This window comes from Dromaius novaehollandiae, chromosome 2, assembly GCF_036370855.1.
Source record: "Dromaius novaehollandiae isolate bDroNov1 chromosome 2, bDroNov1.hap1, whole genome shotgun sequence".
NCBI classification, from domain to species: Eukaryota; Metazoa; Chordata; class Aves; order Casuariiformes; family Dromaiidae; genus Dromaius; species Dromaius novaehollandiae.
The window spans coordinates 8,346,551-8,490,729 of NC_088099.1; the positions used below are offsets into that span (position 1 = coordinate 8,346,551).

The window sequence follows — 144,179 nt, forward strand, 5'->3', positions numbered from 1 at the left end:
AACCAAGAAACTGGGTTCTTACTCCCACCTCTGCGAAGACACACCTTATGACCAATGTACATAACACGTACAGATTTCAAAGACTGTCTTTCTTTTCCATTATTGTCTGATAGCTCTTGGAGATCCTTTCATGAAAAGTGAAAAGTGCTACATAAATCCAATGGATTATCAAATACGAACATTAATTAAACTAACGACCAAAATTGAAAACTGCAAGGCAAAAATATCTCAAAGCATTCTTCATTTGAAAATGTGGTCTGTTTTAAATTGTGAAAAGCTCTACAAAGAACTGAAAAATGGAAAGATTAATATAGAGACCATTAAGCAGAAGCTCCTGAACAGAAGGGATTTGCGAGGAGTTTAAGCCAGGCTCCTGTGCGAGAACAACATATGACAGCGAAGGATTTGCGAGGTAATACAAATTCCTCAGGTGAAGGAGGACATAACGTACCATTGGCTGCTGGAGAGAACATCCCTGAGCGCCCATGGGACTGTGCTGCATGCAGCTCAGTCCCGTTCTACCGTGGGCGAAGCTGGGCCTTCCAAGAGCCAACACTGCACCCTGACTATGAAGTGTACTCCATTCCCTCACCTCTTCACACTGAGATCCAACATGCACTTTCTGGCTTTTAGCCAAACGCTCTGATACATGGCTTGTACAGTCAGAAGTGTAGGCCACTCTTCACTTAGTATCTTAATCCTTATCCATACAATGCCTGTACAAAGTCCATCCATCCAAAGACTTCAGACTCTCCAGGTAATAATGACCGTCCCTAACTGTAAGCACATATTTATGTATGTTCTCATTTTATCACACAATATAAATTTTACATTTGCAAATGTTAAATTTTGAAGTGAGAACAGGTCAGAAAAGTAAAGATACTAATATGTTTCTGACAGAAGGTGTGTGATGAACGAAAGAAACATAGCTGAGCTATGAAGAGAATGCATCCAGTCATGTTAAGGTTCTTTTGAAATGAGTGTAGATATCTTTAAATATTGGCTTGCCCTAATGCAAATGCAGTTATGATGATTAACGATAAAAATTCTTAAATAGTTATTTCCTAGCAAATATACTATACTTACATGTCTATAAAACTATCTGCATGTGTGAAACCAATGGTCTTCAAAAGCCTACTGCAGCTGACGTTGGTCAAAGTAAGTAATGAAATACTCGGGTAAAAATTAAAACATAAGTAATTACAAATAGGCACACAAAAGGTTTTCAACAGACAAATTTCAAGCTTTTTGAAACCATTATTCTGTGCTGTTTTAAACGACATATTTTCAAAAATGATTAGTAACATACTTTGACAGTCTAATGGATACTGAAAATAAAATTTAAAATGAATTTACATACCAACTTATAGAGTAATTGTTATCATTACCAAAATTAAGGAGACTTTTGCTACTAAACCTGTTCTAAGAAGATACATCTGTTTGTGCTGCTTACAGCATGGGTAGATTAACAAAGCTCTAGCACTTAAAATAGATTACAAAAATGTTTACTGCACCTGTACAATGCTATTCTGATACATTTTCACAAATGACCAGCTGTCTACCCAACACAGTCAAAACTGAACCAATACTTTCCCCAGCAACTTCTTTTTGACAACATTCCTGTCACTCAGACCCACAACCTGGAAGCCAAGGTATAATCCAGGTACAGGAGTTAAATTTCCAAGATTTCAGGCCACACAAGATGGTGCCTAAGTATTTCCACCCTCTTCTATACTGGATCAGCAAGATTCAGGTTCTCCTTTCTAACCATATACCTGAAAGTTTCTTTCTTCATTATTTTGTATCTTCAGTACTGCAACTTTCTTCTCCTTTTTGGCTTTGTTAAGCACAATTTTGCCACTTTTTAAATTCATTTGAAAGTTGATATTGCAAAAATATTTTCCTCATTCATTGCTTTGATTACAGTTCTTTGTGTTTTTCTTTCTTCTTTATGGATATCAAGAACGACCTATTCATTCTCAGTTTTAAGGTGCTGCATGGCCTATCCTAGCTCTATCCCCTAAGTTCCTACCTCTGCTCTGTGCAGATACTCAGTCATCGAAATGCAAGGAAGAAAGTATGAGTGTTTGTCTAGCATGTCAGGCAGGAAACAAGTTATCTGTGAAAATCCTCAGGGTGACAATGTTACCCTCCTTTAAATATCTCCTCCAAGTCTGATGCCTATGAATCATTCACCAATGCTGAGACAGCCAGAGTACTTGAACTTCTTCTGCATGTTCTTCTGCTCATAGCATTCTCACTGCTCCCTTGTGCTTTCCCAAGACATTTCTTACATTTACATGCAGTCTTATCTTTATATTTAGATTATGAAGTTGTTTGTGCAGAAGCAATGTTTGATTATGCATTTGTACTGTATGCAGTGTAATGGTGCCCTGGCCTCTAGGCACAATTGTAATACAAATAATAAAAACGATCTGTTCACCTAAGATTACGTCTCCTGACAATGCTATTCATAGAGCTATACACTCAGTTATGCCTTTCCTTCAAATAATAATAAAAAGTTGTTCTAACATAATTCTCTACAAACTGTAACTCTCCAGGTACTGACACCACAAATGATTTTCTACTTCGGTGCGCAAGCTGATTCCCAGTTCATCACCTAAAAGTAACCTCAACTGATTCTCATACATACCTGTTTGCAGTACCATTGCAATTTTTAATCATTTATTAAAAAACACGCAAAATGCAGGATAACAGAGACTTAAACAGAACTGCCATACCAGAAAAACTCTGTGCTCCCTTGAGATAGGTCTACTTTTGTGAAGAGTTGAGTCTCCTTGGCATCTCACAGAAGCAGATTCAAGGCAGTTCTGCATCGGTCTGCTTAAACTCATCAAATTCTTACATCCATGGCCTTCGAGAAGGTAAAATACCAACCTACAGCATTTTCAAATGCTATATTATTCTTTAATGGAGGCATCCATTGCTCAGGAATTATTCTATTTTGGCTGTGCTGTTTTAATGCAGGGCTCTTAGTTTTATCATTACTTAGGCTGCACTTAGACCAAACATTCAATGGAACATTTCCTATAATGGGATAAAGCGGTCGAACTATTTGAATGGCTAATAGTGATTTAGACATGTGATTACAGTACAGAAAATGGTCTGACATATGCTCTTTTATCTGGTTTACATGAGGCACGTTAATCCAACTGGAAAGTGCAGAAGTGAAAAGGAAGACATATCCAAGCAGTTATATGAAAACAACAGAAATTATTTTTACTTATTTTATTTTTGCCTCTGCTTAGCTAATTGTAATCAGTATTATGTAAATAGTAAAACTTATAAAACAAAACCATTTTTCTTCCAAAAACAGATGCAACTAAAAAGGCCCAGGCTTCATCTACTCTGTGAAAAATTTAAAATATCACTAGTGCTGATACAAACCTAGTTTTAAAAGTGTTTGAGACTTACAGCGTATAGTTATAACACCTTTACCAATATTACTGGTTTTCCATAAAGATACACAAGGATACCAGCCACGATTAGGTTGTAGTCCCACACCAGACAGCAGTAACGCGAAGAAAAAGAGTATTTAGTCATTTTCATTTTTGTCTCGGCTAATTTAGTTCCTGGCTCTTAGGCAAATGTTTATACTCATGTCAAGATTAGTAAATATTTTTACTAGAAAATATTTATTTCCTGCTAATACTAGTTGACAATATTCCCACAACACCACAAATCTAACTGCAAAAGGAATTACCTCTGTAGCACCCACTTTTCATGGAGCATGTACACAACCTCAAGTTGGCATAAAAGAAATAAAAATTTTCACAAATAATAGTATTTTGGGAATCCTTACTTGAAGAGAAGCTCACTTTTTATACTCTGTGGCTTTTTGAGCAGACTGGTACACTTCAGATGTATTCATATTTTCCTTCCTAAAACTTCTTTTAAAATAAAAACTCACAGGTTTCCTATATAAGGCTTGGATTTTCTATGTAGAAATAAAACCGAACTATGTCAAACTTAACTGTAAAGCTGATGAACTTAAAAAGTTCAATGAATATATGTTTGCCAACTTCTTTCAACTAGCATTATAAGAAAATCTGCATTAAGCAGAACTGTAAGATTTTTGAAGGAAGAAGCTGTGAACGATGCGTCTCCCCCAAAACCAGGGAGTAAACGTTAAAATGTCTTAAGGGAAACTTTCATCAACGAGAATAAAAATCATCCAGATATCCCTAACTAATGATAGTTCCGCCTTGGAGTATTTATACATCAAAAGCATGTAAAAATGATCCAAATTATAATAGAGGAAAATATTTTCTTTACGTGTTTATTTCCTGCAGAATTCCCTTCCAGCGTTTGGTCATTTTACAGTGAAACCTCGAAAACGCCTGAGCCCGGGCGTTGAACCAAGCACCAGCAACTCACCTGTTTAAACAGACCCGAGCGATGCCAAACCGAGAGCGTCCCTTTAAAACAAAGGGAAACAAACTCGAACCCCCCGAGGCTTCCACAACTCCACAACACGCGGACATCCTATTTCGCTGAAAACGACGCTGTGCCTTCTCAAACCGCATTACCTTTGTCCTGTGACCGCCTCCATAAGCCATGTCAGGGCAGGACCCACCACACGCCCCCCCATCCCCCCGAGGGAGAGCGGCGCCTCCGCCGCTGCGGGCACGGGGCCTGCCCAGCGCCGCCCGACGCGGCAGCCGGCTCCCATCGGCGTTAACACGAACAAACGCGCCGTTTCACCCGTACAGAAACGGGGCTGGGGCGCTACCTCGCTCTCAGCACCCGCTCTGCCCAAACTTCGGCGCGCCGCTGCCCGAGGATCCGCGCTGCCGCGGCCGTTGGGGCGGCCGTTGCGACCGTTGGGACCAACGAACGCTCGCGCCCCCTCCCCCGCCGCGCCGCGCCGGCCCCTCGCCGCCGGCCTGCGGGGCACTGCCCGGCTGTGCCCGGCCTGGGGCGGCGGAGGGAAACCCGCCAGCGCGGAGGAGGAGAAAGAGGAGGAGGAGGAGGAGGAGGAGGAGGAGGATGGGAGGAGGCAGCAGCGCCCCCCGCCCCCCCCCGTGTTTGTTGTGCTCCGGCGCTGGGCAGCCTCCCCGTCCCGGCGGCGCGGCCGCCGCGTCCCTCGGCGAGAGGCTGCTTGACAGCTCCCCTCAGCGCCGCCAGCCGCCCGCCGCCTCCGCGCACACGGCGGGCGAGGCGGCGGCGGCGGCGAAACTCCTGCCCAAACTTTGTGCGTGCGCGTCCGCACCCGTGTGTGTGTGTGGGGGGGGGGGGAGTGTTTTCATAGCCATCCACTTAGGGCAAGAACCACCGTTTCTTTCTCTTTCTTAAAGAAAACGGGGGAAAAAAACCGCCAGCGACGAACTAGCATTGAGTAAGGAATATCCAGGCGACGCTGAAGGCAAGCGAGCGTCCTGGAGGAGAAGAGAGCCAAAAAGGAGAAGGGGGAAGGTGCAAAGGAAGGGGGGGGAAGGAGGAAGAGAGGGGGGAAGAGCTAGAGAGAAACTCCGAAGAAAGAGGAAAAGAAAAGGAACGGGGACGGCAGAAGAAAAGTGAGAAGGGAAAACAGGCGGAGGAAGACAAAGGTGAAGAAGGAGGAGGAGGAGGGGAAAGTGCAAAGGGGAGAGGAGGAGAAGAAAGAAGGCCCCTTCTCAAAATGGCATTAGGCGGCAGGGAGGGGGCGACGAGCAGCCAGCCGGCGCTGACAGCTCTGCCCGCGCCCGGCCGCCTGCCCCCTGCCCCTCTCCGCCTCGCACACACCAGCGCCCAACTTACTTCTTTCTGGCTCTCTGGAAAGGGGAAGCGCCATCTTTGCGAGGCCGGCCCCTAGGTCTTTTGTCTGTGGCTGCTGCTGCTGCTGCTGCTGGGGGGGGAGCTCCGGGCTCGGGGGGCTGCTGCTGCTGAGGCGGCTCCGCCACCGCCACCACCAGACTCTTGTCCTCCGTTGACATCCTAGTCAGCAGGACGAGAGAGACACATGGATGATGATGATGAGGATGAAGATGAGGATGGTGATGGGGATCCCGATGCTCCTCCTGCTCCCGCGGCTCCTCGCCTCCTCACCTCCGCCTCCTCCACCTCCGCCGCGCATCGCTGGCCTCAGCCGCCGCCGACCCGCACAGGTAGCAGCGGGAGCAGCATGGGGAGCGGCGGGCGGGGGCGGCGGAGCGAGAGCGCGCAGGCGGCGAGGGTCTCGCACACAATAACCCCCCTGCCCGGCTCGGCCCGGCCCGGCCCGGCTCGGCTCGGCGGGGCCGCCGCGGCTGGCGGCGGCGAGCGGAGCGAGCGCGAGGCGGCGATCCCGCCGCTGGGCGCCCCCCTCTCAGAGGCCCCGGGAGCTGGCGGCGGCTCCGGCTGCTGCGCTGCCCGGCTGCGGCGGCCGCCGCTTCATTGTACACTGGCCCCGCGCCCTCCCCCCGCGCGGAGCCCCCGGGGGCGGAGGAGGAGCAGGCGGCGGAGGCGGCGGGGGCCGGGGCCGAGCGGAGGAAGTTTTGACAGCTCCAGCTGGCGTGTGTGTGCCGAGCGCCGAGTCCGGCCGGGCTCCGCGTCCCCTTCCCAGCCGGGCCGGGAGCAGGAAGTTTAACTTTGGGGAAAGAAGGAGGAGGAAGGGTGAAAAAAGGGGGAGGAGGAAGACGGCGCAGGGGGAGGAGAGAGCTCCGCGCCCGCGGGGTGGGGAAGGGATCCCGGCGCTGCCCCGCTGGGTAACCTCCCTCCTCCCCCCCCCGGCGGCGACACATCGGCACGGCGCGGCGCGGCCCTCCCCCCGCCGGGCCCCACACTGCGCCTGCCCGCGCCGCCGCTGACCTCACGGGCTCGCTGCCGCGGCGGGCTGCGCCCAAAGCGCGGAGCCGCGGACGAGACGGGACGGGACGGGACGGGACGGGCCGCCCCCCCCAGCCCTGAGGGAACGGATAGATAAATACCAACTGCGAAATGGCGGGGGGGGCGGGCTGCCCGCGGGGGAGACGCATCCCCCGGTGGGGGCCGGCGGGGCGGGGCGGGGTGAGCCCGGCGGCTGAGGCGGCGCGGAGCCCGGCCGCGCCCCCGGACTTTCCCCCCGGGGCCTCGCCGGGCGCGGCGCCGCCGCCGGCAGCGGGGGGGGGGGGGGGGCTGCGTGATCGCCCTCCTCCCCGCGGCTGCGGGAGCCCCGGCGGTGCCAAAACCGGCCCGAGGCAGCGCGCAGGTACGCGAGGGAGAGGAGGGAGCGGAGCGGCCCTTCTCCCCGCTCTTCCTCCCCGCGATTGCGGCCTGTCGCCCGCAGAAACACCCCGTCGCGGAGCGCCCGCCGCGGCAAACGCGGCGTGTGGCTGGGCTGTTTTCCTGGGAGCCATTTCGTAACAGCGCCAGTCTCCGCTGATTCGATTCCTGGCTTTGTGGGAAATCAAATTAGGTCTTTGTGACATTAATTATAAGGGCTACTACCTGTCTGTGTGTGAAAATACAGGTAATAGATACAACTCCATCTATATGCACACATATACGTGTATATATATATATATATATTTATATATATGTCTAAAGACATCTCTTTTGCCCAGTCATGCAAAGACAACAGGACCCAGCTGGATTGCCACTGCGACTTCTTCGGCCCTGTACTTGCAAATGCACTAATTTCTGCAAAATTGAAAAAAATAGCCTGCTAAATGTTTGTATTACATAGTCTCCGAATAACTGAGAAGGCGTGCTGCTTATACAACTTCAGACAGGGGAACCGGCCTGTTTATGCATTGTCTAACACGAAGAAAGTACCGTGGATTTTGTTCACTCGCGCAAGTTAGTGAAATCGAGCCGAAAGCCTGTAGCGCCGAGCAGGCTCAGGCTTGGCCGGAGCGGAGGGGAGGCGGAGGGGGGAGCCGGAGGCCGTAGCCCCGGCGTGCGGGGAGCACCGGTGTGGCTTTCGCTGGGCTTGCCAGGTTGCCATCTGGTCCGCTGAGAAAAAATGGCCATCTCCTGAAATAATGACTGTGCATGTGCGGATGTGCTGCACATGCGCGGCGGCCGGGATGGGGCTGGGATGTGTCAGAGGCGGCGTGCGTGTGCAGAGCGAGCCCAGCCTGGGCACGTGAGCGTGCTGCCGGCTCCAGTCGGCTGCGTGGGGAATAACTCCGTCGCACCCCACAGCAGAAAGAGTCACTGAAATCACTGCATTCGCTTGTCCACACATGGTTCGTCTGGTCCTGCTGTGTAAACATCGTTTAATACCTTCCAATTAACCGTAGGTAGCTGAGCTTTGGGCTTTGTCTTTTATGCAAAAGGAGGCATGTGTTTAAGTGCTGCACATTTTTCGTGGTTGTTTTTTTATGTTGACATTGTTGTCCCAACATAAAATCCTAGTGGAGGCAGGACAAAATGAGTTTTGGTGCAGTGAGGTCCAGGAGAAGAGGTCGTTAAGGGACTTCTGCCCATTAGCTATAACAATAGTTAATGCGTGCTGCCTCCAGCTACGTGCCCGAACAGAGCTGGGCAGGTCTCGTCTGTGAGCGCTGCTGCCGCGGCTGTGGCAATCGGAGGTGCGAAGAAGCGTGCAGGACTGCAACACGCCTGCGAACGGCAGCCCCGAGTAGAGAGGCACTTGTGGGAAACTGGTTTTGCTGGCGTTATTTGTATTGCTCAATGAAGGCAGGGGGACAAGCTGGGAGAAGTTGTACCACCAGGCATAAATGCAGCGTGGGAGTGCCTTGCCAGTGTAGGATGCTTGAACAGCTCTGCCAGGAAAACTTCTACATTTATATCGGGCCAAAGCTACCCACCTAATATACATTGTCTGGGAAAGCACACATTTTTATAGCAAAAACATAATATTAGAGGAAAAGGTCCTGTAAATACTGTTGTACCACCAAAACGATCTCTGTAACAGAAATGCTAAGAAATAAGGTGGTTCCAGGTTATGGGAATGGGATCCAGATAGTTTCTCTTCTGCAACGATAGTTCAGAGCCCTACCAGTTTAATGATCGTTCGCTTTTCTATATAGAATAAAAAGTTTAGTTTCTATTCTCTCTGAACATATTTCTGCATTGCAGAACAGATCAAGTTACCACGAGGATGTCATTTAATGAATGATGTTGGCAACACGCTAACTTTTTCAATGTTTAATGCATTAAAGCACTTGGTGTTTAACCAGTGCTAAATCGTATACTGTAGTCAACACCCGCTCGCTTCAATCTGCTGCTCTGAAAACTGGGGTGATCCTGGTGCTGGGCACATCCCGTTTATAGGATTATAGACGAGGCCTAAATCAAGTGGCAGGATCAGGATTACATCATGCCTATACGTGACTCCCAGTTTTTTTGTGCTAAACTTGGCTGGACTAAAAAAAAAAAAAGTTAGCATATGTTAATTGTCCTATGCTAACGAATGCATTGTCAAAGTCTAGCTTTAAACTTGAAATGTTCCTTTCTCCTTTTCATCAGTTTTGCCTACTTGTCATCTCGTAGCTCCGTCTTTCTCCAGGCGACGGCGCAGCCTGGACGTTGGGTACGACGTGCCCTCGAGCGGCGGCGGTGCTCCCAGCGGTTTGGCGAGGCGCTGGCGGCCGGGGCTCCCCCTCGCCTCCCGTGCGGAGCACGTTCCCAGCCGGCTGGGGAATTTCAGCATCGGGTGCTCCAGAGCAATGACCACGTGGTGTAAACTCAGTGTAACTGCTCTTTTTGGAGGCAGTAGGGTTCGTGGTCTTTGAGGAAAAAATTTGTAAAAAGTTAACTTAAGCCTAAAAGTTTCAGTTCGGGTTTTTCTCGCCTGCTTTCCACCATGAATTGTCATGGCTTGCGTTGTGCAGCAGCCGCTCGCTACACAAACTGATCTGGAGTATGGCTTTGAGTGTGGGCCAATGCAGCCACGTTGGAGCCTAGGCTACCCGGCCCCTGCCTGCTTTAACCTGATGAGTTTAGCGTGTGCTAAAGGCAGCCTTGCCTATGCTGTGACGTCTGTGCTAACACCGCACCTTTACACCTTCCTCCCACCAAAGCCTGGGGCCTTTTCACCATATCGAGCTACTCTGGGCTAATGTGAGTGAGAAACACACCTCTTTTATCCATTAAGACAGGGCCAAAAATGTTCAGTGCTCAAGATGCGAGCCCCTAGGGCTTGTCTAGATATTGAGTTATTGCACGTGGAGGCTCTTATCTTCGTAAGAAAATGTTCTTTTTGTGCAGCCAAAGTGTGAATTTAAAACTCGTGGTTATACTATAACCCTCATGTAGACTCACTCATTCTGGCATCATCTACCTTTTTTCAGATTAACTCTAACTTCTTTCCAAGTAATTTAAATCAAAAAATGTACTCATATAAAAATAAGTTCATTCCCATGAGGAGTTAGGCTTGCCTGACCTGTATGACCGTGGCAGTAGTATTAATAATGCTTTCCTATGTGGAGAATTTTTATCAATTAGGAATATTAATTTTGCATGTTTGCACTTAATAAAAGCATCAGTTGCTTACATTGGCCTCTTACTGTTTTGAGAAGCATTAGCTGATTCGCTATACCGAAATTCAGTACGAGTGTTACTCCATACAAAGGCCGTGATCCTGGAGATGCTAAATCGGGCACATAAGTAACTAAACACATAAATAGTTTTACTATTTATGCGACCTACCTGACTAGAGTTTGCTCCGTGTTTAAGCATTTGCAGGAATGCTTAAATTCCTCTCAAACTAGCAGTTCATATAATCTTTGCTTACAAAGAACAATGGACGGTATGTGCTGTGTTATGCTGCGTATTGTTAGCATCCATATGAGCTTGTGAAGTTACTTGTGAACTTCCTTCTGCTCCGTTCTTTGCAGCTTGCCTCATTTGTGGCCCTTCATGTCTTGTTTACAACTTCATGAAAGTGATTTCATAATCATTAATGTGAATTTTAGTTTTGACATATTTGTGGGGGTGGGCAGCGGAGAGAGGATCTTGTGTGAAAAATTACTAGTTTGCGTGATTTTTTTTTTTATCCAGAAAGGTAGCGTGCCAGTAGTTTGAGTAAAATGTAATTAGTGTCTGAAACCGGTACATCTCTTGGGCAACGTGCTGGCTGCGTTGCAGATGCACACAAGCCAAGGCACAGCCGGCAGTAGCTGGCCGCTTCGTGCGCACCTGCAGGGAAAGACTAGGGACCGACTGGTGTGAGGTTAGGACTTTATCATGCAGAAAGTTAAATAAGCGCCCGAGTAGTGTTTGCTGTGTGCGGGAGTGGTGCGTTGCACTCCGATTACTTAACAGGAATAGTGAGAACCTGGCCATGGAGCAGGGGAAACGACCTGTTTATGTACATTCGATCATAAATTTTTGTGAGCAGGACTGTATTTTTGTTCTGTTTTGTATGGCACCTCTTGCATGGGGGTCCTGCTTCCTCGTGGGAGATCTTGAGTGCTACAATAATAGGAATTCAGATACTATTAGCAGAGGTCACCTCGTCATTTATTTCCCGTTTTGGCAGGAACTAATCTGTGCCACATTGGATGGCCTCACTTTTAAAGGAACTAGCGCGTGGGAGAGGCAGGTGTCGAGGGCTGGAGCCTGGTAAACACGGGGAGCCCAAGCCTGTTTGCAGCTGTTTGCTTCAACAGAACAACTTGTCTCAGTGAGAACAGCAGAATTTGGCCTTTGGCTTTTGAAGTTAATTGCAGACTATTAATGGGGACATGCCACCTATATAAGGTCCAGCCAGAATTCAGTCCTTTACTTCTTTAATTTACCTTTGACACCAATTAGCTACATCCATATGGAAACAATAGTAGAGCCTCCGCAGTCAAGACTACGTCGAGATACCTAAATTATATATGTACTAAAAGCAGCCAATGCATTTGCTAGCAGAGAGCAATGTTATATTTCAGCCTCAAGCAAAAATTTTCCCTGGGCCAGAGCCCCTCAGTGAAAACAAACTTTTTAATAAAAGTCCTGCCACCACCTTAATTACAGTGGAGCAAGCATCACCATCCTAATCCTGTTTCATCCTTGGGCAAGAAGAGCCTCCTCAGGGGCCTGGCCGCCACTTTTTGCTAGTGCCCAGCTTTGCAGAAACCACCCTTTCCCCTGATGCTATTTTTAATTCAGCCTTTCCTGCGCTGCCCCAGGGGAGATGCACAGGGAGCCGCTAGCGCTCCCCTCCCAGCTCCCCTTGCAGCCTGATCCCCAGGAGCGACCTGCACCCGCGGGTGCCCATCCCGCAGCTCGCCCCTCCGGTGTCTCCCATGGGAGCCCGGCAGGAGCCGAAACTTCACGTTTGGCACCTTCACACCGCACCAGCTTTGCCCGACTCTTTCTGGCAGCCCCCAGGCTGGCTGCTTGGTGTGTGCCAGCGTTTGGAAACAACAATCCCCTTTTTTCCTGGCCTGGCACACTTGAAAATCCTTCCTTTGGATCCAGTAACACGGAGGGGAGCTGCTCTCCCGGTGGCAGCCCAAATGCGAGTGGGTGAGGATGGCTGTTTCCAAAGGAGGGCTGTGGGCACGCTCGAGCAGCCGGCAGCGTGCCTGGCTGTAATGCCTTCATTTAGAGCGACCTTTGCGGAGTCTCCAGGCTTTCCAAGAGTTTGAATGGGTAAGTAAATTGTGATTAGTTTCTCACTACCGTATTGATTCAGGGAGCTGATTTTGTGTGTAGACTGGGATACCGATAGGATAAATTTGCAAGGCTCTTTGAAGCTGGAATTTTTTCCTACCAGAAACATGATGAGATATACATATATATATAAAACCCACAAGGGTATACTTGTGGTTCTTACTTTTTTTTTCCTCCTGCCTTCTTAAATCAAAGTAATAAATCTGTATGATCAAAAGAGCTAGACTAATCAATCTCTCCTTACATAATTGATCTGAGAATCCTAATTAAAGCCAGAGAGAAATGAAACATAAGGTCTCTTGTTCTCTCTGCAACATTATCAAGTACAGCACAGCCTTCTATTATGAACTCCTACAATTCTTATGTCCAGAGTAAAATCATGCAGCTGAGATAGTTTCCTAAAAACACACCAAAGCCCTCTATCTGCTGGGAGGACATTTCTGTTATTCTGTTCCCTTCTATTTAGGTCCTCATATGGTGTTAATCACCATGGTATCTTACAGCTTTATAAAAATATAGTGCACCATATGTGATAAATCATTAATATCATTAAGAATGAAGATGCTGGGTAAAAATATTCTTCACAAATCTAAAGCAGAACACTTGCAGTAAAGGCCATACCCAGACAACCAGCCTGAGCAAAAGGATCATGTGTTTGAATTCAAGAGATGAGGTCAGAATCGTTCCTTAGGTGATGGTATTGCATATAGTCGCTGTATGTGAGCTTGACTGGCGTATTCACTGCTTTCTTCCCCACCCTACACTCCTGCACACTGAAGCAAAGGGAATAATATGTGCAAGCCACGTCCTGCTCTCTTCTTCGCAGTGCAGAATAGCGCCTGCTTTGCCGTGGTCGAGGTCATCAGGCAAAAGAATAGAATTTGCCCATAAACGCAAGCGACGTTGCGCATTAATTGTCAGATAAACGCACACATAATTAAAATCCAAACCTAAAGCAGGACGTGGGACAGTGTTTCCATTGGAAAGAATGCTCTGGAGTGGTCATCAGTTATCTCCCCAATTGGTAATCTCACATATTTTCTCATGGTTTTTGTTTCCCACTTAGTTTCAGCCAGATCTGTTTTCTATTTATCTTGGAAGTGTCAACACATAAATAATTTTCTCTGTTGTATCCCTCACTACTAAATTCTTTTTCATGATGGAATAGCAAAATAATTATATTTATAAATGGAATGCCTGTTTTGCCTAAGTACCACATATAATTCCCTTTTGTGAGAAGGATTTTCATAATTCCTCCAAAAATGTCTTGGCAAGGACCAACCCACCAGTTGGTAGCATGGATCCAGCCTTTTGGGACAGGACCCAGGATGCTGATTCCCTAGGCCAACAGGCGGTAGGGCACCACAGAAAAAAATGCGCTAGTGTGTTTGAGAGAATGGTGCTGGTGTTAAATATGTACAGTTAATAAGCACCCCAGAAAGCAAATTCGCTGAGAGTTGCTTGCCGCCTGTGGATTTCGCTATTCAGCGCAGGATTATTTTGGCAACTGAAGCATTCTTCATTGTGGATGACTGTGGGAAGATATTAATCCTGCTCTTCAAATAAGATCTACCCGATGATCTAATAGACCTGGTCCAATTCTACCGTATCCTACTGTGAAGCGAAATCAGACAAGTCCCATGTGAGCGGATGGGTAACCTTGAGTCCTTCTTACCCCCTTTCTACCTTCTTTTTTGGTTGCTTTCCACAGGCAAGTGCCTATTTCCCTTGCTCCGTAGGAGTAGAGTAGAGGCAGATCTGTTGTGAGCTCTACATTAAGGGAAACTCAGTTTTTCACAGGTGGGCCCTCCTTGGGAAAACCTCAGTGCAAATCGTTGTATGGGGTTGGTGGATGCTAGCCACAAGCAGTTCACAGCTTGCTAGCTGGACGAAACAGAGACGGCCCTCCTGGAGCTGCTCCGCAGTCCAGGAAGAGAAAAGCATGCTTTCCTTGTTGGCTTCTCCAAATCTAATACATGTGCTGTCTCTATGTGCATGCACGTTCCTTTCTTTATCCTTACCTTAATATTTGCCTTCATTAAGGGTTATTTCAGGATATCTGCAAAGCAGTGAGACTTTATGTTCCTACAGATGTGGCAATCTCGAAAAAGGTTATACAGGAGCATTCAAAACCTCTGTCCTAGTATACAGGTGCACCTAAAACTGCTCCACCAAGCTGCCGGAGCTGGTTTGGGAGATGGAGGGGTCTGCTCTGAGCTGCTTTGAAGCTGTGTCTACAGGAGCTGCAGCCCCTGAAATATAGGGAATCCCAAGTCCATGTCCCACTCGATTATACACTTAATCAGAGGCCTCTACAAGTTTTGTATTGTAGTATTTCCCTTTTCCTGTGTACTCTTGCTAAGGGTTCATATTTATTTAAGATTTATCTTTATGAGCAGTTTTCCTTTATCTCAGTGAGTCAGCTATACAATACAAATTTGGTCTGTTCCCTCAGCTTTTTACGTTCAGTTTGTTTGACTGATCTAACATTACTGATTTACCAGCATAATTCAGCTGGTCTGAAGAGAAAGAAGATTGATGCTGGCTGAAATAAAATCCTGGGATGCCGATGGAGTTTTCTTGCCCTACATTTTTGGATTGCTATTTATTTAAAAGAAAGAAAAAAAGTAGGCAGGGCTCTGCCTTTAGATTTTCAGGAATGCCTACATTATGTCAATGTTGCCAGTTCTTTGAGTCGAGTCATTGTGGTTAGCCAATCTTGTTTTCTGTCTCTGTGGTGAGATTTTAAATCCAGAAGGCTAACCTCAAGGCTCCCCCAAGACAGCAGACGAAGATGACAGTGCATTTCCTTCTCTGACCTCTGCAGTAGGGTTTGGTAGAAAGATGGCATCTACTGAATGAGCCTCAACGCCAGGCACCATATGCGTGAGGACGGAATGGTCAAACCCAGCTGCTGTCGCAGTATGCGGAACAAAAATACACGGAAATGTATTTTAAAAACTGATTTATCTTTAAAAATTGTGGCTTTTTTTTCTAAATTCAGACTACAAACTTTAAAATTCTGTCATGCTTGCAAGTTACCTGTGGTTAGGTATCACCTCAGAGCAATCTCGAGGTTGCTTGGATGTCTGAATCCTGCATTTCGGTCCTGGCAGATTTTGCGTATATACCTAACTTGAGTTTCCTGCCTTTGTAATGCTTTTGCAGGGATAATTATAACATTCTCCTAATTTCTTTATGTAGCTCTGTCTTAACGTCATTTCTGTGGGGAAAATTCCTTGTTTGATATATGCTTGTGATGGATAAAACAGCGTTTAAGGGAGTTTCTCCTACCCTGTCAACCTCTGCCTCCCTCTCCTGCCCTGGTGCTGGTCGTAGCTCAGGGTGCAGAGCCACGGCTTCGTGTGAGCAGTGCCAACATTGCTACTCAGCAGTAAGAGATGGGAGTGAAAGGAGGGCAGAAATGCTCCATTGTAGAGGGTCTGGAGGGCCCGTGTGCCCTTGGACGTGAGCGCGGAGCCCGGGCTGGGCGACGCAGGGGAGAAGGGGGTCTGCTCCTGCCGGGGCGCCGCTGGGCGCACCAGGGCTGCCGTGCCGACCCGCACCACCGCCTTCCTCCACGCTGTATCTCTCCTTCCACTGACTAACCTGATCATTCAGGAGCTTTAATTAAAGGACGCAGTCCCATGCAGATACTGGAGCCTGTTTAATGAGTCGAGGACATATAATATCAGCATTATGTCATTTAGAAAAACTTTAGCTTGTCGCACCAAATTCACTTGCACACTCTGCTTGCCTCGTGCCGCTGGAGCTGTGCAAAGCAGCTGAAGCGAACTGGCCGTTTGAACCAGGCTTCCATCCCCCTTTAAATCACCGGATTATTACGAAAGAGCAGGAGTATTCATCATGCCGGAGCCATCTCCCGGCTGCCCACTGTGTGACCTGGGCATTTTTCAGAGCAGTGACAGATCAGGCCGGTGGCAGCAGGTGGGTGACCAAGAAACCTGCTGATGACAATACGTTGCATATGTCTGAGTGGACTTGGGAGCCCACGAGTCCCTTCACCCAACTGGAGGATCTCAAACAATAAAAGCATGGATTGGAAACTGGTAGTAGTAGCAGAGGGACAGCTGGGCACTTGGTCACCAATACCACTTTGGCATTACTTAAGACTGACCTGAATTCTTGATCTGTCCAGTCTGTTGACCTATAATCATAACGATCCTTTAATTACTTGGCTTGATTACAGCTAATTATTCTAGCGAAAGGTTGAATTATGTGTCAGTTTTGGAGTTCCCGTGTTATTTTTTCTTCAGATCATTTTGAGACATAAAAGATGTGGTAATCCATGCTTTCTAAGCACCCATTTCAACATGAAAGATGAGCTCGACGGCTAAATTCTCAGTACGATCTTCCTCACTCAGACAGTAGACTTTATAGCTGTGTGGAAACACCCTGCATTCGTCACACACGACGGGGGGCTGGAATCCTTCTCAGTACCTGTCTGACCGTGCGCTTTCGACCGGTGCTTCCGTAATGCCTCTTTGCTGTGATGCTCGCACCGGGTACACCAGCGGTCCACCTACCTTTTCATGTTGTCTCTGATAGAAAGATGCAGTTAGCAAATGGCATGCAGAAGTGACCTTTTAATGTCATGCATGTCATACATGAAGAAAGAACTGCCACTGCAAATTTCTGATTAAAGATAAAAGCAGCCAGCCTATAAAAACGCTAAGATAAAAACTAAACTCATTTGCCCTGAGTTTCCCCTGCTATCCCACCTCCTACTCTAAATTGATGTTGTCAGCTCTCATGATTTTATCACAAGTCTTGTGATGTTTGATGTTTCACTTACACTCCAACTCCTAGAGTTGTGTAATGAGGTTAGAAACTCAGCTTCCCTCTTTCTTTTTTTAAAGAAGTAAGTTTCTAGACCTAATGGTTAGAGAATAAAGATTGCAAATGTGACCCAGGTGCACCCTAACAGCTCAAAAGCCAGAAAGCAAAGTAAAAGAGCTCCACATTTATTATTTTACAGACAGTCTTATGATTTGGGGGTCGAACTATAGTTTTTGAACATTTGGAGCTAGCAATAGTGCTTGGAAAAAAAAAAAAAGGCCGCCTGAACAGAGTACCACAATATGTTGCTTTTTCCAAGGAGGCATAGTAGTCATTATAACAACAGGGAAAATTCTCTTTTCAGACATATACCTTTTCCTATTTACTTTCTTACACAGCATCTTTGGGTTCAGCCTCAGCTTGACTGGGCTGGAGGTGATGGTATCGCTGCATAACCCTATTGCTTGCTTTCAGAGGGCTCATGCTGCTTGCCTCTATTAGTGCAGAAAAAAAGCTTTGCAGTGCTCCTGAGTCCCCTGGCGAGTCTGTGCTTAACACCTGTAAAACCAGGAATATCCTGAGCCCCAAACACAGAAGGTGTTCTGCCTTTCCTAAAAGTTCAGCTAGAAACTAGGGCACCCCCATCCCCATATCCAGCAGTAAATGAGCAAAACAACCAAGCAAATGCAAAGATGTAATGAACACAATAACATCTAAAAAGGGTGGGTTGACTTAAGAAGCCTGAAACGTACCACGGGCAGGTTTTAATGTTCAAAGCAAAACCACTCAGCTGCCAATTTTGGAAAACCAGGCTCCTAACAGCTACAACTCAGCTTTGAAGGAGGCACAGTGTTTAAGTGGAGTTCCAGATTATTGAAGGTTTAACAGAATATCTCTAAAAACGTGGAGGTATCTCTAGAAATGAGGAGGTATCCAGAGCAATGTGTGGAGCTTCAGTGTTATATGCACATTGGTCAAAAGCTCTCCGCAGTCCACAGACTGATGGTCCTAAAGGTCCCTTACAGCTTGTCCTATGTTACTGTGTAATCTGTTTTGGAGGGGAAAAAATTACAGGTAATGGTGGCAAAGCCCAAATGCGAAGAAAAAGTGGAAGTCTCTGAGACACAACTGCTACCCAAGTAAACAGAAGACATAAAGATACTATGTTTCACAAATGCAAACATTTGTAACAAACTAAAGTATAATAGTATTTTAAAATAAGTAGTATTTACTATTGAAAGAAAGAAAGTCAAGGGATCCTATACTGACTGTCTTATTAATTTTGACTTTTAATTCAGCAGTACTTTCCGTGTCTGGGTTTACCTGAGACTGCCACAGTGCTTCTGAACTGCTTCCCCTGTAGAGAGCTGAAAAAACTATTATCCAGTGTCAATCACTTTGCTGTGAGTTTCCAAAGGCGTATGCTTTTTTTTGCATTCTGATCCACTTCATTTAAGGCTATGGAGTTATATTTTGCATCTCTGTATTACAGAACTATAGAAAATCTGTGTCTTGAAAGAGGTATATTCTTCAACCTTAGCAACTTTTAAATAACACAGAAAGGTAGACTGAAGATTTGTCTCCAGGAAATGCAGAACTTAGAAAAGGTGTACATCTTTCTTATGTTACTTTCTGTGAAGAGCAAGCTCCACTTTCTTTTCATGCTCCCTCCTTTCCTTTATAATCCTTTTCAGCCTCTTTCTAGCTCTATTCTCTCTAATTACTTTCAAATATCACCAAGTCATCACCCCTGTATTGATGTGAACTGCCTCTTATTCTCAGCTATGCAGGTCTTTGGTGCCACGATACCGAAGCCAGGTGTATTTCTTGACTCTGAAGTGAGTAAGGTTAAAGGATTTGTCCTACCTGTATTGTTCTTGCTTCCACTGAAGTCTATGGCGAGACTCCTATTGCTCTAGCAGAACAATTTAACCCAAGTTGTTTTTTTAAAAATGGCAAGTATATAAGCTCACTGTGATGCAGCTCTGGGTGGATAAGGCTACATTCAAGTCATTGATTTGACTTTGAAACCCTACAACAGATGAATTAAAATGCCAGAATTGCCATCCTGCAATTCTATCCCTTTTTCTGCCTGACTAACCATTAATTATCATGGTCTCGATGCTCTGTTCTGCCCTTTTCTTCTCTTTCCTCTCCTCCCAACTCCCCACCATCACCCCCAAAGGCTGGGGAATCTTCCCACTAAAGCAATCCAGTTCGTTTCCCAAGAAAGGGCCATCAGCCAACACATTCTGGGCCAAAATTCATCTCATAAATGTTGGTACAGACTTAAATAAATGCAGTCCCTCAGTTCGCGCACTAGATTTCAATGGAATTACATGGGGAATTAATTTTCCTCCCTCTGTAGTCTGAAAAACAATAAAATAGGGAAATACTTAGAATCTATGGCTTGGATTTCCAAACTGGTTGAAGGGCTGGTTCTCAAATGTCATCCATTAATGTAGGCTGTAGCAAGATACTCCTGATGTATAGAAATCCTTTCTGTACAATGCTTTATGTATTAGGCCTTAGTGGTAAAGACAAAAACACTTCAAATTGGCAACTCAGTGGAAAGCCGGACAACAGACTGTATGGTTCTTTGCTGCAGGTAATGGCATCTATTTTAGTCAGTGTGTTGACCGCCGCCACGTGTGATGACACATCTATTTTGGTATGTTCTTTGGATAATAATGATGCTTAACATTTACCTAGCACTTTACAAAGAAGCTTGTAGACAGTAGTTACAGAATTAACCTGATGATGTCCAACACAGTGTATGCAGTTTGTCTGACACATGCTAGTGTATGTAATACTGTGTTAACTCTATGTGCCCAGTGGCTTCTTCCAGCACCTAAGAGAAAATATCAGGATATTCTAGTACAACTAGATGTGAAGATGCACAAATAAAGAACCTGTGATGAACTTTTCAGCTGAAACTTCCTTCATTTTTCTTTTTTTTTGATTCCACTTGTTTTTTTCCCATCCTTTCTCTCAACATATTGTACGCCATTCTCTTTCTTTATGATCTTTTTCCCCATTCTCCTGTGCCTTTTCCTTCCGAGATGAAACATCCCTCTTTTTCCCATTCATCGCCCCTAGTGGGTTCCCTCCATATAGTTCAGAATTTGTCTCCTCCGCTTCCTCCACTCATGCTCACATTTTGGGCAGGAGTGGTTGAAGCAATGATTTGCTGAAAGAGCCTGCACCCAGGATGCAGAGAAATACTACGGATTATTCTCTTTCTATCCATCTTAATGGAAAACCGGGAAGTGCGTAAAGTCAATTAATATCACAGTAAATGTATAGTTGAAAGTTCTTTTGTTGCAAGAGGTATCATAAACAGAAGATAGCATATGGTATTTCATCTGATGAAAAGTCTTCCTTGACCCTTAGTATGCTCATTTCATATTTATGCATAGTTGATGTCTGTAGGGACACACTAAAAGTCCATATCTGTGCACTAATGAAATAAATGTTGGGGGTTTTTTTAATGTGGAAGATACAGGAAAATATTTTGCCATCACTTCCAGAATGGGCAGCACACAAATTCTGATAATCTGCGTGCTGATTGTTATTGTGATACAACTGAATCTGCCCAAACGCTTTTTGTTGATTCTTCATGGATCAGTTAGGTCTGTTCTCACAGTGAAAATTGTTTGAACTGTAGCATTTCCATTTCAAATTATTTTCTAACTGCTCTTTGAAAAAAAAAATGCAATAGTTGGGACCCCTTATAAAATCTGGCTGGAGGAGTCCAAGGATACTCACCATTGATCTCAATGGAGCTTTCACACATCCTTGAAAGGAATTCATTAAGCTGGAAAAGCTGGCTAGAAACACGTCTTCCTATAATGTCTTCCATAATTTGCTTCAAGGGACACATTTATAGTCACTCAGCCTTTTTTATAGATCTTGTGCAAGACGAAGGGCTGGGTCACAGTTGCAAGACTTTAATGAATAGATGTTTGTTGCATGCCACAACCCAAATAATTTTTCAAGCATCTCAGTACAGTACAGTCTTTTCAGTATGGACTTTCCCAAGGATGTGCAATAGCTGCAGCCTCTGGAATCCCAATGATATAGTGACAACTTTTGTTCCAGGGGCTCCTTCTTCAGTGCTGATCCATTCAGACACAGGAAGAAAACATCCAGATAGGGCAATTTCTACTTTTGATCTCTTCAAGGACCTGAAGATTTCAGCTATTTCTTTTCATCCATATTAATTTCTCTGCAGGCTTGCATGGCAACAGATTATATTAGAAAGACTCCTCCAGTTAATGAACAGCTTTGAACCATTGAATATCTATTAACATGGGCAGCTCTCAGCAAAACATGGTTTTTCAAAATAGTCCTAAGATCTTCTTCAAGAAGTCCATTTAATTTACGTAGAATGGCCTCCCATTCCCATTCCACCAAATGCCGCTACTGGATGACAGTGGTTAGAGAGAGAGGGGAGGAAAAGAGTGAGATGTTTGCTGGGTTTGAAGCTCATAGGAGTTTTAGATTAGGGAAGCAGATTTGGCTGCTGACCTTTGATTACCAAATACGAATTCAGTCAGGGACTTTTCACCTAAAGACAGCTCAAATTTAAGAACCAGCCCCCTTCCTAATTCCCCTTACCTTTCAGTGGAACCTGGGCACATAACTCACTTTCCTGCTAGACATTTTCCACCTGGTCACAAACTGGAAGTTACATCTCAGCAGTGTAAGCCGGGTGGGGATTGCACCAAGAAGTATCGAATGCATTTATGTATTGCAACAGAAACAGCCTTGAACCCCAATGTTGTTATACAAAGAATCACAGAGTGAACTTCGTTGTGAGCAGCCGGGAACTTCTTTTGAATATGATTCTCTTTGCCATCACTACATACATGCTGAATGATGCTGGTACAGGCTCTTTCTATCAGGATAGTGTGACTGTGCTCTAGAAAAGTGTTACTTTTTTTTTACAGATTTATAATTTTTTAATGTCAGGCCACCGCAAAGCTTTCAAGCAAAAGCTGCTGGCCAAAATTACATTAGGAGAGTGCGTATTATGCTCTAACTGCCTCAGGGAAGGGGTGGCAATCTGGGCTGGGAGGGCCGGAACAGAGGCAGGAAGGCGGCCAGCTCCTCCGCATCTTGGCTTTCACCGTGCTCTTCCAAGGATGTCTGCTGGGCTGATGCATGGCAGTGTCAAAGGAAGCTAATGGGGCTTTTCCTGAAACACTTGCCTAATCAGAGTCCTTTGCTTGCATGCCTGTTTCCATATTTAATAATAATTTAGCTGATATTATTCAACAGAGGTAGCTGGTCTGCTTTGCAGGGCAGGCCTAGTGGGCAGCCGCAAGCTGCTTCTGCCCGTGCCGTCTCGGCAGGGCTTTTCGCTCAGGCACCGAGCCAGCAGAGCTCGATGGCTCCTGGACGGGGCTGGCTCGCCGCCGGTTGCCTTGCAACGCGGCAGCGTGACAGAGTTCAAAACCCGGGTGGAAGAAGAAACAGGAGAAAACCTAACCGATCATCTCTGAATCCACCCTGTGCCAGCAGCTGGAGCGCTTGATGCGGCGGGGGACGCCGGGGCACACTCGCAAGCGTGGCAGGAGCCGTTCGGCTGGATCTTGCCGCTGTGAGAGAGGGTCTGGAGCCAGCTTGTTCCACGTCGCCCGCAGGAGCTCGGCAGGAACAACAGCTCTTGCTGCGTCTCTGTAGGCACTCCAAACACCCGTTTCTCCCCCAAATGGCCATACAAAAGTAACAATACAAAATACCGAGGAGGGGATATTGTATTCTGCTGAATACCAGCCACGCTGAGGACTGGGCGACACCATGTGATTGCTGCATCCTGAAGCGGAGACGGAGACTGTGTCCACAAAGGGGGAAACAATGTTTTTGGTGAACTGCTGACAGATGCGTCTGGTACGTGGGACTCATGGGTGCAGTTCCTTTGATTTGCGGGGAAAAGCAATGCCCTATAAAGCTCTGCATCATTTTGAAATGCTTGTAAAATCTGCACAGCACAAGCTGGAACTATTATTATCTGGTTAGTCGCAGTGCTGCTAATTGCAAGGCACCTTATACTGGGGAGGTTGTGTTAAAGAGCTGAGCTCAGGATAGAGACTGCCTAGTTCTGGCGTCCATTAATCACTGCAATAGCTAAAATTACGTGACTGACTTCAGCAGGACAGGCCAGGTCACCTAGGTTAGACGTTTAGGCTTCCTATGCAGAGAGCGAGTCAGAAGGGCAATATGTTACACGGGCAGTTGCAAGAGTGATCGATGAGATGCAGGAAGGGTGAGGTGGAGGAGGTGTTGGTGAGGTTAGCCAGTGGGCTGTGTTCGAGTTTGCTCCGCTTTCTTCCCCTCTCTGAAGCTTCAAGCCCTTGCTGCAGGGTTGCCCATTAGGCAAGGTGTCCTTTGGGCTCTTGGTCCTGGAGGAACCTCTCCTGGTTGGTGCCAAACTGAGCAGGGCTCGCTGGTTTTTAAGAAACGGCCAGTGGCTCTAGGCTGAGCAGCGCCTACAGTGCACATCTGCCTCCTGAGCACATGGCCAAATTGCTGCACAAAAGCTGGGGAGGACATTTGTCAGGGTTCTTCCAAGTATGCCCTTCCAGTGATCCCTTGTAGTATTTGGCCTAAATCTAGACTGTGGAGGAGTTTAGGTGGGAGACTGCTCAGGCTTTCAAGCTGATCAGAAGAGCCCCTAAGGGACTAGGCAATGATGGTGGTTAGGAAGTGTTTTCTTTGGCGCCCCTGGAATTGAGGTGCCTAAATCCTCCCTAAATCCACATGCTAAGGAGCGTGGGTAACACTTGGAGAACCGTAAGTTGGTTCTCCAGCCCATAAACCTCAGCCTGCACTGTTGGGTTCAGAGGCAAAAGGAGAGCAGGGTCAGGTGTTTCTTTTGTGCTCAGCATCATGCTGTCCGTGTGCCCAAGGAGCTGGAAGGGCTATCTGAGGTCACCGCGTTCGGCCCTTCGCTGCTGCAGACAAATATTATGTAATCTCTTTCTTTACAGGAGCAAAATCCCGTTCTAAAAGTAGTTAATCCTGCTTGTTTTCCTTTTCCTCTCTACTTGTTTTGGACTCCTGTGCTCCTGCAGCAAAGTTAGTCCCAGCTTTGCTTCTGATTTTTAGCCTATATTTATTCCAGGCCCGTTTTACCTATTATATTCTTATGTCTAGCCCTTGTTGCCACATTTTTATATTTCTGATGAGTGGAAATGGAAAATGAAATCCACAAGAAAGAATTTGATATCGCTATTGGCGCATATGAAATACACAGCCCACTAGTGCTTGATTAGACAAGCTTGAGATAGAGGCAAATGATAATTGCATTGGTCACAATACATTTAACTGAAAATCTGAAGTAGGCATTAAACAAAAAACCCTTCTAGAACAAGAATAACTTTTATTTTATTAAACAATTTATAATTTGGTCATCTGGTTCTTGAAGATGCTTATAACTGAATTTTAAAGTGGCTTATTTCACTTAATGTCACTTCACATTTTACGAGTCGGAAGATCTGCAAAGTATTCCATAAGGCAGAGATAGGTCCCTGCGGACCCTTCCAATTACATCTGAAGAAGTCCGTGTCCTTTGCTGTCTCTCAGTCTTAGCAACGTCCCAGTCAGTCAGAGCCCCCACCAGCAATCTGGTGTCTTTGTGCTCTTCGTCTTTGTCACATCAGACTTGCGACATGATTTGAAGCCAGTTTTGTGATGGAGGCGGAACAGAAAAGCATAGGTTTGGGGAGGAAAAGGTTGAGGGTAGTAAAACGTTTGCTAACTGTGTGCAGGTGACTGTGGTTAAAAGGAAGTGTGAACATTTGCTGGCTTGCCTCACACAACAGAGCAGTTCGAATGGCCTTCCCTTGTGATACATTCCAGGCAATTGCATTTCAAATTTCTTTCCAAGCAAAATTTTAAACTTGTGTTTTGATCAATTTAACACCTTGGTCCCTGGGCCATTCTGCTCGACACCTGTAAGACTGCATCTTCTCCCAGTCCTTCCAGGAAGCTCAGCTCTGCCCCATTACCTGTAAAACTTAGATAAAACAGTTGGATAGGCATGATCAGCACTGCACATATGTGCAATAATACAGAAGCAATTTGCAAATTTGTACGTATTCCCAAATTGTGCATCGCCATTTGCATGTGTCACCTCGCTGTGTGTATGTGGTAGTCAGCTGTGATGGCCAACGCTGTAAGCAGTTAGATGTGTGACTGGTGGTGTGGAAGGTGGCTGTCCCTGGTTGCCCTCCCCGGACCTGCTCTGCTCTTCTTGCTCAGGTGCCGTGGGACAGCGAGGACGCTGCCTGGCCTTCAGCTCCCGGCTCCTCTTCCACTCTGGAGCAGCCTGGGCTGCTGCTCCCTGCCCCGCGCATCCTGCTCCCAGGGCAGTTCCCTTGCAGAAGGCCAAGTGCCCGTGCTATCCCCATGTGCACTGGGGCATCGCACGGTAAACTCCTCGGGGCACGTGGAGCACCCTGACATACTCCTAACGCTCAGGAATTAGCAGAACTGGGCCCTGTTCCTGAGCAGGCATCTGAGTGCTGCGGTAATAGGTCTTTATATAAATTATTACTTCACTTCATCACTTGTAACCTCTTTTCATCACCTCTTTTCCTTCAGAGGCTGATGACCATTTTGGGATGGAAGGCTTTCTCCCCCCTGGCTGGACCAAGGCCATTCGATGGAGTGAGCAGCAGGAGGTATTGAAAGAGAGATAGTTAGCACTGTTTCCACATTCCCCAAAGGCTGATCTTTATGCAGCTGAGACTACAAGGGATATCCCTTCAAATAAAGGCCAGCTTATTACCCATCTTCTCCAACTCCTGTGGAACTAAATATCCTGAAGTTGAGAGAAGCTGCTGCACAAAGCTTCTTTATAGCTCTCAGTGTGCCTTCTTTGCTGGCTCCAGCTGCCCCTACACTCTGTTTTTCCTCAGTCTTTTCTTCAATATTTTTTCCAGTTGACTTAGTTATTACAGTACATGGACCAGACTGAGGAAAATACACTGAAGGTTGGAGCTGGCAGAGCGGGGCGAGCGGAGAGGGAAGTGCTCTTGCCATCCAATGACATCATGTGCGCGGTAATTGGTCGCGTTCCCGCGGATGGGAGGCACTGGCCAGAGTCCTCGCGCTTACTTCCGTGATGCAGAACAGAGACGGTGCCTGTCTCCTGCCAGCCTCTTTCATTGCCAGCGTTCTGGCAAAGCTTAGGACATTTATAAAAACAGTACAGTACTTTATTTAGCCTGGAGTGAGAAAAAGTCACTTCACAGCTCCAGTTTAGGCGCAAGGCACTAACAAGCAGATTAAAAAAAAATCCCTTACATAAAAAAAACATTTCAAATGAATACATGAAAGTTGATTTGTATTCCAGATGACCTTGCAAATCAGGAGATTGAGCTGTGCCTTTTATCTCCAGAGAAATGGGTTCAAATCCTGATTAGCCCATAGAGGAAATTCCATTTAATGGTCCAATTTTGGTGGGCTGAAAAGCTGTTCCCTGCCTAGAACCACCATCTATTATGGCATGATTGGCAGTCTGTGTTCAAGACAGAACAAGAACTTCACCTCATCTCTACTCCTATTACTTCATGCTGCCATCAGCTCTCACTACCTAACCTTCCACTTCCAAAGAGCCTGAGAAAATAGACAGGATTTGCAGCATGAACAGAGTCATCACAGCTGTGCCCAGGCAGACCCGTGCATGCGTGCAGTTAATAGGGGCTTGGTGGTGCCAAGAGGAGAATGGCGAAGTGACAGAGGGGAGCCTGAGAAAACAAGAAGGAAACCGATGGAGGAAAATTTCAAAGGAAGGAGGGAGAAAAGGAAAGTGGGCAAGAAAGGGAAAAATAGAGAATGAGGATGGACACGGAAAGGATACATGGATATGCGAAGGGTGGGGTGCAGCTATGCTCAGGCCTGAAGTCAATAAAGCAAAACGACTCCAGCTCCATCAAATTGCAGAATGAAACATCCGCTGTGGGAGAGTGTCCCTCAGGCTCCCTGAATGGTCTCACTGTGTCTGGTGGTTCTGGTTAGTGTAGAAATGTCCTAAGTCCTCAGCTTGTGCTAATTGTTTTGTGAAAAGAGTATCTCAGGATTGCTGTTTTCCAAAGTCCTCTTTCCTCAGAGCATGAAACACCCTGTTCTGCAGAGGAGTGGAGGATTTGCAAGACTGATCAGCAGCCAACTCAGTTCTCCATCGTATCTTTGCAGAAGCTATAGGGTAAAAAAAGAAATACTCATCTCCAGTCTAGTCAGTGCAGTATTTCCAAACCGTTCAGTTGTATTTCTCCTGCCAGTGTGACAAGCTTGCATGATGTCCTGGTAGGACAGGATGAATGGGGAAAATAAAGGAGATTTATATTGTGACACTAATGAGCCTTATGATCCTGTTCCATGCAAAGTTGTAAGCAGACACGAAATATTATCACTTTCGGTGCCTGCAGAAGTGGATGAAAACTTGCCAGGGGCAGATGTGAACATACTGCTGTCACACGTGGAGGGCATTTCCACCAGCCTCTGCTCTGCTCAACCTTTTTATGATCAGCTTGGGTGTGAGAAAAGTGAATGGGCTTATAAAATACCTCGGGTCGGGGTGGTCTTACTTGGGACAACAAAATCTGAATTCAGAATGACATTGGTAATTGGAAAAATGTTATAAACATGACGATTAAGTGTGAACTGCTGCACTTTGGGAGGAGGAAAGCAAAAAGGGCACCTCCTGGCTGGGCAGCGGCACGGCAGGGAGGGACTTGGGGCTGCGCGTGGCTGAATCTGAGATCGTACGTCCTGTTCTGGCTGCTGTTACTCCTGCAGCAAAAGCTGCTGTCCCCAATCCCACTGCTCATCGTTGCCTCCCACCGGACCTTCTGGCTTCTTCATACCTGCTTATACCTCAGCCTTACCTGGTTCTGCTAAAACGATGATTAGAAAAGACCTGTTGTTTGGATTGTTGACTCCGACCTGGATCGTTTGCCCAGATTGCGTTAGGGAGCGATTGTACAGCGGTTATGCTGCTTGACCTGGGAGGGGGAGAGCCTGCAGCTGAGGGGTGGCGATAAGCAGCTGGAGTGGGCTAAAAGAAATAAACTCTTCACCCAGCTCAGCTGCAGCCAGAACAGGATGTGTGACTGCAACCTAAGACATAGGAGATAATTATTCTACTCTACTTGGCACCGGTAGGGCCTCAGCTGGAATACAGTGTCCAGTTTTGGGCACCGCACTGTAAGAAAAATGTAGACAAACTGGAGGGAGTCCAGGAGAGAGACACTAGAAATATCAGAGGCAGAGAATGAACAACCTAGGAGGAAATGTTGAAAGGATTGTTTGTTTAGTCTGGGCACAGCAGAGTCTAAAGGAGAGACATGATAAAAATCTTGCAATACGTTAAAGTTTATTGTAAGGAGGATAGTGATAAATCTTTCCCCATGGCCCCTGGGGGACAGGGAAAGAAGGAACCAGCTTCATTTGCAGCAAAGAAAATATAGGTTTGACATTAGGAAAAACTTTCTAGATAAGAGGGCAATGAAGCACAGCTAGCTAGGGAATGCATGGATCTTGTTAAAATTCATAATAAATAGGTTTTGTTTTAATAATGAATATTGGAAGAATAAAGATGTTTCTTATTTAAATAACTATTCTGGGCTAAAGCCTAGGACTGGATTTCTACATATCCACAGTGCAATCTTGTGGCTGCACGTGCAAGAAATAGCTCTTGGACTGTAAGCCTCGGAGCAGATACTCTTCTTTCATGATCTGTGTGTACAAAACACAGCATCATGGGATTGATCACTTATTGTGGGATCGCTACATATCGCAACCGTACAAATAGGCTATACTATACAAATATAGTACAAAGAATTTGTATAAAATTCTGTGAGTTCAGGAATAACATTTCTCTTATGATTTCATTTTTGGCTGCACTGTATTTTTTTCCTTGCAGGTTCATATCCTATATCTCTAATCCGTTCTTTGTAGATTTGCCATATGTGCACAGCTAGAGATATATCCACTGATAGTTGTTAATCCTTTGAGTGTTTCTACATTGTACAGCATATGTCCAGTGAAAGTACTATTCTGTGACTTTAAGGATGTTCCCTGATCCTCCTGTGACACTACTAAAACCAGAAAACTGTGCCATCATGTTTCCATCCCAGGAAGTTCCTAGGATGTGAACTGGGTTTTCTTCCACTACAGAGAGTCAAAGAACTTCTTAATATCCTCCTAAGTTCAGTCTGATGTGTTTGAAATGTAGAAGAGAAATGGAAGGTTGCTTTAAAGGCAAGATGTGGAGGTAGGAAGTTGGCACGTGAAGGTCCCATCCTGGGTCTTTGGACTTGTCTGTGACCTTGTAGAGGTCAAATCTATGGCTGTAGCTGATCAAGAAAATTTCCTTGAGACTTATGACAGAATATGGATTTTTCTCATGAAATAAAGTCTACTAAGGAATGTATTTGTTGCAGAATGCACTTTTTGATCTTAACCTGTTTGAATTTTTTAAATGTGACTTTATGTATGAGTGTTTTGTGTTTCTAGTGCTTGAATTCAGCTGCAAAATCTGTTAGAGGTGTTTTACTTTAAATTCCTGATATGTGCGCTTAACCTTCATTCCATTTTGAGATAATTTGTTATCTACACATGAACACTAACCAAGAAACCTGAAGTCATGGCTACTGTGAGATACCTCTAATATTTTGAGGATGAGTAGCATTAACCCTGACTCATTTGTAAAGAGTGTACTCACCAGTGTGCTGGAACAGTACAAATCAGCAAAACAAAATAGCCAGTCAAGCTGGGTTTATATCTGCTCTGCTTGCCACAAAAGCAGAAACCACCCGCAGTGTATTGATTAACATTAATTAATTTTTTTTTTACACTTCTTTGCAGAAGATAGGTCTACAGCATCTGTCACAAAGAACCAAGAAGTGGTCACTCTTGTCTATTAAAATACAGCTTGGAAAGGAGCCCTTATGTCATGCAACCTCCTCTGCACATTCAGCGAGGTAGCAGGAGACCTTCTGGAGATGGTTCGAGCCCACAGCTCCCTTCCATGATGAGCCTCCTAGCCCCTAAACTCTTGGTCATTCAGCAGGGGATGAGGGTTACTGTGTGCTCCCCGTTCCTCTCGTTAGAGCTGTGGCAACGTGAAAGGTTCGTTGGGATAGAAGGAGATCGTGAGAAAGGGGTGGAGGGAGGAAAGGGGGAACTCATCTGCCCTAATTTAGATATTGAACAACTGGACTTCAAAGACTGTGTTAGTCACCCCAGACTCCATTTACCATCAGTGGAAAAGAAGAAGAACTCCAGGGAGATACTTGTCTCCTTTCAGGACAAGAAACATCTGTTTCTCTGCTGCCTATGTGAGACATCTAGATATCTAACGACTAGATACTTGAAGTTAGCTAAGGTGATCCTGCATGGCCTGTTGGTTACAGCACTTACCTGGAAAGAGAGAGCCTGAGTTCTGGCCTCTGCTCCAGGGACTGATCATAGACTTTGCCTAAATTACAGGTCATACAGCCATGTTCCTGCAGGCAATAAGGAAAGTGTGGTCTCCCTTCTTCCTCCTGCCCAGGGAGATTGTCTTATCACCGTGGGTAAGGCATTGCCGAGGCAAGTGGGAGATGTGGGTTTGAACATCCTCCCCCGGGTGAAGAAGTTCAGCCCATGTGCCACTTCCCGGCCAGTGCTAACCGCGAGGTGATTGCCTAGAAGTGGGAACCACCTCTTCCGCAGTCCCTGGTTTGCCTGCGAGGCAGTAGCGGCTCCCATGACGCTTTGTAAGGAGGCAGATTCCCTCATTGCGCTTTTGTCGGTCTCCAGAAGCCCTGGCAGCCGGTCGCTTTAGGGGGGTTAAGCTGAAGAGCGGTTCAGAGGCCCAGCTGGACTTAGAAGTGAGCTAGGTGGCAAACCTCGGGCATGTGAGGCCTGAGGCGTTTCTCTACCTCGGCAGGAGGGTGACTCGAGGAAACTTCAAAGGCAAAAGAGGCCTCCTTGCTCATCCACAGCTGACGTTTAGGCAAAGCTAATCTGACATGTCTCTCACAAGGGCAGCAAACCAAGTTCGTGCTGCCATTCCCTTGGGCGTCTGCTGTGTTGGACCACAGGGATGAGGTGCCAGCTGAAGGGCTCGGGACGACAGCCACGGCAGGGCACTGCCGTTTCCCAAAGCCTCATGGCACGCCACGAAAGCCTTGTCACCAGAGGGCTGCGCCAAGGGCCGGCGGGAGGCAGAGCAGGAGCAGCAAAGACACAACACAGCATAGCTAGAGAAGAGAAAGGGATTTTGCTTACGTACCTTTTGACATGTCCTATATATCAACATCGAGCACCAGGGAGCTAACGCTACGCCATGCTATGTTAGCAGTGCTTCTTTTTGACAGTTATCGTTAAACGGCGTTACCGTCTTGTCAGACGTTCTCCAGTTTCATGTCTACTACGTCCTTATGGGGCAGCTCCTTAGACCAGACCTTAGACATGACCAGGGGGCCATGGGGGAGCTGCAGGTGTGTGTGCCCAGACAAGTGGCCAAGGGAAGTCAGTCTTCTCTTGCACTTCAGCTCCTTGCAGGAGGGTCATGGACCGTCCCGCTCCCTGCTGCAGACCAGCACCCATTAGACTGCATTAAGACCTGATTTTCTTTTAATTCAACCTAAGGAATTCTCCTAGTTCTCCTAGTTTGGAAAGCAAAATCCTTTGGCACTGTAACTAGACCAAACCCATTTTTGCTACTTTTATGGCCCTCTGATAGCTTTTCCACATTTCACATGGGACCGGACTTTCAAACGCTTTTTACAAACTTGACCAACTCCCTCAAGTGTCTGCCAGGATTCGGTTTCCCACTGATATTTTTCTTATTCCAGATGAACTCCCCCACATTATTATTATTATCTTTTTTCAGCATAGAAATGGGCCAGTGCAAGTGCATCACGCGCGACGTCTGGGACCTGCACGGAGGCAGCCAGGCAGCCGGCCCCGGGGCTTGGCGCCGCGCGCTGCAGTGAGCGCCTGCAGGTACAGTGCTGTTCTGCTGCTCCCGCCGAGCGCGCCGCAGCCAGCGCGCTGCTGAATCCGAAAGGCGAGCGAAAAGCAGCTGCTTAAGGTGGAAGCTGAAAATCAGTCATAAGATAAACAGGTTGCAACGTTAAGCACCCTCCGAGGGAAAAGCAGCGTGCAGCATATGTTCTTACTTTGGAAGATATTAAAAAAGAAAAAAAACTTTAATGGACCCTTTACTGGCTTATGCTAGTGGAGCTGTTAATTAATTAAATAACTATATGTGAATGGCATCCATTGGGAAAGAGCCTCACAGCTTCCAGATGCCAGTTATTGGCCCCATCTCGGGCCTAAAACTATTACAGTAAATCATTACAGGCTCCAAGATGAGCTGGCACACGATTGCTGTGAGGAAGGATGGAGCTATTCTCACTTGTGCCATTTTGTGCCAGTTTTTATCTAGTGAGATTAATTAGTACTTGTAGATGTGCAAGTCAGAGCTGTGAAATATTAAAGAATATTGCATCGATGGAATGGAGACCTGCTGAAGGAGGGCTTTTAAAACTTGTGGGTGTTGATGGGTAGATAGGAGCTGGAAGAGGTAAAGAGCAATGTCTGATTTTGACTTTTTTTTAAAGGTCAAATGTGTAGTCAGTGAGGCCGCAGCGAGTCCCCTGTGCATGCCCTGAGGAGCACATCGAAGTTAATCGCTAGAGCTCAGGTGCCAGGTAAGCAAACAATTTCTCAGACCAAAAGCAATCATTTAAGGCAGTTATTCTAACTACGAAACCAACCAGAAAGGTGGATTAAAAAAAGGTTATTATATAACCTTTTAACCTCTGCTGGGAGGGGACCATTTCCTGAAATTCAATGGCAACCTGGACTCTATGACCTGGCGTAGAAAGGGCTTTTTTTTTCTCTCTTTTGTTAATTAATAAGCTATAAATTTTAACACCAGGTGATGACTATGGATCTTGCTGCCTTTTTAGAAATGGCTGTGAGAGAGAAAACCACTGAGCCACCTATGTCAGCCCTTACCTGGACAGGCTGTCCTTGAAAATCTTCTTGACTATTTTGTTTTAATTTGAAAAGTCGAGTACTGGAGGGGCACTCCCGGCACTGCTTATAGTTTCCCCAGTAATTAGTTTTCAGACACATCGGTCCATAGGCAGGCACTTCTGCCGAGGACTTATTCCACAGCTGGAAGTCCTCCCACAGCTGGACGAGGCAGGCTAAGCATGTGGGCCCTGCGATTTTACAGCCCTGACTGCACATAAACCTCTCGTGCCTGAGTTTAGTGGTGTTTTCAAGTTAAACCAAGCTCTGCTGTTTGGCCACCCGCACCCAGGCTAGGCAAAGGCAAGGATGCAGTCAGAAGCCACATCCACATGAATACCACCAGCAGGCGTGACTTACTGGTTGCGAAATGCATGAGTTAAGAGTTTTCTGACTAACCCCGATTTAAAGGAAAGAATATGATTTATTACAGGAACACAACAAATTAAGGCACCATCCTGCAAGTTGGTCTGAGTGAGCAGATCTTTGTGTCCGCATGGCCCTGGTAGGGCCCTGTAAGGGCTATGAGCTGGGTGTTGTAGCTGCCACACCAGCAATAGAGCTAGCTTGGAAAGGCTGGAAAAAATGTCTTTATATATATTTGTCTGAGATGCCTGAGATTTAGGAGGGAACTATGGGACCTAAAGCACCTATGCTGAAACCCAGGGACAGACTTTGTCCATAGGGCAGCATTCCCCGGTACGTGTGGTGGTACAATAGCGCTGCCTTTTCGGTTTTTAAATTTTTTAAATGAAAATGAATTACTTTTAGGACCTTGGATCTGATGAGGGGAGTGTCACCACGTGTCCAACACAAACAAAATTCTAGCTGAGCCAAGAGCAGCCCGGTGCTTGTCTCCCACTCCCTTGCTATAGCCACAAGAGACTCCTCTTGGCTTGAGTGAGAATGGGAGGGAATGCAACCACTGAGCAAAAAATGCTGTAACTTTATAGCTTACCATTAAGTAGGCAGCAGTTATGCTTTTCTATTGAGCAAGACATCTTTATGGAGCCCTAGACTGGCCCATCCTTTGCTGTAGAGGAAATGAAACCTAGATAGTAAATATACAGCTAGTTTTTTCCGTGGCCCAGGTTATTACATTTTTCTGGGTGTTTTGGGTGGAACATTTACACCGAAAAGATGAGTGTGCTGAACACGATGACTGTGCTTGCCAGGAAAGAGCGATGAGTGACCAGGGTATGAAAAGTGTAGGAGACTGGCAAAAGGTTACAGAGCTCTTCATATTTAGATCACGGATTTTGATGGAGAACAAGGTGGAAGTGAATGCAAGCTGTTACGGTACGAAAACGGGTCACTCTCCTCCGTGCAATGAACCTGTGGATGCCACTACAGACCTCCAAATCACAGTGTGAGTCAACAGCGACTGTCAACATGGTGCTCTTTTCCTCTCCAGTCAGCAGCCATCAGCTTTGCGTGTGCATGCTCTTCTCCAGCCATCAGCTTTGCGTGTGCATGCTCTTCTCCAGCCACCGCAACGGTTTCTGCATGCCCTGTCCTTGCTATTTTTGGAAAGAAACAGGAGAAAGGAAGCCAGATATATTCTACTAATAGGATGATCGTACAGTTAAATCATGGATTTCAACTTTCCACTTGGAGGAATAATGGACTGGTGTTAGAAATGTGTTTCTGGTGCATGTGTTTGGACAGACGCAGCTGGAGAAAAGCTTTGGGGATGGATGCAAAGTCCAGTCTGACTTTGTAAAGATGTATGCACACCCTTAACTTTAAACATAAATTTTCCCGTTGACTTCCCTGGAACTATTCAGGTATTAAACATATGCATGAACTTTTCTAGAAATAGGGAATATAAATGAGAGTACCAAAATAGTTAAGCAGAATTACTTTCTGTACAATGAAATAGGAAGATTTAAAAGAAGTGTGCACATAGGAGCTCTTAGTGATCCCTCCTTTGATAAAAAGGAATAGATAAAATCTAGGCCACACTGTCAAAAGACAAGGTGTTATTCCTTACGTATGCGAGGGTGTTTCCAGCTACCCATAGTGCAGACTAGAATGTTGTTTGCATTCATTACATTAATTAAGCAATTTACTGGAATTTAGCATGTGGTGGATTGGCAGGAGGTAACTTTAACTTAGGTTCTGTGGCTGAGATCCCTCATACTACACTGAGGACCCTGAGTCATGCCAGTGAAGCGGCACACTTGGTAATGAGTTTCTGTTGATAGCTTTGGTGCAAAGTCCAACTGAAACAATGCAATTATGGCCCGACAAAGAGAATTGATAAAAAAGACCAAGATCTACGTAATTTAAACAGTTTGCTGTGGGCAAGATATCCAGAGGCTGGTTATAAGTAATGAGTTATCATTCAAGGGGTAGCGTCTCCAAACTAGTGAGGCTTTTAAAATTAGTTATTAGTCTTTAATTTTATTTATATTCACATGGGAAATCTTCCCATCTCTTTTGTCTGTATCTGCCCCTTCACATTGTTTTAGGTCTGTTTTTCTTGATAGGTTTATTGTTTAGCTCATGTTGTAGTCATTAGCATTTAAATCAATATGTTGCTCTGGAGTGCATGTGTTTGTGCTTATATTGTGAATGTGAATGCAAACTTCCAGCAAATAAGCAACTTTATGACTTGAGCTGGTGGCTGGAGATGGACATGGACCCAACCGACAGCACTGGCCTCCTCCATTTTGTGGCTCAGGGCCACTTATTTATGCGAAGCTGCACTGTACTTCAGCCTTTAAGTCCCATGTTTGCTAAATTGTCTTACAACAGACTGTTAAGCTTTGCTGCTTCCCAGCAGAAGTTTTGGCAAGATGTGTGGTCAAGTGTCTTCTATGTTTCCTTCCATGCATTAAAAATAGATACTTGGCGTTTGAACAAGGCCATCAGCTATGTCTACACAAAGCCAAGTCCATATTCAGGGGAACTAAGGTTTTTATCCAATTGCAGTCCCTCAGGATTGTAGGGTTTTGGTTCTTTATATCAAGACTGTGCACTGATCTCTCTCTTCTTCTGTATTCAAAACCTAATGTCCTGATCTACTTTCGAGCATTGAAACCAACAAACTAGTGAGAAGGAGACCTGTGGGGAAACAAGGCAAGTCCTCAATGAGGTGAGGCTCCATCCTCTACTCCAGTCTCTGCTTGCATTTATTTTATTTCACAATGGACTTCTTTCAGCATGGGGAGAGTCACAGCTCTGAACTTTGGTGTACTGCTTCAGACAGTGAGGAAATCTGGAACTGGAGACCACAGTGTAAGATAATTTGCCTTGTATTCAGTTCCCATTAAACTTAGGGGAGCTCGAGGGTTTCCGCAAGACTTTGACTATTCTGCTTTGTATGGTGATGGCTTTCCTAGATGAAATGCCTTCTGTCCTATCTGTGTGTTGCTATCATTCACTCCAAGAAGCCTGGAGTCAGCTAATGTATGTTTTAGTCTGGGAATGAATTAGCACTTCTGTTTTTTAGTACATCTTACCCCATAATTACACTAAATGGTTTCTGGAAAGAGAAACTGGAAACCTACCTGGGTCCCAAGAGTAATGGTTTTGGCTTCAAATAAGTGACACTGAGATTCTCTGAGTGACAACAGTGACGCTGAGATTCTCAGAGCAGAGGTTTGAGTATTAGCCAGGCACCAGTCATATAAATATTGGGAACTCAGAACATGTCAAACTTTAGTATTTTGTAATATCTTATCCTAACACAAAGCATTTTCATTTGTGTTACCTTTATTTTACTATAAGCTAGACCTTGCTTTCAGAGAAACAGATCCTAGGATCAAAAGAGAGAATCAGCCTTGGTGTTCCCCCTCTGCACGTTTCCATCTTCAAGCTCTACTTCAGTGCTGCTGGATATGTAAAAGTGCAAGTTCAGAAGGAAGAGTTCAAAGTTTTATTCTTGGCTTTCAGATGCTGCAGAATCCTGTTCTGTGTATATCCAGCGTGTTTATTTAAATATTGGTCTATCTATCTAGAGCTCCTCCTGCAGTGTCTCTTAGTCCTCCTTCCTCCTTCTGCCATTGCCAATGTTACCTTTGATCAATCCAGGAGCAGAACAACACTACTCGTACTGAGTAATTGCACCGTCCAGCATGGAGTATGGAGTCAGTCCGGAAAATTGGTCCAGAGACTCTGTCCCTTCCTTTCCTTATGCCTCTCAAATATCATGTGGGTAGGAAACCAAACACAATGTATGACTTACTGGAAAAGGAAGTATTGGGAAATTTTGCTTCCTGGAAGAGGTAGTAATAGTGGCAATAAAACCCAAACAAAAAGAAAAGAAAAGGCTATTTTGAAATCTCAGAGCTCTGCTATGCAGTTCTGAGTTCTTCGTGTTCAGTTTGTCACTGATATTTTTACGGTTGCATAAAATGTCACTGGAACCAGTAAATATAACCTCTGCCCTTCATTCAGAGTAGCAAAACCACTTAAGTTTCCTTACAAAACAGAAGTAACTCCAAAGCAAAGCACAAGCACATGATCTCACCAAAACGGAGACGTGTGTAGAGCTGAGGTCCTGGAGGACTAGCTATAGCGCTTGGAAGAGCCCCTGCCACCATGTTGAGCAGTGTCCCTCTAAGGATGTGACGGGTCTGCTCTTCCCAGGCCACGAAGGACGGCTCTTCAAGGAGCCAGCACCGACCTCCCGGCCAGCCTTCCTCCTCTCATGCCTTCATGCCATGCATCTCTAGCTGAGGACTGCAGGCTTCCAAGCTCAGTGCAGCTGTGTAGGCCATACCGCTCAATGGGGAGTGTCAATCTGCAAGGCGTGTTGGGAGTAAGCTCGTCGAATAATCATCCGTCTATCATAATGGAGTATTTTGAATGCCTCCATGAATTTCAAAGGCAGTAAGCCCCTTCCGTTAGGTGCGTGACCAGTCTGAATGCCTGCCTCGACTGGCTTATGCAGCTTCATTGCCCACCCGGTCCGTCTGTATCATTTGCTTAGAGTCTGCAGGAATTTTATTAACAGCATCACTTTTTCTGATGAGTGAAAATACAAACATCAGTATAATTTCACAAGATATGACTTTATTGTCCAAAAAGTGGCAGTAATACCTATCCTAACTGAAGTACAAGCAGTGGGAATAGTCTCAATGCAGAACTCCAAAGTTAGGGAGTGAAATTAGGGGATAAAGGAAATTTCAGTGATGAGCCTGTAAGTGGAAAGCTCCCGGTTGTGGGGCAGGACTGCTTGGCAGCCCTGGGGATGGCGTGGCCTGGCACCGCTTGTCTCCCAGCTCCGGTGAGGAGGAGCTGTGTGAGAGGCTCCTGGAAGCAATTTGCTCTTCTCCCTGGGACAAGCTCTGCAGGGTTGGGAGGAGCAGGACAGCAGCTCTGCCAGTGCATCCTCTCCCGCGAGGGTTCCTATTCGTGGTGGCCACTGGCAGCTTGCTGACTGCCGGGGACTCTGGCTGCTCTTTCCAGCAAAGCTGTTCCTCGCCATTGGGGCATCTTCTGCAGACTCCGGAATGAAACCGAGCCCCTCTCCTGCCCATTTCTTGGTGACACTGCTTTTTCTTCTCCATGTTTGAGGGAAGCCTATGGTCGCTCCCCAAACACAGCCTCACCCCTTCCCCTCCTGCTCCCGGTCTCAATCCGTGTGGTAGTTAATGCCGAGTGGTTTGGCTGTGCAAGGTGATAACCTTCAGTGAGAAAAGTAACAAACTCTTATTCATTACTCAGTTTTCTAATAGGCAAGTTTTTGTAAAATTCCCTTCACGTTTTAGATGCCCCAGAGCCTCTTCCCAGTTGGTGCTAGCCCCGCCTTAGAGACTTTCCCCACCACCCTTCTCCATATTTTGAACCTGGAGAAGAAGAAACCTCCATGATCTCAGGGATGGCTGCGTGGGCTGACTGTGCACGGGACAAGCTGGGTTGTGACATGCAATACAGCAGAGGAACATCAGTGAGGCAATATGTGCTCAGGCTTCAAATTAACAGTATGGGGAACCTGCTGTGGTCTAATGAGGGAACCTGATTATACCGTGCTATGGGCAATACTTTTATTGGAGGACATGTCCCTACCCATGCACCAAAATAGGAAAAGGATGCTGCTTTTTGAGGAAGGCTGAGGGGAACCCAGCTACGTCCTGCTGGTATTCACTAGACTAATGCCTCCTGATGATGTGTACCTGGATGGCGTAGCTGCTGCTGTGCAAAGCGGTGAGGAGGTACTCCTGGCGTTATAATGCTGGAGACACACTAGACTGATTTCTGTACCTGAAATCCCATTTTATATTCCCTGTGAGGATCATCAAAGTTTTGGTGCTGATACTGCTGTTTTACAGCAAGTTGCAGGTCCCTCTGGGACTAACCTTATTTGTGCCTGGTGCATTGCACCATGTGGAGTCTTATTTACTTACTTCTGTAGTTGTTTTTTAATAGATGAGAAAAACATGCTGATAAAATTTTGCAAATCAAAAGCAGCTCCAGAACTGTTAAAACTGCCTAAGATTTTACTGAGCATAAATCAACCCTCTTTGACAAGATCGCTGCTAACATACGCTGATTTTCTAAACCCATGGGTAACGTAACCGTGGGAGACCTCCTCACATTATGCACTTCTATGGATAGGGATTCTTTGTCGCACGTGGTATCCACAGGGACTGAACAGGCAGCACAAGAGATTCGGGGTCAGCTGGCTGGTGCTCTGAAGTGTTGGCTGAGCTGGAGGAAGGCTTTGCAGCTGGCAGTCTGGCTACTCAAGGGAGCAGGACTTGCTAGTGCATTTTCACTGACCGGCGTCCTCGTATCGGGTATGCAGAGGACTCCTTAAGCTGGAAAGCATGGCTCAAACCTGCTCCAGGTGACAATGCCCAGTACCAGCTGCCACTGCACACAGCCTCAGGGAGTCACAGTAAAGGCGAAAGCAATGGTGTTTCCTGATCTCCTCCGCAGTGTTGCTGTCAGTATTACAGATGAGAAGGCTGGGAGCCAGTGGAGATGTTTGCCTGGAGACTGCTCTGTGGCTGGGTTTGAGCAGAGCTCTTGAGATCCTCTGCACAGAGGATCCACTTGAGCATGTTCTTCCCTCTCAGCAGTGTGAGAATATGTGCACATCTCGCACCAAAATCCTAGCCACCTCTTGATAATGTGGCTAGTTGGTAAGGGTGATGCAGAAGCCTCTCCCTTGGCCTTCAGCAAGCCACCTCCAAGGCTGTGAGGTTTACCTGGTGCTACCTGGAAGCCTGTGACCTTATTTGGCCTTTTTCATAGCAACAACCTAAAAATCTTGTCCTTCCTGTATACTCGGACATCAAGTTTTCTTCTCTTTGATCTTTCCCCAGAGGGCTGGGAGGTCCTTGGTACAGGCCCAGCTTAGATGCAGGAGAAACAAGCCTGACAGAAGGGTTAGATTAAAAAATAGTGGGTGTGCCAACCCTTCTGGAGCATGAGAGTGCAAAGATCCAGAGTATGGCTCTTAATCAGCATTCAGCAAGGAGGTGACATCTAGTCACTGTTACACAGTCACACAGGTACACAGAGCAGTTGCCTGGGGTAGGATGCAAAGCAGCATGGGAAAGTAGAGGGAAGGCTGCCAACATTTCCCCAAGGACAGTCACAGCCACAGTTCTTCAAAACCATCTACTTCTGTGTGAAACTATTCCTGACTGCAAATACAATAAAGCCTCCAAAAGTACTTACCAGTTACACTGAGGTGTCACATGGGTTCAGATCTCTTCTATTTGAGTATCTCAGTAAGTAATAATAATAATACTGGTAATAAAGGGTCTGTACACATAAATGCTCAGCAAAGCAGAAAACTATCCACTTCCACTAGAGCATGGCCCTGATGTAGAAAGCTGGGAGGCTGCTTTTGGCTCTAAGTGCTGACTGTCGGGAAGACACCCGGAGCTGCAAGGAGAAAAACAAGATGGAAAAGAAGTCTGTTTTTGCATTTAATTCCTCCTGAGTCTAGAGGAACAGGATTTTATGCCTTCTTTATGAATAAACCATGTAACATCTACATAGTTGACTCCATCACCAGTTTCATCCCTCAGTGGGAAGAACCTGCAGGTCAACCATGGCCTTAACATGCAAGACATGTTAGTTAACAGTTCAAGACAATATTAAGAATCCTTTTGTCTTGATACACTTTATTCATAGCTCAGTGCCGTTGTGCTGTCTCCTTTTAGGCACAGGCTGGCCAGACCTTTAATTTCAGAGTCTGCTGTAGGGCACCAGAGTTTTCCATCCAGAAGATCCTGCAGATGCATTGTACTGATGCTCCTTTCTCAGCCAGCAGCATTTTTCCACTGCCAGAGGCTTCCTATCTCTTCCAGTGTTTTCCCCTCTTTCCAAAACATGTAGCTCCTATGCGGCTCTATAGTTGTTGCAAGCATGAAAACCATCTGAAGCTTTTAAGCAAGTGAGGATTCGCTGGACCTTCCTAAATGAGCTCATTTGGTCACACGGCATGGCTTTCTCCTGAGGTGGGTTTTAAGTTTGGCATAAAGACAATTATTACAGCAGCCATAGAAAATAACTAAAATGTCACATTGTTCCTCTCCATGACATGGTCCAAGTCTTGTGCCTAGCAGCCATCAAAACAGTATTGCTTTCTGCCTTTGCCTGTTAGTCTCCAGTAAAAACACAACCGTGGATATGTTTCCACATGGGAACCTTTATCTTCTGCCATTTCCAGACTCTGTGGATAATTTAATGGTTGGCATCAGTTACATAAGAAAAAGGAAACTTGAATTTTGTGTGCAAGTAGAAACTTAAACCAAGCAAACTGTTATTTGTATTTTATTTGCTCTATGAAAAAAGTCTAGAATACAAAAATCTTTTTGCTGAATATAAAAATTGTATTTTCTTTCCAGGTATCTGTAGGCATACTGGTTTATTTAAAAATAAAGCCTGCAAAATGCCTTAATTTGTTTTTGCTAAAAAGCACTCTCTAACAAAGATGGGGGGGAAAAGGGCGAACTAGCTCCTCTGTATTTCAAGTTTGCTGCTTTAATTCAATGTTGCATGCAAAGCACCAAACAAAAAAAATCTAAGGTATAAAACAAGTTCGTATGCATGCAAAATCCTTAATAATACAACAGCAAGCTGAAGCACAATGATACTGGCACAGAAAGATTTTAATTTCTAAGAAATTCTTGGATCTATTCAAATTTAGAAAGATCTTTGTGAATTCTTTGCTCACCCTTAGCAATATGCAGTGGCACTTACCTTTTGCTCTTCATTGAAAAAATGGTAAAAAAACACATTTTTTTTACCCACAGTTAATGAAGGTACAAGCCAAATTATTGCTTCCCAGGTGCTTCATCACTGCATCTTTTCCAGTGTTGCATCCGAATGGTTCTTTTTCCTGAATGGCCTAATTTTGGCAGAGGAGGTCAGTGCACTCCCAAATTGCACACGGTCTCACACGGAAACGCAGCTGCTCAACAGCTTTGAAAGCTGGGCTGGGTGGGTATCGAACAGAAATGTGAAGAGCATGAACAGCACAATTACTAGAGAATTATAAAAAAATCTGTATTCAAAGTAAAAAAAAGATTTCAAAATTTTCAACCTTTTTGATCAATTAGAACTTTGGTTTCATTTCAATTTAGGCTTTTATTTTATAGTACAATGCAAAATATGAAACATTGTGAAAAATATAAAAGCTTTTTTCCAGCATAATTTCCACTGTTTTTCCCTCAAAAACATTTTTTAGCAAATATGATCTTATGAAGCACTTTTTCTTCACTAGAACTCTACTCTCTGATAGAAACTGAGTATTGATTTTTTTAAAGTAGAAATTGTACAGTCTTTCTACAATTTGCACCTTTGAAAGTTTTATAGCTATATTTACATCCCCCTATTTTGTACAAAAAAATGCAACTATGGCCTGTACAATAATTCCCAGCTTAAGTGTCCATACATGTTAAACTATCTAACTCTGGTCCAGTCCAGGCTGAATGGGGAAGTTGTACATTTTTTCATGTATTTGTGTACTTATGAGTTCTGAAATAAATAATGGTGGTGATGGCACAGAAAGCACAAGTGAAACGACAAGTGTGCAAAATCATCACTGCTGCAGAGACGTTGAAAAGGGAAAGTCTACTCATTACGTCTCACACAAAAAGAACTGGAAGGCATGAAGAAATGATCAGACAGCAGGTATCAAATGAGAAAAGAAAGGAAGAAGTTCTTCCATGGAAAGAATAATTAAACTAAATTCACTGTGAAAAGCCACTGTGGAGCCATGGAGGATAAACAGGTTAAAAATGGATTAAGTAGATCCATGAAGGATAGGTTTGATCAGTGGCTATTGAACGCTGTGGTCTGAAGGCAACCTCTGGTCGAGAGCACCCTAAACCCCGAGCTGTGGGAAGTTGGAGGATGCGCCAGTGAAAACAGTTTTTCCTCACACTTCCCAAAGCCTTTGGTACCAGCTGCTGTTAGAGGCAGCATATTGGGCTAGAGGGACACATAGTTGCTCAGCAACTCTGAAAAAATCCAGCCAAATCACCTAGCTGTCTATTCTATAAACAACAGTACGCCTATACGCTCCTATATACAGAAGTCTGAGTACACACACCTAACTATTATATATGGGAATCTAGATATACATTCAGCTTAAAACGGCTGGCTTCAGAAGTCTGGAAATTAAATGGTAAGATTCTCACAACAGAGTTTTCTGAAGGATCTTCTTCAAAAAGATACAGTGCTAGATACTTCTTAAATATGTATTCTTATTAATAATCTGTTCAATCTAAACTAGAAAGCATGTTGTGCGACATGACTGAACGAATATTGCTGTAATATTTTCCCCTTGTTTAGAGTAATTTAAATTTGTAAGCTAATGTAAGTTTTTGTATTATATAATGTAGTGTGTGCAATTTTCTTTCTTGTAAAGCACTTTGAAGCTTTCAAAGGGCACTCTAGGTTAATAAATAATATGGTCTCCCTTGCCAGAACTGTAGGGCATTTCTCATAAGTTCTGAATCTCCTTTGCCAGAGTTGCAACATGCTGCATGCCAAATCCTGCACATAAATGTTCTGTATGTGGCAAATGCATATCGGTAAAGACCAGAGGCATGGCATTCCTGGATTTCTTAGGAAGCGCGGGGGAAGGGAAAGAAGTGGGAGGGAATAATGAGGGAGGGCAGGGAAGAAATTTATGTCTGTGCATATGTCTTAAAAAAAAAAAAAGAACGGAACAACCTTCTTCACTTTCAAAGACTAAGGCTAAACTGTTTGCTGCATGCAGAACAAACTCGTGGGTACACAGGGCTGGGTCTTTTGTTTTCCTTCAGTTATGGAAACTGGGCCTCCATTTTTGCGATGGCTTTAGCTCCTTCAAAGCCAGATGTTTGCAGGGGTGAAAACACCTGCAATCCTTGCTTCTCCAGGCGCATGCTAATGTAAACAGAGGGAGTGCAAACTTGGAGAAGCATGGTCAGGACTGCTACTATTTACCGGGCTGTGAAAATGACTCCTCTTCTCTAGGCAAAGTAGCGCATACATTTCATATACCCTAGGCTACAGGGAATGAACCAAGACCAATATTTATAAAGAGCGAACACTTGCCTTTTTGCAGTCTCCCACATGGACAACTAGGTTCCTATTTCTGTAGCTTGGAAGAGGAGGAGTGAAAAGCATTAAGACCCAGAAATTGTCAGTGCTTTTGGCTGCATACCATGTAGGTTACGTTACTGAAGGATATTAGGAGTTTAAAATGACTTTGTTTTTAATTTGCTTGATTTAATCTCTTTATGCATTAACCAGAAACAAATAATTTCAACATTTCCCACTAGTTTAGACTGAACTTTTTCAGTAATTCAAACATTTTAAGCTTTCTGCCCTTCACTAAATTTTAAGTGAATGGTGACAAAAATTCTTAATCAACCAGAGACAACCAACCAGTTTAAAAGGCACTAAAACTACATAAAGCACTGAGATATGCCACCATTTTAAAAACAAAGAAGTTAAAACTGAACTCCACATTCTGCAATACTAAATGACCGTTTTACTACATGCTTTTCTTTGATGTGACAAGAAATGACTGAAAAGGCTTTGCTGTTGCCAGGGTTAGACTGCTCAGAAAAAAACATCCTGTGTGTTACCATTTGTTGCCATGCTTTACAAAGGTAAGGCCTATAGTCTGTATCAGTTTCATGTTGAAGTTTTAAAGAAAAAGAGCTTTCTGCAGAGTTTGTAGATTTCTGCATGATTGTTTGTGTTGTTGCAAACAGGGCTAAGTGATACTCTCTTACAAGCTTTTCAAGAAATTCAGCACATTTCTTCAGATTGATCTCCTGCAAGCTAAAACTCTCCCCTCCATTGCTTCTGTCTATCCAGTAAAAAGCTGATATGCTGTCTACAACCAAAAGGCAGAGAGAGGGGTGAGTGCAAAACATGTTTTCTAAAGAGTAAAGAGTGAGGAGTAGCTGAGTGCTACTATTACAGTTAACAAGAAAAAGCTTTTCTAGGCATTGTTTTATCATTTCTTCTGTGCTCTGCGCCAATCTGTGTTCAAGAATGGTAACTAGACGAAGCATATCAAAATGGTAGTCTGTGTCAATGAACATGACTTCCACTTCCAGTCCTCCTCCTGATTTTGGAAGGATGCAGCGGGCTATGAGGTGATAAAGCATTTCTGTTTTTCCTGTTCCTTCTGGACCATGGAATTCAATGACGTCTCCTGTTCAAAAACAAAGCAGCAAACTGTCAGGCAAGAGCATTTATAGCTCAGACAGAATTATCAATGTTCACTGAACCCATTTTCAAAGGTGCTGCATACGTACAACTCATTCATTTCATTGGGAAGTACAAGCGCTCATTAACTCTGAAAGTTAGGCTTGAGAACTATTTAGAGACCCCACAATGTCCATCTATTAGTTCCAGTTAAACTAGATTATTGCATCTTCATTATAATCACTAACAGAGGACTACTTTCCTGCGTTTAGCTTTGGGAGTCCTGCAGCTTCATAATGCTTTTGCAAATAGAACAAAAATGGAATTCGCCTCCTTTCTTGTCCCTCCTAACACGGCCCCCGAAAGCAGGGATCACGAAACACAAGTTCGGCTGTTTTAATGGTAACCAGTAACAATTGTACTTGTTTTATCGTATTGTTACCACTAACTGGAAAATGCATTTTAAAGCCTTGCACAGCCATAAAAATCGTTTAAATTCTGGTTAGCATCTACCAAGAGAAATTTCAATTTTCAAGAAAGGCCTCTAAAGTTGAAGAAAATCAACTTGTGAACAAAAGTTTAAAAAGATACCAATAGCACCTAAGACATCAACATCAATGCAAAGTTGGCAACTGGATTACAGGACCTCTCTATCGTTATAAGTAGACGAAGGCTGAAGAGGAAGCTGCTACACAAAGGACTGGCTAAGACACCATGTATTTACACTATAGACACAAAAATAAGAAATAAAGAAGGAGGAGAGAAGGAAAAAAAAAAGACATGTTGGAGGTACAAATCATGGCGACATAGCTATTTTTGTAGCATGGAATGGCCTTTAGCATTTCATGTCTGCTATGTGCTTGTTCAGTATCTGTGCACACACAAGACACCAGCAGGAGTCTGTGACAAGTAAAGAGAACGTCAGTATATTTATTTAGCACTTAATTCTATAGTGATCGTAATATGAAGTCGCTTCTTTTGACAAGGGGAAACCACAGACTCCTTTAACTCCAAGCAACCATTCTACTGTCTGAAGCAGAGGTTCTCTTTTCATAAATGGACTCAGCCTAACTGCTTGATTGTTACGTGCTGATAAAATGTTTCACATAAATTTAAAACATTAATAAAAAAGCATAACCCATTTCTAGGGAACTGGTTATTTTGGCAGATATGAATGTAAGATAATCTGAAGTCTTCTCCAAAGGCTTCCTATGTCTTATATCAGAGCAAGACTTTAAAAAAAAGTTATTTACTCATTGCTTTTTATAAATTTCTAATTTAGGAAACTGGATTACATTTAAGACATTTTGGATTTTACGCAAAAGGGTAAAGGCATATGCAGCAAGGTGGACACTTCAATTCTCTCTAGCTGAAGGAGAATCACACAACTGTAATTGCAGGAAGCTGACAGAATTCCATGACCTTGGCAAGTGTAAATGGCACAACAGCTTTCCACAGGAGCGATGCAAGAACAGAGAATTAATTGCAATTTTACTTAAACAAGTTTGTGCCTGCCTGAGTTAACAGGGTTTTTCAAGTCATTACCCAACTTCCAGAGGATGTTGTTTGTTCATAGGTGCACACAACGTCAAGCAGCAGCTTGAGATGAGAGGTAAAGAGGAAAAGACTATGTTCTTTCTTCACACATCACAAGCAATTTACACCCGATGTAATAATTCTATCCATTTCAGTGGCGCGCAGACCACTCTCCGTAATGAAGTTCATCAGTTCTCCAAAATGGCAATCCCATTTTCCTGAACATTCGATACTTCAAAATTTATATATATTAAAAAAAACCCACCACCTCATTGCCTCCCAAACCCTTACTTATCTGTGCCGAATGGCCCTCCCCCACTTTTGAGATGAAAGATGACTCCTCACGTTACATAGGTCTTCACCTTCTCCTCGTGCTCAGAGGTGGCAATATCCAACTCTGCCACTTGCAGCCAGCTGCTGCTCTGCTGTGTCACATACACAGTGCTGGTGATATAACAGAGCCCTGTTAGGATATGGCACCAGCTTGGAGAAGTCCTTTGAAATATGCTGGTAGGTCATTCCCTCCCTCCTACTGCAAAGTCTATTGAGAAATTTAAAACAATTGTGTAGGGCCCTTCTTATGAAAGAACAAAATATATGTTCTGTCTGCCACTGGCTTCTGCACACGACTTTTCCACCCTGACTGGCATTTTCGCATCCAGATCAATGACTTGATTGGGCAAATACACAACACGGATTGCTACAACTACCTTTATAGCAGAATATGACTTGTTAAAAAATAACCTAGCAACTCTATATGCCCATTCACAAGCAGCAGTGGGCAGATCTGAGTCAGTGTTCAGTAGTGATTTTAAAAAAAAAGTATTCTGTGAAGTGCACGCTTGACTTCATCAATTTAAAAGATGTTTTATCAGGAAGTCTGTGTGTTACCTCCTACAAAACTTTACATAAGGGAGCTGTAACTCACAGGACACTGGAAGAGCTTTTATTGCCAGAATTAGCATAAACTCATTTAAGTAAAAATGATAAGTTGAATGAAAAAAAATCATTCTAAAAGAGTTTTTGTGGTGGTGGTTTATAAATATTAACAGCAAGACAGCTAAGTACCTTTCAAAGTCTGTTCAATACAGTTGATGGAGATACACATCCGGGCTGTGGTGTGACTAAAACTCTTACGTTATGCTGATACTCTGAAGAGAATAACAGTTTGGACAGTAAAAAAACCTCAAGGGAGCAGGGGATTTCTGTGCCTTCATGATTACCAAAGAGGCTGCCCACAAGAAGAACTGGTGCAAAACAGAAGCCATTTATAGCAACATCTATAAATGTAAGGTTTCATTTAATTAGGAACTGGGCTGTTACACCAAGATAAAGAAATTCCTCCTTCTGGATCAGAGCAGACAAATCATGACACAGCAGAGGAAGAAGTGTGGCTAACAATGTTGTCAAAAAGCCTCTGACACTCTGTCAAGTGGCCACGGAAGAAACTAAGCGATCAGTACTAGCATCATCCTACGAATATATTTTCATCTGTAAATGTCAAAATAATTTAAAAGGAGAATAAGTAAAGAGATACTGTCACAGGATGGAAACAGTTTGGGAGTCAGGATAGGAATGGTCGTTTTAACATGGAAGAAAGTTAAATGGGAATTTTCCACTATGATTTGGTGTTGCCTGACAGGAATAATACCAATAGGCAAATGTTGCATTAGCTTGGCAAAACGTGTAGAAGACAAACTAACTAGGTTAATACAGACTTCAGACTGTGATGACTTGCCAGAACGAGATGGCAGAGCAGAACAATTTCAGATGAAATTCAGTACTGGCAAATTCAAGAAGTACATTTTAAGGAGTGACTTTGTCTATGGCAACACACTACTTGGCTCATAGCAGCTTCAGCTGCACACAAAACTGAGCTCGCCCACTGGGAGCAGACTAAAGAGAACAATAGGATAAACTACATAATGCTGCATAAACTTCAATATTAATAAATATATTTTCAGCTGAAACACTGTGCTCAGTCCTGGTCATAAATTCAGTGTCATCTTTGAAATAGCGGAGTCTAAGTTTTGTTGGTAATCATTACACTAGCAAATGTTAGTAAAATTACTTCCTGACATTGCAGTTATAAACAGGCTTTTAGAATACTTGGCAATAGCTTTGTGGGTGTCACCCCATCAGATACCTTGAAGTTACTGGGCTAGTAATTTACAATACTGTGCAGAAGCTGTAACATTTCTGTCATTCAGTAATATTTCTGCCATTTATAAGTGGGGTAGAAGGGCAAAATGTTTATTCCAAATTAATTTGGGGTGTCATACTACAGCTGAACATCAGGAGCTTAATACCGACACCCACACCTTCTTACCAGTGGCATAAGGAGAAATATGACTGGCAATAGTGGAAGATTATTAAAAGCTCATGTCACTTTTGCTCTGTTCCAGAAGAGCTTAAATGGTATGTATTTAATATGCTTATGTGTTCTTAAACATACAATTCCATCATAATTAGAAGCAATGCCTGGAATATCACAGCAGCACCTATATTAGCTGCTCCTATTTTATAGTACTCTGACATACATATTATGATGTAACCTTTGTATAGTTTATTGAAACATATATATATGTTGCTTTGTTTGAAATACCATCAGGAAGAAGAATAATTTAAGTTTTTGCATTGTTTTAATCATATACCATTTTACATTAAGAGCTGTTTATTATGGACTTCATGGACAATGCATTACAACATTCCAGAGTGACTTACTAAAAACCAAGTTTATGGCAAATGGAAAGGCAGATCTGCAACAGGGATTTAAGACTGAATAACAAGAAAAAAAAAATCAAAATAACACGTGGACTCACATAAATAGATGCAATGTTTATGGCCAAAAATTATTTTGTGGTATTAAAAGACAAGGCAAAAATTTAAGAAAAGGTGAAGTCCCTTTGTGCATATAAAGTTAAAAATGGGTGCAAGTATCTTATGCAGCTCCATTAGTGTCAGCCAAAAAGCATGACCAATACAAATAATGACTGATGCCATTTGTTAAAAGCAAAAGAAAAACTGAAGTGCTCTTAAAGCTCAATAATAATGTTGGCATAGTGAGGAATGAGCATTGAATTTACAAGGTTTCCAGCCATCTGAGAACTGAAGTTCTGGAACCTCAATTCTGGAACCTCTGTCACTGGACAGAAACAAACAATCTAGGTAGCTTTAAGATCGAAGCTGGTAACTTTATGAATGGAATTATGTAACACCATTGACTGTGACAGCAAGGGCAATTCTTGACCATTAGGAAGGCTTCATACAGTCTGTCCTAGGAGGATGTGCCCAGTTCAGTTCAGTTGTTTGTTTTTTGCGTGTAAAGCTCGAAAAAACAGCCTGAAAGATCAACATTTTTGTTATTTTATTTTTTCAAGAGAAAAATATCTTGTCTTTAAAAAAAAAATTGTTGAGACCTCAGGAACTTTTTTTACAGCATATCCCAATTTCACTGCTGGTTCTTAATTTTTGTGGGGTAACGAAACAGTTCTGAACTGAGAGAACTTAATAACCTTCTCTGCTCTGTTCACCCTGTCTTACCAATATTTCTCTGCCCTTTATCTTTGTTACATCATATTTAAATATCTGGGGGCAGGCAAAAAGCCCTAATGTATTCCCAAGTGCTGCAAAATACACATGAATGGTCTCACAATGACTACATTTTTAGACTAAGCATCATCTCTCACCCAATTATCTTGACTCTTTTCATTGGCTTTTCTGCTATTTCTTCTGGTCCTTCTATAATTTGTGGGAATTCAAACTGCAGACAAGTATGTTGATAACCACTACAGCCACATACTTTTCATATAAAATCCATTCATATATATATTCAACAACTGTGGTATATCACGACACGATCCTTTAAGTTTGCCATTCATGCATCTTTTTTACTATGTATTTCTAGGTTGTGCACACATGCACAGTAGTCTCTTCCGTTGTGAAATCTGTGGAATTTCAAATAATCTGAAAAAACAGTCTGACTTCTTGAATAATCAAGAAAATACTAAGTGAGTTAATTCCTGTCTAAGCTCAGTAATTTCTTTCATTAAAACATCCAGTCTTGATCTAAAAACTTCCAGCAATAGAGAACCTACCTTAAACCTACCTTAAGCTTATTGCACCAGTGTCAAACACAGGTACCCGGTTCCTCTACTTTCACTTAAAATTCTTATTTATTTGCTTAAGGAATAAGACATTTTGATCATAACATCCTCCATGAACTCATTCAGCTGATTAATATCTATGTTCATTAGAGAATCATTTCCAAAGTTTCATCATCTAAGTATAATCTGCATTTCTGCGGCCAGGATGTAAGGCTTGATGACTTGGCTTTATTTAAAAATACCGTTTGCTCATGCCCATTTTACTAACTGATCCAGACCATTCCATACCACTGAGCTCTTTGATATTTACTGAACCTCAAGTTCTCTGCAAATTTTTACAGTGATGATTTTGTAGGGTTTTTAGACAACTGATAAAAAGGTTACATGAGAGAATCGGAATGAATTTCTGTAAAACACTACTAGAAACATACCAACGTGCTTGGTATTTCCTCATCTACAATAGTTTTTTGCACATGTGAATTAGATATTTTAAATCCATTTAATAATGTTTACATGGTGACTCTGTATTATTCCATTTTATCTAGTTTGCCTAAGATGTAAGTGAATTACATCAACACTCAAAATTCTGAATCCAGGGCAAAAAAAGATCTATTTGTATTCTCAGAGCAATATGACAGAGATAAGCATACTTTTACACTGACATTTTTCCATAAATAAGATAAAGATACATTTTTACCATGAACAGGAAATCCTTCCTCAGCAAACAGATAAGGTTCAAGATTTTTCAGAGAACTTCTGCCCTCAAGTCGTGCAAGTAGCTTTTAAAGAAAAGAAAGAACAGACATACTGTTACCTAAAAACAGTGGAGCTTGGGAATCAAAATGAAAAGATACACTAAGAACCAGAGAACTGGAGGTTTTCAGTGACAGCCCTATCAAAAGATTGGTTTGATATTAAAATGCTTTCATAAACACATACACAAACCCATAGTCTGGAGTATATGAACAGAAGTTTCTATCCTTACAAGCAATTAACATACAGATTCTATGGCAACAATAAGCTGATATACCTTAGGAAAAATAAAGCTAAAAAAAGAAAAGGGGGAAAAAAAAAGATGTACAGGTAGACTAGCAAGAGGGAATGCCTCTGATATACAGCAGTGCTGCTATTTTACAGAACAAAGGGAAAGAAGAACGTTTGTAATAGCCATCACTGCCACAACCCACTACTGGACTACCAATCCTATTATATCATAGTTACTTGTTCAAATATAGCATGGATTAATAATAGTTAACATACGGTGGCTCTTTAAACCTTTTTAAAGCAAGTTCATATACGTAAAGCGAGTTACCATTTGTAAAGCATGTTATTCCAAAACCCATCGTAAAGCAGATGCATTTTAAAACAGGTTACTCTAAAGTTCTTGGACCATTTTTTAAACTGACAGGTATTTGCATAACAAGTAGACAGGTATTCATTCACACAGCCTGTGTTATTTGTAGTTCTGCCATAAATTCATAATCTAAGAATGAACACCTTACCCAGTGCTAGAGATGTTACTCCACACATACATTAAAACACAGGGGAAAGGACACTGTTGGGATGCTGAAGGCCCTGCCATAACGTGTATCCTGATGCCAAATATTCCAATCTACAAGGCACCAAGCTGTCATTTAAAGATTTAAGCAAAACAAAAAATCCCATTCAGCTTTCTCCCACCCTCCTTATGGCCTGTCATCAAATGAGCAGTGAGCACAAAACTCTAAATGTACACTGCATTATCTCGCTTTCCTCCCTGCCATATTGATGAGCGACATTCGCTCTGAATTCTTAAAAGTTGTTTGAACAGTTGTGTTTGCCTTTAATAGTGGAATAAAACTCCATTAAATGACCCTGAATTTACTTCAGGTGGTCATGATGTGAATCTAAGTGTGACATTTTCATTGACATTTTAACATTTCCTTCCATTAACAAAACGTCAATGTGTTTGCCTGTTCAGACACATTCAAGAGTTTTCCGACATGTCCACTGAACGATTATCGAAACACTTGAGTTGACCTTGCTCTAGATCTGTGGAGCCTCCTGTTATGCATTTGTGCAATGTACAAAACACCCAGCAAACTCTTATTTTGGGAAAAAGTAGGGTTCTGTGACCTGGACAAAGCCAAAAAAACAGGCGTATGTAGCCTGCACCAACCGAGGGGTCTGCCAAGGGTAGCACCTGTGCACAGGGTGCACCACCGCGAAAACCCAGCGCCACGGCGGAGGAGAGGCTCCCCCTGCGGTCTGCGCCCGCCGGGCAGAAGGGCCGGAAATCTCTCACTCGCTCGTCAGGCCATGGAAGTTGAGAGGAACAGGAAAACCACCACGGGCTGCTGGTTTCTGATGCCCTTCATTCCTTAGTGATAGGAAGCACCGCTCAGAGATCACGGCAGCTCGGCTGGAGGCACCGCTGGGGCGGGGGGCCGCCAGCTCTGCAGGGCAGGCTGGAAACGCCAGGTGCCAAGACACGGTCTGGGCACATTTGTGCAGGCCAGCCACCGACGCCTTGCAGCTTCCTGCTCCCAAATCTATTTTACATTAGCAAACACATTCTCTATGCAGCTTGTTTTATGGAGACTAGGGAGTCCTTGCCTCCTAGATTATAACCCTTCCAGCTTACTGCTGGACCTTTGGGTTGGTGGATTGATCATTTTAGTTTAAATACAATCTGTGGTTACTTAAAAGACAAGTTTATGCATTCATTGTAAATAACTACAGGTGCTTACTTTGAGCAGTTCTCATGCAGGCAATTTATGGTAATTTGCTGATGTTAGCGCACCTGTGTTTTTATCAAACTTGTATTTACTTCCGAGTTCTGAAACAGAGTCTCCAAAGGCACTTGCCTCATTAGTGCCACGCTGTGCGCAACGGGGTTTCCTGGCAGAAACAACTCACAGTTTTGCTTCAAATCCAACAAAGGTTTCTTGACACTACAACAAAGGAGACTGAAGCAAAGCTGCACCTAGGTAGGATGTAAGTCAGGAATCCTTCAGCTCAGTAGACATTAAAGATAGTGACAACATGCATTTTTCAAACAAGCAAAGGCTATCTAGTATCTTGGCTCCGCTCCAGGGAAACCATTTCCATTTTACCTTTTTATGTTTTCTCCTATAAAAGGGGGGAGGAGAAATCTGTGGCAATTAAAGGGGTAATCTCAGTGGTGGAAATCAGATGCTGCACACTTCGGTGTGGACAGCTCACAGGACACAAACAGCACTGCTGAAGGAAGCCTTTGAATGGGAAGAACTTGGAAAAATACAGTTTCAAATCACGTATTAGAAACTTTTGATTCTGTAATTTAACTGCAGGTGCTCATTTCTTCCTTCATAATGCTTTTTCTATATAAAATATTACCTTTTAGTAACCTTCTCAGTGGTAGGTCTTCACTCCTACTATGTGTTCTTGAAAAGTCTAATTACATTAGCAAGAAACTTCTTCACATATGTAGACAGTTACATGTAGAAAGTAAGATATACAGCCTAAGCTGGGCAATAACTGGATTAAATTTCATTAATGACGAGGCTGACAACATTCAAAAATATTTCAACAATGTCTTTTATAACTTATTTCCATCTTTTTAATAAAGAATTATGCATATGGGCAGTCCCATTGACTAATGTATTACGCTTATCCTATACCGCTTTCAACAGCTATGCAAAAGTGTAGGCATACATGTAGGTCTTGTCAGAAATGAGATACTATTCATTAAAATGTTAAAGAAATTCAAATTAAATACTCAAACTATGTGAGAGGCTGTGAGCTAACCTACAGGATATTTACAAACATAAACATATCTCAAGTATGGGACAAAACTTAATTTTCAAGCACTATAACCACTCTAACTGAGCTTCTGTAAACTTTGGGCACAAAGACATATGCTAGTAATTTATCATTTATTTTACTGTGACATACCAAAGGTGTGAAAAGTTCTGATTTGTCACGTTAATTATGCTAAAGAACAAAGGTACACGACTGCGGTCTCAGTACAACCCTCACTAAAACCAGATTTTACACGAGGCCATTTGAGGAAATAACATCTCAACCTTCTGTTTCGAGGGCTTTCACGATGTGCTGTGCTATATATTAATACGTTACTGATTCTTTCTTATGCCATCCTTGATCAGTTCTTCCCTCGTTCGGGTTTGGTGGCTTGTCCCATCACGGGCAGGTGCAGACAAACACACCTACCCACTTGAAGGCGTAGCCAAATTCGTGCCCTTAAGTTGCATGTGTGCTTGCCGATACTGGACACATTATTAATATTACTTTAAGTGCCAGAAGGGCTTAAGAAGGCGGAACTTTAACAAGAAATAAGTACTGATTTATCAGGCATTTTTCTATGCTTCTGCATACACTACTCAGCATATTCTTATACAGCAACACACAAACCTGCAAGTGATTAGTTTCCTGATTACAAGCAGAAGTAACAAGCAGGTAAACCATGGGGGGGGGGGGGGTGTCCCTCAAATCCCTTTCCTCTAAAGGGGAACAGGCAATTTTAAGTTTTGTACTATTTATTTAGACCAAACCTTCCGTATTCAACATCTCTTCTTCCTTATACCTTCTGCTTCAACATTTGGGTGAGGAAAACACGTACAAAGGTAACACTGCGACACCCCAGGAGCTCCCCTTGAACCGCCCGTCACCCCCCAAGCGCCCCAGGCAGCGCTGCCCACCAGGGCCGGGGCAGCGGCCCGCCTGAAGCCGGCTCCAAGTCGGCGACGCACTTGAAAACCACCGAAACGAAGCGTTTAAACGGCAGCCGGGGAGCCCCCTCAGAGCCACCCCCCCCCCCGCGGCCCCTCAGGCGGCGCCTCCCGGCCGCAGCGCCGCGGGCGGCCCTGCCCGGCGGGGCCCCTCCCCTCCCCCCGCGCGTGAAGCGGCCGCGGCAGGCGGCGTGGGGGAGGGGCGGCGCGGGGGCGGGAAGGGCGCGGCGCCGGGTCCCGCGTCCCTCACAGCGGCCCCGCGGGGGCGCCCCGCCCCCAGCGCAGGGCAGGGCCGCCAGCGGGGATGCCCGGGCCGGCCCGCCCGGGGGGCGGCTCAGGGGGAAAGAGGGAGGAAGGAAGGGCGGCGCTGTGGGCTGCACCGCCCGAAAAGGGGGGTGAGAGGCCGCCGGCGCGGCGGGAGAGGCCGCCACCACGCTTCCCTCCATCCCCGGCCGGGGGGGGGGGGGGGTCACTGGGGTGGGGGGGGGAAGGGCAGCGCCTCACCTGAGTGCCCGACTCCGCCCTCCGGAACGCGTCACCCATCGCGCGGGCTGGGGGAGGGGGAGCCGCCGCTCCCCCTCGAGGCCGGCGGCAGCAGCAGCAGTCGCCGCGCACGCGCGCTACCGCGGCGGCCCCCCCCCCCCCGCGGCGCATGCGCGTTGAAGCACGCAGCCCGTGCGGCGGCTGCCGCGCGTGCGTGGTTCGGCCCGGGGGAAGAGCGGGGGGGCGCTCCTTTGCTACGTGCTGCCGGGTCGCGGGTTCGAGACCCGTCTCGGGGCCACGTCACACCTGCCCGCGCCGTGCCGACATGCTGCTTGGGGTTCCCTGGGGACTAGTCGCCGCAGGGGGCAGAGGCTATTTTCAGAGTGCTGGTCGTCTGATGGGCCGGTGCTTTGGCACTGCTGGAGCGTGGCGGGCTCCTTGGTGCAGTGGTGGTGGCTGGCTGCACGGCGGCCTGCTCGGCCCCCCTTGAGCCCCTGCGGGTGCCGGGTCCCTCTGGGCGGCGTGGGGGCCTGGTATTTCGGGGCTGTGGACATCACTGCCACGAGTCTCCCGGGAGAAAGCTGCCTCCCTGGGGCGTGCAGACGAAGCGGGAGGAAACCAGGCCGCCATCTTAAGGAAGCGGCCATCTGGGGCCGAGGTGACTCAAAGGAGATTCATCCGTGTGGCCGCGATTAAGCTGCGATGCCTGTGAAATTATCTCTTGCCCCAGTCTGCTGTCACTTAGGGTTTAGATTAAAAGGGGTCTGGCACGTTTTACGTAGTTGTACATGAATGAAGTGGGCTAATGCGGTCGCTCGGTGAGGTGCTGTGGTGTGTGGTTTTGCGGAGGTGAGGAGCGGGGTAACGCATCTCTTCGGGAACGCGGCGTTTCAGCCCGTCCTTGGCGGCTGCGCGACCCGGCAGTGAGAGGGACGAGCAGGGGCAGACGCAGAGATGTTTTTAGCGAGGTTATCAGCGGTACTGCACGTCCTTACAGTTAGGAGCAGGCGATGGTGAGGGAGTTCTTTCTTCAAAAAAATTGTTTGTCTGTTTAAAAAGAGTTTCAGCCATCTTGATGCCTGAATACACAAGGAATCAACCTCAAATGAAAGGCGATGGCTTTGTTTACTCTTTCCACTCTTTTTTCAACCCAAACTATGCAGCCCTCTCTCCTTCACAGCACCCTGTTGCTGCCACCTGACTCTACCTTAACGTTTTAGACTGATGCCCACAGTAGTACAACAGCGAGATGTAACCTAACTTGTAGCAATACTTCTAGTGTCAGTTCCTAACATCATTGGTTATTAAAGCACGGAAAGGAGATGGTCTCTTGTTGGCATCTGTAGCAGCCTTTTGTATTTTCTGTATATTTACATCTACGCAAAATTATCAAGAGTACAGAAGGATAGTTTGCTAGGAAGAAAGAACTGGATGTCTGGGAGAGGACTTACATCACACAATGCAACTTCAGTAATACTAGTTTAATTTTACTGAAGGAGGCCTCTGCCTCAAATTTTGGGAAAAAACGACATAAGGGATAGAACTTCAAGAGTTGTGTGCCTGACTGTAGCTACAGTACCTTAGAGGTCTGGACCACGTTCCCTGGGAGAGTTCAAAAGACTTGTTAATTAGAAGTGATTGGCCCTGAAGTTGACTGATGATTGAACCTAACGCAACAGTAGAGTGGACTCACTGCCACTTATGACAAAGACACTACTCATTGCATCCACCGCGTGATTTTTTTTTCATAATTATAGGTTCTTTGTTGTTGTTCCCTAATTAAAGCCATTGCCCTAATTCCAAAAAGTGACTGCTATTTGAATTCAGAGACATTAAATATACAGTACGCATAAAGGCCAGCTGACTGAAACCTACTCCTACCTCGTCATTACTTACCACTGACTGTATCCCAACAGGGAACTCTTATTCGACTGCATGGATGAACACAGCAGCAGTTTGATATTACAGTCTAATGCAAGATGAAGTGTCACAGTTCAGTGGAGATCAAGCCATGAAGATTTGAGAAAAAGAGGGTAAAAACATTAAATATACCAGTATTTACACCAGTACACCAGCAGTAAAAACATGGATATTTAATTGCTTGATATATTTAGTATGTAACAGAATTTAGTCTGTAACAGCCAAAATATACTGGTCACTTTGACAGGCAGATTGCCTTAACCATCTTTCATGTTTAACCTTTGCATTCATTTGCGTAATACAGTGTGGCTGGTATTGTGAAGTTAGAAAATTGACACTTACTTTGACAGCACTCTGCTTGATAAGGAGTCACATTTGTGGGTTTTTTTTTTCCCCATTCATTTGTTAATACTGTTATTTCTCTTTGCTTACAGATGAAAAGCTACATTTTGGCTGTTTGACTCTAACGCCAAACCAGTCATTACGTAGATCTCCAGCTGTCAACCTGCACCCCTGCTCTCTGAACTTCAGCAGTGAGCATCGCTGGCATCTTACCAAATCCAACGTTGTAAGGTTTTCTCAAAACTGTCCATGTATTTTTCACCCTTTTTTTTTTTTGGGGGGGGGGGGGGAGGGTGTCAATCTACCTGTAGAGTACATCTCTGCCATTCACCTTTAAACTTTAGAGAAAAATGTTAGCATAGGTAAGCAGAAAAACTTTTTCCCATTGGCTTCAGCTGAGCAAGGATTTCACTTTTTCTTTTTTTAGTTCTGTGTGCACTCTTCCATGTTTCTCGGCAGCATTCCTGAGTGATAGTGTGCACTAGGAGAACAGGATCATACCCCCTCCTTACTGTTTTTTGTCTGAAGAGCAGAATCGTCCTTAATGCGGTATAGCTATAAGTAGATCATAGTATCCAGGGACTCTACGCCCCAGCAGTCCTGTTTCTAGAGGCAGAAAACTCATCTTCCTTTGTTTGGCATGTGGGGAGCCTGAGGGTGCCCCTTGAGCCACAGGCACTGTTTATGTAGCAATTCAGCAGCAAGAGCAATGTCTTTTCTAATAGTTGGAAGATCAGACTCTAGGGGTATGCATCTCTATAAAGTGTGTATTGTGGAGAAAATTCCTCTTTCCTAATGTAGATTTTGATCATCTTCCACACTGATATACTGTGTTTTCCACTGCACGTAAATATTTAAGACATTCATCATAGAGAGAGAAAATGACAGTTTGTCAGTGCGAGAGAGGAAGGTGTTTAAAGTTGAATTGCAGCCCTGAGCAAAGTGAGTTTTTTGGTATTTGCTCATTCATATGTTCATCATTGCTAGTTTCGCCTAACAGAAGGAAACTGGGTTGGGTTGGGGTGAAGGAAGGACTGGCACAGATGCCCCAGGGCTGTAGAGAACTGAGTCTACTGGTTATATAAATATTTATTTATTTATTTTAAGAAGCAAAGGCTTAACTTTAAATTGCCACTGGTCTACAATACAGAGACAAGCTGAAGAATTAAAACCCTATCCTTGAACAAGGCCTGAGGTAAGAGCTTAAACAAAAGAGAAAAGTCTGACGAAAACCAATGTGGTGACAAGAAATTTAGACTGTGTCAGGGTGTTTGTAAGAGGTTATACATCAATGCTCTTTAATTAGGTAATAGCTGAATTAGAAACTGGAATTTAAATAAGTTTCCTGCTTTAAGCATTTTTTCAGCCACAGAGATTTTGTTCCAATATGAGTTTCATCCTTTTGGTGTATTCTCACTTAATGTTCTCTTGCAAGATTTGTGTGGGTGACATTCCAGCACAAACTAGTTCCAAACAGATCTTCGAAGCTGAAAACAGTTTGCCTCTGTTCATATAGCTGAATTAAACTCTTTCAATAAAGTCAGCTGTTGTTTTTGTAATTAACCTCTGGGCTTTTAAATAACTGTACTCCAAATGTGACAATTTGAACATCCAAAAATTCATTTAAAAGAAGAATCACTCCAAGGCACAAAATAGAAAGGTTTCATTTTTTTTCAGTGTCTTATCTACTCCTTTGTGTAATGGTGTTCAAAAACCAAAAGATTTACCAGCTGAAGGCCATCTCAAAGTAAAGTACAAGTATATCTTGGCAGGGATTAATAGTAATTATATTTATTAAAGAAATTAAGACTTAAGGTAGATTTTGAATCTGCATCTGTCAAAGCAAATGATGAACTACCTTTCACATTATTTGCAACCTCTCTGTTGTGTGACTCCTTCAGTTTCATGTGGTTGATTTCTGCCCCACTGTTCCAAGTTTCTCTTGATAACTGAAGTGATCTGTCACTGGGTTTTATTAGATTTTTTTAGAGCAGATGGCCGATTCTTTTTACCTGGAGAGCTGCCACTTTCTTTAGATGGATCTCAGTTTTACAGTAGTGTAATTTATCTGTTTACTTGACAAATAACTAGCTTAAATTACAAGGGTGTTATAATTCCACTGACCTCAGAGATGGTAATAGATTTGCTGTATAACCTGGAAAAAATGGAAAGAAAAGAGTTTGCTCCATTGGACTGCTTGCCATGAAAAAAAAAGCCCAGGTCAGTACCAAGTTCTGGCATCTGTGATAAATTCTCATAGCTGGTTGCTGGATATTCTGCTTTACATGGCAGGTTGCAGAGTAACATCATGGTCTGTGTACCTGTTCACATATATTCATGACCAGATTCTGTATTTCTGAAGGTTGCCTTTTATCAGCTTGTATTCCTGAGTTTGAGTTACTCTCTGTGTGTACCAGATTGTTTTTCTTCTGCTGCTTCTTTGGTCCTGTTTGAATAATTTTGCACTACCTCACCGTGAAACTGCCGGATACTCTTTGCTCAGCAGTTAATCAGCATAGATCAAGATTGTTTCTTTGTTGGTGACCAGGTGAGTGACACTTTCTTGATGCTGTAAAAGTTGTCTTTATTTCAGGTGTAATCTGGGACACAATTTAAAGTTAGCAAAAATAAGTGAACAAAAAGTTTACAAAGAAGAGCAAGCAACTTACAAAGACAGCTTCGCAGCCAGTGATGACTATAGGTAAAGTTTCATTTTGAGTACTGTAGCTCTGACCTACAACCCATTGAAGAGAGGTCTTGTATCTGGTCTTGTGAATCTCCATCTCTGCTCATGCGCCAGTGATGTGAATAATGCAAATGTTGCCCTGGTTGGAGCTGCTCATGATGGTGTGCTCTGGCTTCTGCGGGCTGTTCAGTGAAGTATGAATGATCTTTCTAAATTCCTCTCCTGCGAGTTCCCCTTTATTTGAATGCTGATGCCTCTTGCAAAACTTAGTTTTTCTGAACATGCCAAAGAAGCCATACAGGCAGCATGGCCTTGCTGAAAAATTGACACAAATTCCAGGCCTGTCAATAGGAATGAATCGTTAGGCTAATTAACTAAGTATGGCACACTGGGCAGGCTGATAAAAGATGCATCTAGGTAGTTTATGGTGAGTCTAAGTTGACTGGTATTCCTCAGCAAAAGCAAAATGGAATTTTCCCCTGTTGTACAGAGAAATAATGGTAGAGTTGAAATGATCATTTGTAATCATGAGATACAACCCCATAAGAGTAACTGAGTAATCTAGGCCATTTCCATTAAAAAAAATTGACTAGGGAATCCCCATTTTACACTTTTTACACAAATTTAGCATTAAAGTTTCTGTTTTCTGTAATCCCCACAGGCCTCCTGTCAGTGTGAAATATACATCTATTTCTTTTCTTTTTGATCTTAACACTTGTAAGTAATAAATAATTGATTGCCACAGGAATTCTGGGAATATATTCAGCCTTAAATTGAGCACTAAACTATTTGCAAATGTACTTAGGCACCAGTCCAAAAGATAGATCAAAAGAATGTCAATTGCATATTGGGAAGTGAAGTGTCATATGTTAGAATTAGGAAGCATAAAATACAAGTAGAGAGATAACAGCTGTCAGATCTGCTACTAGTAGTAATAGAAAAAGGAATGTTCTTATGGAGGGCTATAAACCTTTGTTCAAGCAAGACCACAGTTTCACCTTAGTAATGACACACTCCAGACCATATTCAGTAAATGCCTCATTTGTTCACTGTTGTCTTGAAACAGGCTTGACAGTGAACTAACCCAAGAGATATCTGCAACTTAGTCTGAATGGTCCGTGTACTGAATCTATCCAATTAGAAAGAATTGGGGTATTGCTGCAAGTGACTGGCCATCTTTGGTATTGATGGCAGGTTTATTATGACAGTCTTGATTTCAGCATTGTTACAAACATAAGCTAGGCCAGTAAAGCTATAATCTGTGCAGCTAGATTGTTTCCAGGGCCCAAGCTAACTTGAATGTACTTATGCTGAGTATATATACTGTGCCTGCAAAAGAGACGTATCCCAGTATCTGGATATCTGTGGGACAAATTTAGATGTGTGCATGTTATCCTTGCCACTGCATTTAAAGCTGAAGTACCCTCTTTGTGGTGCACATCCTCATGGAATCCATTTCCAAACGTGTGAATAACAAGAAGGTAATGGCAAGGAATGGCAAGGAATGGTGAACATGGATTTACTAATGGCAAATCGTGCTTTTGACCAACCTGGTTGCTTTTTGTGGTGAAATGACTGACTACTATGGTGAGGGGAAAGTGATGAATGTAATATATCTTGTCTTTAGTAAGGTTTTTCATACCACACCATTCTATTTGGAAGCTGAGGAAGTATGGGTTAGATGAACAAACTGTTAGATGGGTTGAAAATTGGCTGGACCATCAGGTTTGAAGAACAGCAATCAATGGCTTGACATTACTGGTGGCCAAGAAGTAGCTGCATACCCCAGGGTTGATAGTGGTGCTGATGCTATTCAGTATTTTCATGATGATTGGTCAGAATGCTGAACCATCAGCAAATTTGTCCATGAGGCTAAATTAGAGGAAATGACTGGCACACTGAAAAATAGAATTTCAGTCTAGAGGAATCTTGAAGAACTTGTGGATTGGACCTTATGAAATTCAGTCAAGCATGTGAAGCTTGGTACCTGGGGCAGAATAGCCTCGTGCTGCAATACAGTGGTGACTGACTTAAAACTGGACACGGAGTTTTAGATCTTTAGAAAGGTACTGGGGATTATGGCAGATGCTGGGTTGAATATGAGCCAAAGAACACACTTTACAAATAAGGCAAACTGCATACTGGGCTGCATTTCAGTCAGTGTGGCCAGCAGATTGAGGGATCCAGCATAGTCAGTGGTGGTGAGGCCGTACCTGGAATATTGTGTCCAGTGTTGGCTGCTCCAGTTCAAGAAGGACGTTGAGAAATGGGAGAGCATCCAGTGGAGGGCTGCCAAAATGCGTGCCAAAATATTTAGGGGCCTAGACATGAAGAAAGGTTGAGGGAACTGGGCTTGTTTTAGTCCAGTGGAAAGATGGCTAAGGGGCAATCTTATGGCAGTCTATAACTACATGGAGGGGAGTTACAAAGATGGTGAAGTCGAACTCCTCTCAGGTGTGGTATTGGTTAAAAAAAAATTGGGGACAAGGGCCACAGTTTGCATCTTGGGAGGTTCAAATCAGATATTAGCAAAATTTTTTCACTAGAGGATAGTAGAGCACTGGGATAGATTATTTGGAGAAGGTGTGGTATCTCCAGCCTTGGAGATTTTCAAGACTCAGCCACACAAAGCCATGGATGATGTGGTCTGAAGTTGCTGATAGTTGCCTTTGAGTGGGAGGATGGTTCAGATGGTCTTCAGGAGTCTCTTCTAGTCAACACTTCTGTGATTCTGTAGTCTGTGTTTCCATGCAACAGCTAGATGAGACATGCGTGAGTTTGCATGTGATCTACCCAGGTTGGTTAGGTTTCTCCTGCTTAGAAGTTTCTTGCATCTGTCCAAACTGGCCAAACTGTGACAAAAGGTATAGATCAAAGATGGCTTTGCAATGGCTTTGTCAGAAGCCTTTCTGACTTCTGGTGCTGTAGGGTACTATATCATCCATAATGTAAGTTTCTTGGGTCTCAGAGATTCTCTAATGTAAGAGAACTTTCAGTAATTCTCACAAAGTAATTGCACATGTAGAGTGCTGCTAAGAGAGCAGGCTCTCTCCGTGTTCATCTGGCACGCTCATGGTACTTCTGCCATGGTTGTGGGAGATGGTCATAGGGAATGGTCACAGAAGTGACATAGAATAGAGTTAGTCAAGAATTTACTAATTGATAATTTTTCTGTTGGAGAATACAGACTGGCGTAAAACACAATGTTCTTGGGAGCTCTTTTCATGAAATGAAAATGGTTTGGATGATGGATTTCTCATCTTGAAAACATTAGGGGAATTTTTCTGGAAGTTGTTGAGACATCATCTGTTGGCAATTTCAATGTGAAAACTGACTTGTGAAATAATTTTTCTTATAGATCTTTGAAGTTAATTATACTAAAATATTTGAATGAAGAAGACCATGTTCAAATGAAACATTTCAAAAATGTTCTTGTTGGCTTACTGGTGAATTAGAATACAAGGCTTTGGTCTTTTGGTTATTCATACTAGGGAAATTTTTTAAATCTTGGAACTCCCCTGGGATGGAGAACCTCTTCCTACTGTATATAAAAGCCAATAGCCACCTAAGATTGTAATATGTTAGGGTAGCACAAAATAACCTTGTCGTGGCTTGGGAACAGCTTCCTGTATTTTGATTTCCTATATTTAGTGCATTCTGACAATAGTGCAAAAAGTTACTTTAGGTTAATTAGCATTTCTCTAATTTTTATATGTATTCACTTTCCTAATGTTTGTATCTGTTTTAATGCTTGATTTTCTGCAATTTTTTTGACAATAAGCTGCTGATAGGATTGTTCACTAAAGCAGCAAATTTGTAACTGATTATTCAAGTATATCTGTGGAAAATGAATTCCGAGCATATATAAAATACAAGAATTTTCATCAACTGCATGATTTGCGCACTCCCATAACCAGCCACAGCCTGAATTTTCTGATGATGCATGTTTAAGACAAACTTGCTGAGGAACAGTTTAGGGAAAAAGACTTCTTACAGAAGAGTTTGAAAAAAGTTTAGAACTGAGATTTGGGAATGGTAGTTTCTAGAGAAAAATAGTACATGGTTAATATTCATTCTCTGCAAATGGGGTTCTCAGATTATGTGGATCATCCAAATGTGGTCACCTCTTTCACTACTGTAATCTTTCATCAGCAGTGAATGGGGTTGTATTCAAAATCAACTTTGAAAATTAAGCACCTAACTGAAACAAACTGGCTAATTCAAGAGTGTCAATCTGGAGACTAGGGCTGAAATTGCCTGTTTTAAACCAACCTAAATTCAAGCTGCTGCAAGATGCAATCGCTCGCTCGGTTGTATGTTCTTGCTGCCTCCACTGTGCTCTACGGGTGGTTGTCCAGTGAACCAGATCAGATCAGTGAGCCGGATGGGAGCCGATGGGGGTGAGGAAGAGGAGTGTGCATTTGTTTTCAGCTGCTCAGGTCCCTGATGTGGTGATGGGAACATGAAGCCAGAGGTAAGGGAGGGCAGGACTGCCTCCTATGCTGGCAACCTGTATTTAGGTTGGTCAGAAGTGACTATAAACCCAGTTGCAGGCAGACCTCACAGCACTGTTTAATCTCAAAGGTTAATTTCTCCTCTGTGAAATTTACTGCCTCAAAAACAAAGTCTGAAATTCTGAAGCACAAAATAACAGTGTCTAGAAGAAAGCACCCTGTTGCTAGGCCATCCTGAGGTGATCCAAAATGTGATTTGTGCCTGTTCCAAAGTAGGGCAGTTTCAACCTTTTAATTCGTCAAGGAATTGCAATAGATCTGTAGGCTAAAAAAAAAAAAAAATCTGTATAATTTCTCTGAAGGCACTGGAGTTTTAATGAGAATGATTTTGCCCAAGGTAGCAACTGCAGTAACAGATCTGTTACGGTGCCTCCCAAGGACTTGCACACAAGCATAAGCTTGGATAAATTAAACAGATGGCCAATAACACAGATAAGGGTAAAAGACAGTATGGTGAATTGGGAGGTAGTAGCAGACTTGTGGGGGCTGCATAGCCCATGACCGTGGATTTCTGGGAACCTCTCTGTGTGTGTGGCATTTCAGAAGTTACCTGCCAGATTAAAAATAACTGCAAAGATCCTATGCATCAAGAGCTGGTCTTCTAATGCACTGTGACTGTTAACCCAGGTCCTTGGGTTTCTGAGAGACCACTGCAGTTTCCAGCAGATCTTTCTGTTGCTGCTGGCTTCCTACAAGCCCATTTGTGTTTATGTTAATGGGAAGATCTGCCTCTTAGGAAGTGGTGCAGTTGTAGGAGGAGAGTGAAATGTGGAAACTTCTGCAAAATCTGTGCATCGCTTAAGTGGAACCACTGGTTTGACTGGAACTGAGGATGCTGAGAATAGTATTAGGGAAAAAAGTGACTGGCCTGGTGGAAAAGAGGGGAAGTTAAGGTTGATATGGTTAGGAGACACAGATTAACACCACAGCTTCTAACAGAGCATAACAGCTCCTGAAGTTGGTGAAAATTTTGCTGAATTTAAAGATAGCACAATTAGGTTTTGAGTTATTTAAACAGTGACAGAGTTAAGGGGGCCAGGAAAAGAAGCTATTCCCACAGAGGTTTGGATGATTAACATAGCCCCTCCATTTAGTGCCATTCTCACCCCATAATCTAGAGGTTTCAGCTGATTGCCATGTTTGTTGTCTAGCCTCCTAAAGTGAACCTAGCAGTTCCTTCAAAAATAGATTTAAATAAAATACCCAGACTCTTTCTCTCCATACGCCTTTGCCTCTTGTCCCTGGTAAACAAAACCCCAATGAACAAAAGCACTCTCTAGTGTACCCCCGCCCCAAATTAAAAGGTAGTATAAAAGGTAGTATGTAGCTAAAGCCTGTATTAGCTGGGTAATTTTACCCATTATTTTCTCTTGAAGGCTGTATAAGGAAATATTCTCCAATTTCTCGAAGAGTGAGGTGCCTCTGAGGAATTAAACAAAGCTAGATAGATGAGGAGTCTTGGGAACAGTGAAGGGGAACACAGATAGGTCAGCTTGCTTTCATTGCAGGCAGCCCTGCAAATGTTTTAAGACATGTAAATTAGGGGCCTGGAGAATGAAAGAGAAACAGTGGTGGTACCTTTCAGCAGTTGTGGAAGTATCTGTTGGAGGTAGAGTTCCAACCTGATCTGCAGCTTCAGTATTTTCCTCTTTCTCTTAGGATCCTGTCTTGGAAAAATATTACGTTTCACAATCCAAGGTAATTGACTGTGATTGAGATCATTAATTACAAGCGTCTCTGTTTATGTATGAGTATGCGTTGACCTTTGTATGGCTAGATGTACTACTGTACCACAGCTTTCTTGTATCTTTTTATCATCTCTCATGATCTCTTTCCTCCTTACGCTCTGTTGGCTTGCTGTGCTTTGCCTGTGGGATATTTCAAGCCAGGTAGCATTTCTGTGCTCCCCTCTTCACAGGCAACTATTTTACTCCCATTTGTGGTAAAGTATCCTCTCCTACTTGCATGCTGGATTCTCAGTGGCAGCAGTGACTTGGCCCAGAAAACCGTGGCCAGTGGACTGTTATAACACTGTCCTCATAGTGGCAGCCATGTGGTGACCACAATAAGAGAAATAGACTTTGGTTTTCTGTTTCTCCAGGTTATCCATTCCCTTTCAGTTAAACAACGGGTGAATCAGGCCCAGTCAGTGCTGAGATGACTGCTAAGATTCTCCAGCTGTGCATTTATCATCTGTTTCTATTCTTTTTTCTTCTCCCTTTTGTAGGATGAAAGTAATGACAATGTGGGATTCTAAATATATCTGAGTTGCTGGCAGGTTCTGTGATTGTGCTGTAGGCTGTGTGAAATCTGCAGGCAACAGTATGCCTGCTTGCAGTGTTGCTTTGGGTGAGAACCTGCTCAGTGCCCTAAGACAAAATCAGAGACATACAAAGGCCCAAAGGCTAATACACTGAAGGAGATGGTTGGCAGTGTTTGCTGGAAACACCCCTTCTTTTAGCAGGTGATGCCCCTGCTGGAAAATACTGAGTGTAGTTCAGTGGTAGGTCTCCATTACAGTGAATTAGACACCCACCAGCATACAAAGGATGTATCAAATGAAGCACTCCTGAGAGAGAGCACAGGAGGAACCATCCATCCTCACAGGGGAAACCTAGGAGTAATTGATCCTGGCAAAGTATTTATTTTTTTAGCCTGTGGTTAGACTGCGGGCCTCGAGACCTTGCTGAAGCAATCCCTTCTGCTCTCTCACCTCCTCTTGTGCATGTGGTGAAGTGCAATGGGAGAGCTAATGTGGCTGAAAAAATCCTAGCCAGAAAAGAAGGGGTGGGGGGCTAGCCAGCTCCGCTCCCTGACCTGGTTTCTTTTGCAGCAATCTAAGCAGCTATACTGGTAGAAGGAGGGAATGATGTAGGAGCAGGGACTCCTTAAACAGACAGAGCTGCTGAAAACAATGCTCATCGAGCTATGCTATGACTTCTTTTTTGTGATTACTTCCTCCTGCCAGCTGCAAGGAGACAAGACCGTCCCGTTACAGTTTGCTTGGAGCAGGCTGAGGGAGAAATTGCCTGCTCACAGCAGCTAGGGGTGGGTTCCTTAATTGGTTGGGCTGCAGTGTGAATGGTGCCTCATTAATGGGAAACTTAGGGGAAACTGTCCTGTCAAGTGATAGCTGAGGTCTTTTATTCTTGTTTGTTTGGCATATAGTTCAGTTTAAAATGCAGGGTTTTAACCAGTGAAACTCTGCGTGGTTTAAACCTCACTGCCTCCAGATAGAGGAACTGCTATTTTGTTTAAAGCACTGATATGAGAAACCAGTGCGCTATTACAGAATCATCTACCTGAAGGGAAACCTTTCCTTGGTTTACATCAAGTAGCGCCTGACTTCTACCTAGAAACTAATGGTTTATGTAATTTGTAAAAATCCTGCTGTATGTCTTAATGTAGTTTAAAATATCATTATGTAAGAAAATGTTTATATAATTTACATCCTCCCCCCTTTTATTTTTCAGTCTCACTTTCCTCTCGGCCTGAAGAGCTGAGTGGAGGCTGTAGAGAACATTTTCAAAGACTCAGTTTGAAAATCACTCTGAGGACCTGAGGCTGCACAATGTATTGGAAAACAGGACCAAGGGCTAGATTCTACCCTGTAGCTTCAGGTGCTGGGTTAAAGTGAAATAATGCTTCAAAACTAAGTCTTGGCCATCGGGTGGTGATTCTGAACAGCTGACCAAAGTGCTTAGAGTCTCCGCATAGTCAATGCAGCATTTAGCTCAGAGGGCAATTCAGAGTGCCCGAGGCAATACCTTTCCTTCTGTGTGTAAAGAGCCTCTGGGGTGATGTATGGATCCTGGCGGCTGAGGAGGAAGCTTTTGTGCTAGCCAACAGGAGTGTCTGAGACCTGGTACCTGACTTTGGACTGCCTAGTGGGTGTCTCTCTCCCTTACTAATCCAGGACTCTGGCTTTAGGAAGGTAGGTGATGAAAGATGGAGGGATGCTTAAATGGAAAAATACAAGCAGCCTCCAGAATGAGAACGGGAGTGCAAGACTCTGCCTTTTGGAGATGTTACTGTTGATGGGCAAAGAGTCAGATTCATGCTTATTTTCTCACTAGCCCATTGAATGCTGTGTTCGCTGCTGCTCAGTGCTGCAATCGCAGTAGGAGGTACATGGGATTGGGACTGAGCACATTACAGTCTGATGGCTGGAACATCTTGCTGAGAAGCTGGAGCTGTGGGAAAGGGGAGTCTGAGTCTTTCCTGTCCTTAGGTGAGTGCTGCAAACACTGAGTTATGATACAAAAGACTGCCATCTTCACTTAGGTATAGTAAGATTCCTTTTTTTTTTTTTTTTTTTTTTCCTCTAGGGAGTTTTGCAGGAAGCACAAAGCTTCACAGCAATTTTGAGGCAGCATTTAGGGGCTCAGCATATGTTGTTTTTTCCAGAATTTTGGTAAGTTAGTATTCCAAAGCAGTGACAACAATTGATTTTTTTTTAAGTGCCTCTGGAGGCTAGTTGGTACTTTAGTAAGTGGCCAGAATCACTATCTGAGAGTGGGTTCCCCGAAACTGGCTGAAATCAGAATTTGCTGATAACGTAGATGGGGAGGATCCAATTTTTTGGCTATTAAATCAAGCATTTTGAAAATCGAATTGTGTTAGAGAAGTAAAATATAGAACAAGTCCCTTGTGATACACTTTTTTTTCATTCCAGGAGGCATGGCTGAAGGGGAGGGGTGTAGTGCGTAGAGATGAGCCACAACTTTGTCATGAGAAAGTAAGTAAGAGTTTACAAAGTGATGATGCAGTGACTGTGTTCCTATGGTGTGCTGGGCAGATTGTGACTGCTGGATATCTTCAAACTATTGCCCCACCCTCTGTAAGTCGAAGCTCCAACGTTACGCTAGGATCTCTCATTTCATCAGTAAAGCTGTGAAGCAAATATATTTTTCCTTTCCTGAGGGAGCTATAGTGCCTGGCTAAGTGGAAAAGTAATCGCAGCTCTGCATTAAGCAGATAAGACTGAAAACTTGCTCTGTTGTAAAGGGTGTAGCTGCTTGATTGCATCTGCTTATTTTGTCTGTGTGTGATATCCACTTTCGTGTTGTTAGGCTTTGAGATTATTAGTACTGAATCTTCACCTCGTTGCTTGCATCTGCTGATAGTCTTTCTTACTTTCAACCCCATGATGTGATAGTCTCAGCTACTGTCATGATAGCTGAATTTATGCAAAAAAAATACTAACCAAGGAAAGATAGAGCACCCACACAAGTTCCAGAGAAGTGCTTCTTCCTTAGCTGCTCTAAAGAGTTGCTACGAACCTTAAAATACCTCAGAATGGAATTACAGGCAAGGAGAAGTTCTGGTATGCAAGTACTCACACAACAGTGGAGTGGCCATGCTTGTCTACCTGAGTGGGGAGTGTGCTTGTAGCACGGGTACGTTTGATTTAGCTTTGATCTACCTTGCTTGGGCAACAAGCAGGATGAAGAGATCATGGGAAGTGCCACCCACTTGGTTAATCATCCACAGCCCAATTCATGCTGCTGTGTCATCACTGCTACCCATAGGTGAGATACACGGACTAAGAAGAGTTTGCATATGTTTACAGGTGCTGCAGTCAGATTTTTCCAGTTGCAGAACAGACCCGTTGCTTTGTGGTCTACGTGAAGGTATTGTGTGAAACATTGGTTGTCCATGGATTTGAAAGTCTTTGTAATGCTGAAGCTATGAAAAAGGAGACTTGAAACATGGGGGTGGGGGGGGAGGGGTTGCCTTTATATAGCAGTAGTGTCAAAACATTTTGTAATTCATTAGCAGAATTCTATACTTTCTGGAAAAGTCTTAGTTTGAATGTTAGTTGATACATGTTGCAGCCCAAGAAGAAGAGTGGAGCTGGGTGCAGGGAGGCATTAGTGGAGGCACAGGGGGAAGAAACAGCAAAGAGTTTTTGAGAAAATTGTCTGTCTCTTTCCATGTAGCAGAAGATGAAGATACTAGTTTGGGAAAATGGGTTTCCTTTGATATACCTGCAAGCTCATGTGGACAAACATTACTTTTTAGATGGGGACGGAGCTTGCGTAACTTGGAACCATTGAGGCTGGCATAATTGTATATATGTCGCTTGAGGTACAGAAGCAAAAAAGTGTAAATCAGTGGACAGTTTTCAACAGGACAGCTACTATAGGTCTTGAGCACTCTGCAGTAGGTGACAGCTGCTGGATGTTTGACCTGTGAAGCAGGAGTCAGAAGAGCACCCCGTACTCTTCTGATTAGCAGCAAAAATGAAGAAAGAATACTTGCAGTGCGTTAAGTCCAACGCGACATTTTTTAGGATTCTTAATCAGTTTTCACAGGCAAATGCCTAATAAAGATATGTTTGCTTGAGTTAGAAGTAAGGTTCAGCTCCAGTTTTTGTGAATCTTTTCGTGGGAAGGCTTTGGAGGAGGAAACTGCCCATTCTTCTGTTGGCAGAAGGAATGTCCTAGGAGTCTCTTTTACTGAGGAGAATTAGCCCCTGGCCTCCATAACAGGCTGGGTTTCCATCTCAGTCTTACGTGCCTATACCAGCCTTGGAGGACTGCTGATGTGTGATTCAGTTGCAACCTGAAATATTGGTAAGACTTTCCCCAAAAGCCTTTTTAAAAATAGTTATTCTGCTTGGGAAAGTTGAACACAGACTCGGAAAAGATATTTGGTATAGACAGCAAGGGATTTGGGGGATGAGGAATGGCATGCTGCTTTTAATGGTGCTTCAGTCTGGCTAGTGCCCTACTCCAGAGGCAGGGCATGCTCAGACCCCTTTCAATGCCTCTGGATTTGATCCTCTTAAGCACACTTAGGATTTCTGTGAATTTTGGACAGCCATATACACAAACAGATAGTTAAAGCCTGATCAAATTGAACTAATGTTGTGTTCCATATGACAGTTTTTCTGGTGACTCTGAGAACCAAAGACTTCATTTCCACAGAGAGGCTTCGTGATATCTCTGGTTTGGCTGATTAACAAATGCAGTTAATAACTAGAAAAATATGTTGTTGCTTTGTTGATGTTTTGACTCATTTGATATATTAAAAAAACAATCAAACAAACAACAAACTGATTTGCTTGTCCAAACTAGCCCAGCAGAGGCAGGCTGGGCTGGAGGATGTCAAGATTGGCTCTCATTAGACTGCTGTGATCTCTTGTTTGCTTCATGGTCCTGGTGAAGAAATCAATTTGGTATTACCAGCAATGCTGCTGGGCCTCAGGTGAGATCTCCTACGGCATTGTTGTCACAAACAGATCTACGCCCTATGAACAGAATGTTACAGGAAACTTACCACATCATGAAGCTTAGTGTATTTTATACAAAGATTAAATTGCATTAAAGTTCTTTGAAAGATATTTTAATGAGTCAGAAGTAGGAGAAAATATTCAGTTCAGTGCACAGGAGACAAGATGTGCGGTTTCCATGCTAGCAGCTTAGTTGAATCTGCAGACAATTTTATTTAAGGATGGAAACCATTGGATAGGAGGTTCTGCATATACATATTTGCATAGTGCTCAGTCTTCTCGAATGACGCATTTCTCTTAGCGGGGGTGGTTCTGTATAGTGTGGAGTTGGGTTATTGTTTGCATCCTGGAGTACCCCGGGAGGAACTTAAATCTGTGGGGATTTTCTGTGCGTCTGAACAGCCTGAACTGCCATTTTTGGAACTGGCTGTAATGCATCTTTTCCCAAGCAGATAAAGACTTGAGTGGCCATGCATGCTCCAAGGAGGACAAATTCATCACTGCATTCCTGCATTCTGCAATATTCTGATGGCTTTTTGTAGCTGTTTCAGACAAACTAAGCAAATAGTTCTATAGATAGTGACACTTGGGAAGTTGTCTCTGCCTTGTTAATTTGTTGTTGTCTATTAATATAGCTGTGCTGATACTGCAGCCTCTTTCTGTGAGGACAATACCAGTCGTTCTTTGTAAACTTCCTAGCTATTTTCTTTATACAGCTATTGCAGACTCCCATTTTTCAGGCCTCTGCCCTTTAGTCAAGCTTGGCTGAAGTTACCAGTGAGTTCAAGTTGGAGGGAGGGAGTAAACTGACAGTGATGACAGAAGCTATTTCCTCAGCAATACTGATCTGAAAATATTACAATTAATATAAAAACATGTAATTATGCTATTCCCATGTTCAATATGAGCAGTCTTTTTCTTTCTTTCTCCTTCTTCTTAAACTGATAATTTGTATCAGTGGTATTGTTTGGAAGCAGATAGGAATGAATGGAGCAATTCAAATCTTCCTTAGGTGCTGTCTAGACATTCTGTTGTTTTCCAAGTTTCTTCAGACATGCAGGGATAAAACCCCCTAATAAAAACCGTAGCTTCTGGTGTATTTTTTTCTAAAATAAAAGATGTAATTTTTTGGCAAGCTACATGATGCAGCATCACAAATTAGACAGAATTGAGTATATGGCACAAATTTTTGCGTTCTGTTTTAAAAACATCTAATGCAGTTATGTTATACATGCATATATATATATGTGTATGCACACACACACACGGGATAAAACTCTGTATACATAGTTAATAACAATCCTGTCTACCTTTAAATCTGGCTAACAGGTGAAAATGAGTGTGAGAGTTTACTGGAAGTCTGCTGGCTTTGCCTTAGTTTGAGGGACTACTGCTTTCATTGATTATGAATGTTCGTCATAGCATTCATTTAGAGTAAGAGAACTATCTTAATAAAAGTGTGTTATTAACACAGATGTCAGAGTTACTGCAATGGATATTCTCAGCTAAAACTGGGTCCTGGGTCATGGTAGACTGGCTTTGAATTTTAGACTATTATTTGCAAAGTGCAGAAGGGTAGTTTCTCAACTGGAGTAAGCTGAAGTTGTTAGAACTTAATATTACAGGCAAAGAATCAGAGCAGTTTAAAATAAGCTTTGCATAGCCTTTACCTCAAAGATACTTTTTAAGGCATTCAGCTACCATGGTGATGAATGTGGTATAAATAGAAAATAGATTAGACAGAATCCAAAATGTTTCTGAGTAGATCTAAATTAACAGTAACCATTCAGGAAAGAGCTAGGGAACCACTGTTTAAGAAAATACACGCAAATAGTAAATCTACAGTGGTTTATATGAAGAAGAAGGTTGGAAGCAGTTGATAACTTTATGGCTGGTGATGCAATATCAACAGGAGTATTGGATTCTGATTCTGTTCAACCCTAGCACGGAAAAAGCAGAAACAGAAGGTATTCTAGAAACTCAAAAAAACCAGATTTTTACTTGAGGGACAAAAATCTCTTTTGAACAGAGAGGTCCTAGAAACTGTCCATGTCCCCTTTTATACCTATGAAACAAATAAAAGATCTCGCAACAGTGGGATACAGAACTAGGAAGGACACTCAAAAGTAAGTCATCCCTTCTACAAAAGACATATAACTCTTCCTCCCTGCCCTCCAACAAACCACTGACCCTCTTTAACTTGTCGCATAACATAAGATTCTAATATAATTTAAAGATAGCAAGCGCTTTTTATTCTCTTGGCAAAAGCAGCTTGTAGTTTTCTGCCAGAATATATTAAAGTCAACTGTTTGGTAGGAATTAAAGCTTGTTTAAGCCCCAGTTTGCAGAGTTATTTAAATGACATATAACTTTAGGGACATGAATAATTGTATTGTTTTCAGTGAGACTATTAGCACACTTTGAATTACAGATGGACTTAAGTACCTTGCTCATGAGTGGTCTTAGAAATAGCTGTATAAAGGTCTACGTAGGTATAAAGAATATACAGTAGGTTAATGTGTGGTCTACGGATAAATTTTGTATGAATAGTCTGCACTTTTGTTTTTTCCTGCTCTGCAGCCAAGGGGAAAGCTTAACTTCTCCAGGCATTTACTTTATGGTGATTGAATAAAACTCTGTGATTTCTAGTGTGTGAACACCATTACTTCATGACCTTTCCTAGTGATTGTATGATGAGAACTGCTTAACAGCTGCCATTAAACTAGCCTCATGTTTGAAATGATCCAGGATTAAAGATCTGTCTTTTCTGCCGCTGCTTTTTGAACTTCTGAACTGAGTCCTTCTGACGTTATCACTGTGTTTTGCTAGTAAGAAAACAAATGGAGACTGCAATCAGATATTTGTGACCAATATGTAAGCATGGGTTTTGGCTGGTCAGATGAACAAAATTAGAGGGTGTAGTTTATCTAACTCAAAGGTAATTGACTGAATATGATCTGATAACAGTCCTGTACTACTTGCCAAAAATCAAAGTTTAAAAGAACAGTGATGGCTAGCCATTTATCTAGAGATAGAAGTTTTAGACTTGAAAGTAACTCTTTAAAAACACATAGCTGAGCTTATTTTGGATGGAGGATGATAGCTGGATAGGACAGAAACTTTGGGGGACATGTGATAGTGCTCTCTCTCAGTCACATTACTTAATTCAAGATGCTGCTGACCTCTCTGAGAGGAGGCAGAGGTGCAGGAGAACGTTCTTGAGTCCTCTGTGGAGGTCTGCATTAAGTGAGCAATGATGGAAGAATATACCTTCACGACTAGCCGCTTCGCTAGAACTCAGCATGAACATACGGCCTACAGGTAAGCTGTTTGGGCAATGTGAATGTTAAATGCCAGCAGTATAGTCCTCCAACAGCCCTTAGCTCTTATCACTACCACTAAGGTAGCCTAGTGCTTTTAGAGATCAGCTCATCAATGAAGAAAAGCTGACTGAAGCTGATCTCAAGCAGGGGAGAGGTTATGTAAGCAAAGAAAACCTTTTTGTAGTCTCATTTACTTGAGAGTAGGCAAACACAGTTGGTTAACTTGCTAATTAGTGTGGTGGTGTCCCTGGACTCTGAGCTGCTGCTAAGCTTTTGCATGCATTTTGTTTAGGAACTCATGACTCCTCCTGGCAGACTACATATGCAACTGAAGCTAGGGTTCCATTACCTTTTCTCTGAAATAGCAACACGATATATCTGGGCATGACACTATCAGCTTTTAAGATGCATGATCTAGAACAAAATGTGCAGTTCATCTTAATAACACAAAGCTAATGCAAATGCTTCAAAACCAGCCTCCTCTTACATAATGGCTTCCCACAGCTAAGTGCAGGCTCCTTTTTTCAAAGAGTTATCCAAAGGTTTCTTGAGGGCTGCTTTGCTACTGTTGAACAAAGTCTCACAGAAGTTAAAGGCCTATCAAAACTTCAATACCTTCTGCTTCTTTAGATTTCCTTCTTTACTGTGAACATACTATAGCATGAACACTTTAAATACCCTAAAATAAAATAAAAAAACTCTTCTGCCTACACAGTTCTTCCTTTGAGACAAAAATGAAAGAATGGCAGATGTTAGCCACATCACTTAATACATTCCTGAAAGGCATTTGGATACTGTGGTGAAAAGGGGTGTAGACAAACCAATATAAAACAGCATAACTTCAATCATTTAACTCATGGTTGGCTATACAGATACTCAAAATGAGATCACTTATGCTTCTTGTATTCCTATTTCCCTTTTGGTATAGCTCCAGCTCTAAGCAAACTGTTGTAGCCTGTATTATGGAATAGCCTCTGTGGTCTCAAAGCATAAAACTACAAATAATGCCCTGGTCTGAGGCAGAAGCAATGATATCCTCCAAATGCTATATGGTTATGTATTGGAAGAGTATGTCATCTTTAAGCTGTACAGATCTGGTATCTTCTCCTTCCTCTTTTAATAATTTCTGAGGAATTAGCTAGTTACCGTTATTGTCATTTAAGTAATCACTAGATGCTTAAGTTCTAATATATCACTGAGGTGAATGAGTGTTTTCACATTTCTCATTGCTGCTTGGTAAGCTCATCAACTGATCTGTGCTATCACAGCGCTGTGGCACAGTTTTGTTCTAGGTTCTCCATTGAGTTTTCTCTGTGTTACTTAAGACTACAGACAGGTATCCTCTCCTGGATCCAGCTGGAGCAGTTTAAGATGTTCCTATGCTCTACCCCTCCCCTGACTTCTGCTAACACAACAATTTGTTTCAGTGCTCCCTAACCCACTTCAGGTAAAATCAACTGAGTTAGCCCATAGCACCTATTTAAACTGTTTGAACTATCTCAGCTGATTCTGCTTGAAGTGGGTTGGGGAACACACACAAACAGCTGGGAGAGCTGTGGGGGTAGTAATCTATGCCCCAGGGGTGGTGATGAACAGCTTGAAAAGAAAAGGGTAGGGCACAAAGTTTTAAGCCTCTGCAGCTGCGTGCAAACTAATGCCTGCAGTGCAGCCTGTAAACTGCACAGAAGCTATGGCAGTATCTGTGTTTACAATATAGGCTTTCTCTGAAGCCATAACAGTTAGTGACTTCTTAAAAAAGAAAGAAAAAAAAAAGTTGAGAGTCACAGAGTTTACAGGGATGTGCCCACAGCATGTGAACACGTATTCTCTGAGCCCAGCACAGGATATTGTGCAACAGCATGGGAGAGGGGAAATTTTGGCCAAGGAAGTCAAAGCATATTCTTTCTTTGCTCCGATGTGTTGTTGGCTCCTAAACCAGTACCTTTAACATGTCATTTTGATTTGACTGTCCTGAAGAGGGGGGCAGATGGTTTCTATCAGGCTCAAATCTCTAGCACTGGAGCTGAGCTAACATGCAGACGCTGGTAACTATTTCACAAATTGGGCCGGTGTCCACGATGCTCTGTGCATCTTCCAGCACCTCTGAGGGGAACGGTACGAGCAAATGCATTGATGGAGTGGGCTCTGTTTATGGTAGACAGCTGAACAACCCTCTAAGGGCATGTGCAGAGCCTGTAGCTGTCACTCCAAAGACATGGTCTTTCTGGGGATGGGAGGATGCGTCTCACTCTTCTCTCATGTGAGGCCTGAGCCCAGGTAGCAGCTGGGAGATGGGAGAGGGTGACAGAAAGCCACACCCTCGTAGGAAACAAAATTGCTCCTGTGGTTAATGTTAGGCCTGAGCATCTGGAGGGTCTATTTCTGGCTCTACCATGCACTCACAGCATGACCGCAGCTGAGTCACGTATGAGAAATCATTCTTGTGTATGTAAATGAGGTATCAGCAACTTCGCAGGTGATGTTTGCTGCTTTTTGTTTTTAAAGCTGAGAACTGTGCATGAAGGTGCTATGCGCTGCCCCTGTTCGGGCCCACCCCGGAGGGTTTGCGGGTGGCAGCGTGGCCACCCGCTCCCACAGAAACCTGGCTCTGTGTTTCACACCGGCTTGGCTAGATGGTGGCGTGCGTCTCGGTGCAAGCCGTGAGGCCGGCCCTGCGCTCAAGGGCAGCAGCGCCCGGCCGGGGTCGGGCAGCCCTCCGGGGTTTTTTCACCGCGCCCTCGGTAGCGATGCGCGGCCGCCGCGGGGCAGCCCAGACCCAAGATGGCCGCCGGCGGGGGGCGGAGGCGGGAGGGGGCGGGCGCGGCGCCGCGGGGCGGCGCATGCGCGCCGGGGGCGGCGCTGACAGCCGGCTGCATGGTGCCCGCGTCCGCGGGGCGGCCGGGGCAGTGAGGGCCGCGCCGTGCCGGGGGAGCCGGCGGCGGCGGCGGCGGCGCGTGGTGCCGGCTCCCCAGCATGGCGAGCTACCTGCCCCCGTGCGTGATAGACGGAGGCACCGGGTAAGTGCGGGCAGCGGCGGGGGGTGCCCCGGGCTGCCGCTCGCAGCCCCCCGCGGCGGGCACGGCCCTGCCCTCCTCCGGCCGCGGCTCTGCCCGCCGGGGGCTCCTCGGCCTGCGGCGCGGCGCAGCCGGTCCCCGGGCGCCGCCGAGCCGCTGCGTCCCGCTGCCCGCGCGGGCGGCTCCGCTCGCCCCTTTCCGCCCGCCGCTGCCCACTGTCGTTGGCGCTTCCCGGCTCCCGCGGTTAAACCGTTACAAATCCGACCCTGCTTCCCGGGAGAGAGCGGGCCGGCGGCGGCGGGGGCCATCTGCGTCTTCCTCGGCCTCCGAGAGCTTCGTCCCCTGCTACCGGTGTGTCTGGGCCCTCTGCTCGTCCCCCCGGGCCTTCGTCAGATCTGCGTGACGTGTAGCCCACGCTTGGCCCCACCACGGGTTTCGCGGCTTCAGCTCCCCGAGGCCTCGGTGCGTCGAAGCGGCGGAGGCCGCGCCAGGGAGGCGTCTCGCTCCTCGGGGGAACGGCTCCTTCCCACCGGCTGTGGCCGGAGGAGACCTGTTGGTCGCCCCCCTGGGTCGCTCTGCTGCGCCCCAGGAGCAGGAGGCGCGAAGGGGGCCGTGACCGGGGTGACGTTACCGAGTACACGGCAGTGCTCGCACTTATGTCTTCCCTTTGGCCCAGCAGCATGTGGAGCTGCGAGGAGGAGAGGAGGCGCTGGTCCATGGTAGCTCGGCATGTCAGGCCTCGCATCAGGGTCGTGGATTGCGCTAGGAACACACCTGCCTTCTGCGAGGAGTTTCAGGAGGCTGCTGCTCTGCTGTTGTCATTTATTGGAAAGTTACCTTTGAAATTCCCAAAGCTGAGCCATTTTTTTAAGGCTAGATAGCAAGAGGAAGTACTTTGCTTTCTGTTTGCGGTGGTGTCACACTGCCTCCTTTTTCTGAGAAAGGATTTTATGTGTTGAAACGTGTCTCTTAGACGGTCAGAAAACTTTCAGAAGTCTCTCGTCCTATCTCTGGTTATACACTTTATACATTTATACAGAAATCAGCTCCATCCCCTAACTGGAGAACGCTGGAGTCCGAAGTGTTCAGCTGTGGTAGCAGAACTGAGATGGGGTCTGTCTTGCCTATCGTTCTGCCTATGTACTAGATACTCCTGGGTAGTTTTTAAGGTTCCTTCTATTTATTTACTGAAAATAGTTTATATATGTTCTCCACAGAACATATTTAAATAGTGTTAATAGTGTCTAATAGCGTCACTTTACAGATTTAAAGTAACCCCTTTTTTTTAATGGAGAGAGAAATGGGACCTCTGAGCGTATCTCTTGAAAAACCTGCAGTATAATCTACAAAATCCAGAAAAGGCACAAAATGCGATCGCTGTCTCCTGCAGGAGCCCACCTCTCCTGCTCTCAATTTGTGGAGTGATCCCAGTGTCATACTAATGATAGATGTTGCTGACCAACGGTTGTGCAGAATAAGTGAATATGAAGAGAAAATAGCTTATTTCATGTGTTCAGAGAAATAATAATTGAAACAGAATTTCTGAAGTCTGTCTAGTTCTTGCATGGGTAAAACTGGTGGCATTTGTATGTGTGCCTGCATATCGGTTTCTTTCAGGAAAGGCTCAAATAGCCCCCAAATGGTGGGACTTCTCATTTCCATGCCTTCAAATGATCTTAATTCATATTAGACAAGATAGTGTTTCACTTGGGCCTCTGCTTGGTGTTGCTGCAGGGCACTCAAATCCGGAGACTTTTCAGCAATGAGATTATTAAATCTGAAACAAGTAGTCTTGCAGAATTCAAGACAAAAATAAGACTGAACCAAAGCAGCCAGAAGTAGCTTGACTCACTGATACGCAGTCTCTGGAATTTTCCAATGTGTGGGCTGAAAACCTTCTTATTGTTAGAATGAATCTACTTTGGGTTACAAGCTCCAAACAATTTGTTCAAATTCTCCTTGAAAAGGCTTTCAGGTGAAAAACTTGCAAGAGCATAGTAGAAAGGGAAAGCTGTATGCAGACATGCACTGCAGAACATCGTGTGTAAAACACACTTTTCTACTTACATCTCTGGTACTGAATGAGGTGCTTTGTCTGGGCACTAATCCCTGTTCTTTTCATATAAGTGGGTTTAAGAAGTTTGTGAACAGATTTTTTTTTCTTTTTTTTGTCGTCATTTTGTGTGGAAGAAGCCTGGATTAATTCATTGTTGTTTGCAGTCTTAGGCCTCAGTCATGTATGATTCTGGAGTTTCTCAAAAAAGCGACACTTGTACAGAGAATAGGTACAGATCTTTTGTGAGAAAATATGTTGTTATAGCAGGACAGGGTGGTATTCCTTTGTTAGATAGGTGATTTAAGCTTTTTGTATGAATAAAGAAGAACAGGTTATGGTAGATTTTGCAGAAAGCAGCAAGAGTTTATTTGCAATGATTGCTGTTTTCCTTCAAAGTATTTGCAGATGACCTGTCCTACTTTGATTTTGATGTACTATGTCTTTATTTTCTTTGGTGAGTTTTTCTAGTGATCAGTTTACATGTTGGTATCAATCTTTTCATGGAAAAGGGCATGCTATTTTTAGATTCTTAGCACAGTCAGGCTTTTCTGGTGTTGCTGTTTAAATAGCTGTAAACTTTAAAACTAGTTTTATTAACTGACTCTTAGCTGTGGGACATCAGAGCTTTAGTAGGTGGGTGCACTAAACAAAGATGGCTTAAAATACCTCTTTCCTCCTTAGTGTATGTATTTGCAGACACTGAGGAATATTTCTATTTTTGGGATATGTTATTTGAGCCACTGCATTTTCTTTTAGTAAAGAAAGCCTACTTTGGCAAAACCTTACTGATCAGCTTAGAGACAGGTACTTGATTTTGGGAGAAATGAGGTGAATTTGTCTTAAAACTTCATCTTTGTTGATGACCTATTAAAGATCTTCACATCAGAGCATCAGTTATATAAATATTTTTCCTGTTACATCTCTGACGCTACACGAATCGCTTTATCCAAGCGTTACCTCTGTTTTTTGCATGTAAGGCTTGTGAACAGGCATTTTTGTAATCACTCCGCTGTGTGCAAGGAGCCTGGGTCAATTGACTATTTTTTGTGATCGCAGGTCTCAGTCCTATAAGGTGCTAGAATTTCTTTTAAACAAACAAACAAAAAAGCAATGACTCTAATACACACTTTATTCCTATAGTGGCTGCTGGTGCTTCTCAGTAGCCTGAGCGGATATAATAATTTTTTTTTGTTTGATACTTCCGCCCTCATTCCCATTCCTGCATCCTGTCCTTCCTTCATTTCATGAGTGCCTTTCCACAGCTTTATGAAGACTTGGTGTTGCAAGTTTCTCAGGCATGTTTGTAATTAAGGGAACACAGTCTGTCTATGGCAGTATGTCATTATAGGTGTTCTAGCAGTAATAATTGTCACTTATTTGGCATCTTAGCTGTCACAGAAGGTTTTCTTTTTTAGAGAGGTTGTCCTTTTTGATTCGTTCAAAGGACTTTCCTAAAGCATTTTGATATTGCCAGTCACTTCATATCTGACTCTTCAGAGCTTGTTTATGGATGTAGCATTTCTTACTGTTTTAAAGATCTGGACCAAAAAGCAGTAGAAATTGAGGAAACTAAAATATTTACAGCAGGGCTTTTTTCTTCTGCATATTTTAAGAGTACCAGTGGTGGCCTGTGTGTTGAGATGGTCTCCAATGTCCTATACTTTGGTAGTTTCCAGTAGATTCTTATCTCACTGGCAATAAATCTACTACTTCTGGTGAAATTAAGGTGGAATACTTACTATCTACACATTCCCTAAAGTTGTCTTTGTAACTTACAGGTCATGAGACATTGCGCTATCATTAGTTTGCCAGGCTGCAACCCAGGAGAAAGGCAACCATGTTTTAAATACTTAAATATTCATTGGTAAAGGGACTAGAGACCACCTAACCTCTGGTTAAGTCCCAAGGCTTTCAGGTCAATGAATATTTAAGTATTTTGTATAAAATGGAATGATGTCTGTAGGAGGCCCTGAAAGTGGGTCATCCCATTGCTTTAATGTACCCCAGGGTGCTGTTCTGGAAGGTGGAACGTGTTCAGGTCCTGCTGGGCAGAGGAGAAGTCTGGGACCACGTCTCCTACGCCCTGATCGAATAGGCTACTGGATAAGAAAGGGGAGCACAACTGCATTATCTTTTTTCCTTCTCTTCCTTAGTGGTTTTGAGTAGTTTGAAGTTTTCCTTCCATTTGGTTTTGTTAAGACACCTGAAATGTGGTGGCTTGTTCCAGTCCGTGACTTGCTTGATCCTAAGTAACTTCTTTTTTTTAACAGCAGTTTTCTTCACTTCCTTGCTTCAACCCTGAGCTGAGAATTGAGTTACTCTCACAGTTCTAGTATTAAGATCTTTCCAGATGTTATCTTCTGTTAGATGTGTCCTCCAAGAGATACATCTTTCACGGATACTGAGAAATAAACTTGTCCCTTAGCTTTACCTGAAATAGAGAAACTCAGCTAGTGACAAAATAAATGGGTGAGATGTTGATCTATATGCTTTTAATTTTAGAAGTTATTCTAGTAGTTGGATCTGATGCCTACTTGAGCAGGAAGGAGGGATAATGCTCGTGCAGACCAATACCCACAGTTGGCCCTTGGAGCATGTTCTTTTCTTACTACTAATATTTAGTTTAGTTGGGGGAATTTGGCAAGTATGTGAAGGGGGAAAAGCCAGCAAACTGAACTCGCCTTTGGACTTGAGTTTAGTTTAAGAAATATGTTCTGTTTGTGTTGCACAAAGCTTTTAATTGTGTTTTAAAAATACGTGTATATATGTATGTATTGACGTTGCTTTTCGTTACTGGGGCTTGGAGGGCCATGACTGATATTTTTGTGAGGCTTTTCTTTGATTGCAGCCTCTAAGTCTTAGTTCTAGATCTTTTAGATTGTTTTCCTTGATCCTTATTATGCGCGTTTAAGCACAGCCCATTGAAGAGAAAGAAATGAAGAGTAAGTATCTTGTAATGCATCTTAAACCCCAGTGAAACTCCTGTTTTATTTGTTGCATTTCAACAATATTCCCAAGGTGGACTTCATTCTAAAGTGAGAAGAAACTATGCAATAATAATCATAAAAAGAATTCTTAGTAGCAATGGCCTTCTTTACAAATCATTCTAATTTAATCTCCTGATATTTTTGAGAGCCATAGTAAGTATGCATAGAAATGTTTGGATTAGGCTGAAAGTGTATGCCCATGTAATAATGATTAAAAATGCAACAAATTCCTCTCCTCCTTGCCCCCAAACCCAGTCCCTGTCCTTGTAGCCTTGAGGGGGAAAAGGCTTTTTTTTAAAGAGTATTTGATGTCTTTTGAAGCTATAGGTTTGAGAAGATGTTGAAAGTAGTTTTAAATTCCAAGGTTATTGCTAATTCAGTTCTAATTCCTTTATCTAAGCAAACTGACTCTTAATAAGTGCTTTTGAAACAAGTGCCCCATAAAAGGGGATCTTACTGTTTAAGCTGTCAGTGAAGAAGCAACCCTGTGCTTTAGTTTAGGCATAATTTTGTTTGCAATTATTGAGAACACGCTATAGACAAAGATCCTAATTTCACTTTAGGAGCTATTTTGTCATTGACCTCATTTAAGAATGTAGTGCCTTAGGTTTTCATGGCAAAACTAGATATGGGTAATGCTGATTTCCCTCACATCATGCTATCATTGTACTTCCATTTGAATCCAATGAGAACATTAGGGAGTTCAGTCTCTGGAACCATTCATGTTTTTTATTTTGGAAACTGTTTATGAATTGTTTTTCTCTAGGAATTAGAGCTGTTTTTCAGTCTGTAAGAAATATAGAGGTTGGTTTTTTTTTTTTTTTTTTTTTTTACAAGCTGTTCTTTTTAAATCTGAATGCATCTGATGACCTTGTGATCATTATTTTTTCAGGTATACGAAACTTGGCTATGCAGGAAATACGGAACCTCAGTTCATTATTCCATCATGTGAGCAATTTTTTTTTTTTCCTTCCAACTTGTAATACACACAGATATTACTAAGGACTTCCATGAGTAAATGACTTGCTTTCTAGCTCCCCACTCAACCTTTACAGTCTCTCGTCCATCTGGGAAATGATATTCATTGCATTAGCATCTTTGGCTAGAGTATATCGAAGCAGAACTCCTTGTTTGCAGTTAGCTAGGACTGCTCCTCATTAAATCAGCTTTTGGTTGCTATGACAAAGATGAAGTGAACTCTAGTCCTATTTCCTTTCTATCTCCATTATTTTTCTGCCAGGACTCTTGCACAGACAGAAGGCAACTTACTTCCTGTCTACCTGACACCATGGTTACTGCCTGGATAATCTGTGGAAGGTTTCTAGTGAAATTAAGTACTAAAATGCAGGTGCTGTCTGGCTTATTTGCATTGTCTGGGACTGGAGACAGTTTGATATTCAAAAAAAAGTTGTTCCTATTAGAAACCATTTGCCTTTGATGTGTATTTGCCCATTAAAATGTTTTTACCCATTTAACATAGTTTTATTGAGCAGATTTACTCTCTTAAAATTTTGCATAATAAACTTGTTACAGTGATATATGTTTTCAGTGTTCTTGATTTTAATTGTCCTCTTAGTCTCCCTCAAATGTTATGCACATCTATAAATTGTAGCAGGGGCTATGTATTTACTACCGGAGTGGCATTTATTATCTCATGGCTATCTCCAATTATGCTAAATGCTGTCTTTGATTACTTTTTCTGAACATTGTCAGTTGAGTACTAATTAAAGCATCTAGCTTGCCATGTGGCTACTTGTAGCAGAAGGTATGAGGATAAGAAAATAGTAGAGGTAATCAGGGGCCAAAGAGGTGGATCTAGCCTAACTAGAACTATTTAAGTATTATAAAAAATCAAACCTAAACCACTTGTAAAGATTTAACTGTTTTATGTTAAAGAAGTGAGACAGCAAGTGTTTACTGTGAATTTGTTGTAAATCCTGTTTTACAAAACTAAGATAACTTATTGAGGCTTGGGTGAGTTTCTGAAAGGGTAGTTTGCTTTGCAGTAAATTTTAGTCCTGATATTATTTATTTAGTACATCTGTGGATTGTGCATGTGTATTGTGTATTTTCTCCCGTATGTGATTAAGAGCATGATTCTGACCTACTGAAAGAAAACTGTAGATAAACAAGCTATGTTTTACAGTCCTTTATTCCATTTTTATTTATAGTTTGTCCCAATTGGGTGTGGTTTTTTTTTTTTTTCTATCTCATCTTCTTGCCTATACCAGCCATCATTAAGTAATTTTAGTGATAATTGCAGCCTGCTAATGGGAAGCTTAAGTGTCTCCAAAGGTTTCTCTGTAGTGCTACAAACTGATCTCTCCCCTTCCCCCCTTCCTCCTCCTCACCGACCAGGATAATGACTACAGTACTTCTTTCTGAAATACATAGTTTGTTTATTTTCTTATCCTGTGTGCTTTTTCTTCATTCTTAGACTTGAAACCCAGAAGAACATGTCACTAGCTTAAAGATTATCTCCTGGTGGAATGCCAGACATGTGCAGATCTGGTGACTGCTGTAGTCTGTAACAGAATACATTTTTAGAGATTTGCTCTCAGAGCTATCACTTACATTAATGAGGGATGTGTGACTATATTCCCACATGATACACCGAAGATGAACTCTGATATATTGGCTTGTCAATAGATCACTTATATAATTTCTGCTCTCTAGCAACTTACACTTTCTGTATCCCAGTATTTCTGGAAAAGAATCCCTGAGCACTTTAATTTAAAAGTGTGTTAAGTGCATTTTGCCCACTCATTTCGTTGCTTTGTGTTTAAATACGTATTTTAATTTGGTTTTGATTTATGTCTGGGTTTTATTTTAAGGTATTGCAATCCGAGAGTCAGCCAGAGTAGGTGACCAGGCTCAGAGGAGGGTCATGAAAGGTGTTGATGATCTAGACTTTTTCATAGGAGATGAAGCCATAGATAAACCTACCTATGCTACAAAGGTAAGAATACGTTTAGCATTTTTCAAAAGTCTGCTCAAAGTTTCCTTTTCTTATTGTTGCAAATTGTCCCAGACCTTTTTGATAACCATTTAAAAAACATGTTTCTCCTAGTAAAATGTTTTTGTTGCTTTTTAACAGCTGCATGCTTTTTGTTCCTTTGCTTTACCTTTTTTAAATGTCTGTTTTACTGGTGCTATTCTATGTGATTTATGCTTTATCCTTTTTGTAAATATCCATTGATACTGTGCAGCTGTTCGTTTTCCAAAATTATTAGCTATTAAAATAGTCATAAACACTGAATATTTAAACTCTCGCTAAGAGTATATCCTCTTAACATGGCATCTGAACTGGGGAGTGTATTGAATGCTTTGTGTTCAAGGAGCATCAGAAGCTTGTTTTGTGGAAGACTGTCTTCAACACAGCTTCTCCATGAATCATATTTTCCATATGCTAGTAAAAGACTTTATGTGCTTTCAAGATGTTAAAGGTTTATGAATTATGTGGAAAAAATCATATTTTATACATCCTACTCTATTACTTAAATGTCAGCTGTGTTCTTAACATTGAACAAAATGTAAACATCATCCCTGTCAGAATTTTTGTTGGGAAATAATGTATTGCCTATATGGTCTTTATTTCCTTTTGCGGTTTGGAAGGCGTGCTAAAGATGAAGATAAGTATGCTTATCTCAACTTATAAAATATATAATATGAAAATAATATAAAAAGAGATAAATTACTTGCCTACAGTGCCACAGCAGAAGAATGGTGGGACTAAGAATAGAGCCTGCGTCTTCTGGCTTCTAGTCCTGCAAGTTAAAATTGCAATTGGGGAACCTGAGAGTAGGAGATGACATGAAATAGTGCTGCTAAATTAAAATTGGAAAGGTGTCTTTCATAAGGAAACCATGATGTGGTGTGCCTCCATTCTTACAGAAGACGTAAAAATTTTAATACTTTTGCCATTGCTATTTTGGTGTGTTTATCCTTCTGGATCTAAAGTGTTGTCATACCTTTGTTTTCTTGCTTCAGTGGCCTATACGACATGGTATTGTTGAAGACTGGGACCTCATGGAGAGATTCATGGAGCAGGTCATTTTTAAATACCTACGAGCTGAACCTGAGGATCACTATTTTTTAATGGTGAGTGATGAGACCGGGTAAGAAAATATTTCTGTGAGAGGAAAACTAAACAATATCCCAAGCACAAGTAGCTCTCTTAGAAGATTTTTGCTCTCTATGTGTCTTATTTCTTCAGCAATCAAAAAAAAAAAGGGGGGGGGGAAGAGTAGTAAAAGTGCGCTAGAAGAAAATTCCGTTCAATATGTGATGCGGGCTACTGGAGGTTGGATTTTATTTTTGAAAAGCTTCAATTGCTTTTTTGGAGCTAGCTCTATTCAAAGTAATTGGCTGGGTTTATAGTGAAGTAGGGGAAATTTTTGCTTAATCAAATGCTGTATGTTAGCAGTAAAGCACAAATACACGTAAGATTTCTCTTTAAGATGAAATTAGGTAACTATTTTTTAACAAGCAGTTTGCAATAAACTTTTTTATATTCTTTATATTAATTTCTCCTTATGTCTAATTTATCTCCAGGTATTGAAGTTAAGGGAGCACTCTGTTAGTTGCAGTTTGATCTTTAAACACTCAGTAGCTTACACAAATTGATTGGAAGAGTGATTATAAAAACTGTGATATGAATGGGATTGATTATGCTATAGTAATGAATCTATTGATTTCAGTTTATTATAAAGTATTGCAGTTATTTTCAAGTTACTCTTCCTAGTGATCCATCCTTCTGGAGGTAGGAATATTTGGGACATGAGGAGGCTTTAAATGTTTAGTCTGCTCCCTGAATATGAGTAAACGTCTTCCTGCTTTATGTTTTGACGTTGAGCATGTGAATGCTTGTACACTATGGCTTTTACTATGAGTAGTCCTGCTGAAATCAATTGGGCCACTCATAGCCGGTGAGTAAGTAGTGCGTCAAACTCGCATGTATGACTCCAGAACTCTACTGCGCTGCTTTTTCAATTTTTATTTATTTATTTTACAGACAGAACCTCCACTGAACACACCAGAAAACAGAGAGTATCTTGCAGAAATCATGTTTGAATCTTTTAACATACCAGGACTTTACATTGCTGTTCAGGTGAACAAAGTGAATCTATACTTCTAAAGTACAGTATAGCTGCAGTATGTATAGTCTTCTGTATGCGTATGTTTAAAATTATGAAGCAATACTTCTTAAGACTGTAAATTAGCATAGTCTGCCTACTTCTGAATGTAAATTGTTTCTCATGTAGGCAGTGTTGGCCTTAGCTGCATCTTGGACATCACGGCAGGTTGGAGAACGTACTTTGACTGGAATTGTCATTGACAGTGGTGATGGAGTGACCCATGTAATTCCTGTGGTACGTAGCAGGGTACAATTTGAAATTATCAGTGGTTTTGGGTAAGTATGGGGTTTGTTTTGATAAAAATGAGAATCATGGAATCACAGAGTAGTCGGAGTTGGAAGGGACCTCTAGAGAGCATCTGATCCAACCCCCTTGCTCAAGCAGAGTCTAGAGCAGGTTGCCCAGGACCATGTCTGGTCAGCTTTTGAGCATCTCCAAGGATGGGGACTCCACAACCTCTCTGGCAACTTGTTGAAATAAACTTTTTTTTTATTTTTTAACTTTTTTTTTTAATTTACATTTTTTTCTACGTAAATCTTTGTCTTGTGTTTCTGTGTCTCCTGTTTAATGATTATCACTACATAGATCTCCTGCATTCTGAGATGACTGGGAGTCCTGACTCTGTGTTCTGCATTTTGATTGTGTAGTGTAGTTGACAACCTGTTTCTTACTTGTTTCTTTTTGCGGCATTTTAGAGGTTAGAGTGAACGTTGCTTGTGTGGAAATAACTACAGGCTTGCACAAATGCATGTTTGTATACATGGTCGATCTCAAACTGTTAGGATGTTAAAAATACACAATTATCTGTGTGTACTAACATCTGTTCTGTTGATGTCATTTAGTATATTTCTGAAGCAAATAATATGCTTGAATGGTCAGTTGTTTTAGAAATGAGAAGTTGACTGTTTAACTTCATTTTGCATTTTGGAGTTAATCTGGTCTCATCAGTATTTTCTTAAACTGGGAAATACTGAAAAAAACCTTTGCCATGTGAAACTAAATGGAAGTATGTGAAAAGCAAGGGAAGAAATAATGCTGGCTCAACAATAGCAATCTTTTTCAGTAAATGCATCCTGAAGAAACAGAACAAATAGATTTTACTTTTTCAGTGTTCGTTGTTAGGTGTGTTTTACTTTATTTTTCTCGTCTGAGCATTTTTATCCATTTTAGACTTACTTTCTACTATTTTTTCACTCATAGAGGACATAAAGGATGTATTCATGTTACATTTGCCTTTTAGATTGTGTTTGAAAAGGACCATCTAATCAGACTTTCTCTTCTAATATGTGCAAGATTTTTCCTATTTACTGCCTCATGTATTCCAATGTTTAGATAATCAGTATCTTTTTATACACATGGTAATCAAGATCTTTTGTTTAAAAGAACTGTTTAGTTTGCAGCAGGTTGCACATTTCTATAGTAATTTCACAGCGTCAAGATTTTGCTTTAATTAAAAATCAAAGCAAAGTATTGTATAAAAATGAATGTTAGCTTTGCTGTTAAGTATTAGTATTTCACACAGCAGGTTTTTTCCTAAATATCTTTTTTTTTTTTTTTCTTTTCCTTCTGTCTTCCCACGTAGGCAGAAGGCTACGTAATTGGAAGTTGCATCAAACATATTCCCATTGCAGGTAGAGATATTACTTATTTCATTCAGCAGCTCCTAAGGGAAAGGGAGGTGGGAATTCCTCCTGAACAATCTCTGGAGACAGCAAAAGCCATAAAGGTACACCCTTCTTTATCTTGTCGTAAATACATAAATAAAATTCTTTAGGCCAGCTTTTGGGCCAAAGGCTCTTTTAAAAATGTGAATATAGAAACTGTACAGTAGTTTCACAAACCACTGCTGGTTTATCCAGTCAAGTGCGGAGGAAGGGAAAAGAGAAGGAAATGTCATTTTAAGCTTTAGATTTGTTTAAAACTTGCTTTTTTATTTAATAAAAAATGTGTCATGTAAATTGTGTGATTGTGTGGGTCTGATCTTGCAATGAGAGATTGTCATTGAACTTGTCTGTCTTCACAGACCTAATAGTCATGGTTGTTTTTATTCTGAGAGACTCTAATCTAGATGAGTCAGTTCAGAATCCTGTTGAAAGTAATAGACCTTGTGCATCGGCTTGTAGGGTTGTGACTTCAGTGGTCATTTGGGTAAGAACTTCTCTTGAACAGCTCCATCTGTAAGGATGCTGACCTACTTCTGTTATTTCTAGCTGTGATGTGCTTGAATTCAAGGATGGAATAATTATTTTGTCAATTTTTAATGCACAGTGTTTCTTAATAGGAAAAATACTGTTACATTTGCCCCGACATAGTAAAAGAATTTGCTAAATATGATGGAGATCCTCGGAAATGGATCAAACAGTACACTGGCATCAATGCGATCAACAAAACCAAGTTTGTTATAGATGTGGGTTATGAAAGGTTCCTTGGACCTGAAATCTTTTTTCATCCTGAGGTAAGAATAGTGTCTAGTGTTAAGTTATAGGAGCTCTTCTGTGTGGGTGCAGAGATGGGGAGGGAGGTACTGTCAATTTTGATACCAGTGCGCCATCACGTGGAAGTGAGATACCAGGAAGTCTCCTAACCGCAAACCATGTGCAGTCCCGGAGAATACAAGTGCAGAAGAACATGAGCACATAGGGAATAACTATTTTTTTTGTGGTTGTGCATAATATTTGAAACCTCCTTTTTTTTTTTTTTTTTCTTTAAATGCAATCTAAAATAGAGAAGAAGTTGCTTGAACTTGCAGGTTTCATATAATGTTTTCTTTCCTCCTTTAAACATGTGTTTAAACCAATAGGCTTTTATACTGTGTATTTAGTTATACAGTCGATCCCTTTGGACGCTATTGTACACAGTAGCATTACATTGATAATATTTTAAATCTTGGGCGTTGACTTTTTTGTACTTTCTCTATTGACGCTTCGTTATACTGAGTCAATTTATAAAGCATAGATGCTAAATTTATCCTTGAGGGAAGTCCACTGAAATCTGTATTTAGGTGGTCGTAAGTGACATGTATAATTCTGGGAACCATTACAACGCCTAGTCCTTTTTTTGAGGTAGTTCAGCTTGAGTGAGCTTCAGGATATTGTGGGAGAGGAAGGAGTCAAGTTTTAATATGATACAACACAACAGAGAAGGTCCTCTCTATTGCTATGCAATCCATTCGGTTAAAATTGCAGGCAACCATAGAATGTAATACTATTAATGACTTTAATCGAGGTCCATGTTGGCATTGCTGAAGTTTCCATTTTGTCTACCCTCTTCCTACTGGAAGGATATTCTAGAACCTCATTCTCTTTATTCAAAATTCCAGCCTTCATCTGCTTGTGGGCAGCTTATAGCCATTTGTTCCTGTGCCAGCGTCAAAACCTCTGGGCTAAATAGTTTCTCTCTCCTCCCTGCAGTTTACCCATCTGATCTTACCTAGAGGCATTAAATCCCGCATCAGATGTCACTTCAATAGCTCCTCTTTCCATAGGCCCTTCAAAGACCGTTAGGAACAGGATAAAGGACTAATTTCCATTTTCTTCATTTCTTGATAGTTTCTTGGCTCTGTATTTGGAGAAAAAACAAAACAAAACAAAACCCTGAACTGACTTTCTAGACAAGAAAAACACGATAGTTGATACGTACTGCATGCAAAGAGAATTTCTCGCTGGACTTCACTAACTCTTCACTTCAAAGGGTATCAAGTTAGCTAGGTAAAAGCTACCTTTGGTAAAGCTATAAATAAATCCTATTATTGGTTTATCCATCTTTATTATGCTTTACTTCAAAATTTGTTCTGAAGTCTTGCATACTATTGAAGTTAGGCTTTGCGGTTTGCAGTTGTGCAGATTCTTTCTCCTCTTTTTAAATTAGGTATTTTTCTTACTAGTCTCTAACCATATGGTATTTGCTAGCAGACTGCAATTTCACATGTCAGTTCTCTGGTCCTTTTTCTGGGAGCATATTATACTCCACTTTGAATGCCATAACTTTCATTTCAACATTCTCCTTTTGCCCTGCAGCATTATCTGTATCCTTATGGAGAGCTGGGGTAAAGATTTTGGGCTATAGTTCGTTTCAAACTCTCACTGTGAAGCAACACCACTTCTTTCTTCTCTTTTTATTTATATGGCTTAATATTTTACTTCTCATATTGTAATTTCTTATAGTAGAAATTAGCTTGAATTCTTGGATTTTTCACACTGTCCTTATGTCTCCTGATCTCCAAGCCAACTTCATTTGCTAATTTCTCTTTCAGTTCCTTCCTTACCCTATTGTGTTTTTTTTTGTTTTTTTGGTTTTTTTTTTTTTTTTAATTCATACAGTTAGAGATTTCATCTTGTTTAGGATGTAAATCCTGGATAGTTTCTGCATTTTTGAGAAAGTCTTAAATTTATATAATATCTATATATTTCCTCAATAAATAGTTCCTTTAATGTCTCAAAGTTTCATCTCTGAAAGGGCAAAACCTAGGTTAAAAATCTAAATGTAGCTGTAAAAACTGAACAACAGTTCAAAAAGTTTTAAGTGGAAAATAACTGTTAGTCATTGTGCTTTAGCATGAGCAATTCTGACTCTAATTAAACAAAGAAATTGCATTAGGACAGTATTGAGGTTCGTGTTGGGGGCTTATTTCCACTCTAGACCTAGAGTATTTTTGTTTTTTTGAATATTGGAGATTTTCTGTATGCTCAGGAAAAACTGACTTTTATGCAGAAGTTTGACATAAGTGTTTTAGTAGGGTTGAAGCATTTTTTTCGTGGGAATGTTCTGATTTGCACACTAATGCTTTTGAGGCCCCCTAAGAGGAAAGACATAACCACATTGCACGATAACAGTAGGTTTAATATTGCAGGAGAACTCAGACTCATGCCGTGTGCAGTAACATATGCAATAGTAAGCTCCCAGTGCATAAATGTTGACAGTGACTTTATGACGAAGGGAGAAAATCTGAATTCCTCTACAGAAAGAGGAATGCCTATTTCTTATGTATAGAAATGGGCTTGTTACAATGTAGAATACTTCCCCCATACAAAATCTCTCCACAGTCTCACTTCTGCATTTTTGTTTCTTTTTTTTCTTGAAAGCAAAGATCTAACGTCAGTGTTCTATCTCATTTTAGTTTGCTAATCCAGATTTTATGGAATCCATTTCGGATGTAGTCGATGAAGTTATACAGAACTGTCCTATTGATGTCCGGCGTCCGTTATATAAGGTATGGTCTTTCTGTGGTAAGATTAACTTAATTCACTTGAAATGTAATACACCATGTGCATGCACGCATGCACACATGCAAAGCTATATATTCTCCCCATCTGAGAAATGTGAACTCCAGATAGAAATAGTTAAGCTGCCATTTCTGAATGAGGAGTACTTGATCTATGCTGCTTCTCATTTCTGAAAGAAGGATTATCTATAACAGGGTTTTGATACATAGGTAAGTATTGCCCTCAGGGAACTGAGGCAGAGGGATGTTATTTGTATCTGAAGTTATAATGTGAATTCTTATGCACAAAGGTTTCTGGATTTTTGCCTGTGTTAAGAGTTGCTTCATGATCTTTTCTCCCCTTTATAACCAATGCTTTCAAATAAACATTTCTTTTTGTGTAGTCTTGACTTGTATATTCCCATTGTCTGTAGTCATAGCCAGGTATTGAACTCAGTGTTAAAATACACTAAGCCTTAAAATCTTTGAGGAGACAATGATTAAGCCTGCTTGAACTTGTCCAGGGTGTAGTCCAAAGATCTTTTAGTCATTGATTCCTTAAGAAATGAAAAGGAAGGTGCTGACAGGTGCAGAAGTGGCAAGCTTTCTGTCTGCATTAGCAGCACATCCTGTGCTTCCTAGTTGTTTTCCACTTGTGTGGCAGCAGAACCCTTTTGGGGATAAAGGCATAAAGTAATAGCATAGAGAGGCTTGTCTGCTCATGTGAAAGGCAGTAGTTTTCATAGTAGAATGAGGTTTATCTATGAGGGCTGACATTTTCTTAAGGATAGCTAAGTTCTAACTAAGCCATATCTCAGGGTAATTTGTAATTCCAAAAATTCTGTAGTGTGTTTTATTTGTCTAGAAAACATATTCTGTAATTTAGAATGAGACATAGTGCTTTAGAGCAAATCTGTTGAGTGGGTTAAACCAGGAAGTTAAGCTACTTGCTAAGGTTATATATGGGATCAGTTCTGCAGTAAGTTGCTTCAGTGGCTGCAAGCTTAGGTGTGCTGCAGAAAGTTTTAGGAAACTCTAAGTATGTATGTTCTCATTGGTTAAAATGGTATATAGGTACAGAAACACTCATCCATATTTACTTTCTCTTACTCCCTGTGGTTTACCAATTTTGGTTGCCTGCAATGCTGCTTGGTGGCCAGACAAGGCACTGGCTATGCAGCTGGGTTCCTGTCCAACATACTTGGATGCTTCATTGATGCTTATGCAGAAAATACCCTCAAGGACCCCTTTTCAGATTTCATACAGTCTGTAGCCTTTGAAAAATTGTTTCATGTCCCATCTTTTGATGTCCTATGTTTTTCTTTTTCTTTCTTGCTCTTACTAGCAGTATTGCTCTCTCTTGATCTTATCAACAGCATCTCTCTTGTGTGAGTCTAGTTATTGGCTGCAGTTGTTTCTCCTACCGTATATTGAAGGTTGGACCAGCAGGACCTTCACCAGACTGTTGTTCTTCAGCCAAATCCCAAAGCTTGTAGCTGTTCAGTGCCACGCACAAACATTCTTTCACACCTTCTGCAAGTGAAGCATGTTTGTTCTTTTTAATTATGTAGTTATATTACATAAGTGACTTCACCAAAAATACAGTCTGTAAGAAAAGTTAGAGGGAGAGAGGAGTAGCATGATGGGGACCAGAGTCCACAGAAAAAAAGTTTCTTCCCCAGGCTTTCATGTTATACTGGGTTTAGTAGTATACTCACAGTAATTAACACACCCCCAGCTTCCATCACTGAGAAACAGGCAGCTACTTTTTGCAGGTCATGTCTGGCATGTAGTTTCTCAGGTAGCAATGTAGCTGCAACAGATGTTAGTGTTGGATGTTTTCAATGTTAATTTCTAGTAAAAGTCTTTTTTTAAGCTGACAATGCTCTGTGCAGTCTTGAAACTGTGCTAAGTTGTGTTAATGTTTTCTCAGTATCAGAAGAGCCAGACTTAACATTCAGTTAGTGAATACATTTATAGTAAATTTCAGGGTGAACATGGTGCTTTTAGAAGTTCTAAAAACTCCTTGGTACACTAATAAATGGTAGTTCTTGTTGGTGGCAGGTTCAGAAACTGTCATTCTTGTTCCACATTCTACTTCATCTTGCTTTTTTTTCCATCCAGAGTATCTCCTGAGATACTTCCAGAGTTTTGACAGTCACAGGACAGCTTCTCTCCGTTCCCTGCTATGGTTTTGGTACGAATGTGTAGTAGAGGGAATTTGAGAAAATTGAAGGCTGACTTGAGAGTAGACACCTATTTTCAGAAATATCTCTGAAAGATCCTGAACCAAATAGCCTTGTATATTCATGATTCAAATCAGGGTGGATAAAGTTCTAACATCCTTGGTCTCAAACTTTTGAAGTTAGTGCATGTAAACTTTACTTGGGGCAGGGGCCGTAGCGTATTGACAAGTGTGGCCCTTTATTGTATCTGCATCTCCAGTAAGGTAAACTGACTGCCTAGCTTGTAATGGATATCCTTAACGCTTAGAGAGATCTGAGGTGCAGGAACATTATGGGGTGATAAACTTCCCCTAATGTCCCCTGTAACTTGGAAAGCTTTTCGGTACTTTCTGTGCAAGTGGCTTAACGTGCTCTGGATGGTGTGTAGGTGGCGCTGCCAGACCGCTGTGCTGCATCTAGCTGTGGCGGATGATCTGCGAGCTGCAGAGAGGGACGTGCCCTTTGTGATATTTGCCGTATCAATGCTCTTCTTTCCTTCCCCCTCTGAAATTTTAAGTGTTAGTGGAGCAGAAGACTGGGTAGGGCTCAACAAATTTTTGCCTGTCTGCTTCAGCAAAATGACAACACTTGCTCTTAATTACAAAGTGCAGAGCAGGGAGGCTCTGCGGGTGAGGTCAGGCTGGAAGAATTGCCAGACCATTAGATATGCATCATCGGCACTGAGAGTAAGCCACAGGGAAAGAAGGGTATTTCTGCAGCTTCAGGGTGGAAGCCCCAAGTGATTAATGCTGTTAATGTAGCACGGGAATGCTGAGAAGCAGCCCTGTTTATTCCTATCATGGCTGTACTTGGACTTACAACTCTACCCGTGCTAGCTGGTTTAACAGTAGCTCAGTACATCCGCAGTATGCTGTGGTCACTTTTGTGTGCCTGAGCACAGAGATATGTTTCTGCAGAACAGCACAACTGTAAGTCATGATGAACTGCTGCCACTACTCGAACTGTGAAATGTACATTGAAAAATGTGATTTTAGAGAAACTTAAGTTGTTTCTTCGTGATTAGAAGTCAAACTTACTTCAGAAGTAGTGTTAATTACAATAAATTTGTTTCTTTGTGGGAATAATATATTTCCTGTTCGAGATTTATAATATTTCCCCTCGCACCTTCCTTACAAAATTGGCAAATATTGCCCTGTTGTAACTAAATTAACAAAAGCATATAACCTGATGGGTTCACTTGCTCATGGCGTGTGATTTCAGCTTGTGAGTCTTCCAGTTTTGACCCGTGATAGTTTTTATTAGCACATCACGTACTGCTTGCATTATATGTCTGTGGTGGTATAGTTGTGTCACATTAAACAGCTTTAATTTAGGTTGTCATTTGGAAGAGGGAGAAATCTGGGTATGTTACCGAAATTCACGCTTAGCAGAAAAACATCGGCTGCCTCTCAGTTTGGTGCTGCAAAGTCTAAAGCATCTGATGGAGAGTGTGCTTATACTGTGCTATGTGGTGCAATGTAAAGATGCAGAAACTAAGTCTAAACATCCTGTATTTGGTGTAGGATTTTGCAGAGGCCACTTTAGCTTTTTGGAATTTTAATGTAAACCTTACTTATATGGCTCTATTAGTGTGGCCATATTGGTTTGTTATCAGATCTACCTTCATATCTCTATAGCATGGCGCTATATAGTCGTAATCTCAGAAACGGTATGAAGGAAAAATCAATATCTAAGTGTTCATAATACAAGGAAAGGGTATAGATGAGAAGTGAGAAATTTCTTGCTAGCCATCTGAGGTGAATGGCATTCATCCCCTGATTTCCCTTCCTAAATGACCTACTTTCATCATATACATGTCATGATTAGCTTACTGAAGTGTGTGGAAAGTCTCGTACTGTTTCTTCTGAGGGAATACATTCTTTCGAACTAATTTAACTTTCAACCAGTTAGCCATAAGAGTAAAATCAGTTGGAGCTTCTTTCCATCTGATGGTAAGATTCTCAGTGTCAGCTGTGGAAACCTGTGGTCTGCTTAGAACTGTTACACCAGCCAAAGGGTGCTTTAGCACAGTCAGATTAGAAGAAATCTCAATTAAAGGCATCAGCTGGAAACAAATAGACACTTGAATCCTAACTACCCTAATGGTTTTATCTGGAAGGCCAGAGAATTCCCAGGTGGGCTGAAAACCTGAACGGCACTTGCAAGCTTTTTTTTTTACGGACGTACTTAGCATTCTTCACTATTTTTTTTTTTCCTTCCGATAGTTTCTGGAGTTGCTGTTTTGTGTTCCACTAAGTTATACTAAAGGAGGTATATGCTTTGGTTCTTTTGAACTGTGATCTTTTGCTGCCTTCATTGTGTCCTTTGTAGATGGTGGGCATGTTGTTAGAGAGGTGGGGAGTGTATGTGGATGCTGCTTCCATCGTGAGTGAGGGCGATCCGTCTCCCGACCTCCTTGCAGAAGATTGACCTGCTGCGTTCTGATGACACGTCGGAGCCCGTAAATGAGCACAGTCTTCTGGCAAAGACTTAGCATAGCTGTGGCCCAATGCTGACAAGGAGCATGTGCTGCAGCAGGGCTGTAACTGTATATAAATTTACCATGTGATAATGGCAATTGGTGTTGCCTAATTATATCCAGCATGCTGCTTGGCATAGCTTGTCCAGATATCTGGTAATGAAATGGCTTACCTTTTCAACAGATAGCCTTTAGTGCCTCTATTTTGCTTGAGCAGCACTGTTCTTAATCTTTAACATATAGAAGTACTTGAATGACCATAATCTCAAGAACGTGTAACCTGTTAGTTTACTTTTGTCCTTGTAATCATAAAAGATCCTCCCTGTGTTACTGCTAACGCTAGTTGTATAGTCTGATTTCAGATGTATTCACACAGTTATTCTCAGGTGTATTCTGAAATTCATTTTTAGTGGTAGTATTGTCCACTTTATGCAATATACCTGAAGTTTAATTTGCTTTGAATAGAATTAGTGCTTTTGCCCTCTTTGCCAACTTCATTATCTCTAGGTCATATTTTTTGATGGTGTCTTTTTAATTGCTATTTCATAGCTCAAGTTAGTTGTCTTCCCCCCCCCCCCCACCCATTAGCAGTTCCATTTTCTCATATGGAAAGCATGACCACGCTGAGGCAGGGTTAGAGATGTTCAGGTACATGGAAGATTCACTTGCTTTCCCCCTCCTGTTTAATTTTAGGACCAACTGTGGTTGTTCTGGCTTCTGCTGTACCTAAGCTCCCTTCTCAGTCCTGCTCTTTCTTTTGGAAAATGTTTTAGTAATGTTATGGGGATGTGTTTTATGTGGTGTGTGTGTTTTTTGGGTTTTTTTTTTTTTTTTTTTTTTTTTTTTTTTTAATCTCTACTCCTGCTTTGGCATATAATCTTTTATACTGTAGGAAATCCAAAACCTAAGAAATGAGTTTTCCTTATTATAATGGCTTTTATGACATGCAGAAATTTTTTCATAAATAAACAAACAGCTTTCTTCTCACTTTACAAGTTACAAACAAGATTTTCCTTGTTATCTGTTGCTTAAAATCCAAGCAGTTATTTTTGCACCCTGCAAGTGTGAATGCTTATTATGTATGCCTTTGCCTCTTCAGATCTGTATGCAGGCTTCTAGGCTGAAAACACTGGTACAGGGATTCTTTCATTATGTGCACAGTCCTGGTCAGCAGTGTCAAAAACTATTACCATGAAGTAACACTTTGCCCTGTGTATAACAAACTCTTGACCGCAGTCAAGTTCCTTGTGGACATCTGTCTAAGGCATGGCAGTGGTTTTAGTAAGCACTAATTGGCAGTTTTGGTTTGCCGTTGAAGCAGTCTGCAAGGGCACAAATGTTTGTTTTTGTCCCTTCCAGAGCTCATTTTCTGATTTTGAAGTGCAGTCTTGCCACCAATATTACACTGCATAAACAGGAGTTTTTAAGTTTCAGGTGTTCCTGTTTCGAAACCTGTCCCCCACCCCTTTAAAACTACTTCTGTGTTCAGTGCAACCCTGCAACCTTATCAAAATTAAGGATGTAAAATTCTAAAACTGTGTTTTGAATTGGAGCACAAGCCTGGGTTAACAGGCTTTCAGTTCTGCTCCGAAAGCTGCGTAATACAAGACAAGCCGGTATAGAATAGTCGGAGACATTGTACCTGTCTCTGTAATGCGGTCCTCTTTGGAGGAGCTTAGTTCTTAAAAAATTGAGATTTACATAACTATCTCTTTTGGAAAGACACTAACAGTGGTATGAGCAGGCTAGAGCCTTTTCTGGCATCAGGATCAAAACTACTTACTATGAGCATCTCTGGGAAACTTGTTGATGAAGTATCTTTTTTTTCTGCTGTTTTGCACATGTAAAGTACTACTCACTGTCTTAATGGCACCCTTCTACGTTGTGATAACATATCTGCATAAGACTTAATTTGGTATAGCTGAGGTTTTTGCTAATTGTGCAGTGGAACCCACAAGAAATCAGTTAAATAAAATTCTTTAAACAAAGAGAGAAAGTGTAGGGGGTCAGAGACTTACTATGTAAGTTGAGCAATGCTTAAGGTGTTCTGTATAGCTTGTCAGCTTCCTATTGGTGTTAGGATCCAAGCAGCTACCTCTGTAGTATTGGTTTTTGGGAAATTCACTTGAAGGTGCATTTAAAGAAGAGTGGGTATTTATTTTCTTCACAGAATGTGGTCCTCTCAGGAGGATCCACGATGTTCAGGGACTTTGGACGACGACTGCAAAGGGACTTGAAGAGAGTTGTGGATGCGAGATTGCGGCTTAGTGAGGAACTCAGTGGTGGTCGGATAAAAGTAAGTAAGAATTTCAAATGCATTGGTTACATGAGCAAGTCAAAGAAACATTGACCCTAAAACTGGTGTGTATATTAATAGGGATTTCACTCATGGATGATAACTTCAGAAAGAGGGTTTAAGGGAGGATAGTCAGAAATAAAGTTGAAAAATTTCACCTCACTAGTGAAATTGTGGTATTGTAAAATGAGTCGTATATATGCATGTGTTGTTAAATCTGTTGGTAGCCTGGCAACACATTACATGTCATTACATGAATTTTAAAGTTACTGTGAACAGTTTCTCAGGGCACTTCTGGTTTCCCTTTTGGGAGAGACATGATGTTAGTAATAGGCAAGAGAGATGTAACTCGTGTCCTTCAGTGTAAACTCAAAGTCAGCATATGGAACTTCATTAACTAGCCTTGAAGAGTTTTGTGACTTGGTCTTCTAGGGGACATGGGAGACTGAGTACGAAGTGTGAGATAGTGATGTGAATGGAGGGGGGGCGAAGATGTCCAGGTCTGGGCAATTAAAATGGGCAGCTTCAATTTATAAGGATCTTGTCAGCAAAATGTAAGCCAACTAAACGTGAACTGTTTCTCTTAGCCCAAACCGGTTGAAGTTCAAGTGATAACGCACCACATGCAGCGTTACGCAGTTTGGTTCGGAGGCTCCATGTTGGCTTCAACAGTAAGTCTTTATTAAAATGGTTCTGAATGGTCTTTCTTGCATATTTTCTACCGGCTGTATTTGACCCGAGTACTAAGTTTTAAATTTTTTCATTTTGACAACCTAAACTGTGTCAGATCCTGGAATCCTTACCCAAATTTTATCTCAGTGAAACTTGTACTGAGCCAGTGTGTGCTTTACTTGAATAAGAGTACGGAGATTTGACTTGATTTTGAAGTAGCTTGTATATGATAGCTGTAATGTAGTGCCTATATTCTTGAAGCCAGCACTTGGGATTAGTCAGGACTTCAGGAATATAGGATCCAAACCAAGCTTTTTAAATGTGAGAGAGAAGCAAATGCAAGAAAACAGGAACAATTCATATCTCCAAACTGTGATTTCTTACCGCAGTCTTCAAAAGCAGTCTTTTGCCCAGACAAGCTTCTCTTGATTAATTGGATTTAATTCTAATTTCTAATTTTATTCTGCTGCAAAGGTGTAGCACCATTTCATAAAGCTGCAATCCACAAAAATTTTAAGTGGTTAATTTATTTATATGTGTCTTTTTTTTTTTTCCTGCCTCCTACTTTATGTATTCTTATGCTGCTGGGGGATTTGTTTTATGTTTTCATAGCCAGAATTTTTCCAAGTATGTCACACCAAGAAAGACTATGAAGAATATGGCCCCAGTATTTGTCGTCATAATCCTGTCTTTGGAGTTATGTCATAATGCTCGTCTACTGGCAACAAGGTCTATGATATCTTGCTGGTGAAGAAACTCATTTAAAGCAGAGGAAGACAGCAGGTACTGTAAACTCTGAAGATAGATGTGGTTATCTCTTGGAAGCATTTGGATCACCACCACGTACTACAGCACAACATATAGCCCAAGTCATTTCAGTAAAAGCCATTTCTCTGCTGACTACTTTGAAGCCTTCCTTCTTCCAAAGTGTGAGTTAATTGAAAATAGGTAAGTCTCTGTTTAGGAGGTTGTGCAAATACTACTGAAACTGAATCTAGAAGAATAAGGCAGTGTTTTACTGCCTGTGGAAAGGAGATAAGATTTCAGCCTTTCCCACCTGTGCCCTAATTCTGCAATCAAATCTTTAGCAATGGAGCACTAATTTTAATACCATATTGCCTTCAGGGGAGTTGGAATGGATGCAGGTACCTGCCCAAAGAGATTAGATTGCAGGATTGGGACTGTACTGTGTAAATGTAGGTTTTTCATATCATTTTGTATTTTATGGTATTGGTAGGGTGAATTGATGACTAGTTCTCAGCACGAACAGCTGTCAATGTCATGGAGTGACGTTACGCATTTCCAGGTGTGAGGCATGTATTGGAGTTGTGCTGGTATGTTTTTTGGCAAAAAAAGCCATGTATGCTAGAAACTGATTTGCTTTTGTTTGAATGACAAACTAAGTGATTTACAGTATTGTATAAAGTTTGTTATAGCCACTCTTACTTTGTTTTGAATTTTCTGAAGATGTTTTATAGAAGATGACGTTTTGTTTTGATGTTGGTGAGTGGTGGATGACATGCTGCCTTGCACCAGTGAAATAAAAGCTGTTAACATCTTTATGAATGTTTGTTGTAGTCCTGATTTACATATTTCTCTATATTTTAACTCCCAGATTAGCCTTCCATTTATACGTCAAGGTATACGGAGTCATAGAAACGCTTGGGTTGGAAGGGACCTCTGGAGATCTCTGGGTCCAGCCTCCTGCTCAAAGCAGGGATTGCTTCAGTTTTGACTGGCCTTGAGCAACCAGACCTGTTTTGAGTACCTCTCTGAATGGAGGTTCTCCATCAACTCTGGGCAACCTGTTCGAGGGCTTAATTACCCTCGTATCTACAGATTCATGTTCTTGTGTTGGGAACACCGTGTTTATTCTTCTGCGATTTAAATCTAAATATGGTAGCAAATCCTGCTGCTTCTGTCTGTGCTGATATTTCTCTGATCTCTGAAGTTTTGCAGGTCTGCTGTTGTAACAGTTTGTGTAACCCAGAAAGGATTTTGCAAGGTGCAACAAATTTTGTTTTTTAACAGGTGTGGAGGGATTGAGACTAAGCAATTGTTTGTTCAGCATAAATTATAAATTAAATAAGGTGGAGGCAACTCCAGGACTCGATCCTGGTTCTGAATGCTTTTGAACTTAAAGCACAGCTGAGGAACAATACATTGAATTGTAGTTTGCTCAAGACTCTAAGAGATAAAAATAGATAATCTAATATATCATGTACTCTTTCAGCTTGTTCCAGAGTTACATCAGCTTGTGTATATTTAAACCATTTTGTGCTGAGTCCTCCTGCAATATATTGTGAGATACGGACTTCTAGTAGGTGCAAGTCTGGGAATAAATTCGTAGGAACACATTTGAAATGCTGGACGGATAACCCTTTGTGGTCCTGAACTGAAAGAATTTTTTTCTGCCCCCTTCAAGTCATCTGCTTAAGCAAAAGCTTGAGAAAGAGAGAAACGTTAGAATAAGGCTTAAGAAGTCTGACTTACTAGCCTATTGGGAATTCAGAGGCCATTAATTCAAGGCAAAGAGCTGATCCTGAGAATAACATGCTTCAAAATTACACATGAAATCAAGAGCAGTTAGCATTATCCATTCAGCTGGTCTCAAAATGGTGTTGGATTTTGAAGATGCAGATAGAAGTTTATCACTGCACGGCTGGCTTTCTGGCTTTTTTGCCTTTGCAGGAGAATCCAGAACCCTGAGCACAGTATGGCTAGGGTCAGGCTTTAGAGGCAGACTTACATGTTCAATGCACTGAGCAAGTGTGCGATGATGCACTGATACACTTGCTTGGTGCTGCAAAAATAGGGAATGCTGGGAATGTGAGATGGTTACAGGGATCTGCATCCAGTTTTAGCCAGGCGTTGAGATGTCTTAAGAGTTAGCGGGAGGTAGTCTTTTTCCTCAGGATTTCTAACAAAAGGCAGGGGCAAGAAAACTTCCTTCAAAAAGGAAGCAAGGCTTGCTTTGAAAACAAATGGGGAAATGTGCTTTTGTTTCCCCTTCATAAGAACGTTGATAGTAGGAATACTAATACAGGATGTTTGAATGTCCTGAAGCTGAGGTTCCTTACCCTCCCGCCTTTTGGAAAGGTGCCCTAGCCTTCACACTACAAACCATGTGAGGTTTATACCCTTGTTGGGCAACAAGAATTCAGGATGAGTTGTGTCAGAGGGTAAATGCAAATGTGACTTGCCAGCCCCTTAGCTTTCTGCTGCTTCTGTTTTGCAAACTATTGTTTAGCTAACTTAAGCTCGTTGGCAAGTAGGCTTGCTTTTTTCAGTTACCTTTCATGGATTTCTTGCAATGAATCTTGTTAATGAATCCCCACTGTGGTTTGTGAACAGCAAGTTCTGTTCCCTTAATCTGGTGTTTCAGACACTCACCTGAGAAGGAGCATGGTGCATTGGATTCAAATCCCCTTAGACAGAGGAAAGAATTGAATCCAAGATTTAAAGCCAGAGGGGGCAGCAAATATCCATTTTGCCTCCAGACACTTTTAAACAGTAGGAGTTACTGCTGTACTTCTGCAAAGCCTGCTTTCTTAGTGAGCGCTCTGTTAATGCCTAACGCATCAGGGCAGGTTTGGGGAGACTGGCACCAGAGACACTGGGATAAAGGCATCAGTTACTCAGCTTGCTAGGAGAAGTCTTTCTAGAATAGAAGATTGTATGTTTGGATGTGAAGGTGCTTGTGGATTTTTGTCTAATTTAAAGAGGTGAGGTGGTATCGGTATAGCAGTCCTCAGCAATATAATTTTGGATTAAACTCTGCCAAAGCACACAGGACTGTAGAGAGTAAAATTAGAGTTGGCATTTAGAAGTAGCTAGACTAGGTGTTATATTTGACAAACGAGTTGATTTCTCTTCATCTGCCACTGCATTTCTGAAGGCTCAGTGTGGCTTATGCAGTTTGAATCTGAAACAAAGGTTTGTATGCTTGGAAATTGTGTGACTTAGGCTGGGGTTTCAGAAGTACCTGTATAGCTCTAATAGCTTGCTGCTGTTGAAGGGACTGTAGTCCCACTTTTTCCCTGGAGCAGGCTCTGGTGGTCACAGGACACTTCTGTGAGATAATTTGACATGCTAATCCAGTAGAAAACTTCTTCACCTATTTGTATGTGACTTATTTTTCTGTCACCTTAATGAATTGAATTAACTCTTTGAAAGGTCCAATTAACAGTGGAGTTGGTGTAGTGGAGTTAAAATATGCAACTGGGATGGAAAGCTCAGTGAGGGACGTCCTCCCCCACCTCACTTTTTTTGGAAGCAATGAGCTGTTAGATTAGCTAACCCTGTTTAGTGAACCGATAGCTTTACTGGATAGAGTAATGAACCTGGACCTAATCTGGTCTTAAGCTTTGCTGCTAGTTGCTGGGTGAGTCCGGTGAAGACACTTTGCACTTCTTGTCTTGTTCTTGATTACTTGGCTTGTTTAGAGAGAGAGAGAGAAGAAAAAAGCTTTAAAATTTATTGAAAAAGTGCTATAATTATCTAGGTCAACAGTATTGCTTCAACTGGTGGGACCACATGGAGTCGGAACGTCATGGAGGCAAAACTTAGGTAAGGAAACTGCAGCAAGAAATTCAGTCTGATCTGCACAGCTGTAATCGGGGAAGCTGATTTTGGTGAGGGTTTATGGTATCATTTTTCCATTAGGAAAGGGGGATTACCTGTCCCCATCAACCAATTAGCAGGTGATGTGTTTTAGCCTTGATTAGCTTTGACTGGATTTGAGTCAATGCTCTGAAAGTAGAACGTGTTGTTTCCTGCTATCAATCTCCTGAGCCTTTTCCCTTTTCAGTGGTATTTAATAGCACTTAAGGCTTTTATGAACCTGAAGAACACTGGGCATATGTTCAGTGTGGTATTTTCAATTAAATACAATTAGTGAAGTCTTGACGTGAACTGGAGTACTGATCTTTTTGTAAATAATTCATTCTTTATGATCACTGGGTTCTCTCTCATCTGGAAAAAATACCGTTGTGCCAAACAAGTGTTGGAGATGAAACAAACGGAAAAATCTTATTTAAAACCATCAGGAATACTGAGCAGGGATATGCAGCCTCCTGCTTAATTGAATAAGGTCGCATAATATTAAAAAGCACTATGTGGTGGCTGTCAGATAGTTACAGTGAATAAAAGCTTGGGTAAAACTATAATAAAGGAATAGCCCATCACCTAGTTTTTATAAGCTGGACTCTAGCAAGAGCATTTCTGAAAGGGAAAGGAAAACCATAGGAAGAAAAATAGCAAAGAAGAGTGGTAATGCAATTTTTCAGCTTCTTAGGTTTCTTATTGTTCCAGATCTGATGATTTTCCTGTAGACATTCAGGGCCTGATCCAATGTCAGTGGAAAAGACTCCCCAGTGCCATTACTGATCCAGAGCCTGGACCTGTAATGTTCTAGGTCACCTTCCAGTTCTTACTACTATTTACCAGGTCAGTCTCTGGCCGTGGTGTGTCATTTTGGGGAAGTTGCTTCACTTGCATATGCTTTTGTTCATTTCTGTTCTAGGGGCTGCCTCTTAGACAATGCCTTAGTATTTATCTGCTCTGATACAGTTATCTAAAAGTTAGGTGCAGATGTCTGGCATGGTCACTTTTACCTCAGAGAGGGTCCAGTGGAATTGTAAACTGAGGGCAATTTATCTTATCCTAGGATATGCATCTAGAACAGGTCAGTGGACTAATCCTCTGCTGCGTTCTCCTCTCCATTGACTATAAAAGTCTATTATGTCTATCACGGATGTGGCATCTAATTCTTGATGGCTCAAAATTAATGGAAAAAAGTCCCACCCTGGCCTTGACTGTGGTCTGTAAGCACTACGGATGGCACACATCAGAGCAGAGCGGTGGGGGAGCTGGCTCACCGAGGAGCAGGGCTGACGCCATTCACTGCACTCTGTCCGTCAAGAGTGGTGACTCTTGAAGGATGTAGTTACACTGCTTCTTCTTTGCAGTGACTTCAGGATGTTTTACCTTAAAATTCTTGAACTAAACAGCCTGTTCCCTGCTTTAGTCTAGCTCTGTGCCAGCCTGCTATTTGTTAGTTACACTTTATGCCTGCTTTTATGAATAGTTTAAGAGCATCTCCTGTAAAGTGCAGCTTATTCACATGTAAGCTATGGGTGTGTTAGCATAGCAGGGTTGATACGCCTCAGGAAACACCGAGCGTCTGAACAGCTGCCATGCTGTGCTCTCTTGCATTCGGCACAGAGCTCCTGCGAGGCTGTGGCTTTCTCATGCATGCTGCCACTTGTCACCTTGTTCAGGAAGGAAACCGTGTCCCCTCTGCCTCTGTATGCAGTGTAGTTTAAATGGCTTTTGTGTCTTACAGCACGCTCCTGCCTGGCAGATGAAAGGCTCCTGAGCTCGCCTAAGAATCCATCTGCTGCCGTCAGCTATTGTAAAAGCAGAGGTCAAGCTAAATCAGGGTGTTTGCGTTATCTTCTACCCTCGGCCCAGCAGAATCGGGAAGAAGGGGGAGTGCTTTATAATTCCTTAGGGATTAACAGATACTTTCATTTTGTACAATTATATTGCAGTAAAAGCTAGGTGTTGTATTGGGAAGAGCCACAGGGTTCATAAATACCTCTAAATAAGTAAACAAACTCCCTGTCACCTCTCCTGCTTCTCTTATGCTCTTCCCATTTAAGTTCTCTTCAGTTCAGCTGGTGAACATAAGCAGGCTAAATTATTAGTCATCGTTTCTTATTTGCCCCTAGTTTGAATTTTGCTCCTGCTTTACTTCTCTTCCCAGGAGCCTGTCTGTTCTTCCCAGTTGCAACAGCTGGTCTGAAGTAAAAGATTTTTACCTTTCCCAACAAACACCGCATCTTGTATACAAATGAATACGTGGAAGAGTTCTAGGTTGTTAGCATGGAGGAATTTCTCCCTTTTTTTCAGTTTATCTTTCTCTGTAGTCAAGGGAAGGAAGTTATTGTTTATGAAAACAGGTTTGTATTTTCAGTGCAAAACTGTATTGTGCTCCTTAATTTTATTTCCACTAGTAATCTGTAGTTTGGTGCAGGAGACAGATATTTTGGGTCAATTCCAATAAAGATCTAGTCCGTAGAGAACAGAAAATACACTGCTGACGTGTCAGACACCTACCTGACCCACAGATTAACACCAGAGTCCAGAGTGAGTGATGAGAGTCTCTGTGCCTGGATCCTCTGCCCGAGTGAGCAAGGACAAGGGCAGCCTCTAGGAAATGCTAGACTTGATGGTATCCTAATTCCTGTCCTTTCTCTGGAGCATCTAAGGGCTTCAGAGACACCTTGGATACAGAAACCAGATGCATTTCTGGGGGCTGGCATTACCTTCCTTCAGTGTTTACTGAAAGACTTAGACAGGGCTAAGTCTTTTTAATGTGGCAGGTGATGCCTGCTTCTAAGATACTAACCTTGTGGTAGGAACAAGTGCTGCGGAAATTCCCCAGCAGGTAGAAGTGGTCTCTCCTTCTACTGAAGTTGGTTACGCCAGCAGCAGGTGTGAGAGTCTGGATCTAGCATCAGGGGACTGGAGTGGCCAAGGGAAACCCCGAGGTCCAGTTCCTATGTTTCAACTGTTTATGCCTTTACATTAGCAATCGGTAGTTAAAAATACAATTAACTCTTGGATCAGTAAAGAGATTCCTGAACACTGAACTACCTACCAGAGACTTTAACAGCTACGCTCCCAATTGCTTCCTCTTAGCTTTTTCCCTTCTGGTCCCATAAACTGTGTATATTCTCAGGTTACAGTTAAGCAAAAGGTATAAGCAAACTGTGTCAGCTTCCCTGGCCTTTGTTTTCTAAGGTAAAAACAAAATGGTGACAATGTCAGTGTGGAGAATATGAATAACAGATGACCAGAAGAACAGTCCTCAGTAGGACCAAGGTGTATGATCATTTGTGGTTTCATTGCATTTTGGATTGGGTCTGCATCTGTTGCAGTTTAAGTCCACGTAACTTCTTTCCAAAGAATCTCTAGAAATCTCTTTCTGCCCTTTGCTTGATGGTCGATTGACATAAGGAGCAGTTTGCGACAGGCTTCTTTCAGTAGTCTTATTCTGTGCATCCAATAAGGTACCCTAGAAAACCAAATATTGGTGCAACAAATACAGAGAGAGACAGTAGAAATCCTGATGTTTCTAGGCTCTGTACTCTGTTGCTTATTAATCATGCATCTTGTTTTATAGCCCACATCACTGGCTATGCTATTGCTTTTACTGTGGCTTGCTTGCAGGGTGTTTTAGTACATTTGTTCATTTAGTCATATGGTATGTCTATAATGCATTAAATGATATTGGCAATTAAAGGATTACAGCCAGGATATAATTATGGCCCTGTGGAATAAAGTTTTCAAATTATTCTGCCGCAGTCTATAATTATACTGTGTGTACCCTGATGCCAAGGATTAATAGGGGGATTACAGACTGTTTTCCTGTAACATGCAGTTCACGGATATGCAGTTTACAATTCACTGGCTTTAAGGAGTCAGTGACCTCTCATGGGAAATGCTATTAAAGGATACTGTCCAAGGGCTATGTTTTCAGGCTATATTATGCTTGTTTCTTACCCCTGCCTTGAGTTCGTCATGCAGTGACTAGCCAGAGTAGCTGAGTTCTTGAGTAGACAGCCCTTAAATCTGAATATCCAGGAGATGAAAACAGCCCAGCTTTAGTAGACAGCCATGGACTGTTAAACTTGCTCCTCTCTTTGGTCTGAGGCAAGAGCAGAGCTAGAGAAGTCTCAGCTAGGTTGTCTGGATTCTCCTTGAACGTGTGTGAAATGGAGGTGGGAGCCTGCATGATATGTAGTTACATATTACACAAATAGGACTTAAACACTTTATTCTTGTATATCAGAAAATGATTTGCTCTAAGAACTTCTGCAATCAACACTTTTCTAAAGAACTGAATTTAATTAGTTGTGATGAAGATAAATCGATACTGATACTATTTAAAATGGATGAGAATATAACTAAGGATCATCTTTGAAATGGTAAAATAGTGTAGAACAGTTGGTTGAATCCCAAAGGGGTGACTTACACTTCTTTCTGCCAAATTGCAAGTAAACTTAAGGCCGTTTAGTTTTCCGAGAATTTGGATGAATCTCTTTAAGGGTAGCATCAAACATTACATTAGGTTTAAAATGCAGCATCTTGCTTCCCATCTCTGTTCTGAGTGGCTATAACAAAGCTGCCAATGAAACGTGCTCACAACCCTTCTCTGGCACTGACACCAACTTGCAGGAACAGCCTGTTCTTACTGAACTCTCCTGACATCCCAGATACAGTGACCACATGTGGATTGCCTTTTGGGATGGTCTCAGGTCTGTGCTAACTCCTGAGCTGTGCTCAGGCACTAGCTGGCTCAGTAGCAATTGGCCATGGCCAAAATGGTGCTGTGGATTGTGCTTCTGGTTTAACAGTGTAGATGATGGAGCTCCAGTGCCTGGGGATGTTTCTTGGCACTGTTTACTTTACTAGCATGAATAGACCCTGTGTATATTCAGTGGCAGAGTGATGACAAATATTTCAAATAAGTCTATTTTATTTTCTTAAGCCTCAAGATCTTTGTATTGCTGTTTATGTGGCTCTGCTTTTTATGTGGCTCTGCTTTTTGTTTAAGAAGAATTCTACTATATTTGCTGAAGAAATATGAACCTTGGGCACTCAGATAATAGTGAAGAAGACTCCTCAGTTTGTTTTGAAAAAAGTCATGATTTTCAAGCCGGTGTTATGGTTCTTAATGTCAGAATAATATTAAAATTTGTAAGTTGACAATGTTCTGTTATTCTTTAAGTCAGCTTGTACTCAACTTCCATAGTGTGGGATGGCAGGTTTTGCAGTTTTTCATGGCTAACAAGGCGCTTTTTTCTTAATTTTTTTTCATTTTATTATGTTGCATGAGTTACTTTCATGTAACCTCAGTGAGGGACTAGGGTTACAGAGATGTTTCTAGCATCTAATTTGTCTTTGAGAATCTTCCTGATGGGGGTTTTTGAGAAGGAAAAAGAGCCCAGCCTGGCTTTGCGATTTCTCAGGGGGGGCTTTATGGGCCTATACACTGAACAATTTGTTCTGGAATATTGCCGCAAATAAGGCCTGGTCTTGACTACATTTTCTGTCAGGTTAGAACTAGTCTGCTACGTGCATTGCATAAATATTAAAGCTTGTATGTCTTTTTCTTCGTCAAGCAGAGATTGCTGAGAAATTGAACTCAAAATTCTGTATTCTCCTTCCATGTCTGTCTGTGGGTTTTCCCCTTTTTTTCCTTCTTTTCTCTCCTGTTTTTCTTCCTTCTTGGACCTAAGAAACCTACACTGATGTTTCAATGAAATGATCAGATTAACAAAAATGATTGGTTTTGACAAAATGACACTTTTCAACAGAGGGGTAAAGACTTTTTGGGCAGCCCTGCTAAAAACGGTCTCTTTGCACAATCACTTTTCAGAAGAAGAAATACAATTACCGCTGTTTGGCAACATGCAGTCTTTTGAACCTGCGCATTCCCTAATGCGTCAAAGTTAATGAAATTGTAAAGCTGAATTAAATATGCTGCTAGATGCAGTTGCCATGGTGGTTTGCATAGCAGCAGAATAACAATGAAAAGATAAATTGTTAATATGAACAAAAGACAAGTGTAGTGATGGCAGCAGTTTTTCTCCCGAAACCAAGCATTGCTCATTTTTTCAAAGGCTAGGCTGTGTGCCCAAAAGAAATCCCAAGCAAGAAGGCAAGTCTTTGACGGAAGAGTAATTTAAATCCTCCATCCTGTGAGTTACAGGCACCTGGTCATGACTACTCCAGAGTCTTAATATTTGAAAAACCAAAGGTAACCCTGAAATTAATGTGCTTTTCCTCTTCTGGGGCCAAATGTAAACAGACAGCACATCAGTATTATCATTAGTTAGACTGCACAAACATAAGTATCCAAAAAAATACAGAGTAAATTGCAGCAAAGCCAACTCATTTCTTTCCCAAGGGAAAGTTTGCTCATTCCAGTCATGATTTGTACTACGGATTTTATATCAGGACTGCAGAAATCTTCTAAAAATTGTATTAGAGTAAGATCAGCCACCCTTAAATATACTAGGCTTCCAGCTGTGAGCAAATTTATCCCAGAAGCTCAATAAGTTTTGTGTGAGACTTCTAATTTTCTTAAAATCTTTCTTTAATGATGTCTGTTATTAAAGCTATTTATTCCTCCTGGGTGTGTACAAAGAAACAAGCGGCTTCTGAATAAATCCGTGTTGGTGCACTGGCCATAGTAGTTACTGATTTATGAGCTATTGTCTCTTCAGAAGGAAAAAGACAATTACACTGCAGAAAATAGACTTTAGTTGTTCAAGTAGGTACATTAAACTTTTACACTTGAATAATAAATTATACAGAAGTAGATCTGCCTCTTTGCAGATACTTTTTATATGCTTCAACCACTACCAGAAATCATCTCCCAGATCAACAGCCCACCGAGATCATTCAGTCAGGCTTTGGACAGGGTCCTGCAGATTGGAGCTCAGGGGTTGCTGTTTTCAGGACTGTGTTTTGGCTGATGCTGCCTTCAGATCCATGTTCTGCAGCTCCTTGAAGTAGCTGTCACTTAAACTGCTCTTAGGAAAAGATCCTACTTTAAATATGTTGTGACTTTGAATGAAATACCTCAAATTAAGCAATAAATGGTTTCTGTAAAATGTGTCTTAAAAAAGGAACAGGAATAGGAAAAAAAAATAGCGTTAACTCTCCCTTCCCCATATTACTCTATTTTATGATCAGGCGGGAGTGTAATAAGACACAACCCTGATGAGCTGGAGCATGAGCATACCAGGTAAGAGAACATATACAGCATGGACACCAGAAGCAAAAGCCACTGTTCCTTCATTTATCTTAAACTTGCCTCATTTAATGTAATCAGTTTTCCTTATTCACCCCATTCTGGGCTCTGCTGAGATTGCCAATAAGATGTCCAAGCAGCATCAACTGTGAGGATGATCTTTAGAGCAGCACAACTGGGAGCTGAGCTGAGATCAATTAGTGCATTAAAGCGAAACAAAACAACCCTCCCTCTGCCTCCTAAAATCAGTACTTTTCCCGTGAAGTTTACACTTGCACTGATTTTGAGCAAAATCCTGTTTGATTGTCCCAAAATGGTTCCAGGTCAGTGAACAAGGCTCGAGGAGGATTGTTGATGGGCTGCTTGACATTTGCTCGGCAAGATTAGGTTAGTCTGGAAAACTCTTTGACTAAACAGAATTTTTCATGAAAGGATCCATTCTGTGTGGAAAATAAGAAATATTTCTTTTTCAAATGATGCTAATATATCTCATGAGTGTTATAAATCAGAGAGCTCTATGCTCCCCTCTGCTGCTACCAGTTGGCTCTAGTTGAGATTCCCATTTGCTTTGGGATCATAGGGAGGTGCTTCCAAGATTTCTCACCAAGCGTGCTGGGTGTCCTGGGAAACAGTCCTCCATGAGAGTCTGACTGAGGTCAACACTAGGGTCCTTTGCTCCTAATCTTTCTTTTGTCACGTACGCCATCCTTGTTTCTCAGCTGTCCCAGGGTACCTCTGTGAGGGGCAGCACACTGTAGCCTGATGTGGGCAAATCAAGCTGGAAAGAGATGCATTATGGAAAACTTGCTACTTTACAGCCATTCCTTCTTCTGGTGTCAGTTTTTGTGTTAGAAAAGTAGTCCTCACATTTGGTATTCCTCCTGATTCCTTGCTGCTAGTGGATAGCTGAGGAACTCACTGTTGTGTGCTGAGAAAATGGGATTATAATCCTGAGACTGGGTGCTATTTTTTAGGACAGAATTCATCTGCTCTGCTTTAAGATTCTCAAGACTAGACTTTTAAATCTGAGCTGGTCACTTTGGTTCCCTTTATATCCAAAGAGGGAAGCATGCATCTGTGTGGGCAATTCATACAGTATGAATGACTGTGGTGCTGCATATTTCTTTTCAAGAAGTTATATCAAAATACACAGCTGAACTTAAGTGAAAAGGATTTTCTTCCTAGAAACTCAAATCTGTGCCAAAAGCTTGGGCTCAATTTTTCTGGTGGTGTATCTACTCTCTGATCAGAAAAAAATATTTGCAAACAGTTTTTTGGAAACTTTGGATTTCTTCATATTCTGACAGCATCAAAAAACAGGTTAGGACTAAAACCTCTGAAGGGTTGAGAAAAACTGTTTAGCCCTAGAAGTGTGGAAAGGCCCTGCCTTTCTTAGTAACATTTCTTGTAATGTTTTCATATTGCCCTTAATTCTAGTCTGTTCACACATCCAATTACCAGTTTATAGCAGCACTTAATTGGGTGTAACAATCATGATCAGATAAACCATGGGTGTTTCTTCTTTCCACACGTTCCTTCTACAGTATTGAGTTGTGCGTCGTGATGCTGTATTTTAACTGCCCAGTGGAATCTGTGTAAGTTTGAATCTTACATATTTTCAAATACACTGGGTTGACGTGTAGTGTCAGCTGATGAGATTCATTTCGTATTGTTGCTGCTTGTGACGAATGAACCTGTGGGAGCCGAGAGAATACTGTCTATGTTTTAAGCTTTTCTTCTGACGTCTTTAAAGTCATCTGACTCCTGGACTGACTCCTGACTGCTCATGGGTCCTTCCTTGTTTGTTTTTCATGACTATTTTTAAAGCCATTTTGCTTCTTATCTTTATCGAAGTATCAGCAACACTTTCTTTTAACAGGCAGCGCTGCAATGGCTTGCTATATTATGATTTATCAGCTAATACAGACATGAACTAAGCCACTTATTGTAGTTTTTGTAGTTCAGTAATAGGAGTTCAGATTCTGGGAGTCCATCATATTATCTTAAAGTTGGCTGTGCTTCACCAAGGACTGTAATTCTTGTTTCTGGGTCTGCATCTGTTGCCACTGAAGGGGAAGACCAAATGCCCCTAAATCAGCTTTATAGATTCATTTCACATCATTTCGGATTGCTTTAAGCTTTTCCAAAACAAGAACCAGAACTTTGAAGAAAAAGCAGACAGAAGAGGAGGATGAGAGCAGTATGTTAGATTTTAAGCATGTAGATGCTTAGAAGAGATGACAGTGCAAAGCATGAGCAGCCACTTGGGGGAAGAAGGACAGCCAGCTCTGCGTTGGAGCCTGTTCTATAGGTATTGCGCTTGTTAAGAGAATACCAAGATGGAAGGTGCTATAAGCATCAAAGAGGTGCTGTCACCCTGAGCCTGATCTTTTGTTTTTGTTAATAAGATTGGTTAGACCCGAGACGATCATGCTGTGACTTAGCTGTGTGCAGCCTTTTCAACAGCTGGCCTGCTCTTTCTGATGTCTCTGACTGTGTTACTAATGATGAATGTGACTAGTATCGACACGGGGTAGAATGACAATACCCAGCTTAGTATTCTTTTTCATCACAGAGCAGCTGATGTGGTGCTGAAGGTTTTGTTGAAAAGCTACTTTCCAGTTTTCGTGGTGGAGGCTAAAGTCACTATGCAATCCTTTAGCTGTAGGTGTAGCGTGAGCAGAAGTAAAGAGGAACTTGGAAGTCCAAAGCATTTCCCTCGCTTAAATTTTAAATGAATAAGTGACTAGTGCCAAATTCATTGCCCAGCAGTTCAAAAACCGCTTTTAGCTGGTGCAGAGCATCACCCATGGTTGGCTTTGCACTTGCCTTTTGGAACATAGGGGCAACTACAGCTCTGTTGTGTTTTCGTTGTCGCTGTAAAACTGAAGGCAGTGCTTCCATCCCCTGCTCTCCGCTGGTGCATGGTGTTTACTCTTACACAGTGGTCACGTATCAGAAAAGCTATTCAGCTGCACAATATCCAGGCATTTGTCTTGCACTGAAAATGACTGCCGAGTGTCCTGTTGTTTTGGCCATGTTTACTTCTCAGAAGGTCATTACCTGTCTGATCCACTTATGTTCTGTAGCGAACACCAGCAATTGTCATTGACACCAGGGTGCTGTAAGGCAACTGTCAATCAATTTTGAGGCATGTCCAAGCTCCTTGTCACAATGAGGTGATTCAAAACCTGAAGGTAAGTTAACCCTTCAAGTATGACTCTGAAGAAGCAAAAGGCATGTGCTGTTAGCAGTGAGTATTTCTACCATTCTAGCTATTCAGGCAACACCATGAATCATGTGAGTAAAAAGGTACAATTGTACCGGGGAACAGAATATTCCACTGCACAAGAATAACAGCCTCCACTTGTATGTGGGTTTCCTCTTTCCACGTAGGGAATTTTGCAAGTGAGTAAATATTATTATAGCCCTTTCACAGATGGAGGGAAAAAGGCAGAGGACTCTTAAATAACTTGCTGTAGAGCACACAGAGGAGCAGGAGCTAAGGCAAAAACAGAGCCGAAGTATCAGAGGTTCCTCTCTGAGCCTGGACTTGGAGAATTTCTGTTGCTTACTTACTGGGCTATTAATATTCCCTTGCTGTGGACTGCTGTTGTACTAGCACGTTACTCTGAGGATAGAGCTCTAATTAAATTGTTTACAGATGGGTGATTTGCTGGACTACCCACACAGTGTCTTAATAAAACTGACTTTCTTGAGGGTGTAGTGTGTTACTGCGAAAGAGGTATTTCAGCTGCATTGATCTGGAGCGCTGAGCACATTGTGGGGATTTTAGGTTCGTCACAGAAGCATTTTTTCTGCGAATGCACCCGGGGAGGTGCGGTAGCTCAGCGGGCACTCTTATGTTCTGAATGACTGACAGAAACGACACAAGTAATGCAAATGTCTTGTAATCAATACTGATGCTATTTAGGACAACACCTTTTTCTCCATCTGGACTTTCTGTCATGCAGAGTGCCTGTGTGCTGTAACAGCACCTTCTGAAAGCATGCCGCGGCTATGGGATGCAAGTCGTTGTAGCAGGCCGTATTTCATAGCTGAATGTTCCAAAATAATGTTCATTTGTTTGGTTATTTGTTGGCAACTTTAGAGCAAAGCGTGTGGGAGACTGGTCCAAACGCAGGAACAAATCGTCTCTCTCCTCCATGGCCAAGAAGGATCTTGACGACTTGATTTCTGGTAGTAAGGTGGAGCTCTGGGGCACTTGGGAAGGAATCACCCACCAAAAGATGCCCTGGGGAGCAGGTAGTGGCCAGATCAAGCAACTGTGGGTTTTTTTCCAGGCTAAAGGTATAGGAGCAATGTAGCAGTGCCTGCAAACAGGATCTCCTGTTGCTCTAAGGCACTGGAGAAGATGTCTTCAGTTTATCCTCCTGCTTGGGAGAACAGTGTAATTCTGTTTGTCAGCCTGTTGTAATGTGTCAGGTATAACATTAAGAACTTCCTTGAGTAATAATGTTAACAACAACAGTGTGTTCATTTCAGATGATCAATATTACTGGGGTTGTATGGACTTCTGAACACAGAGAGTTGTGAGGCATAAAGTGCTCTCCTAGCATTTAGTATAAAGCTGCTGTGGACCTGATTATTTGCTTTGGCTGCCCTTAGTTACGTGTACCCATTGGCCGAACTTCTACATCCTGCTCCTTTCAGAGATTGCTAGGTTTATCTTGGTATTACATTTTACCATCTTGATTACAGCTGTACTTAGTCCTAAGTCAGAGCCTGAGCTGCTCTGTAGGTTCATAATGTGGGAAGAGATGAGTTGATTTATCCCATGTGATCAATAGGGAAAATATTTCTATTACTCTGTAATTTTCACTAGGGAAGCTTAAATTGCTAAAAGCTCAAATGCTTTTAAAAAGCTGTTTTACTTTTGCCTATTTATTGTTGTTGTGCTTAGTTTGAATATTAAATAGTTTGAAAATGTTTAGTTTTCTTAATCTTGATGAAAACGCATATATGAAAAAATTCACAATTGCCATCCATCCCTACCACCATTTTGAACAGTGCCTGTTAAACTAACCATTTTTAGTCAGTTTTAAATCCTTCTTGTAGTGTTAATATAGTGTATAATGTAGTGTTAATATCCATAACATTTGGTAATTAAAAGAAATCCGAGTTCTTTGTGTGGAGTTTTAACTGGCACAACTCTTTTATTCTTCAGCTATTCTTCAGCTAACATTTGTATAAGCAAAACTAAATTGGACCAGGGTAGTTAGCCTGCAAGGTGGAAATTCATAGCTATTCATGGCTTTCATTACTCTGATTTTTGTGTAGGTAAAGCACCTCTGGTATATTGCCAGCCTTTTCTTCAAGGTCATTTCTATTTAATGCTTCATGCTGCTTAATTCTGCTACAGCTCTCACTGAGCAGGAATAAGAATTCCTATGTACTGTAATGGTATCTTTTGAAAGCATATCTCAGTTATATTTTAAAGACCTTAAGGAATGCTTGAACAGCCAGGTGTTAATGTGGGTGTTTTTCTAAGGGTTTTGAGGAAGGAAAAAAACCTTACCATTCAGCCCAGTTCCCTTACCTGAAATTAAATGGGGGCGTGTGGTGGAAGCGTGGAGGCAGCACAGCCCAACAGCCCAGGCTTGATTTACTTTATCCATTTCAGAAGTGAGTGGGAATCAACAGAGGAGGGCTTTCAAGCAATGTAGGTAATTGGAAATCCGATGGATAGATTTTGCCACCTTTTAAAGTGTCCTTTCCGTAGTCAAAATGTGTCTCTGATCCGTCTTCACAGGATCCCAGACTCTCAGTAATGATTCTCTCTAGCAGCGTGCTGTGCTCGCTGTCCCATTGGAGATGGAGTAGTGAATGTAATGTTCAGCAGTGAGTTAAGCTGAGTCTTGGGAAAGCTAGTTGTTCCTCGTCATTTTCTGCTATCTGCAAAAGAGATGAGTTTAGGGGAGGTGGTGGTGGAGTAGAAGGTCCAACATCTGCTTAGTTGGCAGAGAGGTCTCAGTTACTCTCTCTGGTGTCCACAGGGGTTCTGAATCTGGTGGGAATACATAGCAGCTACTGGTCAGCACAGTCAGGCAGAGCCTGAATACAGTCCATTTTTTAACGCACAACTACAATTTACATCCCATTTAGGCCACATATAGCCTGCTGCACCTTTTCCTAACTGCAGAAATGGCTGCACAGTCATTAGCTTCTTTAATTAACATTTATATTATTGTTTAAAAAAAATCAGGTAAGAAAATGCTTCATTAAAATAGGTAAAATGGCTGGGTTGTGTCTTGTGTTTTTTGCATAACACCATATTTAGAAAAATGTGAAATTCTGAAGCCAAGAAGTTGAATGTTAGGGTGAACAACCTTAAACTACCAGGGAGAAATATCCCAATATACTTGTGGAATAGTATATTCTAGTCCTGCCCGCTTACACTGATCAAAAGTTCCTTAGTCTAGCTCAGTCCATTCCCCGTACAGAACGTGCTGTCCACCGTGTTTAACAGCCTCTTCATTAGAGACCGTGTGTGTGTGTCCTCATCCTGCGCTACTTGTCAGCCTGCAAGCCACACTCATGTAACACCCAGGTGCCCACTCAGCGGGTTCTTCTGTCCCAAGAAAGCTGTGTTGGTCTCCATTGCATCAGAATTTTTCCAGCTTCCTTTCTATGAATCCCTCCATCTTCCAATAAGACCAGTTAACCTTGGGAATGCAGCTGACTGGTTGTAGTAATTTTCCATTGGTCTTGCTGGACTGAATAGGGGAGGAGCAGGGGGAAGGGGAAAACAGAGTTAAGACTGTGAGTTTGTATATCTTCGTTTCTAATTTCTTGCTTTTTAGAGGTTTGACTTTGTCTTAGTTTGGTGTTCTGAGAGGATGTGTGATGCTAGATGGTAATTTAAAGTTGAAGCTTCTTGGAATAATGAAGAAACTTTAATGTTTGATCTGACTGATGACTGGCAGAAAAGCACATGCGAGCTAGAACCTGTGGGGCAAAAGGTTCCACATCACCTTACCCAATCCTTCAGCTATCCCTTCTGCCCTGCTTATGCTGTCCTTGACTTAGCAGCCTCCTGTTTGGATTCAATGCAGTAAAAGGAGACTGTGGTTGGGTAACCAAAGCCATCCCAAAATGCCAAGTAGACCTGGGAGTAAAGTAGAGGTATTTATGTAAGTCGTCTTGTGTATCTAAATATGTTATAGCAGCCATATTGTTTAAAAAACATTTTTGCTATCTTCTACCTACTTCTTTTCTCCTCTAACTAAAAGTACTGTAGCCTCCTGCATCATGACCAGTATGGATTTAATTTTGTAATAAAACTCCACCCTATAGCAGTGTTTGGAGATCACTGCAAAGCAGTGATTTACCCAGTAGGCCACCTGCTCATTGGTAGATGTGTATTAGCATTTCTCTGACTGTGTGAGTTAAAATAAACTAACAACCAGCACTTGTTTGTTAGTTATGGAAAGGCAATTAAGGTACTAATTGGAAAGGGGGTGCATAAATTTGACTGGCATGGGTAGGAAATGCCTGAGGAAGCTGACAATCCATCTCTACAACGTTACTCCTTAGAAATTCTAATTAGAGATAGCAATTGGATTCTTTTAATTTTTTTTCGCATGTACTCCAAGCAACATGAAACCAATTAACTTTCTTATTGCATCTATACATTGCTTTATGTACAAAACACAGTGATAGAAGACATTTCTATTTGAATTCTTGCCTTTTGGCCTTTAATAGAAAATCAGATAGTCGCAGTTTATTAGACTATTAGAGAGTATATAGGAACACAAATTTTTATCTTTTTCTTCCAGAAAGGGAATCTTAGACCTTTATAGTTCTAGAAACATTTTTTTCTACAGTGCGTGTGATTTCTCAGCAGTTGTATAAACCCTGATAAGAATGCACATTAATTAAGTTTAGATGAAGGAAACTTAGCAATTAATCCCTGTAGTGCAACTGCTATTCTGTACATGAGGCTCTCCTCGGCTATGAGTAGGTATTTAACTGGGATTTTGTTCTGGGGAAAGGAAACATGCAAGCTTAAGTCTGAGCATTGTGCACGTTCATACAGAGGATGAGCTTTAACTAAAAATAAAGTGTCTTGATACAGCTAGGGATGAATAGTGGATTTTACTTTTCCCTTTCTGGCTTTGTTCTCTTTAGATAGGACTTATTTCTCGGGGAACAGAATATAGAGCTATAAGCTGAAGTCTTACGGTGATTCTAATCACTTTGTTTGGTGTTGCTCGAACAAAGAAAAAATCCTGGATTGGCTCTGGTGGCTGGGTTGGGAGGGAGCAGACACAGCTCTGTCTCAAAAAGGTCATTATTTTACTCTCAGCCTTACTTCCATTTATTTTCTTTATCAGTTCTTCCTTCATGACACACAAATCGAGAAGAACAAACATGATGGCTTCTGAGAAAAAGTGTCTGTATCTGGGGGCACTCAGCGCAGGGTGAGCAATTGGCTGACATTAAAGTCCCTGGCACTGTTCAGGTGGAGATTTGTGGTGTCGCGGGCCCCCAGCCACATCCCTCTATGGCCTCCGGTGGTGCTGCCTGTACTCCATGATGGACAAGAAGGAAGAGGCTGTCAGCTCCTGGGGTGGACCTTCTCCCCAGCTGTATGACAGCTGTATCCAGCTCTGCAGCTCTTCCCCTGCACCAGCCCTGGTTAGACATCATCCCCGGATGGATGCAGTTGAGACGCCACTTTCTTTCCCTGCTCCTCAGTAAAGCCAGGGCAGCTATACTTTCTTTTGCTCATAGAGGTGCTGAGGTCCTTGGCAGAGGATAAAAGCATGACGTGAGTCCTCATTATTTGTTTTCAGCAGGGTGATCCAACCTTTAAAAGGGCTAGATTTGAGGAATGGGAGCCTTCCCTCATGTTCTCTCCCTCCAGGGATGCAGCTGCCTTTGCCCTCTGGAAAACCAGCCACTTTCATCTCCTCTCCCATCTCCCCTGCCCCTCCAGCAGCCATTAAAATCACTCTTTTGTAGCTAGCTCGTAACTGAGGATTGGGGGGAAGTTAATGAAGCCGAGACAGTAACTCAGGCTTGTGTTGACTTTGTGCACGCTCCGTAAGGGGCGTTAAAGCAGTCCAGCTGCTTTAAGACTTGTTCCCCATCTCTGCCGAGGCCAAGGCAGCAGGTCTGTCGGCAGTTCGGCTCACAGGCCAGGAGCTGGGCTGTGCTGACTTGATGGTATTCAGAGGAGTTTTCAATAGGTGGCTTCAGCCCTTTTGGGAACACAGGGTCCCGTCCATTAGTATGGCTGCAGCGAGGGCAGACACTGCCCCCATTAGCTTCCTGCGAGTTTATTTTGCTAGAGAAGTATTTGCCCCTTTCTCCTGGCCAGTACTTGGCTGCATATCCAAATTACCTCTGTTTCCAGTATTTTGGCTACTGGGTCTCCATGATCGAGACAGTCCTTTGCATAGTGCTGCTCGGTGCATTCGAAGAGGTGCTGCCTTGCCCCCCTAAAATGACCTCATTTCAGTGGTAATTGAACAATTTAGGCTTAGCCATTTCTTCCCTGTGAACGTGCAGGGAGAAAGCAGAAGCTGCGTTATACAGGTTGACATAACAATATTGAGAGCTGTGATTTTTTTTTGTTTTGGTAAGAAGTAGGGAGCTGCAAGAAGCAGCAAAAACTATTTGAAGCAGGACTAGTCTAAACGTTAAGGAAGTAACCTCAGAAGCGATGTCTCAGGAAACCAAACTTACTGGCTTATGTGGTCATATTTATTGTTGTCCTTTAACATATGTGGCAAGGAGCAGAAGTAGAAGTTCATACTGTGTACAGGCTGTACCACAGTACTTTCTCTAAAGTACTACTTGAGTATGTGCAGCATCACTCTGGTGCAAGAAATGCTTCTGTGCTACTGAACACAATTTGATTAGCTAGAGGGAGCTCTTCCTTTGCCTAAAATATATTATTCAGTATATGATTATTATGTCATTTCAGCCCTGTTTCTTTCTTGTTGCTAAACAGTAGTTTTAATATCACTAGCCTATGATGACTGTTGTTTTCCAAACTCATTTTAAAACGACATTGAAGTTTTGCAACAGGTTTTCTGTGTAGCAAACTGACTTTTGCTGTTGGATCTCTGAATATCGGTACTGCCGTTCTGAATATCAGTACCAGAGGCAAAGCACACAGCCTAACTGCCCCCTGCTTCAAAATCCAGTTTGTTAAATTAGAGCGATATTCAGGTGTCTCAGATGCATGCGATGGATTCATAGTTATGTATCTTTGTAAGCAAGCTGTTAACTTGATCCAAGAATGCAGTGTCTTAAAACTGGGCTATCAGCATTTGTAATTCAAGGTTGCAAGATTCATTTTTTCCTGTGTGAAGTTAATGGGTACCAGGTCTAAAAGACTCCTGCACAAAAACAGCAGTAAAAACAAGTGGAGCATACAGTACTTTTCAGTACAGATTAAATCAATGACTCCTTTCAGTTCCAGCTACCACACATGATGTCCCAGGCAGGTATGTCTGTGGAGGAAGCTAGTGATATTGGGAGGACTTTCATAGGCAGACGGTTAGGTTAAGTACCTCATTTCACTGAGCTTCAGGAGGAATTGGCTGTGTAACTCCACCATTGCTGTGAGCCTCCTTTCTCAGTGAACAATTTGTCTTGGATAGGAGAAACATCATTTACATTTGCCATTTAAAAATAAATACATTCAGGGTGAAAAATGTTTAGTTTGAACACAAAAAGCAAATCGCTTAATTTAAAAATATGAAAACAAAATACTTCTGAAGCCTTGTAAACTACCTCATTGTTCCTCCTCAAAACAATTTAAATAAATTCATGAACAATTTTGCTCCTTTAGGCAAGGCGGTTTGTTGTTAAGGGAGTTATCTGGAAAATGCTGGCCGAGTTTCAGCTTAAAGGGGGGATGCTGCACCTCCGCTGTGAAGATCAAAATCACAGTTTCAGATGTTGCCTCTAAAAAACTGGGAGAGGCAAGGTATGGTTTGCCCTTTCCCCTCTCTCTGGCATTCACCCTCATCTTACTTTTGGAAGACCTACTTTCTAGCTGCTCTTTAGGTCAGTCAGTCAGTTTGGTCTGCAAGGAGCACAGATGAAAACAAGACTTTCTTCCTTATCTGCAGTCAGAGATGCTCCATTTGGCAGCTGTTGTTGAAGTCATTTCCAATCTCACCTTACAGGGATGCTCTGCCAGTTAACATGCACTTGCCTTCAGTTGTCCCCATTATGGAAGCAGCCACCAGGAGCTGAGGCTGCGTCAGCACTGGTCCCTCCGGTGGCCAGTGGGCAAATAGGCCCCCGGGGCTGCGGGTTGGTGCCCTTCTAGAGCGAGAGGGAGAGAGCAGGGAGATGGCTTATTCCTGTGCATCTCCTGATCCTTGGCTGGGGTTCCAGGCTAGGGCCTGGTAGTAATTTTTTCTCTTGTTCGTTGCTGTTGAGTCTGTTTTGCCTGCGAGTGCTGCGCAGGGATTGCCTCTCGCTGTTGTTTGTGCAGGGCTGAGCACTTCTGGCACGCAAGAAATGACAGCAGCAGTCTGAAGGGTGCTCCAGGTTGAGTGGATAGCAGCAGCCATGTGAAACTCTGCTATAGGAGAAGCCACGATGACATTCATCACAGCTACATCTGCTGACTGTATACGTAAGCAGAGATTTACAGGGGACAAGCTAAGGAAGATTAAGTCTGCTTTGATCAGCATCAGACACTAATGCAGATTCCCACATCACCTGATAGGGACACAGTTATATAGCTGTGCAGCCCACCTGCTTATATCCTGATGCATCTGGCCCTGTGTAAAGGTCAAGTGATTTTCAGTACTGCTATAATTATTTTCTGGCTGATGAAACCCTTAAAGTGTCTGCTCCACAGCCTAAGATTAAACTCTTCAATATTCACAGGGCTGGGACATCTGCCATTAAAAAATCCCTGGCTGAAAAGTTCCTACCAGGTTAGTATTTTCAGGACAGGATTGTCTCCTGAATTTTTTGTCTATGGTGTAAATAACTTTCTTATTTTGGGTGAAACTTTTACAGTAAAATTATTGAAAGATACAGGCCAGGTGGTCTAGCCTGCAAGTCTAGGAGCTGCTCCAGGGACTGGCTCCACTGGTTGACTGAAGAACAGTGAAAATGATATAGGAGATCAGCTCACTGGCTTAGATACCAAATCTTACATGTCTACAGTGTTAAACATCTACAAGTGAACCACGTGTCTAAGGTCTCATAGTTAATGGAGGTCTAGACAGAACAATCAGTGGAGTCTGTCTGCTTTAGCATGGATTGAATCGTTCTCTAAACTTTGTTGATTGAATCTCTTATCAGCTACAATGGGATCTTAGACACCTGGCTTCCATGTCTATAATTATAAGTAGTCACTTCTATATAGGTTTCTTTTATCTGGAGGTGAATCCTACCCTAAAAAAACAGAAAAGAACCTGGAGAGATTGAGAGAAACATGGTTGCTTAACCTAAATGTGAGAAGATTGAAGAGGGATAGTGCCAGTCTTCAAATGCACAGAAGACTGCTACAAAGAATAACTTCTTCTCCAAATCCCTGGGGAATAAAGTGAGAAATAATGGACTGAAGTTACAAGGAGGGTTTAAGTTCAGTGTCACAAAAAACTTGATAATGAAACACTGAATAGATTTCCTGAAAAGGGTGTAGAGATGTCAATGTTGGAGGTATTTGCCAGCAAGTAGAGACATATCTGCCAGGGATGGGAGAGGGTTAGCTTAGATTCTTTCCAGTTTGATGACTGTAGCATCTAGGCCATCATGTCATGCAAAGGAAGCTTATGAAGTTGAAAGAGTCCTATCAAAACCTGTGTGATCTAGTGACTATATGCCACACCACACCTTTTTTGCCCTGCCTTAAGGCTGAAAATCTGCAAAGTTAACATAAGAAATGCTTGGATACTGGATTTTCCTGGCAAAAATATAGAGAAATGAAAGCTTCAAAGGCATTTGACATAAAGTCATTTAAGCCTTGAGAACTGCTGAAACAGCATGTTTGGGTAGGGCTATCTACTGTAGCTATTATAAATATCAAGCAATATATTACTGTGGCTGTGTTATCTCTGACAAGATTAAGTGCATTCCTGTCATAGGGAATTCTCCAATAGAGATTTCATTGCCTGTTCCCCACATACAAAATGATAAGCGACCCTGATATTTCTCTGCTCTGCTTTATCAATAAAAATTGCTCTGGTTGGATTATCCCTGTTTGTCTCCTAATGAAGTGATATTCTGTGATGTGTCAGTCAATCCTGGAATTGAGAAAGACATGTAAAATCAAATCCACATCCTAAAAGTAGTAGATATATACCACACACTGAAATATGCTGTGCTGGGCTTTTAATCTTCTTTGCTCAGGAAAGGATAAATCATCCATTAAAAATAATTACCGAGGTGAGGAAATAGGTTATTTGATGAGCCAGATTGTGCACTGTGAATCATACTACCACTTGCTGAAACAGACATATGAGGATATTGAATTGGAGACGTCTGAACTGATTTAGATAGAGATACTAGCAATGTTAAATCAAAGCTGCTACTTACAGAGCAGTATATGTGGCCTGCTGGATAAATATCCCAACGACCATACGGAGTCCCATGAATATTAAACGTTCTATGCGACATGCGACAAATGCAACTGAAAGGCCTAGAATAGGCGCAGCAAACTGAATTGATGACGGTGGCTGCCGCATCAAAATCCACCATCGTGGTCTTTTCATCGTCTGCTCAATCAAATGCATCAGTTTCCGGGGAAACTCAGCAATGCTGTGGTGAACCCTGCAAAGTGAATTAGGCCCAGCACAACGGCCACGTAGGCACAGGAGAGCTTAGCCGTAATACAGATTGTAAATTGGCATCTATGTAGATTGGAGAAGCTCACGGTAGCTGAGGATGCTTTGCAGGGCTTCTTGCAGAATGTGAATCCTGTTTTAAGAATAGTTTTGGCAATGGAGTTTGCTTGAGGGATGCTAGAAAGAGTCTCTGACCGCAGCGGTAACAGCTTGGGATATTCCAAGCATTCCTGGCTTGGAGCGTTAAGGAACTCCTGCTGATGGTATCTGAGGGAGATGAGAACCAGAGCTGCACCTTGACTGGAAGCAGATCAAGGCATGTGTTAGTCCCCAAGCATGAGAGGAAGAAGGTGGAAGTGTATTTCCAAAAGCCTGAGGCTGGTGAGATTGTCTGGTTTATGGTGTGGAATTGGCCATCTAAACTGAGGTGCGGAGCAAAGGTAAGGGACAAGAAAATGGAGCAAGGAGCTGTGACTAGGGAATTGACACCACGACACAGACAGATAATTGATTCCCTCCGTCCAAGCAAAGGCCCGCTGGTTATTCTTAGAGGCTGGTTGCCTTGGAGCACCCAAGTAGCAAGAACAGGGACCTGGGAAGTCCACAGGAGTCTGCAGCAGTTAGTGCCTCTGCTTCCAAAGAAGCTGCCTCTGTTTGCATAGGTGACATAGTTTTCATTTCCAAGCGTGATGTCAAGTGTGTTAAATTTATGATGCAATGTGTTTATTTTAATTGCAATGTCTGCATCTCACCAGCCACATATATTTCAATCTTTAATATATCCATCTCATTGTATTATAATGGCTCTTGCATATTTACTCACAATCTCTCTGAATGGAGAATTGAACAGTATCTCATGGCATTTTACTAATTAAATAGATTGTGTGTTTTGCTGGCAGTGTGTTGTGAACATTAACTTCTGAAAGCTTTTTCATTTATCATTGTCTCATTCTTTGGCATTATGATTACTGCAATTTTATATGTGATAAGACTTTACAGCAAGTTAGACTGTATGTCAGAAATTCCTGCCTGCAGCAATCTGCTGCACTAGATAGAAGTGTAATGGGATTCATAATGTTCACTCACACTCTCTTCATCAGCATTTCCTCCTCCTCTTGACTGAGGGTTTTATTTGCATCTCTCACTATTCCATTTTGACTCTGGGGAGGGGGCAGCATTCGTCTTTGATCTCCTGCTTTAACCTTGTCTGCGAAGCACACTTTCTTATCAGGAAACGGGGGGTGTATGGTGGCGTTTGAAAAATGCCTGGATGTCAGAGGAGCATATGGCCGTGAATGGGATATGTGCGCTCACAGGTGCTACCGGAAAACCTCTGCCTCTTCGGAGGTGGAAGTAGCTACTCTATCCAGCGGAGCGGCACTACTCTGGCAGGGTGCGAGGCATAAAACCAGAGCGAAGCACTTGGTTGCTCCTGTCACTGAGTGAGCTTCATACAGCTGCATGAACCTGTGTGTTGGCTCTAGGCTTGGCACTGACGTGACAACACTGGTGTTGGTGCCTGTTGGTGCCCACATTCTACTGTAGAAGAGCCACGGCTGTCAGTCGGAGTGACATTTATCTCCCCTCGCTTGGGATGGCTACATTACAAAAACCTGCCTCCACTGGATTCCAATGTGGGGTGGAAAAATGATTTGTCTTTGGGAACAGAGGTGTATCCTAGTCCTAATTTCGGAAGCTGCTGGTGGGATTCAGCTTGCCCTGAATTTAGGGGTGGTTAAAGTTGCAGATCAAGGTGTCTGTGTGTGAGGCACCTGTCTGAACTCCCGTTTTAATCCATGAAGATCCAGTCAGTACAGCCAGTGGAGTCCAGAGAGCTGTTCAGCTGACCAAATGTAGGATGAGCTGAATACCGTCTATATTCCATTAACTGTACAGACTGGCTCTCTGTGGGATATAATGGGAGCTAACTGAAACCTACCCTGGGTGTCCAAAAATGGTAGGTCACAAGCATCAGAATAGTAAAGAGGTACTGGGAGTGCAAAATGCACCATGCTGGGAAACACTGCCGTCACCCAGCTGGAGGCAACGTCCAAGGGAGGATCAGCCTCCTCAGCACGTTCTGAGCTGCAAAACCCACTGGGAAGCACAGCCACCAACGGCAGCGCAGGGATACTTCTAATGAAAAATGGACAGCACTAGAGTGCCCAGAGTGGAGGCTGCTGGATGTCGAAGCTAATGTGCTAGCTGCAGACTGCAATCGTCCGTCCCTAGGGATGTCAAGGACCTTGAAAACTGCCTTCTCCAGACACCTGCCTTTCCTCAATTGAGAGAGAGCCCTTCCAGAATTGCTGTTACGGTAACCCTGAGCTACCCTGCCTCTTTTCTAATGCGTACGCTTCTTACTTCCTTGTCAATCCTTCCAAGCCCGTGGGCTTTGTGTGTGGCGGCCTGCTTCCCCCCTGAAAAATGGAGCGTGAACAGCAGTGCATGTACTTCATGCTCTTTCTGGAGGCTCATTTCACCTTGATGCCTGTTCTCAGTTGCATCTCTGGGAACAATCAGTTGCCTCCACTCTGATTAAGTCTGTTCTTCTCTCTCCCTCTCCTGGTGGCCTTGTGGCCTGAAGACATGGCTATTTGTGTACATAAGCATTTTGGAGTCCCTCTAAGCACTTGCACACTTTTTATGTTCTTTAGGTTATTCTGTTTCCTCAAGGTAAGGAGGTAAGTTATATTTTTTGAATTGATTTCTTCTCAGGGAAAATAAGATCAATCAAATCATATGGCTAATAAAATTGATAAAGAACCAATAAAAGTCCAGTGGCACACCATCTGGCACACTGAGGATGAACAACAACAAAACTGAGCCACTGCTCAAATCTTAACTTTCCTTATCACATTAGAAGCTCATTCACACTTCGTAATAGCCCAACATTTCATTTCAGCCACTGAGATTAATGTCAAAGAATACATAATCACGCAATAATTCTCTATCTTTCTATCCAGATGCATGGGTTGGAGTCATCCAAATAAACTGTTAGATCAGCCATTTATTCCACCCTACCCTATTCACCAGCATTGTAACAGCAGTAACCAGAACAGACCCTCGGCAGGAACAGAGGTTCCTGCTGTTAAACAAAAGTCAGTTGGAAAGAACAGATTTTCCAAAGCATCAAAATTATTTAGGAGTGGAACCCCTGTTGAAGTCCACAAAATTTGAACTTCTAACTCAAGGGGATTCATGCCTTCAAGCTGTCAATGGTCCTCTGAAATTTTCACCTGATCTCGCTGTGAAGGAAGTTACCACAGACTATAAAATTGAGGTCCAGATGTAGATCTGATGCGATAACACCCTACTGCAATCAAAGGACCTATACCTTGCCAAGGGCGGATTTTGGCTTTCAAACTTCAGAAAGAAATTACAAAAGCCAGATAGGGGTTCTAGATGCTTGTAGCAATTCATAGCACTGAACAGTCACCCCTATAATGTGAGTGACAGTTTAGAAACTGCGCATGAATGTATCCTTAATATGAAATGTGACCCTGATGTACACCTGAAAATGGGGGTATTATAACGAATATTGACAAATTATCAGTATAATCGTGCCAGACAAAGCAGCACACTTGGCTGCTTATCTGAAGTACAGATTGCTAAAGGCTCCTCGGTTATGCCTGTCCCAGTACTGGCTATTCTTCTAGCAAGGTCCAATATCACATAACGTCCATCTGCTGATGTACTGTGAGCTGTTCACAATCCAAGTGACAGATTTCAGTCATCTGTCACTCCAAGTCCTAATGAGAGTGCCACTATACTCGTGATAGGTTAGTGTCATACATCTGCCCAGAGACACTTGTGAGGATTGTGTACTGACAGAGCTGGAAAATGCATATGCCCGGCATATTTATAAATGTGTGTAGAGGTGTGTATGTACACATCCACGTGCCTGTGTGCTTTTGCTCTCTTTGGCTTTAGATTAAAATTGTGTCTATGTCTATAGCACAGCTCAGGCCTCGCAGAACAGAGGGATATTTTTCTCCTGAAATGCGTGTGGACCAAAGTAATCCTTGGTGTATCTCCACTGGGGGATGACATGAATTTGGACCAACGACGTTGGGGAGAGTGTTACAGCAATTGCGCTGTGTGCATCTTCAGATAAGCCATGTCTGGGTGCAAACAGGCTTTATATGGGCAATTTAGGCTTGGGTTTGTCCCTTTTAAGATAAGGGAGGTAACCGAATGCCTGAATTAGGACTCTTGCTGTTGTGGTCTCTCTCTCTATAATAGTGAACGGAGAGAGAAAAGGAGAGACAGGCACCTCCAGAGGACAGGTGCCATTAATTCCATTAATTGCCTAGGGAAAGAGTACTCCTAAATCATCTGCTTCCAGTAGGTACCTAAAATTAGCTAGAATGAATCTGGTCCTTAGGCTGTGGTTTGACATTATACTCTTGGTAAAAATACTAACTGATGAAGTGTTTGTCCCCGCAACTAGTTGTGTCAGGAGGACTGGCATGATGGCACAAGGGTGCAACGAATGCCAATGGTTAGAGAGGGAAGTCAAGAGCCACAGCTATTGCGGAGAGTGTGGGGACCTGCTGACATGCTGTCTTGAGGACTTGACCCATAACATCATTCAGTGCAGAGATGCTTGGGCAACGTCATGGATGAAGAGTGTAGTGTGAATGCCAAGACAGAGAGAATATGGATCCTGGAAACTGTGATGAAAGTAAGTACATAAGGGAAGAAAAAAAAAGTTGTGATGAAGCTAGTAAAATTTTTCTACTTTAGTTTGTTACTCTGTTGCCTGTTTTTCAGCCTCTGCATCTTATCAAAATTAATTTAAATTAATTTTTTGAATGAGATGCTATGTGATATCCTGTCAGGTGCCCATTAATGCCACTTAGCATGATTTTATTAATATTTGTCTTATCAAAACTGGCATCAATTTTTTTGATGACAGTAAAAGTTTTGTTGGAGGGAGGTAACTGTTAGAATATTTTCAGATAATGAAACGTGCATCTTCAGGATATTCTGCTGAAGAAGCAACATTATACAAACCAGTCATATTAAATGACCATTAAACCATATATTAAATCTCATACTAAATGGCATATTAAACCATTTAAAATGTGTAAAAAAGATGACTTATCAGGAGATCTCCATGAGTGATTATACATGGGAAAATACTCTCAAACTGGATGGTTGTGTAATGTGAGGCATTTATTGACGATCTAAGAGACAGATCAGCTCCTTACGAGCGAGTTTTAAAGTTTGGACCAATAGCTGGCAGAGTGGTGAGTAATTGTAAGGGAAGGAGAGCTATAAATTGTTCTGTAAGCTGAAATAATTTAAATAACAAGTGCTTTTAATGTAACCAAATGCCAGCATATGCTTCTGGGAAGTGAAGATGTGCATAATACTTACAGGATGTGGGGCTATCTCCTGGAAGGCATTGGCTAAGAGAGGGAATGAAAGGTCATGGTCAATAAACAACTTACCATGGTTGTCCAATGTAAGCATGTGGCTTAGAGAGCTAATGGGAGCCTCAGATGTATAAACCGGTGAAAATTAAGTAGAAGAAACAAAGTGATATTACCACTGTTTACTAAAATAGTATATCCACTGGCCAGAAATAATTCTGCGGTCTTAATAAAGACACAATGCAGTAACAACTATTAGAATTATTGCAAATATTTTTCAAAAATAGCTCGGTTTAGAGAAGAGCTTGCTTACAAGACAAAACTTACTCAAAAAATAAGAACATGTCTCATTCACCGATGCAGGGAAAAAATTACTGATGGCAGAGGACTGGAGAAATAAGCAGGTAAAGGCATAGTGAGATCCACTGGATGGGACGTCAAGCTGGACAGGGTAGCACCAGGAAGCAACTTCTTAAGGGGGTAACAGCCTTGACAATAATGCATCTGATGAGCTTATGGATTCTCCATCACTACTGGATTTCTTTGATAAGTTATGCTCAATTCAAGCAAAAGTTATGCAGGAAGTACCAGGTGAAATGTTATCCCCTGTGTTATGGTGCTGTCACACTCACTGATCATGGTGTTCCCTTCTGGCATTACAAACCCATGAACCTAAGAAATGCTTGACTAATTGGAGGATGTGTAACAGCTACTGCATTCTTGGGTGGAGAGAACTATCTGGGTCGTCTCTTGAGGAGGGATGCCGTGCTAGGCTGGGGAGATGGGCAGAGGTGAGAACTGACCTTTGGCTTGTTCATAGTGACAGGAATTGCAAAGTACACTTTTTTTGGAAAAATACATCTTTTCGTGCCAGTCCTGGGAAGCCTTCCTTCTGCCAAGGTCTGCTATAGGCAGTACCTGACAGGGTCTGCACCAGGCTTTCAGAGGGAGCAGATTTAACAGTACAGCCTGCAGAGGGGTTGTACTGGAGGAAGGCTATTTGGGTGGCTGCTGAGTCAGCCAGCATGCTCTGACCCTTCCCAGGCTGAACAATCCCATCTCTCTCAGCCTCTTCTTGTATGGGAGATGCTCCAATCCCTTAATCATCTTCATGGCCCTTCACTAGATTCGCTCCAGTGCGTGCATGTCTCTGTTGTACCGGGGACCCCATGACTAGACCCAGCACTCCAAATGTGTCTAACTAGGGCTGAGTAGAGGAGAAGGATCACCTCCCTTGACATGCTGGTAGCCCTCTGCCTAATGCAGCCCAGGATGCCATTTGTCTCCTTTGCCACAGGGGTGCATTGCTGGATCATGTTCAACCTGGTGTCCACCAGGAACCCCAGTCTCTTTCCTGCAAAGCTGCTTTCCAGCTGGTTGGCCCCCAGCGTGTACTGGCACATGGCTTTATTCTTCCCCAGGTGCAGGTGGTGGTGCTTCCCTTTGTTGAACTTCATGAGATTTCTGTTAGCCCATTTCTCCAGCCTGTCGAGGTCCCTCTGAATGGCAGCACAACATCTGGGTATCCACCATTCCTCCCAGATTTATATTGTCCACAAACTTACTTCCAGGTTGGCTACCTTGAGTCACAGCAACCAGGTTGTTGGTTCTGCCACCTGAGGCAGCTATCAAGATTTTCACCAATGCAAGGAAGGCATCATGCCCAGGCAACGTGATGTCTTCAGGGCTGGAAGCTGAATGCCACATTTGGGGCACCTCTACACACCCCCTTCACTTACACAGGTAAATTGTAGTCAGTGGGCTAAGGGCACAGGTGTCTCAGAGAGGACCAATAGTTTCTGTGCTTCATGAGCTGCCAAAAATGGCCATGCCCCCTTCACCCCCCTGGCCTAGTGCAAGGCTACACTAGAAGACCATCCCTTCATCTATCCCAAAGGCTGCCTGTTGGACCTCTCAGACTGTGGGTCATGTCTGTACTATGTAACTGATTTCAGTGCAAAATTAAGCAGGCTGATGTGGACTGATCTGATATAGACACATATCATGTGGGGTGCTGAGCTGTGCAGAGATCCTAGCTCAGACCCTAAGAGCAATAAATTGCTCTTAGTGCAGTGATACACCCAAGTTTGTAAGTTCTGCTTCTTAGCAACGTTCAAGTACTCAGAGAGGGCTGGGCTGTTCTGGAGCCTCGGTGGCCGTTGCTTGCTTTGGCATTTCTGCTCTGTCCATCGCTGCGTGATGTAGACACGCTTTCAGATTCTTTCAGACTCACTAAATAACAGCAGTTCGCAGGAACTTCACTGAGAGTTGTGTTCCCTGCTCCCTAGAAAATTAGGGCTGTTATATTGTCACACCAACCACTGGGCAGGCATTTTTACAGGGAAAGAATATTAGATCAGGTAGGAAGATTGAAAGGTGTAACCAACACAAAGAGCAAAGCAACGGTGACAGAAAATTGCTGCAGTGCAGATTAATTGCAAAGCAGTTAGAGATGTAAAGCACAAGTCAAACAAATCAGGTAGATAAAAGATAGCTTGATAGACAAGAAATAAAATGCAAAGTACAGGAACAAATGCAGGAACATCAACAGGAAGTTTTATGAGGCATTATTACCCTGAATTAAAGATCTGAGGCTGGAAGAAATACCACTAAAGCAGAAAGAAAGTGGTTTATTAGGTGAAGAGGTTAAGTTTAGGAGCAACATCTGTGATGGTCCTCTAATATCTGCAGAGATCTGAGCACCATTATTCTGCCAGGTAACCGCAAGACACCTCCGAAGCTTCTCCATCAACCAGAATGAAACCAGCAATAGTCGGTGTGGCGGACAGATGAATGAACTTTTGCCTTAAACACTTCTTGGTACATAAGGTGCAAGCAAACCATAACCCCGAACAAGCCATCTGTCCCTGGCGGAAACAGGACTAAGCTGCTGGGACCCCTGAAATGGTCTCCCTGCGACCACCCAGGACCCACAGAGCCTGTGCTGAACGAGACCACAATTTGACTTTGGGACCTGGACTGTAAATTATTGCCATTTTTAGCACAACTTCTATAAAACTTGCTTAGCATGAGTAGCTAAATTTGCTGAAGCCTTAGGCCGCACTCCCTAGTACAGTGAGAAAGGGCCCAGAGCTGCTGCAGGCGGGAACGATAAGGGAGTTACCAGCAATTTGCATTCCTGTGCACTGCTGGAACAGTGCTAATTGCTGGAGTTGCCACCTCTTGTCAGGACCTTGAGAGATGATGGCGGGACCCGAGGAATGGAGACACACCCGTCGGCAGAAACTGCAACAGTAAAGATAAGGGAGAAAAGAAACAGCCTGCCTAGGAACAACGATGAGACCCAATAAGGAGCAGGAGACCCCAGACCCAAAAAATTACTGTTGGTCTGAACTACCACATGAGGGTGGGAAACTTAATTTGAAAAAAGCTATAATTGCCCAGGGATCTCTTTGTTCAGGGTCCCTCTTCAGAGGTACCCAACTCGAGCTGTAACCACTGCACGCGTGTCATTCCGAGCTTTTCAGCGGGAGCCTGGGGTCGGACCCTGCTTGAGTTGTAATTACTGCACGTGCATCGTCAAAACTTATACCCAGGGTGAAGAGGACCCACCTACCATCAGACGGGAGCCCCCCGCACTGCCGAGACTCCCAAAGGAAGAGGACCAACGGGACGCCGCTGGATCCATGGGTGGTGATGTCTCTCTCTCTCTCTCTCTCTCTCTCTCTCTCTCTCTCCCTCTCTCCCTTTTTCTCTCTTTTTCCCTCTCTTTTGTTGAATGTTGGCAAGATCTGTTTGAAATGTGTGGCATGGGACTTGTCTAGCTAGTTGCAGTATTCGCCATTGAATTATCCTATTTGACCACATGCCTTATCTTTGTGTTAATAAATCTTAAAACTGGTTGGCTGGTGTCGTTTCACCTTAATTCAGTCCAAGGGCATCACGAACTTGGTCGTTGGTCCCAAGGGGAGGGAGCTCGTCCTGAACGACTCCTTTCAGGCCGTGACAGTTGGCCCTATTCCCGCAACAACTGCAGTCCTTCACTGTAATTCAAGAACACGGGACAGCAAGAAACTCTGAGACAGCAAATGCAAACCTGAAGGCTGAATGAATCTGATGAATACTTAACTTGTGAACTGTATTGTCCTGGGTGCTCATGGTGCCCACCACACTCAGATAGTTCATAGTTAACATTATATCCTCATAACATTAGTTATAAGGATAAATACTACATTATGTCGACAGGTCAACATTACGGCTGAGCCTGCCTGACCGAATGAGCCAGCACGGGCAGAGTGTACCAGTTTCTTCAGCCACTAGACACGCAAGGCAACTATCATCTCCTGTTCAGTACAGGTGGCAGCTCCTGCAGTATTCACAGGTAACGTTGCCTGTCACAACGACTAATTGACAATTCCCACCATAAGACTGTTATATTAAGCTGGCATAACATTTCCTAATGTTAATAGAGCCAAAACTTTCTCTGATGGACAGTTCAAAGAGGATGGGATTGGTGACTTCTGTTTTCCTCAAGTCATTTCTGAACTGTTCCCAGCTTAGGCACTGGTATACGGTAGCTGGCTTGTCTGAGGTTTCCTTAGGGCCACCAAGGCCAGATGCCTTCAGCAGTTAGCATCGCATTCTCCTCATTGCTGCAAAGGGCTCCAGCATACAGTTACAGAGTTGGTGTGTGCAGGATTTTGGTTTCCAGGAAAGAGTAGTTTGATAACTTTTCCCCATGGTGGCTAGTCCAGCAGGCTGAAGCCTTTCATACGTGCCTGATCCAAAGCCCATTGAGTCAGTGGCAGTCTTCTGATGAATTATAAAAAGCATTCTAGTAAAGCTATTTAACAACCTGCTAAAGAGTACCAATGTCTTGTAGGCTTCATGCTGTCCTGTACTAGATGAAGGGTTTTGAAGAGCTTACACAACTCTATCATTTTATGTAGAAATAGCTGCCTTATGTACAAAAGAGCTCTCTGAAAAAGGAAAAAAATTGATCCTATTTATACATTCTTCTTTCGTTAACTTGTTCAGGTAATATGGGGAAAAGCATGAAGACTATCGATCTGAAGTGGGGAGAAATAGTTCATACCATTAACTTTACTGAATGAAGAATTCATAAGAACATAAGAATGACTGTATGAGGGCAAAGTTCATCTGGACACAGTCAGCAAAGGTGGCATAAGGAAAATGTAAAACAAAAAAGCAAGGGTACAATATGCCGCCTTAATGTCAGCAGTCTGTGGCTTCCTTATACATAGTTTCTCGTGGTTTATTCCCTTGCCTTAACAAACATAGATCATGGTACTGGAGTCAGTAGCCGTGCTATAGATTTATATAAGAAAGTTTGATGTTATCTTGGGCTGGGGTCAGTAATGCAAGCTCTCCCTAGGCAGACCAGCCACACTTACAAAATGCCTTTTCTGCAGGAAAAGTCCTGATTTGGAGTTCTTCACTGGTGCGATTTAGATACAATTAAACAATAAATAGGATTGACTGGCTCTCTGGGAATTGTGAGGTACTGATTTAACATTGCATAAAAATAAATGGTCGTCCTGTTTGACTTATCAGCGATTGTATTTCACTAACAAATAAACTTTGGTAGTGAATTCCCTTGAATAGCTGTCAAAGATATCCATTGGTATTTCAGTAAATGTCAGAAGCCTAGAAGATATAATAAAGTTGAAATACTCAAGCAAATGGAATTGTGGCCAGTGAATGCTCGAGGTTCCGTTAATCAGTGATTTAAAGCCAAGAGCATTTATTCTTTTCATTATTGACTTTAGTCATATCATAACTGTAAATACAATAAAACTTGCTATAAATTGTGCCAGTCATGTATGGTCAGATTATTTGTGGGATTGATTGCTACACAAACTGGAATTACATTACCTCAGGTTATTGGATTACATATCATGTCTTGGTGAATTTTAATATCATTTTGTTTAAATGCAAATGCTAAAATAAATGATAGCTTTGCTTTGGGGCTGTGGATTAGTTATTCAAGATGATCTTACTATTAACTGTGCAGTGAAGATAAATTGGTCAAAGGAAAAACTTGACATCTTATCAATTTTTTCTATAAAAGGCTTTAGCAGAAAATGCTTGTTACAGCAGTTTCCTTTTAGTTACTTAATCATGTGTTAAGTAAGTCTGCACTATGAGTTTAATACAGAATTTTAAAGTGCTTAGACCTAATGAATCCTGAGAAATTGCTACACACAGGACTCTAGCACTACAGCAGCAGCAGAAGGCATGCTGTGGTGGGAACAGCCCAAACAAGGCATCTTGGAGTGCCTCCTTCCCAAAGCCAAATTCCCCAAAGCATTTATGGTGCTTGATGGTTTCCAGGCTATCAGAGAAGTCACCACAGTGCCTGAACTGAAGCTCCCCACTGAAAGCCAGGGGCAGATTGGGTACGTTGGTGGATCCACCTTGATGCCCAGATACTTTGATAAAGTTGGCTGCATCTCATCTTTTAGAAGAGCTGTTCCTTACTCTGTTGATCCCAGGACAAAACTGAGAGTTCATCCCCAGCATCAATAGCCCACTGGGTTGGCATGGTAAAGTCAGGCCAAATTTGGGTGCCAGAGAATTCACAAGAGAGGCAGGTATCTGTCCGTCTCCCCAGGGTGGATGGACACCCCCTTAGAGCTGTGCCAGCCTTTGGTGCACGGCTGGGGAAGTTGGGGAGTCACGGAAAATGCTTTAATCACCCTACAGCCCTATTTCTCCTTGGCGAACCAGAGTATTTTTTTCTCCCTCTCCTGTGGCTATAACTGAAATGTCTAAAGGAGGCTATGAAATGCAGCTGCAGATTCAGGGTGCTAATTTCAGCAATCTCTTTTATTTGATGTGAATTTCTAGATACTCGCACTAGGCTTACGTGCACTGGGCTGTACTGAATGACAGCACAGGAGACGGTGGGGAGGAACCCAGCTGAACCCTGTGAAACTCTCTGTAGTGCCTGATTTGATTTTGTCAACGTGCTGCTCGCTCTTTGTCCTGGAGAACAGCGACATTTTGCAGCTCAGTTAGTACAAAACTTCTGAGACGGCAAAGGCAAACTGGGGAGATCAGAAAATGGGACAGAGAAAAATGAAATGAGAGGCAATTTAGAGAAGAAAAACCTGACACAAAACCCAGATTCAGTGGAAGGACTGAGCCCATAAAGAGTAGCAGGAAGGGGACTGCAGTGATTGCGCGGGTGTTGTGGCAGGGAGCGATGGAGCGGGAAGGCATTGCCTCCCGCCCTCCCTGAGCTGGGATGCAGTTTCTGGTCTCCCTGGGCAGCTCCTAACTGGGACACACTGATCAACCGGAGAGAATTCAAGCATGGATAATAGTAAGAGCTGTATGGCAGGATTTATGAAGAAAAGTTAAGCACCAAATGTGCACAGTTTGTCTCCATGACAGCCTGACATTAGAACAGTGTAAATACAGATGAAAAGGAAGAGGTGTCATTTAACATAATAGAAGGATGCCGCGAGCAAGGGCTTTCCCCAGCCCTTACTTCAGACAAGTCCACAAATTAATGAAGACTAAACTCAACCCCTTCTTCACCCACTTGGTTGCTCCTGAGATCCCCCCTGCAGCTCTTCGGCCTGTGCCCTGTACCTCCCCTCCCAAGGGAAAGCACTCTCCTCTCCTTCAACTCTGGGTGGGATGAAGAGCCACCTCTCCTAGGGAGTCAGCCCATCTCCCTTCCCATTTCTTAGGAGGCTCAGTATAAATCCTCTTTGTCAATGTTATGCTGTGCTCAAACGCCGCTCTTTTTAGCCCTTAGCTCAGGTTGTATGGGAGTCGTAGCTTCTGAAGGCATTATCTCTTTTTTTCTGACTGCCCCAAGCAAACACTGCTCCTTGGGGCAACGGCATAAAAAGAACTGTGAATGTTTGACCCTGGGGAACCACTTCGTCAACGAAATGGTTCACAAAGTTACCAAACCTCAGTGAAATCTTTGGAGACCACCAGGTAGAAAGAACAACCCAGCCACCAGAGCAGGACTGGTCCGCGAGCACCTCCCCTCCACATTTACAGCTCCATTTCCAACCCTCAATGTTACCTCTCTCAGGAGTAGCAGTTGCCTGAAAGCTCCTACAGCTCAGAACAAGACAACTGATGCTCAGCTATCAGGAAAGCATCCAGAAGTAGTAATTTCCCATTATTTCTTAAATTGCATTTTAATTATTGACAGGCAGACAGCCAGCATTGGCTGGTGATGACTGCAGAGAGCTGGAGTGCCCAAAGGCATTCTGAAGTAGGGGGTTAAATTTTGTTAATGATCTGAATTTCTGCCAAATTCACTGCCACATATCATGAGTGACTCTAACTAGACTTGGAGGCTATTTCAGTTAAGTACTTGCACTTTATTTACATCCTGAAGAGCACAGAAGAGCAGAAATAAGTATAGGTGAGCTGGCTGACTGGTTTTCTTCCCCACACTGTGGAGTCAGGCTTATTTTTCTGCAGCTGGAGAAGGAATTAGCTCTTATTTTGTCCTATTTCTTTGATAAAACTCCCCCTTTCCACTGCTACCTGCCCTTCTGCCTCCCATTCCAGGAAAGAATCTTACAAGGGCACTGGAAAAATTTTTACAAGAGGAATGTTTTCATTTTGGGGTCCTTTTCTTGAGCACTAATGTATCCATTGTATTTTTCCTTAGTGCTCCAGCTTAAGCAGTCACATACACAGCTTAGACTCACGACCTCCCTCCACAGAGCCTCTTATGATCTTCAGCTTCCTTTCTCGCTACCAAATCCATCCTCCTCATCTTATTTTCCCTCTTTAGGGTTGCAGTTCAGTACATCCACTTTTGTCCTTACCTCTAGTATATTTAATTCAGAAATTCAGCTGACTGCTTCAAATTCTTTTTGATCCTTCCCTCTCCCATTTCTGGAAAAATCCTCTTTCTTTCACTACTCAACAGTTTCCAGCAAGCCCCTATACTGTCCGTCCTTCCCAGAACACTTGGTAGACTCTTATAACTCCCATGTCAAACAATATGGTGCTTCTGCCACCAGCTTCTTGGCCCTGAAGAGGGGTTGTCCACCAACCTTCAATAATTCCCTCCTCCTGCGTTCCAGAGGATCCAAAATAAAGGAATGCAGTAGCAGCAGAGTCGTGGCGTTAAGGTGATCTTAAATGCAAGTGATGTCTTGAGTTGCTCACTAGGTATTGACCAGGACATGATGCTGACAGGATGGTCACTTCAGGTGGTCATTCTTGTAGCTGACATACTAACAAAAGCTAGGCCTTGTATTTTTATTTACTACAGTTCCAATGGCATTGGAAAGCTGTGGTTATCTTGGCAGATTTTTTTTTTGCAGGGTACAGGTTTGCTCAGCACTGCGCCATAAGGATGTTGGCTGGAACTGTCTTCAGGGGCTCAGGCATGAGTCCAGCCATTAGGAGTTTGTGGTTTGTGGGTGCCCTTGAAGGAGAGGAGGGGCAAGCAGAGGGTCTGAGCTCCCAAGGTGGGAAGGGCTCAGCTGTAGCTGGACTTCTATCCTCTGTCCTGCAGGGGAGAAGTGCAGGAAATGTCACAGTGTTCAGGCAAACAACTGGGCAAGGCACGAGTGGCAGAGGCAGCAAAGGGAGTCAGTGGAGCCTAGGTTTAGGGGTTTGTTGGGAATAGGACGATTTAATGCAAGGAACCCTTGCTCCCATTGGGAGCACCTTTGCAACATGGTGCATTGCAACCCATGGGCAGCACCTTGCTCATGCAAATGGAGAAAGGTTTGCCTTTGCCCTCCTTTCCAAATCTTAGCCAAGACTGTTGGGGGCTGGTTGGGAGAGGAAATGGGGACTGAGCTCTCAGTCAGTCCCATTTGGCATCAGTCTTGTATCTGCACAGCTTGGCTGGACCCTGCTCTTTCTCCTGGGCAGTTGACACCTTTACATACTTTGCAAGGTGATTGCCTGGAAATTGAAGAGGAACCAAAATACACACTTACTGCCAGGACCCACATGGGGTGACTATGAAACCCAAACTCTTAAGCAGGGTTTAGGGACAATGAAAAGTTGTGTGACTCCTTACTTTAAATCAAGAAAGCAATCATCTATCAAGGCAATCTATTTTCCCTGTTTAAGCTTCTGAGAAGAAATGCATGGCTGATAAATTTATAGAAGTTAACATGAACAGGTAATCTTATATGAAATATTCACCACCATCAAGAAATCCTTTCTGCTCAACCTGGCCATCAAATCCCCTGCAGAAGGGTCGATACTGACTCTGTTTTCATTCACTTTCCAGTTCTCTGCAGCCAGGTATTCTCAATCCCTCTCTT

At 42.7% G+C, this 144,179-nt stretch overlaps 3 protein-coding genes and 1 long non-coding RNA gene across 12 annotated transcripts in view; 2 read left to right on the forward strand and 2 right to left on the reverse strand.

The window, feature by feature from the left end:
- KMT2C (lysine methyltransferase 2C) overlaps positions 1-6,606 on the reverse strand; it is a 204,034-nt gene extending 197,428 nt beyond the window's left edge. For all 9 annotated transcript variants that reach the window (XM_064505735.1, XM_064505733.1, XM_064505727.1 and 6 more), the window contains exons 1-2: positions 6,049-6,606; positions 5,761-5,937 (exon numbers count right to left, since the gene is read on the reverse strand). In XM_064505735.1, the coding sequence (XP_064361805.1) occupies positions 5,761-5,936 (176 nt within the window). In that variant the 5' untranslated portion in view covers position 5,937; positions 6,049-6,606. The remainder of the gene's footprint in view (positions 1-5,760; positions 5,938-6,048) is intronic.
- Positions 6,607-42,911: 36,305 nt separating this feature from the next.
- Positions 42,912-57,015, reverse strand: XRCC2 (X-ray repair cross complementing 2). The gene is made up of 3 exons (XM_064505739.1): positions 56,858-57,015; positions 52,342-52,423; positions 42,912-46,009 (listed from the first exon to the last, which is right to left on the reverse strand). Exons 1-3 carry the CDS (start codon positions 57,005-57,007, stop codon positions 45,294-45,296), a joined length of 948 nt encoding a protein of 315 aa, XP_064361809.1. The 5' UTR covers positions 57,008-57,015; the 3' UTR covers positions 42,912-45,293.
- LOC135327420 (uncharacterized) lies at positions 56,694-59,354 on the forward strand. The gene is made up of 3 exons (XR_010387532.1): positions 56,694-56,748; positions 58,753-58,869; positions 59,191-59,354. It is a non-coding gene; the product is annotated as an uncharacterized LOC135327420 (long non-coding RNA).
- A 20,341-nt stretch (positions 59,355-79,695) lies between these two features.
- ACTR3B (actin related protein 3B) lies at positions 79,696-104,487 on the forward strand. Its single transcript, XM_064505740.1, has 12 exons — positions 79,696-79,875; positions 85,808-85,863; positions 87,750-87,874; positions 88,906-89,016; positions 89,930-90,025; positions 90,180-90,287; positions 91,636-91,779; positions 92,335-92,508; positions 95,170-95,262; positions 102,128-102,253; positions 102,841-102,924; positions 103,538-104,487. Exons 1-12 carry the CDS (start codon positions 79,832-79,834, stop codon positions 103,631-103,633), a joined length of 1,257 nt encoding a protein of 418 aa, XP_064361810.1. The 5' UTR covers positions 79,696-79,831; the 3' UTR covers positions 103,634-104,487.
- The last annotated feature ends 39,692 nt before the right edge of the window (positions 104,488-144,179 follow it).

What these genes read in the sequence shown, in the direction of transcription:
- XRCC2 (XM_064505739.1), bottom strand. Translation starts at nt 57,007, where the DNA reads ATGCGCCGCGGGGGGGGGGGGGCCGCCGCGGTAGCGCGCGTGCGCGGC. An exon ending in GGGCGGAGTCGGGCACTCAG is followed by an intron (nt 52,424 to 56,857) that starts GTGAGGCGCTGC and finishes TTTCTTTAAAAG; the next exon opens with CTACTTGCACGACTTGAGGG. An exon ending in GGAAGGATTTCCTGTTCATG is followed by an intron (nt 46,010 to 52,341) that starts GTAAAAATGTAT and finishes GTTTTTGAACAG; the next exon opens with GAGACGTCATTGAATTCCAT.
- ACTR3B (XM_064505740.1), top strand. Translation starts at nt 79,832, where the DNA reads ATGGCGAGCTACCTGCCCCCGTGCGTGATAGACGGAGGCACCGG. An exon ending in AGGATCACTATTTTTTAATG is followed by an intron (nt 89,017 to 89,929) that starts GTGAGTGATGAG and finishes TTTATTTTACAG; the next exon opens with ACAGAACCTCCACTGAACAC. An exon ending in GACTTTACATTGCTGTTCAG is followed by an intron (nt 90,026 to 90,179) that starts GTGAACAAAGTG and finishes TTTCTCATGTAG; the next exon opens with GCAGTGTTGGCCTTAGCTGC.